Raw genomic sequence first — 144,166 nt, 5'->3', positions numbered from 1 at the left:
CATAGACAAACCAACTAATCCAGAGCCCACACCACAACCACCTCCTCCATCAGGCTGTCACACTCTGGACCACTGTCTACCTGCATTAGTCACCGCATGGCCAGGGACCAGACACCTAGAGATAGCCCCAGTGCCCCAGAACCCACTGAAATTACTCAGACTAGCCAATCCCAAGCCTGCTGTCCCTGCCTTGCCTGTTTTTTCCGTAGAAACCGCAATAAAGGCTCCTGCCCACATGTTCCACTTGCTCCCTCTGCCCCCTAACTGACTCAGGTGATTCCAAACAGAACTCACCAGTGGTGCAGGGTGTGTGGTGAGCTGCTTTCTCTTGGGATGCAGGAGTATAAAAAGCTCTGTTTTCAGTGGCACTTATATTCTGCTCTGTTGGCCTTGCTGTACCTCAGTTCAGTTCAATTCAGTGGCTAACAGAGGCTTCTTGGTGGTTTTCTTTGAAATCCCAGACTGGAAGTTTGAGGGGGCTCTTCCTCCCCACCTCCTTCCCTCCACCCCTCCTCCATCTCAGACTTTCATGGAAGGCCCTGGAACTTCTGCTTTTCTCCTTGACAGCAATTTCTGCTTGGCTCTGCTGCTTCTGCGTGTCCTGAAGTCCTCCAGAGTGGCTTTCTTGCCTGCTTTCACAGAGGAAGCCCACCACACACAGCTGAGATTTCTTCCTGTGTCTCTTTCAGGAGGAGAGTTCCTTGAAGCTAACGTAGCACCCACTTGCCAGAAAATTAGACAAAAAAGAGCATATACTTAAAAGTAGAGGGTCTCCCTTTTCTCCGGCAAACCAAGGAAGGATGCCAACCTCATTCCTCAGTCTTGAATTTGATACCCTCATTCCTTGGCACCAAACTATCCTAATATATTTACCTATTTTTATTTTGAAAATATCTGAAAGTATGAAAAATGATTCATTGCACATAAGTTTGAGCAAACTCCAGGAGCTGGTAAAGGACAGGGAGGCCTGGAGTGCTGCAGTCCATGGGGTCGCAAAGAATTGGACACTAATTATTTCACATGTAAGTTTTCCAAGTGTACTCAAAATGGCTTTTATGGGTTTTTTCTTTTATGTTGTTTTTCTTTTTGCAATCTATAAATGTTTGTTAGATCAAATTGGCTGATAATGGTATTCAAGTCTTCTATAATGTTACTAATTTTTGTTTACTTCTTTTCTTTCAGTAGATAAATATCCTGAGAAAGAGATGTTCGTGTCAGTCTCATCAACTGTGTGTGTTAAGTCACTTCAGCCGTGTCCAACTCTTTGAAACCCTGTGTACTGTAGACCACCAGGCTCCTCTGTCCATGGGATTCTCAAGGCAAGAATACTGGAGTGGGTTGCCATTCCCTCCTCCAGGGGATCTTCTCCACCCCGGGATTGAACCCGCATCTCTTGTGTCTCTTGCATTGGCAGGCGGGTTCTTTACCACTAGCACCACCTGGGAGGGCCTCGCCAACTGTTATTGTGGATCCGTTTGTGTCTCCTTTCAATGTTGACTTCTTGTGTTTGAAGCTGTTTTTATTAGATGCACACACACTTAGGATTTTCATGTTTTTCTATCGACAATCTTTTGATCATAGTAAAATAGGTCTCTTTATCTCTGGCAAAACTCTTTATCTTGAAATCTACTTGAGTAACATTAATATAGCAACACCAGTTTTTTAAAGTTTGTATTAGCAAGGTTCATATATTATCTTCCATTACTTCAATCATCTTCATGTTTTTATATCCAAAACAAGTCTTTCGTAGACATCATGTCATTATGTCCTCTGTTTTTAAAACTGAGGGAGAGTTGATTTACAATATTGCCTAGGCTTCAGATGTTCAACATAGTGACAGACAGTTTTTAAAGATTATGCTCCATTTATATATATGCCTGTTATAAAGTATTGGTTATATTCCCTGTGCTGTACAATATATCCTTGTAGTTTATTAATTTTATTTTTGTTGTTGTTGTTCAGTTGCTGAGTTGCATCCAATTCTTTGCAACCCCATGGACTGCAGCACGCCAGGCTTCCCTATTATTTAATTTTATACATATTAGTTTGTACCTCTTAATCCCTTTACCCATTTGCCCCTCCCCTTTTTTGTTAGATTGAACAATTTGTTTTACTTTCTAGATTTCACATGTAAGTAATAGCATAAGTATGTATCTTCCTCTGACTTATTTCACTAAGCATAATTGTCCTCAAAATAACTTCTATGACTTTTTAAGAAATTCAGGTTCCAATAAGGATTTACACATTGCTACTAGTTTCTCTCTTTTAAGCTAAAATAACCCCAGTGGTGATTTTTAAATATGTTCACAAATCCTTTGATTCTCACGATTCAAAAGACAGAACTTCCCCTTGAGTCCACACTCTGTGTGGACAGTCCAGCAACTGTCCTTGTAGTTGTTGTTATTGAGGCACTAAGTCGTGTCCGACTCTTTGTGACCCCATGGATTGCAGCACACCAGGCTTCCCTGTCCTCACTGTCTCCCAGAGCTTGCTCAGACTCATGTCCATTGAGTCGGTGATGCCATCCAACCATCTCATCCTCTGTCGTCCCCTTCTCCTCCTGCCTTCAATTTTTCTCAGCATCAGGGTCTTTTCCAATGAGTTGGCTCTTCATATCAGGTGGCCAAATTATTGGAGCTTCATCTTCAGCATCAGTCCTTCCAATGACTAGTCAGGGGTGATTTCCTTTAGGAATGACTGGTTGGATCTCCTTGAAGTCCAAGGGACTCTCAAGAGTCTTCTCCAACACCACAGTTCAAAAGCATCAAATCTTTGGCACTCAGCCTTCTTTATGGTCCAACTCTCACATCCATACCTGACTGCTGGAAACACCATAGCTTTGTCTATATGGACCTTTGTCAACAAAGTGATGTCTCTGCTTTTTAATACACTGTCTAAACTTGTCATAGCTTTTCTTCCTAGGAGCAAGTGTCTTTTAATTTTGTGGCTGCAGTCACCATCCTCATGGATTCACTTTTAATAAATGGAATATGGCAGAAGTGACAGCTTGTGCTGAGAGTAGGTCATATGAGACACTGTGATTCTCTCCTTGTTTTCCCTTGGACCACTGTGTGAGATATTGTTCATTTTTGTTGCAGACTACTTTTTTTTTTTTGGACCTGCTGTGCTGCATGTGGAATCTTAGTCCTCTGATTAGGGGTTGAACCCGTGTCCCCCACCTTGGAAGTGTGGAGTCTTTTTTAAAAAATTTATTTATTTTAATTGGAGGCTAATTACTTTACAATATTGTAGTGCTTTTTTCCATTCATTGACATGAATCTGCCATGGGTGTACATGTGTCCCCATCCTGACCCTCCCTCCACCTCCCTCCCCATCCCATCCCTCAGGGTCATCCCAGTGCCCCAGCCCTGAGCGCCCTGTCTCATGCATCGAACCTGGACTGGCGATCTGTTTCACATATGGTAATATACATGTTTCAGTGCTGTTCTCTCAGATCATCCCACCCTCATCTTCTCCCACAGAGTCTAAAACTCTGTTCTTTACATCTGTGTCTCTTTTGCTATCTTGCATATAGGGTCATTGTTACCATCTTTCTAAATTCCATATATATGCGTTAGTATACTGTATTGGTGTTTTTCTTTCTGACTTACTTCACTCTGTATAATAGGCTCCAGTTTCATCCACCTCATTAGAACTGATTCAAATGAATTCTTTTTAATGGCTGAGTAACATTCCATGGTGTATATGTACCACAGCTTCCTTATCCATTCGTCTGCTGATGGACATCTAGGTTGCTTCCATGTCCTGCCTATTATAACCAGTGCTGCGATGAACACTGGGGTACACTTGTCTCTTTCAATTCTAGTTTCCTCAGTGTGTATGCCCAGCAGTGGGATTGCTGGGTCATATGGCAGTTCTATTTCTAGTTTTTTAAGGAATCTGGAAGTGTGGAGTCTTAACCATTGAACTACCAGGGAAATCCCTGTTCATTGTTGTTTAAGTAGCTCAGGTCTAGGGTAATTAGTTACTCAGCAATAGTTAACTAATGCAGTGTACATTTAACTACCCCCCCCCCCCATTTCCTGTAAACTGTAGGGTAAGTTTAGAGGGTTGATGAGGTTTAGGTTAAACATTTTTGGCAAGAGTCTTCATAGGTTGTTTGAAGAACTTCATGTTGTAGGACAGCAGGGGGAACATAATGGTAGATGCCCCATGGTGAGTCATTTTAAGTTTAATCACTTGTTTCCTTTACTAAATATCTTGTACCATGTGGTACAAGTAAGCATGAACTGGGTGGGCTATGGTCCATAGGGTCGCAAAGAGTTGGGCATGACTGAAGCAGCTTAGCAGCAGCAGCATTATATTCACTTGATCTTTACCTTGAGTTGTCTTAATTTGTGGGGACATAGTAAGTCATAAAGATGTCACTCAGTCATGTCCAACTGACCCCATGGGCTGTAACCAGCCAGGCTCCTCTGTCCATGGAATTCTCCAGGCAAGAATACTGGAGTGGGTAGCCATTCCCTTCTTCAGGGGATATTCCTGACCCAAGGATCTAACCTGGATCTCCTACATTGCAGGCAGATTCTTTACCATCTGAGCCACCAGGGAAGCCCATAATAAGTCATAGTAGTTATTTAGTAAACTATTATATATTTATTTAATAAAAGTGAATGCTAAAGAAATGTTAATTAACCCTCCAAATTACTAGAATAAACACCAGATAAAATTAACTATCATAAACTACAGTTTCACATTTCTGCTGATAAAGTAGTTTTGAAATAAATAGCATTACAGTTAATGAATCTAAGTAAAGGAACATTTACAGCAGCTCAACTCATAATTGCCCCAAGCTGGTAACAGCACAAATACCTTTCAATGAGTGAACAGATAAACAAACAATGGTACTTTTTCACTTGGGAATACTACTCATAAGAAGGAACATATTATTTACACATCTTGCAAAGGGTTCCTGGACCCAGTCTGAATGTGTGTGTGCACGTCTGTGTGTGGATGCCTCCCCATGTTAACAAGCAATTCTTGGGTGCCTGTAGAGTGTCCAAGAATTCAACTCAGTCTACCTGGAGATCGAAGCAGATTCCATAAGTAAAGGGCTGTCCCACCAGACCACTCTCCACCTCAGACTCCAGTGGAAACCTGTGCTTCTGATCAGCTGGCTACAAACGGGAGGTTCCAATGACCTTTCCAATTCAGGATGCCAATTCCAAGTCCAGGTTGTATCCTGTACCTTTAAACAACTGACTATAAATCAGAGGTTCCTGTGACCCCTTCCTTGGGTCCCATTCACTTTCTAGAGCAGTTCACAGGACTCAGCGAAACCCACTTACTCACAAGATTACTGGCGTATTAGGAATCAACAGTCAGAAGGAGAGATACGCAGGGCAAGGCACGGGGGCAGGCAATGAACTTCCATGCTCCAGGCACTCTCTCCAACCCCCACATGTCGACCAAACCCAAATCCTCTGAATCCTGTCCTTTCGGATTTATATAGAGGCTTCATTCCATATGAATAGGTGAAAGAAGCCGGTCTCAAAAAGTTACACAGAACATGATTCCACGCTATTCATTCTGGAAAGGCAAGACCATAGGAAGAGAGAACAAGTCAGTGGTTGCCAGAGGCTGGGGCCTGGGAGAGGGTTTGACCATGAAAGGGCACCCAAGAGGATTTTCTGCGGTGTTGGAAATGTTTTCTATCCTGATCGTGGTGGATACACATGTCTATACATATGATACAATGCATGCAGCTGTGTACCAAAAGCAAATGTGCATTTTACAGTATGTACACTTAAAATAATTGAAAATGTATAAGGAGACAAATATAAAAATAGCAATAATTCCTTACCTGGATATTTTTCTGTAAGTATTTGTTGCCCAGTATTCTGGCGAACAATTGAATAAATCCTGTTAACAAAGTCCTTAATTTCAAGAGAATCCCATGAAAGGAGTATTATCATCAAGTTTCTTTTTCAGTGAAATAGTAAAGAGGTCCTTCCTGAAATCCTGAAACAGGGGAAACAGTCTTCACTTATAGCCCTTAAACTATAACTTGTTTAATAAGTAACATTCTCAAACCTGTCTTAACTGACATACCTCGCTTTAACTCTTTTTATAAATTGTGCTTCCCCCAAGCTTCATGTAGCTTAGACAACATGTCACAAGATCGCTCTAACACTCCCTTTGGATGATAACTCTGACCCACGGTCTCACTATGGTAATGGGCGCTTAAGTTGTTTCTCAGGAATTGGATAGCTCTCCAACTTTGAATGAATTAAGGCTGGTTGGGACCACTAACCCTCCAATTGAGCCTTTGAGTCAAAAGCATGAATTTTAAGGTCAGAGAGCCAAGAACTCCACCCTTAGATCAGGCTAACACTGACGTATCCTGAACATGCATCCCATAAAGAAGTACGTAACTCAGTTACGCCTTCGTAGAACACCAATTAGGTCACCTTTTTCTTGCCTCCAATCATCTCTCCCCACACCTCAGGCCAGCCTCCTCGCTTATCCCATAAAATCCCCAGCCCTTCGCCTTTGGGGGGAGCAGATTTAAGACTCATTCTCCACTCTCCTCGCTTGACTGCCCCGTGAGTAAAGTGTTTCTCTGCTGCAAACTCCCGCCTCTCAGCATTTGGCATGTTGTGCATCTATCTGGCCAATGAACCAGGTATTGGGAGATGCATTTTAATTTAAATTCCTGCAAGTGAGAAAGGTCACGGTGTCAGGGTGAAGGTGCAGTATCTACCAGCGTGGTGTCAGCGTGGAAAGAGGGCAGAAAGGCACAGCCCAGTTCTGCGCATTCAAAGTCAGGTGCCAGGAGGGCAGGCTCCAAATCCTTCGAGTTAGAAGCCAGCAGAACACTGACCGGGCCATCATGGAACCCATTCACCAATTTCCTCTTCTTTCTCCCTAACTATTGCCTGGTGGCTCAGATGGTAAGAGACTCTACCTGCAATGCAGAAGACCCAGATTTGATCCCTGAGTTGGGAAGAGCCCCTGAAGAAGGAAATGGCAAACTACTCCAGTAGTCTTGCCTGGGAAACCCCATGGACAGAGGAGCCTGGCGGGCTACAGTCTGTGGGATCTCAAAGAGCTGGACATGACTGAGGGACTAACACTTTCACTACAACAATTAATAGCTCTTAGTCTGAATAATAAATCTTAATTTTTTTAAATGAATAAATATTATTATATTTTGGCATTCAAACCAGAAGGCACAGACCTTCTTGAATGACTCCACTTGCTAGCTTTCTTTCTTTCTTTCAAAGGTGAAAACGCTACTTTACCTTACAGCAAAGTGGGGAAATGTTTTTAGGACTGAGGTCTATTTTTATAGAAAAGGACTGCATTTTGCCACCATTTAGGATTGTAGTTGTAATGGCTTAAAGCAACAAGGTATTGTTTGTCAAGCTTCTGCTGGTCTCCCTGGGTCAGACTGCTGCTGGAGATGCTGAGGCTGGAGTCACAGGTGGCCTCAGATCCCAGGACCTTGTTTGGGCTGCGGGATGGGCTTCTCTCTCCACATGGTCTCTGGCTGTTCCATGACACTGAACACAAAATTTACAATCCCTCTGAAGGCCTAGCTCCGACATTGCACAAAGTCACTTCTGCTGCATTCTATTGGCCAGAGTAAACCAGGAGATCCGTCCAGAGTCAAAGGGGTGGAGACAGAGGTCTCCTCTCTTGATTTAGGGAAGAGCAGCAACATCATACTGCAAAGGAGGGAGGACCCAGGACCCTGTCTGTGGGACTGTGAGTGTCACAGTACACCACACTGTTGGAAATAACGCTTAAAGCTCATGTAAACATGAATTAAATTAGCTCTCAGCTCTGAAACTGTAACCTGGATGAAATCAGACTAAAGATCTATTTTGGATTAGAAGCTTGCATTCAGTCCAGCTTTGATGCAATTAATCCTTATTTAAAACTATCAGAAACCACTCATAGAAGAGCCAGAGAAATCTGACCCTGCAATTTTTATGGAGTGTTTAACCATCAACTGAGAGAAAAGTAATGCGAATCCATCAGCTATTTTTAAATGTACTATTATTATCTAATTGTATGTCAACTCCCTTAGGTTTCCTGATGTCTAAACATTTCACAATGTTGTAGAATAATGATGAGATCCCATTCCCAAGAGGATGCAGGCAAAGCTGAACATAAAAGTGAACTGGGACTGTGATGCTGGAAGGTCCCTGGAGCTGAAGGTACAGAGAAGGCTGGGATAATCTTTGTGCCCACCGCTCAGACTTGGCCCTCTCGTCACTGCGGGCTGCCAAAGCTTGTCACAGTCTGGCCCTAAGGAGGAACACTTGGGTGAGGACCAGGGCTATGCTGACATCTGACCACTTCTACAGTCTGGGCTTCCCAGGTGGTGCTAGTGGTAAAGAATATGCCGGCCAATCCAGAGATGTAAGAGATGCAGGTTCGATCCCTGGGTCGGGAAGATGCCCTGGAGGAGAGAATGACAACCCACTCCAGTATTCTTGCCTGGTGAATCTCATGGATAGGGGAGCCTGGCAGGCTACAGTACATGGGGTTGCAAAGAATCGGATACGACTGAAGCGACCTAGAACAAATTAGCGCTTTGGAATTAGTTTGGGCTAATTCCAAAAATTCCCTGGGAAGAAAGCACCGTGCAAAACCATTGAAGTTGGGAACTGCCCCCACACCTGCCCGGTTACTCACCCTCACCAAGTTCATCACGCTCCCCTCCTCCACTGCAAAGCCTTTGCACTAGCAGTCTTCTCTGACCTTGAAGTTGACCCCCAAGGGTAGGTAATGAAGCATGCCTCGAACCTTAGCAAGAGTTTCGGCATCCTGGAAGTGCTTTGCCTTGCTCCTCTGTTGCCTCCAGCCCAGATTTTTCTGCCTTCATCCATCCTTAGGGAATGTTTTTTCCTCTGATCCCTTGAGTCAGGGGTCCTTTCTGCAGCCCCCTGACCTGTGCTTGAACCTTAGTGCTGGAGAAGAAATGACAGCGCCCTGGGAACAGGAGCTGCAGAGATCCTGGGCAGCTGGACTTCTGAGTGCTTGCAGACAAACAGGGGAGCAGAGAGGAGAGCTGCAGAAACAGACGGTCGCAGAAAGAAGAAAGAAAAAGCATGCTTCTGCAGATGAATTTTTTTTCACATTTCTGCTGATCCAAAGGTGACCCTTAAATAGTTGTCCAGTAGGAGCCTGGAGGGGTTTGCAAATGTGGGGCTGGGCATGGGTTCGGGGTGTTTTGTGTGCCACAGAAGGGGGTGCCCCACGTAATGGGCACTCCTGCCCCCTCGATGCAGATGGATAGTAAAGACTTTGTCCCAAACCAGAAGAATCTGAGTTTTCATCTGAAGCTGTTTTCTTATTGTAGCTCAATTGGGAGACACAAACGTGTGTGCATGTGCGCTCAGTTGTGCCCGACTCCTTGTACTTCATGGACTATAGCCCACCAGGCTCCTTTGAAGTGGAATTTTCCAGGCAAGAATACTGGAGTGGGTTGCCATCTCCTCCTCCAGGGATCCTCCCAAACCAGGGATCGAACCTGCGTCTCTTGTGTCTCCTGCACTGGCAGGCAGGTTCTTTGCCACTAGCACCACCTGGACCGTATGTGCCCTGGGCGCTGCCAATGTCACAGCCGTTCTTTCTCCCTGGGAAATAAACGACTAAACCTTTATGACTTCAGATGGCTCTCCTTCCCCCCCAGCTGTGCCGGTCCCCATCTGCCTCCTCCTCACTTTCCCCACCCTCCCTCCCGGGTCTTTGCCCCCATGTTTTCCTGCCCTCTCTCCTGATGGCAAGCCCCCTGCCCTCTTCTCCTCCCAAGGCTGGGCTCCAGGTCATGGGCTGACCACCCCCTCCAGCTCCAAGTCCTGGAGTGGCTCCCAGGACCTAAAGATCCAAGTTCAAACTCCCTAGTGCGGCATCCGAGTCAGGTCCCAGTCTGCCTTCCGGGACTGTCTCCCCCTCCCCACCCCCTGGCCCATCTCCCCCACTCCGGTCCTCCTTTTCCCATGGCCAAGTGCATCAGGCGCTCTCCCACGGCTGGGCTTTCACTCATGCTGAGCTCCCGCCCTGCTGCAAAGTCTCCTGGAGGTGGAGGCAAATATTATTTCAGCTTTCAGCTTGCTTTCCCCATGCCCTTACCAGAACCCCCCTCTCCAACCAGCCGCTGCTGGGCGTTCCTGTGGATTTCTGCCCTCTGTGTGTAAAAGGGTGACAGCTGAGAGTTGGGGTGTCTGCCCCCTCCCCAACACCGGGAAGAGGATGCCGACACTGGGCAGAACCCTCCCTGACCTGGGTCTTATGCCTCTCAGTCTAGTGAGCTATTCCTCTCGTAGGTCCCCGTAGAGTAGGCTTTCCATATAGGAGGCTCTCTGTCAACACCTGGGAGGTCATTTATTCTGTGCTGTGGCAGGTCTATTCATCTGCTTTTTGACCTTGCCCCACCTTCCCCAGATATCTAGAATTAGGTCTTTGGTGGTTCCTTGAAATGTCAGAGTTACCATAGAGCCCAGCAATTCCACTCCTGGGAATATAGGCAAGAGAACTGAAAACACATGTCCACACAAAAATGTATACACAAATGTTTTTTATAACAGCATCATTCATAATATCCCCAAAGTGGAAACTATCCAAATGTGTATCAACTAATGAATGGAGAAATAAAAGGTTCTGTATCCATACAATGGAATATTCTATGTGTGTTAGTCGTTTAGTCGTGTCCAACTCTTTGTGACCCCATGGGCTGCAGCCCTCTAGGTTCCTCTGTCCATGGGATTCTCCAGGCCAGAAAACTGGAGTGGGTTGCTATTCCCTTCTCCAGGGGATCTTCCTGACCCAGGGATCAAACGCTGGTCTCCTGCATTGCAGGCAGATTCTTCACCGCCTGAGTCACCAGGTAGGATGATTTGGTGATGGAAGGAAGGAAGTGCTGTTCCATGCTACAGAATCAATGGACCTTGATAACATTGTGTTCAGTGACAGAAGGCAGCCACGAAAGATCACGTGTTATATGATCTCCTTTAAATAAAAGGTCCAGGAGGAGAAGGGGACAACAGAGGATGAGACGGTTGGATGGCATCACTGACTCAATGGACATGAGTTCAAGCAAACTCCAAGAGATGGTGAAGGACAGGGAAGCCTGGCATGCTGCAGTCCATGGGGTCACAGAGAGTCGGACACAACAGAGACTGAATAACAAGTCAAATCTATAGACCCAGAAAGTAGACTAGAGGTTGCCAGGGGCTAGAGGGCGAAAGGAGGAATGGAAAGCCACTGCTAGTGGGTATCGATTTCTTTTCATGGGAAGGAAAATCCTATAAAATTGATGGTGATGGTGAGGGCACAACACTGTGAAGGTACAAACCGCTGAAGTGGACACTTGGGTGGATGAATGGCATGGTTATGTGAGTTATGTCTCAGGAAAGAGGTTAAACCTAATTGTCCTCTGAGTACTGCAGATGGGTATTCTGGTCCTTGGAGGGATGTACATGGTCTAACAGTTCTCAGTACAAGAAAATCGCCTTAGAAACAGACTCCTGCTCTTGGTCACCTTTTCTGCAAGGCTCCCTTTTCCTTTTTCTCTCTTCCCCGCCATGGGGTGGGCTGGGGTGGGGTGGGGTTGGGGGCGGCAGAGGGTGGGTGAGGAGCCTCTAGCCGCGTCCCCCGGGGGGGGGCTGGATGCCCGCTACAGGGGGCCCTCTCCCCCCTGCCAAGCCCCAAGGGCTGCGGACACCGGGAAAGGGGGACAGCGACGCTAACGAAGGCGTTTGACCCCAGGCGCCATCCCAGCCGTCCCGGGAGACTCCCGGAACCAACCGTAACCGGACCCTCAGTCCAGAAGAGGCTTCTCGAGGGCGCAGGTTGCCGCGGCAACCCCAGGATCGGGTCGCTCCGGGGTGGCTGCCGACCCCCGGCTGCGGGAGGAGAAAGGAGACCCGCGGGCGCCTTGGGGCCGAGGGAGGTGGTGTCCTCGCGTGGGCGCGATGCCCCCGAGGGCCTCCCGGGAGTGGGGGAGGGTCGCAGGGAAAGGGGCACCGAGTCAGCGGAACCCTCTAGTCTCTCCCAGACGAACTGGCTGAAATCAAAGGGGCGACCGGGGGCGGGAGTTTCACGGAAAGACAATGTTTGTTTGAGGGAGAAAAGCAAACAGCAGCGTCCGGAGCACTGCGGAATGGGGGTAGCGGAGAAAGCAGCAGCGAGGCGGAGGGGAGCTACAGTGGGGGGCTGTGGGGGGCTGTTGGGGGCCCCGGGATGACGTGGGGCCCCAGCCGGGCCGGATGGGCCCAGGAGAGCCAGCGGAGGGATTGCATAGGAAGACAGCAGTGTAGACGCGTGTAGACGCCTTGTGCACGGAGGGCGCTGGGACAGGTTAAACTCCACGCTGCGCTCGCAACGCAGCCACTCAGATAGAAACCCAGTCCCAGGCGCCCCTCAGGGTCTTGAGTTTGCCTCTAAAATGCTCCCCTGACATGAATCTGAGACAGGAGAAGAGGCGGCCACTGGGGAGCGGGGGGTTGAAAGGAGAGCCTCTAGGGGTCTGGAGTATTTCAGCCCAGCAGTGACCCTGGGGCTTTGCCTCTGAGGCCAGACTGGGACTCTTTGTCACAAGTTGCTGTCTCTTCTGCCAAAGTGGCTGGACGCTTCAGGAGCTGGTGGCAGATTCATCAAGACTTGAGGAAGGAGCGAGAGGGCAGCAGTCTCTTTGGTCTTTCTTTCTTATAACTGTTTTTCAGTTCAGTCGCTCAGTCCTGTCCGACTCTTTGGACCCCATGAACCGCAGCACCCCAGGCCTCCCTGTCCATCACCAAATCCCGGAGTCCATCCAAAGCCATGTCCATTGTGTCGGTGATGCCATCCAACCATCTCATCCTCTGTCGTCCCCTTCTCCTCCTGCCCTCAATCTTTCTCAGCATCAGGGTCTTTTCAAATGAGTCAGCTCTCCGCATTAGGTGGCCAAAGTATTGGAGTTTCAGCTTCAACATCAGTCCTTCCAATGAACATTCAGGACTGATTTCCTTTGGGATGGACTGGTTGGATCTCCTTGCAGTCCCAGGGACTCTCAAGAGTCTTCTCCAACACCATAGTTCAAAAGCATCAATTCTTCTGCGCTCAGCTTTCTTTATGGTCCAACTCTCACATTCATACATGACTACTGGAAAAATCATAGCCTTGCTTAGACAGACCTTTGTTGGCAAAGTAATGTCTCTGCTTTTTAACATGCTGTCCAGGTTGGTCATAACTTTCCTTCCAAGGAGCAAGTGTCTTTTAATTTCGTGGCTGCAATCACCATCCGCAGTGATTTTGGAGCCCAGAAAAATAAAGTCAGCCACTGTTTCCACTGTTTCCCCATCTATTTGCCATGAAGTGATAGGACTGGATGACATGATCTTAGTTTTCTGAATGTTGAGCTTTAAGCCAACTTTTTCACTCTCCTCTTTCACTTTCATCATTACTTCTTCACTTCCTGCCGTAAGGGTGGTGTCATCTGCATATCTGAGGTTATTGATATTTCTTCCAGCAATCTTGATTCCAGCTTGTGCTTCTTCTAGCCCAGCGTTTCTCATGATGTACTCTGCATATAAGTTAAATAAGCAGGGTGACAATATACAGCCTTGACATTATCACCACAATAATTTGTGTTCATTATTTATTAATAACAACACATAAAATACAGGGAATAGAATAATGGGCCTCCAAAGATGCCCACTGACAACCTGTACATTTGCTAGAGGTCCCGCCAACCCTAGCCCACTCCCAACCCCTCTGACAAACTAAAACCAAAGAGACTTTGCAGATGTGATTAATTAAGAATCTTGAGATGGGTGATTACCCTGGACCATCCAGGGACTTCCCTGGCAGTCCAGTGGTTAAGTCCTTGCAATTCCAGTGCAGGGTTCAATCCTGATCAGGGAAGTGAGATCCTACATGCCCTGTGGCCAAAGAAAAAAAGAAAATCAGTCACCTATAGTCCACTTCCTAGAATGAACTCATGATTTTAACATCTGTAGCTCAGCAGTCAACTGAGGACCAGAAATGTGAGAAGTCATCTGTAAAAGCTAAGTGTCATATAGATAATGCTGGCATCTCCCATTCTACCCACTAAGAGGGACTTGATGCCTACCTAGTGCCCAAATCTGGAGGTTCTGAATACTGTGCTCCATTAAAAGGAATCAGAACTCCAAAGAGAAATGGCCGGTTTCAAGGTTCAGGCAGAAAAGATACATGATGTGCCCCCCAAGTATTATTCTTCCAGACAGTGAGGAAGTGCTCAAAGGATCTGAGGAAGGTATTAGAAGGACAAAGCTTGGACAGCTCCCATTGGAAAATCTGAGATAATGATATTATTAAATTATAACTATTCTTCCTTGATTCTATTATAAGCATAACCCAAAGTAAGAATCCACAAGTGCAGATGAATATAATCATGTAAATAAAAAACTAAATACATAGGGAGAAGGGAAAGCGCTTCCTTATGGTAGAATGTTGACTAATGAATGGATAATAGGATTAGACAATACTATTTGGAGCTACCATAGTAACAATCCTGTCAGGAAGAATCATTAATGTATGCTACAACAGGAGGTGAAAATTTAATGAGAAACAGGGTTTGTAGATGGTCTCCAGTTCTTTCACCCCAGGATACTACAACAGGGAAAACTGTAACTTCACGGTGGAGAAACCTGGCCGCCATCTTAACCGAGTGACCAACCTTAATACTACCAGTAATGAGACAAACTGCCAACAGGTGGCTCTGATATGATTGCAACACAAGGACCCAACATGCCCGAAGCGCACAACCTGAATTTCATTGTGAGGAAACACCAAACAAATCAGACGGAGAGACGTTTTACAAAACAACTGGCCTGCACCCTCCAAAAGTATCTGCACCATGAACAACAAAGAAAGACTAAGCAATTGTTCCTAATTCAAGGGGACTAAAGAGGCATGACAACTGAATGCAGTAAGAATTCTGGATTGAATCCCGGACCAGCAAAAAACATTTTTTCCTCTTTTCCTTATCAAGGACATTAGTCATGCCACAGCACGGATGACCCTGAGGACGTTATGCTTAATGAAATAATCCAGCCAAAAAATGACAAGTATTGTGATTCCCCTTCTATGAAGTATTTACTTAGAAGAGTCAGATTCATAGAGGCAGCATAGACAGTGGTTACCAGGGGCGGTGGGAAGGTGTGTGTGAAGGGGGAAGGAATGGGGAGTCATGGTTCAATCAGTAGAGAGTTTCAGTTTAGGATGACAAGCAAGTACTAGAAATGGATTGGTTGTGTTGTTCTTTCATGTCTGACTCTTTGCGACCCCATGGACTGCAGCATGCCAGGCCTCCCTGTCCATCACCATCTCCCAAAGTTTGCTCAAATTCATATCCATCGAGTCGGTGGTGCCATCCAACCATCTCATCCTCTGTTGCCTCCTTCTCCTCCTGCCTTTGTTCTTTCCCAACATCAGAGTCTTTTCCAATGAGTCAGTTTTCACACCAAGTGGTCAAAGTATTGGACACCTGAGAAGTGTCTAATACTGAAGTGTCTCACTATTGGACACAGTGAGAAGACGGCAGTCTGTGGAACAGAAAGCAGGTTCCCCAGTTCCTTGGTCAGTGACGTCCAGCTTCTAGATCTGTGAGAAGTAGATTTCTGTTTCTAGCCACCCAGCCAGCCTGTGGCATTTTTACTTTTATTGTAGCATTCCAAATGGACTAAGACAGCGGTGATGGTTGCATAACATCGGAAATGTACTTAATGCCACAGATTATACACTTAAAAATGACTAAAATGGTAAAATTTAATGTTATATATATTTTACCATAATAAAAATAATTTTTTTAAATGGCAACTTAGTAAAAGGATATTCTTAATGGCAACATGTGCATAAGGTCTGCAGATTATACAACAACGGTGTACCAATGTTAATTTTTTCTTTTTGATAAGTGTTCTGTGGTTATGTATAAAGTATCCTTTAAAAAAATAGAAAAAGGAGACATGTAGTGAAGTATTTAGGGGTAAACAGGCAACGTGTCTACAATCTGCTTTCAAATGGCTTATATTATACGTATTAAAAAAGTATATATTCAATGTATACACTTATGTACAAATTATCCATGTCTGGATAGAGAGAATGGCAAAGCCGAGGTTAACATTTGGGGAACATGGGTGTAATACATATGAGAATTTGTACAGTTAACGAGACTTTTCTGTAAAGTCTAATATTATTCCAAAATAAGTTGGTTTTTAAATTAGAAGAGGGAAATAATTGGAAAGAAATGAAACACCGTCTGGGGGGAACACTTCTAATGTCTGCAGTCGAGATGCAGTGAGCTGTGTGGGCCCCCCTGTCCCTGGGATGCCCTAACTCTCAGGCTCAGAAATGACTGGTGGGGAAAAAATAAGGCAGATGGAGAAAGACAAATACTCATATGTGGAATCTTAAAAAAAAAAAAAAAAAGCAAGCAAAATAAAACAATAACCAGCTCACAGATACAGAAATCAGATTAGCGGTAACTAGAGGGGAGGTGGGGTGGGAGTAAGCAAAATGGGTGCATGGGGTCAACTGTAGAGTGACTGATGGTAACTAGTCTTGTAATGGTGATCACTTTGTAGTGTATAGGGCTTCCCTTGCGGCTCAGCTGGTAAAGAATCTGCCTGCAGTGCAGGAGATCTGGGTTCCATCCCTGGGTTGGGAAGATCCCCTAGAGAAGGGAAAGGCTATCCACTCCAGTGTTCTGACCTGGAGAATTCCATGGACTGTATAGCCCATGGGGACGCAAAGAGTCGGACTCGACTGAGCGATTTTCACTTCACTGTAGAGTATAAAAATTATAAAATGTCTAGTTGCAATGCTGAAATATATAGTAATAATAACAGGCAGAACAAATGGATGGTGATGGAAATCCTACCCATGTGCGGGGCAGTGGGCATTGATTGGGAAGGCAGGAGTGAATTCTGAGCGGTCCTGGAAATGTTCTGTGTCTTGATCTGGGTGCCCAAGTTACAAGTTTCCAAGACGTTGCGCTTAAGCTCCGCGCACTTTTTACCCTGTGCGTGTACGCTCCATTTGAAAAGGTTTAGACGCCCCCATCCCCACCTCGACCCTGCGCGCTGAGATTGCGTCCACGTAAACAAGGCATTCGCTCAGACTCGATGGAGATTCGATTTACATTGTTTGTTATTTCGTTGCTAAGCAACACAGTCTAAACAGCACAACCAAGCGACGCCTACCTTTGACAGCCAACCTAGGGGATGTCGCTAAGCCAAGGATCCTAGAGTGCTCCGCACGAACAATCCCCACCCCCAGCCCCTTTGCGCTCGGTGGTAGGTGGCTGGGAGGAGGTGAGGATGGGGGTGGACCAGCTCGGTCGTCCCGGCGGAAGTGGGCTGGCTGCTGCGAGCCGCCCTCCCTCCCGCCTGCTGCATCCATCGCTATGGCAACTGCTCGCTGGGTTCTGGGGCTAAAATGAGGCTCCGTGGGTGTCAGTCCGTGATTGGTGGTCTCATCTGCCTGCGGAATCGTGTGGCCTGAGGAGGCAATTGATGAGTCACTGCAGGAAAAGCCTGACGCTTCTTAGACTGAGTCACTCGTGCAGAAAAGGGACAGATTTGAGACTGGGGGGACCCAGGCCTCAGAGAGAGTGGTGAAGGTTATCTGAAGGGCAGGGGCCGTCAGAGCATTAACAGAAGCAGGTGAGGGCCAGCTAAAACCAAAAAGAGGTGGACATAAGCAAAGATCGCCCAAACGAGAAAAACAAAGGCTGCTTATTCAGAGCCTGCTGATGGAGCAGTCAGCCACCCTCCTGCGTTTGGCAGTGGCTCAAAGACGCGGGGAGGAGTGGCCGAGCGCTGAAAAAGAAAATGGGAAGTCTGCAGGTGTGCCCTGATCCGAGGCTGTTGTCATGGGGAAACTGGAGGCTGCCTAAAGGGGTGGGGGTGGGGGGTGTCATCCTGTATGATTGGCTAGGATTGCTTATTTGGCGTTCTCTGATTGGTCCTGCACTGGAAACAGGGCCAAAAATTAGGGATGCTGACCGTTCTGGGTTGCTTGCTGCAGTGGTTGTGGTTTGGCTTCCCCGGGTTGTTTGCAGCTCGTTGTGGGTCAGAGTTCTACTGTCATATGCGGCCTGGCTGTTGTCAGTTTGTATATTCAGGGTCTCAATGAATACCTAGTCAGGGGAGACAGTCAGCGGAGGAATCCTTGCGGTCCTGCTAAGGAGGGAGTGAGGTACTGGGCAGTGTACGGGGGCAGCTCTGAGGACCACCCCAGGAGAAGTGGGACTGAAGCATCACAGGTTGAACACCCATCTGAACTCAGAGATACAGGGCGTAGGGCATCTCTGATGGGGACTCACAGAGTCTCTCCTGAATCGGGAACTCTCAAGTTGTTACTGACACAGGCTCTAGACGCCATGTGACGCCACTTCACCCGGTAACTCACTGAACCTGAGTGTTCCCTTCAGACTGTGGAGAATTGAATGAGCTAATGTGGGTCAAGTTCACTGGACTGTGCCTGGCACTCGACAAGTGATTGGTCAATGTTAAATATTATTTTTTAAAAATATATTATTTTAGAGTTTCTGAATAATTGGTGAAAAAGTGAAATTGGGTGTACCATTAGGATCCATGTCAGCAGAAGTGTCTGACACCTGGCCACAGACTAGGGTGAAGAAAGGTGGTAATGAGTGGATTGAAGGGGCCAGCAATAGAAACACGTCGTTCGCGGGCACCAGGAGGGTATATGTTTGGTTCAGCCTAGACTGAATGCCCTCCCCATGGGCAGAGGAGAAAGTGGGGCATAGGCCAGTGGGAAGCCTGGCAGGTCCCCTAAAACTCTGAGTTTAGAGTGAAGAAGGAGCCGTTCCCTAAAAGAGAGACAGATCTTATTGCTAGGAGAAGGGGGGATGAAGAGTTTACACACACAGATAACACGTATGTGTGGTCATATGAAGTCTGTGCAAAAAGAAGACTTCAACCTAAGAAATGTAGAAATTCTAATTAGACCCCAGAGTTACATCTAAGCAGTCAGAATGCTAATCATGACATGGGTTCCCCGAGTGAGGCTGTAAAAAGTTTTTTTTCCCCAGTAATACTGGATATGTGTGTGTGTGTGCACACACGCACGCGCGCATGCACGCACACTAAGTCACTCGGTTGTGTCCTACTCTTTGCAGCCCCACAGACTGTAGCCCACCAGGCTCCTCTGTCCACAGAATTTTCCAGGCAAGAGTTCTGGAGTGGGTTGCCACTCCCTTCTCCAGGGCATCTTCCCGATTAAGGGATTGAACCGTGGTCTCCTGCTTTGCAGGCAGATTCTTTACTGTCTGGGCCACCAGGGAAGCCCTTAAAACTATATCGTCATCCTAATTCAGTGATAAACTTTGAGCCCAGGAATCAGGTCTTAGACATACCACAGGGGCTTATCTTCTGGGTTTAAAAAACATATTTCACAAAATAAACGCTCAGTAAATGTTTAATGATAATGAAGGCATACAAGAAGACAACACAAGAAATTCAGCTTAAGAGCATAATGGTGTCCATAAATTTGGGACTGAGGGGTGCCAGATAATCCCTGAAGTTTCCTTTGGGCTCCACACTACCTAAGATAAAAATCTCTGGGAAGAACTTCGCTTTAGGGCAACTACACAATTTCAGATTAGAACCCAAAGTATCAGAGGAAAATGCATATTTCAGCAGACTCATCAGTTAAACAGACCATCGTCCCTTGGGGCCCCGGGAGCTGCCTCTGTAGGCTGCACGTAACCACACGTGGCAGAGGGGTTGACCCTAGAGATTTGCTTGCAGCCTCTGGAGCCAGCAAGTCAACACTGAGGTTCAGATGGGTGGTGAGGCATGCATATTAGTTTCCTGTGGCCGCTGTAGCAAATTGCGGCAAGTTGGGTGTCTTAAAACAATAAAAACTCATCTCTCACAGGTCTGGGGTTGAGAAGTCTGAGATTAAGGTGTTGGAGGGCAACATTTGTTACAGAGGCCCTGAGGAGCATTCATTCCTTGTTTCTTTCAGCTTCTGTTGGTTGCTGGCGTTCCCTGACCTGTGGCTGCACCGTGCCAATCTATGCTTTCATCTTCACGTGGCTTCTTCTCCATGTGTCTCAGATCTCCCTCTGCCTCATTCTAATAAGGACACCTGCCAGTGGATGCATGGTCCACCCCGATCATCTAGCTCAGATGGCAAAGAATCGGCCTGCAATTCAGGAAACCTGAGTTCGATCCCTGGGTCAGGAAGACCTCTGGAGAAAGTAATGGGTACCCACTCCAGTTTTCTTGTCTGGAGAATCCCATGGACAGAAGAGCCTGGTAGTCTACAGTCCATGAGGTTGCAAAGAGTTGTACATGACTGAGTGACTAACACTTTCACTAACACTTGGAGAATCCAAGATAATCTCATCCCCAAATCCTTAATCACATCTGCAAAGACTTTTTCTAATTAAGGTGACATTTACAGGTTCCAAGGATGTGTTTTGGAGGGCCACCCTTTAGCCCATGACACTCATCTTTCCAAGGCAAGAACATTAAGACGTTCAGAGTTCACTCCTGAAAATGCTTGTTGCCTGCTGTGGAGCTCCTGGAGCGTTCTAGAGCTGAACCGATGAGCTCACGTGGAATAGCCCATCATCCATTCACCCTTGGAAATGGCATTCGTTGCCAGCCGGAGGTAATCTGACATAGCTGGGATATCCAACAGGGTTTCATGAAATTCCTGGGCTAAAGGATCCTCTGGATGTGGAAGTTTTCATGGCCAACATAGATGCTTTTCTACTCTCAAGGGTGAACCTCTTGGTCCATTTATCCTTGGGGTCCTTGGGGCTTGTATGGTTCAGTATTTTGCAGAGTGTGCGCCCAGGCACTCCAGCTATGTGAGATGACCTCTGAGAAAAGACTTCGGCGATCAAGGATGTGTGAACAACACTGGTGACCGTATACCCCCTCTGTGGCTCCTCAGCACATTTAAATAGGTTAAAGGCACTCAGAAATCCTATGGTGGATAAGCCCAATATTCACCCCTCAGAAGTCACACTCGGCTTTGGAAGGGAGACCTACTGAAGAGGAAATGTGCGGGCAGGTGTTTGCCCGGTGTCTTCCATGTTGGCAGGATGAGGGAATGTCAGATCCTGCCTCCTTCCTGGCTTTATTTGCAATCTCAGAACTTGTGCCAACTGCTGACTGCAATGGACTCTGCTCTCTGTTAGCCACCCGCTCGCCTGCTGACACTGTGCTTCATCCCAGGGTTCAGCCGTGTTTGCCCAGGACTTACTGACTTGTTTGAAGTTACAGCAGAGAGTACAGAGAATCCTTTGTTGTGCCACGTCCTCTGTGGACCTCCTCCCATGCTGCTCTTTTACAGTCATCGAGGGGCATGTGGGTGAGCTTTTGTGGTCATAGTACCACATAGAGCATCTCCTTTAGCTGCTTCATTGAGTAATAAGGTCAGAAGTGGCAACTCAATTTAAATTTGTGGGACTTACACTCAGCTTCTCTTTTTCTATCATTGGTCTCTTCGGAAGGAACTCTCAAGGCCCAGTTGCATCACGGGCACAGACAGTCAGGATGCTGTCCCTTGGGAAGACCTGTAGGAGTTAACAGTGATTTGCCTTTCTTTTGCTCTCTCTCCTTCTTTCCTTTTCCTTTCTTTCTTTCTCTTCTTTTCCTTTCTTCACTCTTTCTTTGCAAGGATGAGGAGATTGACACAAACAGAACAAGGTGGTCTTTCACTGGGAAAATTACAGGAGAAGTTTTTAATAAAGAACTCAGATTTTGTAAAAATACACTTGTCATTGTGGATATCAACAAGAATGTTTTTAATGATAGCATGCACTTTCAAATTAAAAGAATAATCTAAAAATATAGTTGTCCTCCACTTGAAAAAGATATAAGTGAAGGACTGTAGCTTTCATGTTTTACTCCACAGATTTTGTTTTTACTTAAAAAAAAAATGTTTTGGGGGCTTCCCTGGTGGATCAGTGGTAAACAATTTGCCTGACAAAATGTAGGAGACATGGGTTCGATCCCTGGTCCGGTGAGATCCCACACGCCGCAGAGCAACTAAGCCCTTGTGCCACAACTCTTGCCTGTGGTCTAGAGCCTCTGCTTTGCAACAAGAGAAGCCACTGCAAAGAGAAACCCATACATCAAGCTAAAGAGTACCCCCTGATAGCCATAAGTAGCAACAAGCCTGCAGAGCAAGGAAGACCCAGCACAGCCTAAATAATAATAATAAAAATATGCTTTTGGTTGTGCCACAGGCATGTGGGGTCTTAGTTCCATTACTGGAGATGGAACCCAATCACCCTGCATTGGAAGCACACAGTCCTAACCACTGGACCAGAAGAGAAGTCCCTACTCCACCAATTATTAATGAATGGTAAGACTCAGTAACTATTACTTCAATCCACTGATCAACTCAGTAACAGTAATCATGGTCCAACCTGACATTCTGACTTCCTGATGTGCTACCATATGAAAAACACATCGTCTCTGAAATATTCTTGATAGTGAAAGTCGCTCAGTTGTGTCTGACTCTTTGCAACCCCATGGACAATACAGTACATGGAATTCTCCAGACCAGAAAATGGGTGGGTAGCCTTTCCCTTCTCCAGGGGATCTTCCTGACCCAGGAATTGAACCGGGATCTCCTGCATTGCAGGTGGATTCTTAACTTGAGTTGTATCAAGTCTCTAGGCTAACTTCCAGTTTATAGGAAATACAGAGGCTAAGGGAACTGTTAAATGAAACCAACACAAATCAATCAGACAAATCTAGAATGAAGAATATTGTATAAAACAACTGTCCTGTGATTTTTCCAACAGGTATTGTCATCGGAAAAGGAAAAGTACAAGTACCATTTTAGATTAAGGGAGACTACATAGGCTTAAACCAGCAGCAGTGCATGAAGGTCAGTTGAATACTTGTTCGAAAAAATCAAAACAAAACTATAAAAGGCATTCTTGGGACAATTATATAGACTTTAGGTTCTAGATATTATGGTGTGGTACTGGCTTTAAAGGACATTAACTGTAGGAGATACATGCTAAAGTGCTTAGGGAGAAAGTTGTTCACACACGATTTTTCAAATGACACAGAAAAACGCTATGGTTAAAATACATGGCTTCGACTTCCCTGGTGGTCCAGTGGTTAAGAATCCACCTTCCAATGCAGGGGACATGGGTTCAATCCCTGATCCGGGAAGATTCCACATGCCGTTGGGCAACTAAGCCCGTTAGTCACAAGTACTGAGCCTGTGTAACCTAGAGCCTGTGCTCTGCAAAAAGAGAAACCACCGCAATAAGAAGCCCACACACTGCAACTAGAGAGTAGCCCTGGTTCGCCTTAGTGAGAGAGAGCCCACAGGCAGCCATGAAGACCCAGTGCAGCCAAAAATAAGCAAACAAATAAAAAATTATTTTAAAAAATCCATATGACTAAATGTTAATAATTGTTGAATTTAGGCTGAGAGCATATAGGTGTTCATTGCACTATTCCTTCAACTTTTCTGTACATTTGGTTGGTGGTTTAGTCACTAAGTTGTGTCCGACTCTTGCGACCCCGTGGACTGTAGCCCTCCAGGCTCCTCTGTCCATGGGATTCTCCAGGCAAGAATACTGGAGTTGGTTGCCATTTCTTTCTCCAAGGTCTGTACATTTGAAAATGTTCATAATAAAATGTGCAGAAAAAAAGACTGGTCTTGAGGGCCTTCATCTCAGTAACTTTTTGGCTTAAATTGCAAGTAATTTTTATGTGAATGTTGTATCTGAATGTGTTAGGGATAAGAAACACTTTGTACTTTGTTTTGATGATTTGATTTGATTCAATGTACCTCCTTGTTGAAACTGTCTGAAGCACTGAAATTGAATTTATTATTACTGAGAACAGATATAAAAGTACAGACACACAAACCTAATACATCATTGTTGCCCGGTTGATATTTCAGCTGCCATATAAATGAATCTCTTGCTAAGAAAGGCATTCATACACGTGTTGCTATTTCAGCAACAAAAAGTATCTCCTGGAAAATTATGCTTTGTTTATTCAGCCAATATTTATTGACTTACTGCTACATGTCCATGCCTGTGTTGGCCTAAGGGAAACATCAATAAATGAAAGGGTGGTTGGGGGTGGGTGGGTGGGTGAAGGCACTGCTGTTAAAGATCCTTCCAAATGCACAAGGACAGATGTAGCCTCATTTATGCTAAGTGCAGAATTCTCTAAAGATTTTGCTTGTGCATACCCTAAAAAATTATAACCTTCATTTCTTGATAAATAAAGTTTCTCATTGTATGTTTAAATGGTAGCAGAGATATAATTCTGGTGTAAAATTGCTATTTTTAAATTGTTCCATCACTTTAAGAAAAGATCCAAGTAAGTATAATTTCTTAATAAAATCTTTTAAAAATTATTAATTCTAGGATATTTACTTTACAGTGTTGTATTGGTTTCTGCCATATATCAAGATGAATCAGTCCTAGGCATACATATGGCCCCCCACTGGAACCTCCCCACCCCCCCAGGTTCTTTATAATCTTTGTCTGGTAATCCCCATATCTGAAGTCCTTGTTGGATGGGTTCTGTTATCAGCTGTCTGTTCTTCGTTACACGTATATTTGGTCATGTTTGATGTGCAGTTCAACTTCTTTGTAAATCCATTTGTGAAAGTTCTTTGAAGGTTAGTGTTACAGACTGTGCTGTCTCCCTAAAATTAATTTGTTGAAACCCTAGCCCTCAGTGTGATTGTATTTGGGGATGGAGACTTTAAGGAGGTAATTCGGGTTAAAGGAGGTCACAGTAGGGCCCTCATCCAATAGAACTGGTGTCCTTATAGGAAGAGAGACACCAGACCCGCACGAGCACAGAGAACAGGTCACGTGAGGACACGCAGAGAAGGTCTCCATCTGCAAGTCCAGGGGCGAGGCCTCAGGAGAAGCTAACCTTTATGGCACCCTAGTCTTGGACTTCTAGCCTCCATAACTGTGAGAAATACATTCCTGTTGTTGGAGCCCCAGTGTGTAGTCTTCTTTTAGGGCAGCCCTAGCAGACTAAGGCAGCGGGAAAGCAAGTGCTTTCCTCTGGAGAGAATTTGTGTTTGCTTCTGCCAGATCCTTAGGGGTCCCAGCAGTACAAGATCATTTTCAATGACATTTACTGCTTGAGATTATTTGGTCACTGGGGTGTCATGAGTTTGGGGTGCACTCCATGCCAGGGCTGGTTCTTGGGTACAATTTTCATAAGGCTCAGCAAAACCAACTTTTCCTAGAACTTTCAGAGAGGGGCTCGACTTTTGGTTCACTATTCCTCTTGAGATTGCAGCTCTGTGGGCCTTGGGGGAGGATCCCGGTAGAAGGTCTTTTAATAGTTGTTTCTTCTTGGGCAGGCTCTGAGCTTTGATGTTATTCTTGCCCCTGGAATCTGTCAATATACAAGTTCAAAGTTTGCCTGTATCAGCAGAGCAAAAGTCACGGCTTTGTTCCATTTACATCAGGTCCTTAGATTCTGGCCTGTTAGTTGCTTTACTATTTTTTTGTCAATGCGTCAGTGGTTTTACAAATATATTTTTAACATTTTATCAAGTATTTTCAACTGTTGGTCTAAATAATCTGGCCTGCTATATTCTTAGAAAGGAGAAATGAACATCATCATTTTCCTCAATACTTTAAATGAGAAGTGGTGTGTTTTTTCCTTCTCCAAACATATTTATTTTTAATGGAAGGAAAATCGCTTTACAATGCTGTGTCATCTTCTGCCATACACCCACATGAGTCAGCCACAGGTACATGTGTGTCCCCTCCCTCTTTAAACTCCCTCCCAGCTCCCACCCCTTCCCATCCCTCTAGGTTGTTACAGAGCCCCGATTTGAGTTCAGAGTCATACGGTTAATTTCTGTTGGTTGTCTATTTTACATATGGTGTATATGCTTCCATGTTACTCTCTCCATTCATCTCATCCTCTTCTTCCCTCCCCCACCCATGCTCATAAGTCTGTCCTCTGTCTGCATCTCTATTTAGCTTTGCAAATAGGTTCATCAGTACCATCTTTCTAGATTCCATATATATGCATTAATATATATTGTTTTTCTCTTTAACTCACTTGACTCTGTACAATAGGCTCTAGGCTCATCCACCTCATTAGAACTGACTCAAATGCATTTCTATTACAGCTGAGTAATATTCCATTGTATATATGTACCACAGTTTCTTTATCCATTCATCTGATGATGGACATCTAGGTTGCTTCCACATCCTAGCTATTGTAAACAGTGCCGCGATGAACACTGGGGTACACATGGGCCTTTTTCAATTTTTATTTCCTCAGGGTATATGCCAAGAAGTGGGACTGCTGGGTCATATGGTAGTTCTACTCCCAGTTTTTGAGCAGTTTTCATACTGTCTTCTAGAATGGCTATATCAAATTACATTCCTACCAATAGTGCAAAAGTGTTCCCTTTTCTCCACAGCCTGTCCAGCATTTATTGTCTATGGATTTTTTGATTAAGGCCATTCTGACCGATGTGAGGTGGTATCTCACTGTAGTTTTGATTTGCATTTCTCTCATAATGAGCAATGTTGAGCATCTTTTCATGTGTTTATTAGCCATTTGTATGTCTTCTTTGGAGAATTGTCTGTTTAGGTCTTTTGCCCACTTTTTGACTGGGTTGTTTGCTTTTGTGGTATTCAGTTTTATGAGCTGCTTGTATAGTTCAGAAATTAATTCCTTTGTCAGTTGCTTCATATGCTATTATTTTCTTCTATTCTGAGGGTTGTCTTTTCACCTTGTTTATAGTTTCCCTTGCTGTGCAAAAGTTTATAAGTTTAATTAGGCCCCCCTTGTTTATTTTTGTTTTTATTTCCATTACTCTGACCGCTGGGTCATAGAAGATCTTTCTGTGATTTATGTCATAGTGTTCTGTCTATGTTTTCCTCTAAGAGTTTTATAATTTCTGGTGTTATATTTAGGTCTTTAATTCATTTTGAGTTTATCTGTGTTTGGCATTAGGAAGTGTTTTAATTTCATTCTTTTGCACGTAACTGTCCAGTTTTCCCAGCACCACTTATTGAAGAAACTATCTTTGCCCCACTGTATATTCCTGCCTCCTTTGTCAAAGATAAGGTGCCCATAGGTGTGTGGGTTTATGAGAAACTCTTTTAACCTGAGGTTTCCGCATAGACTTGAAGGCATCTATGAACTCTCAGAAAACTGTATGCAACAATTTGAGTTTATGCAATTTTTCTGGGAAAAAAGCCCGCAGATTTTGTCAGATTGTCAGAGGTGCTTGTGACTGAGATTCCCCAAATTGAGAACCACTGCTTTACAGTTCTATCAGAACTTAGCAACTTTCATTTAAAAAAGGATGTCAGAATAATTTTAGACTCACAGAAGAGTTGCAAGTACACTCCAAAAAAAGCTTCCATATTCCTTCACCCAGATTCACCAGCTTCTAACATTTCTCTCTTTTTCTCACACTTGCACACACAAACACACATTTAGTCTTTTTCTGAACCATTTGACTACAAGCTTCAGACCTGATTCTACATCACCCCTAAATACTCTCATATGCATTTCTCTAAAGAGGACCCTCAAGAAGTGGAGAAATCAACAATGATACAACGCTGTCATGCAAAGAACCTATTCAAATTTCAGTTTTGCTAATTGTCTTGAAAATGTCTTTTCTGGTCTTGGGTCCAGGATTTTGATACATTGTGATTAGTTGTCATGTTTCTTCTGCCTCCTCCAATCTGGAACTGTTTCTCAGTCATTCTCTCTATCATGTCCTTGAGAGCTTAAGAGAATACAGGCATGTAGACTGGCACTCAACCTGATTCCATAGGATGTGTCCTTATCCGCAGACTCAGGCATGCATTCCTGATAAACTTTGATTTTCTCATTATGTCAGTCTTTCCCATAGCTGATGACGGTAACCTTGATCATCTAGTCATGTTGGTATAATCACTGTAAAGCTATTATTTTTCTTTTTAATGATTGGGAAATGTTGCAGTAATATGCTAAGATGCTGTTCCTGATTGAAACTTTATCCATTCTTAACTTTTATTGACAACTCCAGTCTGAACCACTATCAGGTTGGTAAGTGATTTTTCTGTTTGTATCATTCCTTTTTACACTTAGTGGGTGGCACTATACTGCAGAGGAAGAAGTTTTTTCTCTCCCTACTGGTTTATATCACAATGAGCTCATGGATTCTTGTTTTATTCAATAGGCTATAATCTGCTACTGTAGTACGTATTTTCATGTCAAATTGTCCCTCGACTGGCAAGTGGGAGCCTCTTTGAGCCAGTTTCTATATCCTTTTAGCTTAACTCTGTCAATTTTTGAGCATTCCTTAGTTTCTTCACAATGTTCTAGGCTTATCTTTAGTTCTCCTGCTCTGGCCCTAAAATTTGACTTTCTTCAGAGTCTTGGTTCCTCTTTTTTCCCCATATAAATCTGTTTTGGAAAATTTTGAACTTTATATTTTGTAGAGCAGTTTAGACTCAGGGTGCTCATGATGGTACTGACGGCTGAAACCTGCCTCTTTGTCTCCTTCAGGAAAGCGCACAAGCATTGAAGAGTGACTTGTTGTGTGGCTGACTTTGTTTACAGTAATTTATTCTCTGAGTAAAGCATTTCCAGTGGAGAAGGAAATGGCAACCCACTCCAGTATTCTTGCCTAGAGAATCCTGTGGATGGAGGAGCCTGGTGGGCTGCTGTCCATGGGGTCGCACAGAGTCGGACACGACTGAAGTGACTTAGCAGCGGCAGCAAGGTTCACAGAGAAGGTGAGAGGAAGGTACAAAGATTCCCAGGCACTCATGCACGTTGTTGTTCTGTCACTAAGTGGTGTCCGACTCTTTGTGACCCCATGAACTTTAGCACACCAGGCTTCCCTGTATAGGCACCCCCCATTATCAACATTTCCCCCTGATGTATTTGCTCTATTTGCTAGAATTGACACATCATAATCACCTCAAGTCCATGACTTGCATTACACTTCACTCTATGGATTTGAGCAAATGTATAGTGACATGTGTCTATCATTATGGTATCATACAGTCTCGGTTCCTTTTAGTGGAGCATGGTATTAAGAGACCAAAGTCTGTATCTTCAGTGTGCTCATAGCTACTGGGACATCACTGCATGGAAATCCTCTCAGAGCACAGAACTAAGAAATATATATAACATTACATAATACATATTTACTAGTATTTGTACATAATATCTGATATGTATTACAGTTGATATTTGTAGACATATATATGCAGTTGAGCTTTGAACAACATGGCTTTGAACTGCATGGGTTCACCTACTTTTTCAATAAATATCTACTATGGTGCTAGATGATCTGAGGCTGGTTGACTCCGGGGATGTGGGACCATAGATATGAGGGCTGATTGTAAAGTTAGAGTCAGCTTTTGGACTGCATGGAGGGGGTGTGTCAGTGCCTCTAACCCGCTACATTGTTCAGAGGTCAACTGTATATATTTTTAAGTCTGTTTATGTGCTTAAAAATGAGTTCCTAATGATACCTATAGTTCCAATCCAAGACCTCAGGGTTCTTCCTAGCTTTCCCATTCTCCACATTAGTATCTTTTCCAACAATGGGAAATCTGGTCATCATTATTCAATGTAATAAATTGTCCAACCCCACCAGTCTTCCCCTCTCTCTGCTACCTGCTTGCCTCTTGCTTCAGCACCCATGTTCTTGCCCAGATTACTGTTGTGTCTCATCACAGGAAAGGAAGAGAAATGAAATAGAAAAATGGAAGGGAAGATGAAATAAGAGGAAAAGGAAAACCGGAAGGAAGAGTTTAATGTTAAGATAATGTCATAAACTGCCTTCAATAATTTGTAGACGTTAATAATGTTAAACTTATAGCCCCGCATTTTGCTTAATTACTGCATCTATACTTGATCAGCAGCAATTCTGTGCAACTGTTGCAGTCTTGGGTTTCTCTATAAACATGGGCTCACAGTAAAAAGTTGAGAGTGTAATGGCAGTGTTAAGAGTATGGTTGTTAATGGGAAACAGGTGAGGTTTAAAAATCAGAGGTTTGGAGTCAGAGAGACCTGTCCTTTAATTTTGGTTCCTCTTCTACATATGGCCAAAAGCAAGTTACTTACCAACTGTGAATCTCAGTTTCCTTATCTACAAAATGGGTATAATATTTTCTTGACAAGATTGCTATTAATGTTCATTCATAATAGGGATTAGGGTTAATTATTGTTATTGTTAGTGTGTTAGAGTTAGTGCTCAAAAATTTATACTGTTGTCTTCCCACACAAGCTCTGTTGCTCATTTTATTGCTATATGGAAACCCAGAATTACTATAGTATTCTCATGGCAGAGTAACACACACACACACACACACACATGCACACACACATACACACTCAGGCTAGAACCACATATATGCCATACCTTCAAGTATCTCTTTTCACTAAACTTTTTCTCAGGGTGAAATTCTGCATGAATTCTAACTGATTTCCTTGGATAAAAGTGTGGCAAATGAAAATATTCCTTTACAATTTGGTGTCCTTGTTTGAAAACAACGAGAATTTTAACTATAATGCCTACCTATAGTTTCGTTCTCCTTTTTCTCCTGGGAAATGCTTTTTCTGCACTTCAGTAACCGAGTTCAATGGCAGCATATATATTCTTACAGACCCTCATCATTGGGTTCAGGGATGTGCACCTCACTGGACCAATTAACTGTCCTTCGCTGAGAATTACTGACTTGGGGCTGGAGAGCGTCACCCTCAGCCGCTCTGATGGTGAAGCTGAAGATATGACCTTGAGAGCGATCACTCCCCAGCCACGTGGAGGAAGCTGGTCTGACAGCAAGAAGCTGATGTACAGAATGAAGCAGAGCTGAGGCGTGCGGGCAGAGAGAGGACTCTAGTTCCAGCAGCTCCGGAGGCCCACTGGACCACTACACTTGTCACAGTTTGTTCATGTCAACAGTACACTCCTCCCTTTTGCCTACTGGCTTAGTCGGGTTCCTGTCAATGGTTAACTGCATCCAATGTCTGAGTGACTTTATTTCCAAGACCCTGTTGTAAGGACCACTTACTAGTAAGGTGCATAGTAAGGACTCAGCAGATGTTGGTTGATTACTCTTTTTTTTTTTTTTTTAATTCATCTGTATTTGTTACAACTTTTTAAAGCAGAATGTGACTTGAACTCTACATTTCCATTCACAAAACCTGCTCCAAGTTACTTTTCCAGTGGCTTTACAACATGTCTGAGCAGGCTTATAATTTTGCTACTCTAGGATCTCCCTCTGAACATTTCCGGTGAGACGTTGCAACAAAGCAAAATTTTGGAAGTTATCAGGAAGAATTTGGTCAAAAAGTACTCTTATCTTTAAACTCCAAAGGCTGAATGAAAAAACGTTGGGGCAGTTCTTAATTCTTGAAGTAACTTTCCTTGGAGCACCACAAAAAGACATAAAGACAAAAGCTGGGAGCCCTCCACCCACACCACATATACCCACATGCCTCCAATCCTAACTCTGTTCTACTGCCTGGAGGTTCACATAACTGCGCTGACAGACCGCTAGCACGTCCCTCAGGAAATCTCTAACTCTCAGAATCCTCCCTCGTTTTGCTGTGACACCTGAGACTGGATCTGAACTGGTGGTGGTGAACTGCGCCCCTGGCCTGAGCTGAGTGAGATGTGCCCTGCCACAGGCCTTAGAGGGGATGTGCCTGCTCTACATGTTGGGTGGAAAGGGTAGGGACTGAGGTATGAGCCTCCTTCAGATACAATTTCTTGGGAGACAATATAGTCCAAACATATTTAAGGAAAAGTTTAAATACGTTCAATTCTCAAGGTCAGCCCTTGAAATTAGTGGGCCTCCATTATTGCATCAAGAATTTGAATTCTTTCCCACCTTGGGCAACATGAGTGACTGGAAAAATCAATGGCATTAGTCTTCAAAGGTTTCTTTCTGGAAGGCCTACATTATCTTTAACCTAAGTCTCATTCTGATTGGTGAGGCTTGCAGGAAGCAGGGATCTTCCCAATTCCTTCACTCTCACAGATGGAAAAAGTATTGCTAGCATTCTTGAATTTATTTTTGCAATTCATTTACATAGTCTTTAAAATATATTATCTTGGTATTACCGACATCTCTAGTTCTACTCAGGCAATTCAAAGATGGTGACATAACTTGTATTTTCTAAATATTTTTTTTTTTTTTAATTGGAGTATGGTTGATTCACAATGTTGTGTGATAGTTCTTCCTTTAGAGCAAAAAGCAGGAATTACAGTGAGGAAAGGTGTGTGCTCATGGAGGCAGGGCTGTCCTTCATCAGGCGGAAGCAATTCACCTCTGGCCAGGTAAACATCCACGGCTCAGTGTATCAAGCCCTGTGCACATCCTGTCGACTAAAAAGATGTAATCACAACCTGAAAGTAGTTATTTGGTGGGAATGTTTAGGACTAGGAGCCCAGGAGACAGCATCTCAGTAGCTCTGAGAAAACTGCTCCAAAGAGGCACGTGGGGAAGTCAGGCTATATACAAGTTTGCAACCAAGGGAACACGTGGTCTGAACATCAAAGATCAGGTTATCAAGCTAAGGAATTAAGCATTCCAGGTATGGGAAGATGCAAGCCTCTGGGCTCACTGAATTCATTCCTTTCACATGCACCTCAGCTATGGGGGACGGCGGGGGGGGGGGGGGGTGGGGGGGTGGGGGGGGGGTTGGGGTCAACTTCGTTTCCTTATTCACTTTGCATTCCCCCAGCTCCTCAGCAATCAAAGGTGGGCTTGGGGTAGCAACATCCAGTGGATTGCAGTTTGGGATTCATATTTGGAGGCCAGAAATCGCTGATGGCTGTGATACTTAATAACAAAGTGAGTGAAGTAGCTCAGTCGTGTCCGACTCTTTGCGACCCCATAGACTGTAGCCCACCAGGCTCCTCTGTCCGTGGAATTTTCCAAGCAGGAGTACTGGAGTGGGTTGCCATTTCCTTCTGCAGGGGATCTTCCTGACCCAGGGATCAAACCCATGTCTCCTGCATTGCAGGCAAACGCTTTACCATCTGAGCCACCATGGAAGCCCCGTTAATAACAAGGCAGGAGGCATTTTCACTTCACAGTCTGAACCAATTTCCCTTAGAGGCGGATGTTACAGCCTCCAGCCTAAGCAGTTTATTGAAGCGGTCCTTCCAGTCAAATGAAGAAGTCTTCTTGGGGAAGGACCTCGGTAAAGTTAGGACTTGCCTTTCTCATATTAATAATATTTTAGCACTTCCTCAAAACGTGCATCAGAACCGCCCACAGGTGAGGAACAAAAATGCCCATTCCTGGACCGACTCCAGACACGCGGCACCGGAGTCTTGGGCAGGAAGAGGGGAGTGGAGCCGGGCGCAGAACTGTCTTTTCACAGGCGCCAGGTAGCTCTTCAGCCCCGAGGCCCGCCTGTGTGGTGCACCGCGGTGCGGCGGCGGGTGCTGGGCTCGCTCCTGCTGCCATCCTCGCTTGGTTCTGTGCCGTCTTTGTCGCCGCCCCCCCGCCTCCCACCTCGGTGTCATTAGAGTTCAGCTCCTTCTAAGGTTTCAGCCTCTCCGCCCGCGCAGCCCTCTGGACAAAGCCCAAGTGGCCCGCGGCCCATGACGGTGGCCACCCCGCGGCCTGTGGAGGGAGTGGAAGGGTGGGGGGGAATGTCCCGCAACGCCCCCGCGACCGCCGCCCACTGAGCATGCGCAACGCCGAGCTGCCGGAAGTGACGCCACACGTCGCGGAGGAGCCCCGCCCCTTCCGCCTTCACGCCCCGCCCAGGCCTCGCCCCTCCGCTCTCCCCGCCCCTCCCCCTCCCCTCTCTTGCCTGCTTTCTGTCAGCCTCTCTCCCTCTCCCTCTCCCCCCTCTCTCTCTTCCTCTCTCGCACCTGAGCACACGCACCTGCCCGGGCCCGGCTCCGCTCCCTCCTCCTTCCTCCCCGTCCCTTCCCCTTCCCCGCCCCGGCCGGAAGGCTCCGGCCTCGGCCGCTGGAGCCTCGCGGCTGCGTCACCGCCGCCCCCCCAGACAAGATGGACACCGCAGAGGAAGGTAAGTCGGCGGCGCCCGCGCCCTGTGCTTGCGGCTCCCGCGTTCGGGTCGGGCCCGTGCCGGTTCCGTGCGGCGCTCCAGGAGGGCGGCGGGGCCCGTGCGGCGCGTGAGGTGGCGGGGTAGGCGGGGGGCGCCTCCGCTCGGGTCAGGGGCTCGCGGTGACAGCGTTGCGAGCGGGCGGGACCACGGCGGGGCCGGCGTCCGGGCCGTTTGCCCCGCTGAGTAGCAGGGCGCGAGGGGCGGCGGGGAGCATGAGGGGGACCCGTCGGCGCCTCCAGCCGTTCCCCGCCCGCCCGCGCGGGTTGAGGGCCGGGGGCGTCGGGCTGGGGTGGGCGGCGTGGCTCCCCGACCCCCGCCCCTCCACTCCGTCCCGCCAGTCCCGGGGGGCGACGGCGCGGTCGTCGCGGCTCGAAGTCTGAGGGGTCGTTTTGTACGCCCTTCTCCGCCCCCACCCCCCGACTCGGTTTTGTCCGTCTTTTAACGTCGCTTCGCCCAGCCGCTCGAGCGGCCCGATCCCTTCGCGACGAAACTTCTTTGTTGACTCTGAAACTTCGCGAAAAACACCTCGCCAGGTGACGGCCGAGTGACCCCTGTTTGAAGCCCTCCCTCTTGCTTGCGTGCCCCCCACCGGTAATTTGTTTACAGACGAGGAAGGAGCAGGCCCAGCGAGGTTGTTCGAAGCAGGAAGGCTCTGAAGAGACTCCTTTTGTTTGGGTGCAGTTTATTTTGTGCTCAGCCCCTGACACAGATAAGCAGAGTTTGTGTGTGTGTTTTGCCTAGTGAGTGCGTGTGCTTTGACTCCAGCTGACTCGTAAGCAGAATACAGAAGTGAAGACACAACTGAACATCTGTGGCTATTGACATGCATTTGCTTTATTCAGTGAAGGTAGTTAGGTTGTTTTTAAGCAATTTTATCTTCCTAGAGCCTATCCAATAATGAGTGAGTGTATAGATGAACTTACTAACTTGTTTCGATTATCAGTGAAGATACATTTATGCTTGAGATATCTTACGTGGGGACGTGATAAGCATCTTTCAGCCTTTCAGATTGTGACTCTTGGTGATTTTAGGTGAAGATCGTTGAGGACTCTCGTGGTATGCAATAATGAGTGGTGGAAAATATGATATTGTCCATATATGTAATGAGTGGAGGGGATCAGTGTATCATTTTTAAAAGAAGTCTTTCCTTGGATAATAAAAGAACTTCAGCTGTAGTGATATTTGCATGTTATACTTGACAGTTTACAAAGCATAGTTATATGCCTTCACATTTGATCTGTGGAGTAGGTAGGTATTATTATCTTTTATAGATGTGGAAGTTATTGGTAGTTATTTTAGTTATCTTAATAGTTTGTCCAGGTTTCACACCCGAATGAGAGAAAGATTTAAACCTAGGTATCCTAATTACAAATAGTTTTCCTTTCATTGTGTTTCGGCTGTTTCTACTAGGTACTGTGAGTGAAAGGTAATTGCCACAGTAGACTCCTTTGGAAACAGTCAAGTGAAACTGCTGAGGAGATTGAGAATGACTTTTTTTGGACAGGTGGTCCTAGTGTGTAAATTTCTGTCTACATCCATACATCCTTTTGGGTTCAAATTTTAATGACTCAACCTAGTAATACGTGTGTTTATTGATTTATCACTTGATCTATACCGGCATGTTTTATTAAGTTCTCATTCTTTGAGCTTATGTACTAAGTACCTGCATACACTTATGGTACGATAGTGGTGATTCAGGAGTTGCAGAATCTCAGTCTATATGGAATGGTGGAAGACATATTTTCAGTGTGCTTCTTAGTGCACTGTTTTGTTTTGTTTTTCCTTTCTATGTAAAATTATAATCAGGATGAGGTATAAATGATGTTTACGTACTAACTCGAACATTGTTCTCTGTTGAGGTAACTAACATTTACTGAGGGCTTGATGTATGGCATGTCCTTCACTAAACATTTTACACACAAACACTTATCAGTAGGTAGCATTCTCTTTTTACAGATGAGGAAACTGAGGGTTAGTATGATTAAGTAACTTCGCCAGGGTCATAACAGGTGACCGACATCAGAGGCAAGATTCAAACTCAGGCCTGTTGGACTTTGTGGTTACATTAGATATTTCAGACTTCATCTTTAAATTAGATATTTATAAGTGGATACCCTGTGTCTCCCCTGGTGGCTCAGATGGTAAAAAATTTGCCTGCAGTGCAGGAGACCTGGGTTTGGTCTCTGGGTGGGCAAGATCCCATGGAGAAGGAAATTGCTAACCACTCCAGTATTCTTACCTGGAGAATTCCATGGACAGAGGAGCCTGGCGGATTGTAGTCCATGGAGTCACAAAGGGTTGGACACAACTGAGCAACATTCACTTTCACCTTGTATCCAATGTTGAGATAACTGAATTTTTGTCACTCCATTTATAAGATGAATCATTTACATAATTGGCAAAGTTTCACTTTGCATTTGTTTTGATAGTTAGCCATGAAATGAAAGTGACTTTTAATACTTCTCATGCCTAATTTTGCAAAATTCCAAATTAAAAGTCTGAAAATTTCAAATTAATGTAAACTTAACTTGAAACAAGGCTGGAAAAAGCGGGAGGATTACAGAAGATTTCATGATAAAATGATAAAGTGAAGATAGCGAAAAGCTTGGAAGCAACTTCTGTTTGCTAAATGAGTTATTACAGGTTATTTCGTAAATTAAAAAAATGTGGTTGGGTTTTTATCTGATTATAAAAGAAATTTTCTTTTTGTAGGAGACTTGGAAAATATGGCTAAACATAAAGAACATAAAAATTTTAAAAATCTTTAAATTTTATCACTCATTGTTAATAACACTGAAGACATTGTTTTTTTATTATGTTAATATGAACAGATTGTTACTGAAATACCAACCAGCAAATAGTGTTAACTCTTACATCTCTTTTAAAAATGCTTGTTGCTTTCCCCTAATGGTATCGTATATGATGTTATATGCTCAGAATGTTTCATACTTGTAGAAAAAGCCCTGAATTGTTAAAAAATTGATTATTTGCTAGATTTTGACCCTTCGTATTGTTTGTTGTGTATTAAAGTGTTCAGTATATTAAATCTTATTTTTGCAAAACCAACAGGTTTATCATCATTCTCATAATACAGGCATGCCTTGATTTTATTGTGTTTCACTTTATTGAGCTCTGTAGATAATGATTTTTTTTTTAAAAAACAAATTGAGGGTTTGTGGCAACCCTGCACTAAGTCTGTAGGTGCTGTTTTTCCAAAAACATTTGCTCACTTGCATGTCTCTCTGTCACATCTTAGCAATTCTTTCCGTATTTCAAACTTTCTCATTATAACTGTATTTGTTATAGTGATCTGTGATTTACTACTATTACAGTTGTTTTGGAGCACCATGAACTGTGCCCACAAAGAGAGCAAACTTAACTGATCAATGTGTGTTTTCTGACTGCCCCACTCCCTGCTGTTGCCATTTCTTTTTTTTCACCTCAGGGCCTCGCTATTCCCTAAGACACTATAATATTGAAATTAGGCTGTTTAATAACCCTCTAATGATTTCTTTTAAGTGTTCAAGTGAAAGAATAGTTGCCTCTCACTTTAAATCACAAGTTAGAAATGATTCAGCTTAGTGAAGAAAGTATGTTGAAATCCAAGATAGGCTGAAAACTAGGCCTTTTGCTACAGTTAGCCAAGGTGTGAATGCACAGATAAAGTTCTTGAAGAAAAAAGTGCTGCTGCAGTGAACATACAGATGATAAGAAAGAGAAGCAGCTGTATTGCCTAATAGAGTCTTAGTGGTCTGGAGAGATCAGACCAGGCCCACACTCCCTGAAGCCAAAGCCTATCCAGAGCATTGCTTTCACTCTTTTCACTTCTCTGAAGGCTGAGAGAATGGAGGAAGCTGTAGAGGAAACGTTTAGCTAGCAGAGCTTGGTTCATGAGTTATAAGGAAAGAAGTTGTCTCTAACGGTGAAGAGCAAAGTGAAGTAGCCAGATATCCAGAAAATCCAGCTGAGATAATTTTTGAAGGTGATCACACTGAAGAGCAGATTTTCAATATCCACGAAACAGCCTTATATTGGCAGAAAATGCCAACTAGGATTTTAATAGCTGGAGAGGAGAAGTTAGTGCTTGACTTCAAAGCTTCAAAGGACAGGCTGACTTGTGTTAGGGGCTAATGTAGCTGGTCATTTTTTTTTTTTTTTTTTGTAGCTGGTCATTTTAAGTTGAAGCTGTTGCTCATTTGCCATTCTGAAAATCCTAGGGCTCTTAAAATTATGCTAATTCTACTCTGCCTGTGCTCTGTAAATGGAACAAGGCCTAGATGACAGCTCATCTGTTTACAACGTGGTTTATTGAATATTTTAAACCCACTGCTGAGGCCTACTGCTCAGGAAAAAAAAAGATTCCTTTCAAAATATTACTGCTCATTGACAATGTACCTGATAACCGAAGAGTTCTGCTGGAGATGTGCAATGAGATGAATGTTTTCATACCTGCTGACAAACAAAATCCATTCTGTAGCCAGTGGATCAAAAAGTACCAATAATTTTGACTAGGAAAGTCAAAGTCTTATTATTTGAGAAGAAATTTCTTAAGCCTATAGCTGCCACTTGTTGTTCAGTCGTAAAGGCATGTCTTACTCTTTGCAACCCCATGGACTGCAGCATGCCAGACTCCCCTGTCCTTCACTGTCTCCTGGAGTTTGCCCTCATTCATGTCCATTGAGTTGGTGATGCTATCTAATCATCTCATCCTCTGTCACTTCAGCAAGCTGCCATGGAGATAATTATTCCTTTGATGGATCTGGACAAAGTAAATTGAAGACATTATGGAAAGGGTTCACCACTGTAGATGCCATTAAGAATATTTGTGATACTAGAACAACATTGTAAATCAATCATCATTCAATTAAAAGAAATAAAAATTTTAAAAGAGAACGTTTATGATTCACAGGAAGAGGTAAAAACATCAATGTCAACAGGAATTTAGAAAAAAGAGTTTGATTCCAACCCTTGTTGATTTTGAGGGGTTTAAGACTTCAGTGGAGGAAGTAATTGCAGATGTGGTATAAACAGCAAAAAGCCTAGATTTAGAAGTGGAGCCTGAAGATATGACTGAATTTTGTCATATCATGGTAAAATATTAACAAATGAGTTGCTTTTTAGGGGTGAGCAAAGAAAGTTTCTTGAGACAAAATATACTCCTAGTGAAGATGTTATGAAAGTTGTTGAAATGACAGCATAGCATTTAGAATATTATGTAAACCTAGTTGGTAAAGTAGGGGCAGGGTTTAAGAGAATTGATTTCACTTTTGAAAGATGTTCTGTTAGGTAGGTAAACTGCTCTGTCATTAAATCTTTAAACGTCAGAGCTTGAGAAGATCTTACATCTTTCTCATTCTGTCAGTTAGGAGTCTGATTCTGCAATGCACTGAGGTTTTTCAGTTTCAAAGAGAAAATGTTGTCCTTTGCCAAAAGGTATGCATTTTTAAAAAGCACTGCAATATTGGAATGGATGTTGCAAGCAAGTATTGATGTATGAAACTCTGATTAAGATATTAAACATTTTGCCATAGTAGAGTGCTCTTACTTCAGCTCAGAGATACATAGAGCTGACATTTTTCTTTTTCATTTTCTAAATTACTGCTCAAACTAGCAAAACATAATATAAAATCTTATCAGCAGTTTTTTATGGACTGCCAAAGCAATTGTTCTTAATGCTTTGTGAATTATATTCATTGGGAAGGGATGAAGCTCAAGTGTATCATATTGATCATGTTTTGTAGTATGGCAAAACCTTTAGATGGCTTAGATTTGGAAGCAATGAGTTCAAAGGATAGGAAGTTGTCAGAAGCAGACGGCTAGTTACTTTCTTTCTAGAACCACATGGTCTTTCATCTGCTTCCAGTAATGTCTGCTTCATTGTTTTTGCCATAGATCAGCTGTCACTGCTTTGGCATGCCTACGGCCAGGCATACATGCACTTATTTGACAAGTGCTTACGGGGCAGCTGTTACAAGCCAGACACAATTTTATGCACCTGGGGTAGGCGGATAACAAAATAGACAAAATCCCTTTTTTCATAGAGCCTGCGATCTTGTCTTTGGCTTGGTAAAGGAGGAAGGGAGAACAGAAAATAAACATGTAGTAAATTATATGGCAAGACAAGACAGTTATACGTGCTGTGGAGAACAGTCAGTTCAGAGGGAATGAGATGGGTGAGAGAAGGATGAGAGATGGAGGAGGATTACGAAGGGGCCTGAGTTAATTCTGGTGGTGACGGATCTGTCATTATCTCGAATGTGGTGACAGTTTTACCAGTGTAAAGCATATCAAGTGGTATCCTCTGAGTGCATCTGATTGTTTTCAGTTATTCCTCAGTAAAGCTGTCTAAAACTCCATTGTCTTTTACTTATGCGTGGCTTTGTATCAGCATGTGTTGATTTGGTAGCTGTTGGATCAAGGTATACAAATCTTCCAACTGTTGACATGTTTTCCTGTATAATATAAAAGTCACATTGATTAAGGTCACCACTTATCTCAGAAGGGCTTTAGATATTAGGGACACTGTCATGTTTATTGTGGTGGAAATAGGTTTTCTAAAATCCTAATATTTGTTTGAAAGTTTTGTCATTGGCAGCAAATATTGTCAGTTGGTTTCTTTGGTTCTTAGACTCACTTCATTCTTTTGTGCCTGCCACATACCTGCCTGAGTAACTGTTGTCTGTCAGGCTTTTTTTTTCTTTCATAGTAAAAATGGTGTTTCAGTGGGGTAAAAGCAGTTCCAACTGGTCACACCTAAGAATAATCCAAGTGCTTTTTCTTGAGGCAGTCATTGCTGTTGAGCCTGAGCCGAAGAATGAGCCCAGGCTCCCTGTATTTTTCAGTTCTTAAAAATTTCACTTGGTTCTTTAAATCATCTTTTTTCTTTGTATTTTGGATCCAGTGAGGAGACTGAAAACACAGTAACTTAGAGGAAGTTGAAAGAATTATTAAGCTGTGGTAAGAGAGTAATTATAAAGATGCCAGGACTGCTGTAAAGGGTACGCTGGGCCTGAGGGAAAGTGCAGGTAGGAAGACTTGGGAGGGGTGGGACTCTTCCTCACCGCTGTGGTTCAGACTGCATTGGAGAAGCATGGAGTTGTCCAAGCCAGAGCTAGCCCACAGTTTCTGGGTGAGCAGGAAATACCCCCTCCCCCTACCCCCGCCCCAGGGCGCATGCAGGAAACCCAAGGTTGGTGGGTGGGTAGACATGCACAGAGAGTTAGGGTACCGCTGTGGGTGCAAGGCCTGGAGTGTGTTGAGGTCTTATCAGTGGGGCTGTGAGAAGCTGGCAAGCCCACTGAGAGTGCAGCAGGAGCAGGCTTGCTCCAGGCCTCCTGTGTTGTCCCTCCAGCACCCTCTACTGACAAATCCTTTTCTGAGAACTGTTTAAAAGACGCAGTCTCTTATTACTGAACAGGTAGTACTGAAGGGTAAGTTTGGAGCTGAGAGGAATCAGACTGATACTTGGCACACTCCTGCTGACACTCCTGCCTCTGCTGCTGAACTTGCATTTGCCCACAGCTGGGCAAAGCCAGAAGTAGAAAACGGTGGTACCCCTTCCCTCCGTCTTCTGATCCCACAGAAGAGCGTCTCACTGACAGAATGTAACTCAAGCCTAGTAATAGTTTTCAGGCTGGAAACTAGTTTTTGGGCTTCCAGGAGCAGTAGTGCAGGTGAATGTTAGTTTTGTAATGACATGTGAAGGGATCATTCTGAAGAATGTCATGTGTAGTGACATTCTGAAGGGATCAGAAATAACTAAGCTTTGGGATATATGGATTGGAATTTTAAATTCCAATTTAAATTGGAATTTAAAATTTTCAAGGCCTAATTACCAAATCCACATTTTAAAAGTATGTATATGTATATATACTTCCACGGTCAAAAAGGAAGTGTTTTCCACAAAATTTTAGTTCAGTTTTTTTTTTTCTTATAGTTGTAAAAGTAGCAATGAAACAATAGAAACTTGGGAAAGAGGAGAAGAAAATCACCCATGTTCTCATCTAACCAATTATAGTGGCTGTCATTTTTTGTGTGTGTGTTTTCTCTTTTAGGCTGTTTTAGGTTTCTTATCTTGTTGGAAGAACAGTGTGTATTCATTTTTTAAATTTGTGCGTTGCTTATGTAACATTATACATTTTTCTATATTGTCATAAGAGTTGTTAAATTTGCTGTTTTTAAGGGACTATAGACATTCTGCAAAGAGTCGGACATGACTGAGTGACTGAACAGCAACAAATAGACATTCCAAGTACTGAATGTACCACAGTTTATGTAGCCACACTCCTGATCTTGGCTGTAATATTTTGAGTAATATTTGTGGCCCTGCTGAGAGACATGTGGGATTTCCCCAACTAGGGATCGAACCCGCACCCTGTGCATTGGAAGCATGAAATCTTAATCACTTGACTGCCAGGAAAGTCCTGAGTAATACTTTTTAATAATTGTTCACTGTAATCATAGCTACTAATTATAAGATTTTTGTCGATAATCAGATATTGAAAATCCCTTGTTATTGCAACCAAGTGAATCAGCGTCAACTTTAGTAGTCATAAAAATCATGTTGATAATATGTACCATTGATATTATGTGCTGAAATGGCACTCTGCCTGTGAGATTTTCCTTCCCAAAATACATAGCTCCACTCTAATCATCAGCAAAAACCGTAAACAAATTCTGATAGAAGGGCATCTTGCAATACTCCTTGAAATGATAAAAATTGTCAAAGATAAGCAAAGTCTGAGAAACTGCCAGAGCTAAGAGGAGCCTAAGGAGACATGACAACTAAATGTAATGTGGATTCTGGAACAGAAAAATCACTTTAGGTAAAGATCAAGGAGATCTGAATAGACTCTTAACTGTAGTTGATGATCGTGTGTCAGTATGGGTTCATTAAGTGTCATAAAAGTACCACCCTAATGTATTAGAAGTATAACATCCTAATATAGGATGTTAGTAATAGGGGTACTGGATATGTGGAGACACTGTACTGTCTTCCCACATTTTCTGTAAATGTAATCTGTTCTAAAAAATAAAGTATATTAAACCATTGTTTATTAAAATTATCACTAGTTTATCACCAGAAGGAAAGTGGAAACTTTTTGAAGTCTTAAAGAGCTTTCAGGGTAGACAGTGGTTTAAGAGTTAGAATGTACCCAAAGCTATGAGTTGGTCTGTATTTTTCCTTAGGGTAGATGCTTAGAATGTATGTGGTTTCTGGGCATACACACCGAGGAAACCAGATCTGAAAGAGACACGTGCATCCCAATGTTCATCGCAGCACTGGTTATAATAGCCAGGACATGGAAGCAACCTAGATGCCCATCAGCAGACAAATGGATAAGGAAGCTGTGGTACATATACACCATGGACTATTACTCAGCCATTAAAAAGAATTCATTTGAATCGGTTCTAATGAGATGGATGAAACTGGAGCCCATTATACAGAGTGAAGTAAACCAGAAAGATAAAGACCAATACAGTATACTAATGCATATATGTGGAATTTAGAAAGTTGGTAACAATAACCCTATATGCAAAACAGAAAAAGAGACACAGATGTACAGACAGAATTTTGGACTCTGTGGGAGAAGGTGAGGGTGGGATGTTTCGAGAGAACAGCATCGAAACATGTATATTATCTAGGGTGAAACAGATCACCAGCCAAGGCTGGATGCGTGAGACAAGTGCTCGGGCCTGGTGCACTGGGAAGACCCAGAGGAATCGGGTGGAGAGGGAGGTGGGAGGGGGCATCGGGATGGGGAATACATGTAAATCCATGGCTGATTCATGTCAGTGTATGACAGAAACCACTACAATATTGTAAAGTAATTAGCCTCCAACTAATAAAAATAAATGGAAAAAAAAAGAAAAGAATGTATGTGGTGAAGTGGATTGTTGGCTAAAAGAACTAAAGGGATGGGATAGTCCTAAATGGGTGCTGACTTGGTAACCTCTCACACTATTGGGCTTTCCCGCTCCCTTTCACCTCCTAGGTTGTCTCCTTGCTCAGTCACTCAGGATTTGAAGGTTTCATTCAAAGCACCTTAATTGAGCTAGGTACTGGGCTAGAAACTTTCAAAAGGTATGCTTTGTGAAGATTCTTCTTGTTCCGTCGCTCAGTTGTGTCTGACTCTTTGCGACCTCATGGACTTCAGCACACCATTCTTCCCTGTCCTTCACCATCTCCCAGAGTTTGCTCAAACTCAAGTCCATTGAGTCGATGATGCCATCCAACCATCTTGTCCTCTGTTGTCCCCTTCTCCTCCTGCCATAAATCTTTCCTAGCATTAGGGTCTTTTCCAATGAGTCGACTCGTTGCATCAGGTGGGCAAAGTATTGGAGCTTCAACTTCAGCATCAGTCTTCCAGGTGAATATTCAGGGTTGATTTCCTTTTGTGAAGATACTAAGTATTCAAATAAACAAACTAAGCAACAAAAGTTGCTACAGGTTATAACAGAAGTTTGCCCTTGAAAACCACTAAGAGCTTTTTTTTTCCTAGGTAGGTTTGCAGAGCTTTGATTTCTAGGTAGGTTTGTGTTCATAACCAGCAAGTGCATTGATTTTACTTTGGCCTGAACAAGATTTGTAATTTTACTGCGTGTAAATTTGATGGAGCCTTACTCCACCACATTTCATTTTTAGTGAAGGGCCTCAGGCTGCATCTTTTGTACACTTAGCTCTCCTTTTGTACTGTTGGCCTTGTTATTCTGTTGAAGTTTCAGGTGGTGGGATTGATCCTACTAAACAAAATAGATTATTCTTTGACTCCCTCACTGCCCCCCCCCCCCTTTGCCCCTTGAGGCATTTTATATGCATGTGGTAAACTCCCTTAGGAAAGAAGTTACAGGATTTCTCTCCTGTGTGTTTTTGTCTTGTTTCTTCATGGTCCTTATGCCAGCTGAGGTGGTCAGGACAATGAAACCAAGCTAAACGAATGGAAATAGGTTATTTTGCCATTTTTCTAGGTTTTCAAGTTGCACTTCGAAATCTAGGGCTTGTCACTCCACGCTTGTTAACTTGCCTATGAGGGTTACTGTAATTTTCTCAGCCCTGTGATCATCAGTGATTGGAAATTCACCAGTGTAAGCATGCTCCATCATCACAGTCAGAAACCAGATGATGACTTGGGAGCATGGCCTGATAAGGACGTAGTATTGGTCTTTCTTTTCAGCATTGTTAATGCTCTTGAGAACATGGAAAGATGGTGGAAAGAGTTTTCTTTGAATTTCTCTGTTGGTGGTAGTTGTGCTTGTTCTAGTTTTGTGAATCTGCTAAGATCCTTTATAAAACAGGAAAGGGTAATTTATGTCTTGGTCATACTACTACTGCTGCTAAGTCACTTCAGTCGTGTGACTCTGTGCGACCCCATCCCTGGGATTCTCCAGGCAAGAACACTGGAGTGGGTTGCCAGTTTCCTTCTCCGATGCAGAAAAGTGAAAAGTGAAAATGAAGTCGCTCTGTCATGTCTGACTGTTCTCGACCCCATGGACTGCAGCCTACCAGGCTCCTCTGTCCATGGGATTTTCCAGGCAAGAGTACTGGAGTGGGGTGCCATTGCCTTCTCCGGTCTTAGTCATAAACTACCCCCAAACCTGAGCAGCTTAAACCAACAAAAGGTTGAAGTTTCTCACTGACATCACATCTCGAAATGCTCCTAAGTTGGATCACCTGGAGATCTAGATGGGATACCGTGTTTTTGATTCTACAGTCATTGAGGCAGGAGCATGCAGTGTGATGGAGAGTGTTCATCAGTGCCCAAAGCCTTCTATCCAGAAGTGATGCCCATCGCTAGACCTCATATTGCACTGACCATAGCAGGTCACATGTCCATGTACGATTTCAGAGGTAACAGGAAAGTGCAGTCCCGCCACATGCCTAGGACGTAGAATGCTGGAAACATTTGATGACCAGCACTGATGATTCCCAGTCCCTTGCAACATGGTTGGATGGAATAAATGTGCTCACTGCCATACATTGCAATCTACAACTTCATTAGACCACATTTTAGAGAGAGAACCAATTTTTTTCCATGTCATTACCTTTTCTCATTTCCTGTTTCTTGTTTCTCATTACCTGTTCTTGTCTCCTACATCTAGTCACTACTGTAGAAAATCTTTTGATCTCCTCCCCCCCCAAGTATAATTAAAGTAAAATTTACCTTATTTAATGTCTGTGAGTTTTTGACAAATGGATGCAGTCATGTAGCCATCACAGTCAAGAAGATATAGAATACTTCTTTCACTACTCAAAATATCTCCATGCCTTTTTATGGTCAGCTCTACCTCCAGACTCTGGAACCACTCATCTGTTTCTGCCTATATATTAGGTTGGTACAAATGTAATTGTTGTTTCAGTCCTTGAATTTCAAATCATTATAATTTGGCTCAAATATCTTTATTAATCAAAATAGGAGCCATTACAGTCAACATGTTTTTTGCCAATGGGAGGTGCTTGTTTATTCCTGTAGCATAAACATCCATGCTTCGTGAGTCAACAAACTCTTGGAAAGCATTTTCTTTCTCCTGCTGGTTGTGGAAGCATTTTTCCTACAAAAAGTTGTTGAGGTGCTTGAAGAAGTGGTAGTCGGTTGGCCAGAGGTCGGGTAAACGTGGTGGATGAGGCAAAATTTTATAGCTCAATTCCTTCAACTTTTGAAGTGTTGGCTGTGCAACATGTAGTTGGGCATTGCCATGGAAAAGAATTGGCCCTTTCTGTTGACTAATATACTGGTTTGACTAATACTGGTTTCAGGCCTTGCAGTTTTTGGTGCTTCTTATTGATTTGCTGAACATACGTCTCAGATGTAAGGGTTATGCCGAGATTCAGAAAGCTGTAGGGTATCAGATGGGCAGCAGATCACCCAACAGTGACTATGACTCTTTTTTGGTGCAAGTTTGGCTTTGGGAAGTGCTTTGGAGCTTCTTGGACCAGCTGCTGAGCTGGTCATTGCCAGTTGTCATATAAAATCCACCTTTCATTGCACATCACAATCTGATCAAGGAATGGTTCATTGTTGTTGTGTAGGATAAGAGAAGATGACTCTTCAAAATGATAATTTTTTTTTTGATTTTTGGTTAACTTACGAGGCAACCCATATAGCTTTTTCACCTTTCTAGTTTGCTTCCAATGCCAAACGAATGTAGAATGTTGACATTGAGTTCTTGGGCAGCTTCTTGTGTAGTTGTAAGAGGATCATTTTCAATGACGACTCTCAGTTGTTGTCACCTTCCGATGGCTGACCACTACACTCCTCATCTTTAAGGCTGTCATCTCCTTTGCAAAACTTCTTGAACCACCACTGCACTGTACATTCGTTAGCAGTTCCTGAGCCAAATGCGTTGTTGATGTTGAGTTCTCTCCTCTGCCTCATGACCCATTTTGTACTGAAATAAGATTGCTCGAATTTGCTTTTGTCCAACATCATCTCCGTAGTCTAAAATAAATATAAAATAAGCAGCAAGTAATGTCATTAGAAAAAAAAAAAGAAATGTGCATTAAAATGATGTATAATGTAACCACATTTAAAAATGTATTCCAAAAAAAAAAAAAAAAATGTATTCCAGCATCAAACAGCAAATTTAAACAATGCAAAAACCTCACTTACTTGTGCACCACCCCAATAGTTTTGCCTTTTCCAGAATGTTATACATTGAATTAAACAGTATGTAGCTATTGAGTCTGGTTTCTTTCAATGTAACATAATGTATTTGAGATGTATTCACATTGTTGCATATATCAGTAGTCTTATCTTTTTTTTAATGGCTGAGTGGAATTCTGTTGTAGGAATGTGCCACAGTTTATCCATTCCCCAGTTGTGGAATTTTGGGGTTGCTTGTTTCAAGTTTGGGGGAATTACACATGAAATTCACATAGATTTCTGTGTGAACATAAGTTCTCCCTTTACTAGGTCAAATACCTAGGAATAGGATTCCTGAATGTATGATAAGAGTATATATGTTTTTGTTTTTGTCATTTTAATAGGTGTGTAGTGGTATCTTATAGTTTAGTCCATGTCTGACTCTTTTGCAACCTCATGGACTATAGCCCCCGACAGTCTCCTCTGTCCGTTGGATTTCCTAGGCAAGAATACAGGAGTCGGTTGCCATTTCCTTCTCCAGGGGATCTTCCAGACCAGGAATCAAACCTGTGTCTCCTGCATTGGCAGACGGGTTCTTTACTGCTGAACCACCAGGGAAGTCCAGTGGTACTTTACTGTGGTTTAAACGTTTTTTAAATGTGGGAAAACATACATAACAAGAGTTAGCATCCTAACCATTTTTAAGTGTGTAACTCAGTGGCATTAAATACGGGCACATTGTTGTACAGTTACCAACAACTTACTGTGATTTTAATTTGCATTTCCTTAATGATGTTTGCATTGCTTTCATGATGCTAACTTCTCCAGGTTAGCATCAGAAGCACCAGGTGCTTCTCTGGTGAAGCATCTATTCAAATCTTTTGCTGAAACTTTTTGGATTATTTTCTATAAAGACCCCAATTAGTACGCTGGACAAAGGACTTGAATAGTTCACAGAGAAAAAGAACATGGCAGAATGTGGAAATAATCCAGCTTCACTAGTAATAAAACTACTTAATTAGCTACTGTACAAGTTATTTTTGTCCTTATATTCAGTAATGCAGTGTGTTTTTATTAGACGGAGCAATCTACCATTCAAATGCAAGAAAATAAAGTTGGAGGGGTAGATCAAGATTTATAGGATATTGACATTAAATTATGAAAAAATAAAACATTCAGGAAAACTTGATCTATAACCAAGGTATGCATGATAAAGTTGAAAAGTTCTCTTTCGGAATTTGGGGCTCGGTTTTAACCCTCATTTCTTCATAAACTTGCTTAATAATATCGTTGGGTTAGTTTAGAACTGGAGTTAGCTGATCTCCATCTGCTCCCCACTTGTCTTTGGTGTCAGAGGCAGTGGTAGGGTTGAAGTTTTTCTTGTACCGTTTGCCTGGATTACGGCAGCAGTTATTGTCTATAAAGTTTTCTGGCTTACTGAGTTGCCGCTTTTCTGGCCCTTTGGCTAGAGGGAGCAGGTTTTCGTGGGGAATTTTTTTGGTCTGCTCTCATTATTGTTTCTAGGTTGCCAGCTTCTCCACCTTAGTCTCTAGTTCAGGCTCAGTTCAGTTCAGTCACTGAATCATGTCTGATTCTTTGCGACCCCGTGGACTGCAGCATGCCAGGCCTCCCTGTCCATCACCAACTCCCAGAGCTTACTCAAGCTCATGTCCATCAAGTCGGTGATGCCATCCAACCATCTCATCCTCTGTCATCCCCTTCTCTTCCCGTCCTCAATCTTTTTCAGCATCAGGGCCTTTTCTAATGAGATCCAACCAGTCCATCCTAAAGGAAATCAGTTCTGAGTATTCATTGGAAGGACTGATGCTGAGGCTGAAACTCCAATACTTTGGCCACCTGATGCGAAGAGCTGACTAGTCCAGGCTGCTTAGGGCAAAACCAGACCGAGAGAACTCGCTGCTGTGTGTGTGTGGTTCCCGGGGCCCCAGCTCCTCTTGCTGGCCTGCCTTTGCTTCGCTCTTCAGTCTTCTTATGTGTGTTTCGTGTATAATATCTTGTGTTTTTAGCTGTCCTTGGCAGGAGGAATAGGGAGAAGACTATTTTATCTTGATCTAGAACTTTCCATTCTTTTCTAGTCTTTACTGCTATCTTTCTCTAGGAGGAAACTTTATCTTGATTTTCTAGTGATAACTGTTTTTCACATTTTTGTATTTTTTTACATGTGGAAGTAACTAACTCTTTGTGTCTGGGGTTCTTTATCACTCAACATCATTTTGTGTTGTTGCTGTTCAGTTGCTAAGTTGTATCCAACTCTTTGTGACCCCATGGACTCCAGCACGCCAGGCTTCCCTGTCTTTCCCTGTCTTCTGGAGTTTGCTCATGTCCATTATATATGGACACATACACAAATATATGCAGTTGATTCTGGAACAACACTGGTTTGAACTACTTGGGTCCACTTTTATGCAGATTTCTTCCAGTAATGATATAGTGTTGCCCCTCATCCCCATTCGTGGGTTTCATGTCTGTAAATTCAACCAACTGCAGATAAAAATTTTCGCGTGCCTTTGCTTGAATCCGTGGATGCAGACAGAACCTGCGGATGTGGAGGCCGACTTTGGGACTTGAGTGCCCTGGAGTTTTGCTGTACATGGGGTTCCTGAAAGCAATCCATCCACGGATACTGAGGTACAGCTAGACTATAGGCAGTATACCCATGTAAATTAAGGAAAGAACTTCTTTCCCCAACTGTGATCCCTACAAAGTAGCAACTGTTAATAGCTCTTACCTACTCTTCCAGAATAAATGTTCAGCCATGACCTTTATACATTTATGCTTTGTTTCAGGTTTTTCTGCTGGACTATGGATTGGCAGGGAAGAAGCTTCCGTGCCTTCTACTCCATGCGCGCAGACTAGCGAAGGAAACTTAGTTGAGGATATAGACCAGGGCAGCCTAGCTCTTAGGCAGCTTTTCTTGGCCTCCAGTTCCTTGATAAAGGGGATAAGCCACACCTAATCAGGTGTGTGGTTCAGGGCCTACTAAACAGTCAGTGTTTGCCTTAAAGTGTTTTATAGCTAAGGCTTATCACCATTCTGGTTGATTCAGAGAAACAGTCTTTGCCTTTCCATTTAGGGAAATATTTATACAGAAAGTACACTTCAACAAAACTCATTTAGTCACAACTTTATCATGTGGGAAAAGACAAAGAATCAATACTACAGAAGAGATTTGTGACATTGTTTCTTGGATCAAATTCTTTTTAGAGTCATTTAGATTAAATGGTTTTAAATTAGATTTGGATTGTTGATGTCATAGAAATAGACCTTTAGGAATGTTGAGACATATTGCTTAGATCTTATTCTGCTTTCTTTCCCTGATGAGGATATAGACAGTGAAAGTTTGAACACATTTTTTTTGGCCTTGCCATGTGGCATGTGAAATTCTAGTTTCCTGACCGGGAATTGAATCCATGTCCCCTGCATTAGGAGCTCCAAATCATAACCACTGGACTACCAGGGAAATCCCTTAACACATTTTTAAAAACATAATCACTAAAATAGGAAAATTGCTAACAAAAGTTTTCACGTTTGTGTGTGTATATTAAATAAACCACATGCTAAGTCCTCCTACTAGAGAACTTCATGATAAAATTGGACTTGGTAGTGTTTAGTAAAATAAAAATTCAGCTATGATATTTCCAAATTGTGTGTTTAATCTTTGATTTATATAGTTTAAAAGTTTACGGCAGCAGTTATTGTCTATAAAGTTTTATATAAATTTCAAACTCTCACAAATAATGTAGCAAGCCTTCATGCTGCCAGCATCTAGATTCAACAGATACAAGCATGGCTGACAATCGTTTTCTCTCAACTCTTTCCCTCTTGCTTCCCCACACTTCTACTGGATTGTTTTAAAGGAAATCCCAAATATGATATCTTTTCATCAGTAAATGCTTATGTATTCTAAGAGATAATAACTTATTAAAAAAACCAACCATAATACCAATATCATTCTGCCTACTGTCTTTATCCTCCCAAGTTTTAAAAGGCCTGTCAAGGGGCTTCCCTGGCAGCCCAGTGATTAAGACTCAACACTTCCTCTGCAGGGTGCACAAGTTCTATCCCTGGTTGGGGGACTAAGATCCCACATGCTGTTTGGTGCAGCCAAAAAATAAATAATTAAATAAAAATGCCTGTCAATATTATTGCTATTAACATGATGATTAATTAATTCTCTTTAGGATATCTCTGTAGTCCCTTTTGTCTTTGGATATAGCCTACTAGGGATGTATGATCATGTTATAAATTCTCTAAAATAATTATTTTCTGTGATTAAGCTTGATATACACAGGTTCATTTGTTTTTGGCTTATTTTCTACTTTGACTGTTTGATTCCCACTTTTATTATTATGTAAAAGAGTTCCATGATTCTAAAACAAGATTGATTTAGAAGCCTAAATGTTCCCTTCTCTTTCCTTTTATATAATCAGTGGAGCTTGTGAAGTCCCTGATAAAATAATGATAATATTGTATACGTGTAATATTGTGTACGTGTGTATTTTGAGAGAGCCATAGTTACTGTCAATTTTACTGTGGGAAAAAAAATTATATTGGGCAGTGGTTCTCAAACATTTTTGGTCTCAGGATCCCTGTAAACGCTTCTGAAAGACTCAGAAGAACTTTTATTTGCCATATAAGAAAATAAAAACATTTACAAATTTTTATTCACTTAAAACTCCCATTATGTGTTAATATACATTTTTTTTCTTGAAAATAACCATATATTCCAAAGCCAGAACATTGGTGAGAAGAGTGGATTTGTTTTATATTTGCATATGTTTTAAATGTTTGGTTTAGTGGGAAACAGCTGCACTCAAGCAGTTGTGTCCTGTAGCCTCTGGAAACCGCCACTGTGCACTGGCAAGGCAGTGAGAGAAGACTCGTAGTGTTAGAGCGGAGATAGTTTTGACCTTGCAGGGCCCCAGTGAGTCCCAGTTCTGTACTGTAGACTGTTGAGCAGAGCTCTGGGGCTTGATTTAGATTTGTTGTGCTTGCTTAGTTTTGTGTTCCTTGGTTTGTCCTTTAGAAGGGTGGAATCTCTGAAAATCAGTGTCTGGATCTAATGGAGATCCGGTCTTCCCAGTCGTGCTCAACTCCAGCCCCGCCTGCCCCTTGGGCCGTCCTGTGGGGTGTGGGGAACTGTGGTGCCCGGGCGGATGGGCGCAGCCCGCAGTCTCCGCGTCCGGAGCCCCAGGAGCCTCAGTGTGCATATCTAAGAGGAGCCAGGCTGGCCGTCAGCTGTCTGCCCGCTCCTTGGTGGTGGTCCGCGTGTTACATCCCTGCGTCCCGCTGGCCGAGTGTGCCAACAAAGGCTCTCCCTGGCTCAACCCCAGTCCTTCGCCGCATAACTGCCGGCTGCCAGTCACCATGTTTCTGCGCCGCTTCCCTCTGCCCTGTGTCCTGCCTGCCACGCTGTCTCTGCTGCACCCTACTTCCTGCCCCCGGGGCCGCTTGAGAGCTGGTGGGGAGACAGGAAGAGGTGGAACCACTTGCCCTGTGACTGCACCTGCCCGCCCACAGTTGAACTCAAACTCCCCATAAGTGGGGGATCCCGCAGTGGCATACGCCTGTCTCTAAAGTTAATCCACAGAGGTCTAGGCACTTCTGGCTGGTACCCCGACATAGTGAATGACTTTGAGGGCAGGTTTGGCTCCTACCTGCAGAACCGTGGTCATTCTAGAACTCATCCATGCCCGTGGGCATCCACAACTCAGCTCTCATGATTCTAGGTCACCAGGAGTGCATGTCCTGTGGCCCTGTTAAGTTGTGGCGACCTGGGCTACTGGGAATTGGGTGATGGGGGACCCAGATTTGGCTCCATAGAGGAAGCCTGGTAATGGACTACCCCATCCAAGGGGTAGCAGACTTGTTACTTGTGACCCAAGGGTGGGGAGGCAGTGATGAAAAACAGCACTGGTCTCTGGAGATCTGGTAGTTGGAATGAGTCCACTTAAAATCCTTTCAGGCGGATCCATTGTATGGCAAGTCTAGTACCTGCAGCCAAGGTGATGGTGGTTTAGTTGCTAAGTCGTGTCTGACTCTTGTGACCCTGTGGACTGTACCAGGCTGCTCTGTCCCTGGGATTCTCCAGGCAAGAATACTGGAGTGGACTGTCATTTCTTCTCTAGGGGGTCTTTGCGACCCAGGAATTGAACCTGGGTCTTTTGCATTGCAGGCAGATTGTTTACCGACTGACCCATGAGGGAAGCAGCCGAGGTAATCTCAAGCTTCAATGGAAGGGTGTTGAGTTCGGTGCAGTTAAAATACTGTGTGATCTACCGCATGGGTTGACGGATGGGGAGCCTCTGCCCCTATCCCCATGTCCTGCTTCTCCTCGCCCTCCTGGCTCCTAGGCTAGTTTCCCTGGGCTGAAGTGAGGGAGCTGCCTGCCCACTGCCGCTGGAAATCATGGCACGGGACTGTGGTTCTGTTTTGTGTTGGAACTTTGCGGCGGCCGATTAGACACGAAGGCTGGGACGTTCCTACTGCACTGCTGGAGCTCAAAGTCTTAGATCGATGCAAAACGGACCGGAGTGAATGCTGTTGCCATGGATGTTTTTATTAATCAAGGATGAAGGTGAAAAAGGGAGGTTTAAAGAGATTCTGATCCCATGTTCTCTCCATAAACGATGCCGACTGCCAGAGTTATTTCCGGTAATGTGCCGGTAGCTTACAGAAAGCAAAGTCCTTCCGATGATGGTAGCTGCAGTGTCTGGTTCTACAGAATTTAAAGATGCAGTAGTGCAATCTATGCTTAATTTGATACAATTCAGATAACTCTACAGCGACTCCATGGCAACCAGGATTGACAATTTTGGTAGATTTTTCCTGGGTGGTGGTGAGTTGTGAGTTTCTGTGTTGCTGGAGTGATTTGTCTGGTTTATAGATAACAGAGAGACTAGTGTGCTAACCATAGGTTACCCTGAGCGCTTGATAGCCTTAACTTTGACAAATATTGCTTAGCCGCCCAAGATTGAGCAGTCATAGTTCTGTGATGCTCTTAAGTGGCCGGAACCGTACCACACTGCTCAGCGTGTGTGCTTCCGGTCGGATGGGTGCTGGAGGCTCATTATTAAATCCGTCAGAGAGAGGCTCTGGGTTGCAGCTGTTACTCGTTAGTGAGGAGCTCACTGTAAGAGTAGATGAGAAGCTTGCGTCACATCCCTGCCCCGTGTCCACACTGCCTGTTGCCCCTCACTTTCCCACCTTGGGGTTGGTATCTGGCCTTGGTGGTTCGCTGAGAAGCCGTTCTAACTGAAAGTCACTACCAGGTTTTGGTAGGTGGTCCTGCGGAAGGACCACATTAATGAACGAGCGAGCTTGATGGCATGCTTTCAGTCCTCTGCATGTCACCCGCCACGCCAGGCAGACTGACCTTTAGACCCACTTAGGGCAGGAGCGTGAGGAGGAGCTGCTGCCCTCTGGCTGCAGACCCGTAGCCCTGTGCTCCTGTAGTTTCTGCTTAAGGCAGCCTCTGACTTGTTTCTCTCTGGCCTTCGTGGTCTTGGGGGGGCCCCCTCCACGCCCTGATTGTGTGTGTGTGTCTGTTACAGTGTCTCCCTCTAGTTGAGGGTTGTCCCCAGGGTCGCTCACTGCTGTTTCTATAAGTCCTGAGATACGTTTTTCTGAAGTTTAAACTTAGGACTGGACTTAGAACTTTAAATTGTTGGCAGAGGAATGGTGATTGATTTTTGCTTATTTCTATCTATAGTCTGTTAGTTATGAGAGTGTGCAGTTTTAGAGCTTCCCTGGTGGCTCAGACAGTAAAGAATCCGCCTGCAGTGCAGGAGACCTGGGTTCGATCCTGGAGTGAGTAAGATCCCCTGGAGAAGGGCGTGGCAACATACTCCAGTATTCTTGCCTGGAGAATTCCATGGACAGAGAAGCCTGGAGGGCTGTAGTCTGTTGGGTCGTAAAGAGGTGGCATGACTGAACGACTAAGCACCATGCAGTTTTAAAGAAAACCGCTGTTTTTGTCATTTTCAATTTTTATTTATTTACAGAACTCTCATACAGAGGAACAATTGACCTTTTTATATGATAGGGATTTTAAGTTTCAGATATATTTGGTTATCATCTTGATCACCCTTTTTAGTTCTTCATGATGTTGATTGGTGTTTTATGTAGTGACAGAGTCTTACTTTGACAAGCAATATTTTAGCTTTTGGTGGTCTATTAATTTTTTATAAGTTACAACCAAAATAATTCCATTTTTCTTTTCTCATTAATAGACATATGTAGAGTGTGTCGGTCAGAAGGAACACCTGAGAAGCCTCTTTATCACCCTTGTGTATGTACTGGCAGCATTAAGTTTATCCATCAAGAATGGTGAGTCGTCCTTCGGGAAAATTTTTGCCTGAGCTTCACTTGTCATCTGTATAAATAAGGGGAACTGTTTCAATGACTTTTTCTGTAACTAGATATTTAAAATTTTTTTTACTGTGTTTGGAGATTATCCATATTCCTTATTACCATGCCATGTCATTTTGGTATATTGTCTTTTGCCCATTTGTTTGTTTCTACCGTGGAGAGCTTATATGTTCATGGGGAGTGTTATGGTTTTCTGCTTTTGCTTAGGATGGTTATAGCTTACATTGAGGAAATGCTTTGTGTCGGAATACTCAGTGCTTCTATACGTTTTAGCTCATTTAATCCTTACAACAGAACTTCGAGGTGGAGTACTACTGTTACTCACATGAGGAAACTGAAGCAGAGAAAGGTTACGTTCTCGGTGGCATTGCCGCTGATTAGCGACAGGCCTGGCCACCAGGCAGCAGTGTTAGCAGACCAGTGTTAGAACTGATGCTGATGCTGGGAGATTCTTTTTATATTCAGTTATCTTTGAGGAGATTACAGTTTACATTAATTAATTGTTCAGTTTAATCTAAGCTGCTTTTTAATAGTAGAAACACATGTTTTTTAATCTTTATTTGTTATAATTCTGTACTCTTCAAGGGCATCAGTGATAAAAAAATTAAAGATACTCAATTTAAAATGTAAAAGTTCTGTGATATGTAAAACTTTAGTAAAGCAATATTAGTTTTCAGTGAAACCTTAAAATTTCGTTGTCATAAATACTATACTTATGAATATGTTTGTAATTGCAGCTTAGTTCAGTGGCTGAAACACAGTCGAAAAGAATACTGTGAATTATGCAAGCACAGATTTGCTTTCACACCAAGTAAGTTCTTCAGAAGTTTTCACTGCATTTCTAGGTTATAACTGGCTACATAAAGGTGTTTAAACAGTTTTAAAGCAACTATGTTCGATTTGTTTTTGATAGTAATAGAAAGTATTGCTATAGCATTTTGGAAAGCATTTTTTAAAACTACATGTTAACTTTTAACACACGCATGTGTGATTTAATTTGCGAGATATTTTTTTCTTTCTTTTTTATATTTTAGATGAGTTCAAACACATACAAAGGTATAATGAACCTATGTGTATCCATCACTCAGTTGCATCCATTTTCAACCCATAGCCCTTACATGTCGTCCCCTGTGCTCTTTAACAGCAAACATTTACTGTTTCATAGATTCTGTGGATCTGGAATCTGGACCCACCTTTGCTGGGTGTCTCTGGCTCAGCATCTCTCACACACTTGTAGTCAGTCTGTCAGCTGGAGCCCTGGTGTCATCTGAAGGCTTGGCTGGGCTCTGTGGGCTGCGGGCTTTTCCAGAGTCGCTCAGGGGTTTGTGAGGGTCCGTCCCCTGCAGGCAGTTTCCTGAGGGCCTCTCGGTTGCACCTGGGCTTCTCTGGTGGTTCCCTGTGCTCTTGTTCCCACGTCTCCACCCTTATTACAGAAAATCCTATTTAGGATTTCTTTGTACATATTTTAGCATGTACCTCCAAGACAAGGGTTCTTTAAAAAAAAAAAAAATACAGCTATAATACCATTATTTACCCAGAAAAGTGAGTAACTAATGATGTCTTAAATTTGTCAAATATCCCATCCCTATTAAAATTTGGGATTTTTTTTGAGTTAAAATTGTGTTGGTTGTAATAATTACGACAAATATTTAATTCACTTTTTAAAAACAGGACTTTTTAAGCTCAGTGTTTTGTAAGCGTGTGGTAAATATTTTGTAGATCTTTAGAATTCCAATTATATTTTATAAGTCCTTTTTCTGTTGATTTATACTTAATATTATGTTACCTTATAAATAAGTAGATATTCATACTGGCAAGGTATCAAGAATTTGAAGCCTGTTTTCATTCTGGGATTCTAGTACATTGCTCTTCTTCCTCTTTTGCACCCTCCCCCAAAGCTTTTTATGCTTTCGTGTTTGTTTTAAGCATCTTGAACTGCTGAGTGTAAATTCTGTAAATTAGTGTTAATTTTACTTTGTTTTTATGTAATTAGTTTATATTATTAAAATCATAACAGTTTACCATTTGAATGTTGATTGTGCCAAAATGGGAGCGGGGAGTGGCTAACAGACCTCAGCAGGCTGTTTGCTCCCGTAGGAAGTACTTCTGTTGCAGATTCTTGTGTACTGTGAGTGCTGCTGCTGAGGCTAGTATTGGGGGAGGGTTCTTTCTTGAGGACCTCTGTCAGCTTCACCTTTTGCTCCTGTATGCTTTATGTGATCTTTGATAATTCTGGAAACTAGTTGGTTATATTGTTTGAGTGCTGAAATGTGTGTGAGTTAGCCTTGCATAAAGTTCCTGGCTCTTGAGTGAGGGGGTGTGTACATCTCTTGAATCTTTTTTCCTGCTCAGAGGCCTATTTTGTTGGCTTTTATATTTATGTGATTTGCTCTCAGAAATGACTTCTGGGTAAATGTAGTATTACTATTTGAATTATTTTTCATATAGGACAAAATACTTAAGCGCAATGCAAAGGTCGACAGTTAGATAGTTCTATATGCCTACACAGTAACCTATTTTTGAATCTTCATGAAGTTGTGTGAACTTTTTCCTTTCCACCCGTTACAGTTTATTCCCCAGATATGCCTTCGCGGCTTCCAATCCAGGACATATTTGCTGGACTGGTTACAAGTATTGGCACTGCAATACGATATTGGTTTCATTATACACTTGTGGCCTTTGCATGGTTGGGAGTTGTTCCTCTTACAGCATGTGAGTATTCATTTCCCTGTGGCTGGAGTTGTTTGAATATTACACAACTGCTTAATATTATAAAGTATTTTTGGTCAATGATGTTTATTAGATATTATAATGTTGTATATTAGGAAAGCCTCATTTGGAACATGTTATTTACCTGAATGAAAAAACATTTTTTAACAACTGAGCTTCTTAAATGAATGTGGGAAAGAAACACAGCATACAGAGGCTAATAATGAAAGTTCATGAGAGAATTGAAAAAGCAAAATCAAAGCATAATTGAAAGGAAATTGAATTTTACTGAAGTTTATCAGAAGTTTGAAGCTTATTAGAGCTTTCAAAGATGGCAAAAGATGTATTCTTTTGAGATTTTTTTAAAAATCCCCCTTTAAAAAACACATCCCCAATGGTCCTGAAGAATTGGGAAGTGTATTTTTTAGCTATAGGAGTACCTCTGAGAAATTGGTATACTAACTCATAGTTGATTCTCTCTAGGTTCTTTGTGTTCTTAAAGACATGGAGAGGATTCAGTAGTATGTGTGCCAGAGTATGTAGGTAGGATTCTTTAGAGTTAAATGCAAACAAAATTTTTACGTAAGTGTGATTAATATCCTCATATCTTCTTAAATAAGCTTGATGAGTTATGAAAATTTTATGAGACTAGCAGAATAGGTACTATTCACATGAAGAATGAATTAGTGAGCTAGAAGATTGAGCAAAGGAGTTCACTAGGATGTGACTCAGAGACAAGAAGTTGTAAGTATGAGGGAAAAAATTGAGAGATGGAGGCCACATCCAGTTGTTTCAGTATCTGACTAGTAACTAATACCAGAAGGTGAAAGAGAGCGAGCTGACTCTGATAAGGGAAAAAGGCAAAGCGAGGCACATTCTAAAGTTTTCCAGTGCTGAATAGGGTAGTGTATAGATATTAAGCTTTCAGATTATCCTACAAAGTAATGAGAGTCAGGCTGGCTGAATGTTAGAAGACAGCTGAAGCTTCAAAATTTGACAAAACCTTTGAACCTAAAATCTTATACACATAAATTATTCTCAGATAGAAGGACAAATGCAGACTTTTCAATAGAGGCAAGGTGTTGGAAAGTTTACTACTTCAAATGATTTATGAAATAGTGTTTGAAAACATTTTACTAAAGAGAGCAAGGAATCAAAGAGAAAGGTGTGATTTACAAAGAAAAACAGGTACTACTTACAGCTAAATTATAATTGTTGTTAATATACAATAATTGGAGTAGGAAATGGCTGCCCACTCCAGTATTCCTGCCTCAAAAATTCCATGGACGGAGGAGCCTGCTGGCTACAGTCCATGGGGTTGCAAAGAGTTGGACATGACTGAGCATGCATGCTCTACAGTTTTTTAGGTGTCAGTCTGAAACTAAAATTCTAGGTGATCTGCACATGAAAGAACCTTGTGAGGGGAGGATAGAAATGAGAGCTTTTTAGATTGTTTGTCTTTCTTGTGGGGAAATTATAGATGCTTTAGACAAAACAAGAAAATACAGTGCAAATATACATTAAAAATACAGGCATAGCTAAGTAGGAGTCCAGAACTAGCAAAGGTGATTAAGAGTAGAGGTGCCACCACTGTTCAGGGGAGGAAAGATGGTCATTTCAGTAAACAGTATAGCATCAGCCGGTTGGGCATATGGAGAAAAACGAACCACACCATCACCTCCCACCTGACCCAAGTGAATTTTAGATAGATCATAAGTCTGATTGTGAACATTAAAATTAAAAAATTTCTAAAAGATAATATGTTAGAACAACCGTAAAAGAATGAGAAATTTGACTTAATTAAAGTTAAGGTTTTTCATTCATGCTCAGATACCCTTAAGAGAGAAAGGCAAGCTACAGAGTGAGAGAAGGTATCTGCAGTTCACATATCTAACAAAGGACTTGTACCCAGGATATATGCAAGGATATTTAATAAAAGAAGTATTAAATCTAAGAGAAAGAGAAAGGCAGACAAGCCAATTAAAACGTGGACAGCAGATGTGAACAGGTGTTTCTGGAAAGAAGATTAAATAGCCAATAAGCACATGAAAAGATGCTCAGTATTATTAGTCGTCAGGGGAAGGCACAAGAAGGTACTCTACAGAATCAGCAGAATGGCTGAAGTTTAGGAAAAAAGACAGTGCCAAATGCTTTTTATTAGGATGTGGATCATCTGAAACATGTATTCATCAGTAGTGATGAATATAAATATTGTGTAACCATCTTGGAAAGCTGTTTGGCATTATATGTCAGTGGTTAATATTTGAAATACATTATGACCCAGCAGTTCTATTTCTGAGAATGTTGATTACAGGAATATTCACAGGACACTTGTATATAGTAGTGTGATGACTGCAGCTCTGCAGACAGCAGTCTAAAACTGGAGCCAACCAGGTGGCAGTAGAATGGACGCTGCGCGCTCACCCCTGTGGTGGGGTTCCGCACGGTGATGACGGAAGGGCTGGCTCTCTGACGTGGGGTAACATGGGTGAGCTTCACTTCCTTGAGAGAAAGAAGCCAGCCACGAGAGTATGAACTGTATGACTGCATTTATGTGACGTTTTAAAATAGGCAAGCTGATCTGCAGTAATAGCAGAATAGTGGTTACCTTGTGCTGGCAATACTGACTGGGAAGCGGCTTGAAGGAGCCTTCTGGAGAGCTAGAAATGTGGGGAATCTTATCTGGGTGGCAGTTACTTGGATATATAGTGATGTAAAAATTCACACAGATACACCTAAGATTTATGTGAATTTTACCTTAATAAAAAAGTAACAGAACTTAAAGGTAACCACTCGGAGAATAGAAGTAAGATGGTGAGTTTTTACCCTAGGGAGTAGGAATAGGAGACAGCGAATAAAATTTGAAGTCCAACAAAGGACAGGAAAGACAAGAAGGGAGGACAGAGAAAGAGGAGTAAAAGTGATCACAGTAGCTGTGATAACTGTGTACAAACGAAAGTGTCCCACTACGAGAAAGAAGTACAGAACAGCCGGGGCTGTTGTTAGAGAGGTTTGTTAGCTGACAAAACACAGGAGCAGTATTCTACCAGCCAGATGTTCTTCAAGATGAAACACTTTAAATGAGGAAAAGCATTTTATTTCATATTAATAAAAGAAAACAACACTTTTTATGCATCAGCAAACAGGACTTAGAATGTAAAACATTCACAGTGATAGTGAAAAACTAACACACTTCTCTGAAATCAGTAGATCAAATAATCAAAAGTTAAGTAAGGACTTTGAGGATTTAAGTAACAGGTAACAAGCTTGCTTTCTGTTCTGACTTGTTTACACATACACTCACACACAATTAAAATCTATGTCATACTTCTTTCTTTAAGTTAGCAATGTACCCATGACTGTCTTCATGTAGGAAGGTGTTGAACTGCCCTATTTTTAAGCACACTAGTAAGGAGGCCTTTAATTTATGAATCTATTTTCTTATCTACAGACAATTGGCCTTCTGTCAGTTTTACTTTGCTATAAACATACTTGCTCTGAATATTTTATACACAGATGTAAGCAAATTGAATTACGGAAAACCTTTTCCTATCTTTCTATTTTGACTTGACATTTGAAAACAGCCATTGAAGTTACTGTAAATTTTTGGTACAAGGCTATAGAGGATGCTTCAACTAACACACAAGTACTGGTTTGAAAGAAAACCTCAACTTTTGGGCCCCATTTCCAAATCTATTCCTGCCTATTCTGGTAAGAGGATAGGGAATGGCTATATATTGGCCCTTACTTCATATTTTCCCTTCGTGGGCAGGTTGAAGATTTTGTCCTTTTGAAGACCCTTGAATTTGTGTTTTTAAAGAATTGGTTGTTAGTTTGCTCTTCATAGCATTGAAGCGTGTACTCTACTGAAAAGTCCTTTTAATTTCAAAAAGCATGTACCCCCAAAACTTCATTTTCATGAGCAGACTCAATGAATTTTGGAATTCTAGGTTAAAAAAAATTATCTGTATTATAATTTTGGAGATCTTTTCTGGATTCCTCCCCCCCTTTTTTTCAAACATCTACGCTTATTCAGTAAACACAAGTAAGTCAATCTAGTTAACCGAATGCCTGTGTGAGTTTTGATGAGAGCTGTGACTGTGTCGTGCCCTTTCTTGGCAGGCCGCATCTACAAGTGCTTGTTTACTGGCTCTGTGAGCTCCCTCCTGACACTGCCACTGGACATGCTGTCCACGTGAGTATCGAGCCTCATGGCGGCGGGAGGCCGCACCCTGGGAACGGGGCTCGTCTTTGCTTCCACATGCTTGGGTTTGTTGTGATTTGAAAAGTCCTTCTGTTCCTCTTACCTATTCTAACAGCTATAGGGGAAGCAACTGATATATGTAAATGCTGTTTTAAAACATACCATCTTAAAGGAGTATTTGGTAATGGTGGGAAAGCTAGTTAAATGAGCTGTCACATAGTGCGAGAAAATGTGTTATTTCATGTAGATGCTGAGAGTTCCTTTAAACGTGTTTTTAACAACACAGGCATTTGAAGTCAGATATCTTTTTTAAATGTTTTTTGTGATTGTTAGGATATGGACTCTAAAAACTTGTTGACTGTAGCTTTATTGTATTTTAATCTGACATGAAGCTTTATAATTGCAGTTTCTTGGGAAAGACATGTGACTATATTTTTATTATTGATGTTAAAATTAGAAATGCTGTGAATGATTAGCTGTATCAAGATCATTAAAATATTAAGCTTGCAAAAGATTGGACCTCTGTTTGCTAAATCTTCTTTTGTACCCAGCTGACCTTAGGTTTCTGATCCCTATTCAGTAAAGGCAAAGAACAATGTAAGACTGTCTTTTAGAATAGAGGCATTCAGATTATATTATGAAAACAAGCCAAATGACAACAGAAGAGTGCAGGAGAGTATGTTTCATTTCTGATCAAGAAATCAAGTCTCTGCATCGTTATTTTGAATTATGGTTGAAAATACGTAGAAACATTAGATATGTCAGCAACTTGGGTTTCCTACTTGCTGGTTTTACCTTTTTGGATAGAACAGGCAAGTTATTTATTTCTGTTTCTTTGGCAGTACAGGAAACAGAAAAGGTTTTGAACTTTATTCACATTAGAACAGCTTCTGAAGTAATGTTTGTAAGTAGACAGGAATCTTGGAAATAGGGCATTAATGGCTGTGGCCATGATAAAAAGGAGAAGCAGTGATTTGACACACTTCAGAATTTGGAAATAGTGTAATAATATTACCCTTTGTATGAAAATACTAACCTGTGAAGTGATTCAGTGGAAATAAATATGACAGCATTCCTATATCTGTACATCAGATTTTTATCTCAGCCATCCAGAACACAATTTTAGTATGGAGGCAAGGAAAATCAATCTTAAATGGCTGAAGTGTCATTCATTATGTCTCTGTATTTATGACATAACTCACCTCTGGCTTTCCTTTAGAAATTGTATAGTAAAGAAAAGCTCATGTTAGAAGTATCAAGGGAGGTCAGAAAAAAGCTAAAAGTGATGGAAGTTACATTTTAACATCTATGAAATAATAAAATAATTGTTTCAAACAGGGTGGTCTTGTTCCATTTAGTTTGAGGCTGAGTTGTATTTATCATTGTAGCTTTTGAGAGAACAGTGTAGCAGCCAGTCAGTATCCCGGTTGTTTAGAAAAGATGACTTGAGGTCCTCTGTGTGCTGTTCAGTAAAGTGGGGTGTATTCCTTCTTTTATGATTTCTGTTTTGAGTGGCAAAATATGTTAATATTTACCAGAGCTTAAATTGGGAGGCTTGGGCTTTGTGAAAAACCAGGTGCTTATGGAAACCACCATGTCAGTGAAATTTTAGGATTTTGGTCTCAGGGCAATATTCTACTTGCCTACCACCTTTACTGCTTGTTGGTGGGACCATTAAACATCTGGTTGTTTGGCTGGTGTGATCATTTAGGTAGTGCACTGAGATTGTAACAGGAGAAACCCTGGCCCTGAAATAGAGTTGCAACTTTTTGGTGACCTTGGGCAAATCATTGGACAGTTCTGAACCCTTATTTCCTTATCAGACAAAATTCACATTAAGTTTTTACATGTTTTTGTGAATTTAATCTTCAAACAGCCCACTCTTCAAAGTGGGCTGCACCCCACTCCCTGAGGCACATTCAGAGATTAAATTCACAAATATATGTGAAAACCATGTGTGAATTTTGAGCACTGTGTTAATCAGTAGCACAGTTACCACCAAACTCAGAGCTTCTGGAAGCCTTAGGTTGGCAGACTCCCCTTTTCACGCCTGATTGGTTAGGGCCACGCCTGAATTGCCTTCATGAGCTTCCTCACTGACACCGGAAAATGCTAGAGGCTCATTGGGGATTGTCAAAAGAAGTTGTAAGCGTGGGTAGATTTTATAATCTCATGCTGCCTTTTAGAATTTGAGGAATTGAACCGGTTTTTCTGAAAGCACTTACAATTAGATCACTTATTTTTTCTGAGTGATGTTTCATTTTTCTCTATAGAATATATTTTCTGAAAGTTTACTTAAAATTTCTTAATACCTTAGTAGGCACTACATATTCCATAGCTGAGGTCTTCAACATCTCAAGGCCCAGTCTGTCAGTTAACTATTACTACAAAACATGCTGTCTCCAAAACTTAGTGCCAAAACAACAAGCATTTTGATTTGCTCATAATTCCAGGGGTTAACAGTTTGGGTTGGGCTCAGCTGATCGGTTTACCTGTTAGACTTGCCTTAGTTATGCCTGTGTGTCATTGGGGTGGGATGGTCTAAGGTAAGGTACCTTGGTTCTTCCATATGACTTCTCTTCCAGAAGGCTAGTGGGGCTTCTTTACATGGTGGTCTCAGGGCAGACTTCTGAAAGGGTGAGGATGGAAGCTTGAAAGCTCTTTTCTAGGCTTTGGAACTCAGGAATTCTCACTTATGGTCCAGATGGTTCCCAAACCAGCCCAGAATTAAGGTGTGAGGGAAAAGGAGAGGATTCTACCAGGAGTCTGTCCCTGTTAAAGCCTGCGGTGACTGGTTGCTGTTCTTACTACTGGTGACAAGGCAGGAGTCAAGAGAGGTCCCCGCCTATCAAAATTTTAATGGTCTGGAAGGTTCCCTACCAGGGTGGGGTGATTATCATTCCTCTTTCTATTAAGATATATTTCAGATAGTATCTGAGGACCACATTATTTCAGTTTGGAGCTTAAAGGCCGAGGTCTCCCAAATTGACCCTTCCTTAAGTCTCCATGAAGGGAAAAATGTCATTTTGTTATGGTAGTGAATTTTCCAAAGGCTCCCAAAATTCTTGAGTTACCTTTGAATTATTTTAAAAAATCAGACATAGACCAGGGAAGGATATGCTCCTTCAGAGAAGAAAAGAACAAATACGTGTTCAGTAGTGTAATACTCTTGTATTGTCATGTGAATTGTACATATCTGTCAGAATTTGTTGAGAAGCTAATATACTTTTAGTATATTTGCAGTTTAGCATCAAAATTCAGTCTGCTTTCTAAATGAGGCATTGGTAAAGCTTATCACAGGCTTCTTGCCTCACATGTTGTATACTGTGCGTCTCTCAACCTTCCTGTTGGACCTTACTAGAGGCTCCTCTTTTTGATTTGCTGATTCTGTTCATTTTCATGGGTTTTAAGTATGAGCCAACCAAATTGGTTAAACTTGTGTATAAAATAAGGATAAGGAAATTCTTAGTAAGTGTTGGGCAGAGTCATTTATCTTTAGTAAATTCATGCATTGTCAATACCTTTGTCAAATATTTGACTACTCTTATTTTTTGCTTGCTGCCTTCCTTTTTCTCAGTCATCCTCAAAGAGAGGCTGCCTAGCTGGTTTATGTAGTTCTGATGTTATTCTTTGCCTTCTATAATATAAACATATATAATACAAATATATAAATATATTTGACCCTCTTATAGATAAAGGGCCACCATCCTCAGAAATAACTCTTTTTGAGAGACTGATTTTCACCAAAAAGTTACCGCTTTTCTGGCTGTTCTTTCTAGATTTTTGTATAAAGTGAATGTTGTTACCTTTGGTTTCTTAACTTGAAGTGTTCTTTGGAGTAATTCTATATACCTTTTTTATAAAACAGGGACAACTTGTTGGCGGATTGTTTGCAGGGTTGTTTTGTGGTGACATGCACACTGTGTGCGTTCATCAGCCTGGTGTGGCTACGAGAGCAAATCGTCCATGGGGGAGCCCCAATATGGCTGGAGCACGCCGCTCCGCCCTTCAATGCTGCTGGGCATCACCAGAATGAGGTAAACCCCTGCGTTCCTGAGTTCATGTGATCTGGGTGGGACATAAGAATTATTGTTCCCCTCCAGGATCCAAACCCTTGACTCCCATGTCCCTCATTGCGAAGCAGGACAATGACAAGGTTTGGGAGAAATTTAAGGGAGACGTGAAAAATCAGAAGCGTGTGGCTGTGACTTTGCCTGTTAGTCTCCTGGTGAGACCAGGAGCAGTGTGAGGTTGTGTACCAAGTGCGCCTTCACTCACTTCGCCTGGGCTAACCGCTGCCTGGGAGTTAACACCCGGATCTCCTTCATGTCCTTTTGATGTGCTCCTTAACATTAAGGAGGCCCCTTGCCCTCTTTGTTCATTAGTTTCTTCATGTGTGAAACAACTCACCTTTGTCTTGGTAGAAACATTACCAACAGTAGAAAAAAAGGAATATTGTTGATAACAGTCTTGTACAATTTTACTTTTTCTTAATGGGAAATGGCATGCAAGATCAAGAGCATTTGCTTGAGGCATTAAGAAGAGGACGGTATGATAAATGATTTTTAGTATCTTGTTTACTGAGAAACTACAGGGCCAAAGATGTAAAAGAGACAAAAACTGACACATACAAAAACAATTTGCACTTTGTAAAATTTTTATTATGAAAAAATTGACTATAAAATTAACTCTATAAATAGTTAACGACAGTTTTTCATTTAAGTACCTTAGCTTTTTCTCATGTTAGGATTGATTTCATCAAATTCCGCTATACCCTTTTCCTACAGATTTAAGGATACAGCTTCTTTGAAAACTACACGTATGAAAAAATGGGACTATAAAGCAAGCATGCTTTTTGTAACCTAGTGTTAATACTTCATCATTGTATCTCATATTTGAAGCATTGACCACAGTTCTCTTAGAGTCTTTGTTACCTTTATAGGAGTTCAGTGTTTTAATTAACTGCAGCTGGGTCTTTGTTGCATTTGGTGGGTTGCAGAATTCAGCAAGAGGCAGAGAAGTGAGTGTGTGGGAACTGACGATGTTTCTGTGGAGAGGCTTAACCTACAGTTCAGACATGAGAAATCTTTCCTCAGGTGTTAACTGATGACAGAAGTTATATATCAGTATGTGTGTAAACAAGCAAGTAGAGTGCATAAATACATTTTCATCCCTGAAGTGATCAGTAAAAACAAAAGATTGCCTTATAAAGAAGGATTATGAAATGATGTATTCAAAATAGCCAGATTTGTTCATTTATTTTCTATAATGCTTTGTGAAATGTTAATCTCTAAATTATACCAAATGAACGTGTATACTGTTAAGTGAGTTTGTGTTCTTATGTTACCAAGTTGGTCCAAACTCAGATACATTAGGAGAGATGCCCTTGAGATCTGATGTTTTGGAATTTTAGTAGAGTTTTTGTCTGTTTGCTAGTTTTGTTTTTTTAGAAAGGATGGTGCAGTTTGGAAATACAGCAAAACAAGTTAGCCAAATTTCTGGTCTGTTCTGTCATTTTAGGCTCCAGCTGGAGGAAATGGTGCTGAAAATGTTGCCCCTGAGCAGCCTGCTAACCCCCCAGCGGAGAATGCGGTGGTGGGGGAAAACCCTGATGCCCAGGATGAGCAGGCGGAGGAGGAGGAGGAGGAGAACGAGGAGGAAGATGACGCAGGCGGGGAGGATGCAGCCGACGCCAACAACGGGGCGCAGGGTAATGGCTGTGGCCTGTCCCCACCCTTCCACCACGACCATGAGTCCATCCCCACTCCCCAGGGGAGGGCTGCAGTTTTCAAACCTTCATGGGTTTGAAGTTCTGTTTCTAACCTGATTTTACTTATTTTAGCAGACTTGCATTTATGGGCATTCATAAGCATGACATTCTTTTTAGCTATGAAGCAGGGCATGTTTTGTGTTTGAAGATTCTTCACACAGGACTTTTTATAGGATGGATAGGAAGAAGTTACTTGTAAGTTGGAGTAGATACTATATTTTTAAAAAAGGAATTTACTACCATTTTATCTTATTTCTTTGCCATCTTTATTGAGTCAGTGCAACTTCTCTTATTAAAGAAAAATTCTTGAAGTGTATTCTGCAGGCCAGACATCACCCAGAGAAACTAATTTTCTGGCAGTATGTAAAAATTCTAGAATGTAAAAGAATGTCCGAGACTAGCCCACCAGCCAGCTGTCAATAGTTCACCATGTTCTTTTCTCTCTCTGGCCCCAGAGGCTTCCTGTCAAGCGGTGCACTGTCTCTGGGCCCACTTAGCATTGCTGAGTGTTCCCTCTGCACCAGGCACGCAGACACCAGGTCCTTGCCTTCCTGGAATTTCTGGTCTGGTGATGAAGTAGAAATATCCAAGTGAGGAAGTCTGTTATTACACAGTGTGATAAATGTGCAGCTTGCTCTGAGGGTGCTCCTGAGGAGAGATCTGTTTGAAATAATTCCCTGGGTAGCTGAGAGCAAGTGATACCTGAGCTGTGGCTTGAAGGATGAGAGGAAGCCAGTTGTATAGTGGGAGCAGGGGGCCTTTGGAGGGAGAGGTGGGTGTATGTATGCTCAGAGGCTCTGAGAGTGCAGCTTCAGTGCCCCGGTGACGACCCTGGTTTCCGTCTGCTGTCTCATGCAGTGGGTCCTGCCTGGACCCTCTTCCCTTCCTGTTCCACACAGTGTTTGTACTGATCTCTTGCCCTTAAAATCTGTCAGTGATTTCCCCATTACACTAAAGAACAAAATAAAATCCAGGCTTCACTTCCCTTTTGTATCAATAAGATTCTATCGCCATCTGTCTTTCGTAAACATCCTCTACCACCCTCCTCTTCACCCACAGAGTTCTAGTTGCCTGGCTTCTTTGCTTTTCTCAAATTCTTGATGCAGAGCTGTTGAATTCCTCTATTTCACATAATCCTATTTATGTCCTTTCTAGCACTATGTCACAGTCTGGAATCATCTAATTTATTTTGTATGCTGTGTTTATGTTTTCTAAAAATTGCCTAACTCAGTATGGAAAAATTTTAACTTTGGTTTAGCCTGTTTTAACTGTTGTGTTTAACAACAGTTATAAAACACTGTTAAACACAACTTAAAAGAAAATGTTTTATTATTTATTAAACTCACATTCCAGAAGTAATATTTAAATTATATTTCCAGATGACATGAACTGGAATGCTTTAGAATGGGACCGAGCCGCAGAAGAGCTTACGTGGGAGCGAGTAAGACGTCTGTCTATTAAGTGTCCTAGTGTTTTAATTCTAATGTGTGTCTTAAAGTTGGCCGTATTTAGATGGATACGCTGATTTTACAGTTACATTTGATGGAGACAATTACCAGAACTTCAGTTTCTAGAGGAAATTAAGTGATACACTGTTTGTGATGAAAATATTACAAATACTTTGATAAAGATCTATTAATGCCTTTTCTACCTTTTGGTACAAACCTTGTTTCACTTATGAAATTTGTAACTTGAAATTGTGGACTTTTGAAAATGAGGTAACAATTTAAATATAAGTATTATTCTGATGTTTCAGTTAACAAAACAGTACAGTGTATCATGAAATCTTTACTGGCTCCATATCTAATGTAAGAATAAAAATCCAAGATGGAATTTTTTTTAACTTTATATAATTTGGATTAAAAGGAGATCCAAAATATAAAACTCCTATGATAAGTTTTTCATTCTCTGAAAATGATAGGCTCTTTTGGAAAGTAGTGGGTAAATATTATGTTTAAAGATATTGAGAGGAAAATGAGCTTTTTTCATAAATAAATAAAATTTATTTTTAATAAAATTTATTTTCATAAATAGATAAAAACCCTATTGAATCTTGATTTAATGCTTATTATTTATTTTAGATGCTAGGACTTGATGGATCACTAGTTTTTCTAGTAAGTAAAGCTAATCTTTTTTAATAATAGAATTGTAACTTTATTTGTCTTAGTGATTCAGTGATCTCAAATTTACAATATATGGTTGCTTTTTATACTAAGGTCAAAATGCCCTTTGATTTTTGATTACTTGGTGTATTGAAGAAAGCCTTTTTTGTGTATTGAAAATATTGGCAAAGCATAAAGTTAACACTATTTAAAAACGAAATTATTAAAAATATTTGAATTTTAGAAAAGAAAATGAAATACTTGATGGTAATTCAGAAAACTTGGCCTTCTTTTAATGTCCCAGCTTGCTGTGTTTTAATGCCTGAACTGGTGAAAACAGAGCAGCTTTGAGATGTTCACAGAGAGAGCCCTGTTTGCTGAGCCTCACCTATGTTTACCTTAACAATAAAGAGTACCACTCTAAGGAAAAGAGCAGTTCTTCGAAGAACCTGTTCTTTAAGGCAAAATAATGTTTTTTCCAGGTTCTGTGATATAAAGTCACAGAACTTGCCCTTTGGGATTTTTAAATAGCTTTGGTTATCAAGATAACTTTGGCTGCAAGTAGCCAAACTCCAGTGGACTAAAACTATTAACGTAAGAGGAAGTCCAGAGAAAGGATGGGCTTCAGGTGTGCTTGATCCAGGGGCCCAGCAATGTCATGGACCCAAATAATTTCCCTCTGCCGTCCACAGTATTGGCCCTCCTCAAACTGCCTCTGGATGGAGCCAGAATAGGAATTGAGGCTTCATAGCTTGAGGATTTGAGCAACATATCTGATGATAATTCTCAGATTAGTAAGAAGGTTATATTAGTGAGCTCCTATTCAAGGTTAGATCAGTCAGTTTCAGTTCAGTTCAGTCACTCAGTCATGTCAGACTCTTTGCGACCCCATGAACTGCAGCACGCCAGGCCTCCCGTCCATCACCAGCTCCTGGAGCCTACCCAAACTCATGTCCATTGAGTCAGTGATACCATCCAACCATCTCATCCTCTGTCGTCCCCTTCTCCTCCTGCCCTCAATCTTTCCCAACATCGGGGTCTTCTCAAATGAGTCAGCTTTTTGCATGAGGTGGCCAAAGTATTGGAGTTTCAGCTTCAACATCAGTCCTTCAACACCCAGGACTGATCTCCTTTAGGATGGACTAGTTGGACCTCCTTGCAGTCCAGGGGACTCTCAAGAGTCTTCTCCAATACCACAGTTCAAAAGCATCAATTCATCTGCACTCAGCTTTCTTTATGGTCCAGCTCCAAAATTCATACATGGCCAATGGAAAAGCCATAGCCTTGACTAGACAGATCTTTGTTGGCCAAGTACTGTCTCTGCTTTTTAATATGCTGTCCAGGTTGGTCATAACTTTCCTTCCAGGGAGTAAGCGTCTTTTAATTTCATGGTTGCAGTCACCATCTGCAGTAATTTTGGAGCCCAGAAAAATAAAGTCAGCCACTGTTTCCACTGTTTCCCCATCTATTTGCCATGAAGTGATGGGACTGGATGCCATGATCTTAGTTTTCTGAATGTTGAGCTTTAAGCCAGCTTTTTCGCTCTCCTCTTTCACTTACATCAAGAGGCTCTTTAGTTCTTCTTCAGTTTCTGCCATAAGGGTGGTGTCATCTACATATCTGAGGTTATTGATATTTCTCCCAGCAATCTTGATTCCAGCTTGTGCTTCCTTCCAGCGTTTCTCATGATGTACTCTGCATAGAAGTTAAATAAGCAGGGTGACAATATACAGGCTTGACGTGCTCCTTTTCCTGTTTGGAACCAGACTGTTGTTCCATGTCCAGTTCTAACTGTTGCTTCCTGACCTGCATACAGGTTTCTCAAGAGGCAGGTCATGTGGTCTGGTATTCCCATCTCTTTAAGTAAATTTTCCACAGTTTATTATCATCCAGACAGTTAAAGGCTTTGGCATAGTCAGTAAAGCAGAAATAGATGTCTTTCTGGAACTCTCTTGCTTTTTCGATGATCCAGCGGATGTTGGCAATTTGATCTCTGGTTCCTCTGCCTTTTCTAAAACCAGCTTGAACATATGAAAGTTCACAGTTCACATATTGCTAAAGCCTGGCTTGGAGAATTTTAAGCATTACTTTATGAGCGTGTGAGATGAGTGCAATTGTGCAGTAGTTTGAGCATTCTTTGGCATTGACTTTCTTTGGGATTGGAATGAAAACTGACCTTTTCCAGTCCTGTGGCCACTGCTGATTTTTCCAAATTTGCTGAGCTATTGAGTGCAGCACTTTCACAGCATCATCATTTAGGATTTGAAATAGCTCAATTGGGGTTCCATCACCTCCACTAGCTTTGTTCGTAATGATGCTTCCTAAGGCCCACTTGACTTCACATTGCAGGATGTCTGGCCCTAGGTGAGTGATCATACCATCGTGATTAACTGGGTCGTGAAGATCTTTTTTGTACAGTTCTTCTGTGTATTCTTGCCACCTCTTCTTAATATCTTCTGTTTATGTCAGGTCCATACCATTTCTGTCCTTTATTGAGCCCATCTTTGCATGAAATGTTCCCTTGGTATATCTAGTTTTCTTGAAGAGATCTCTAGTCTTTCCCAATCTGTTGTTTTCCTCTATTTCTTTGCATTGATCACTGAGGAAGGCTTTCTCTTCTCTCCTTGCTATTTGGAACTCTGCACTCAAATGGGTATATCTTTCCTTTTCTTCTTTGCATTACGCTTCTCTTCTTTTCTCAGCTATTTGTAAGGCCTCCTCAGAGAGCCATTTTGCTTTTTTGCATTTCTTTTTCTTGGGGATGGTCTTGATCCCTGTCTCCTGTACAATGTCATGAACCTCTGTCCGTAGTTCATCAGGCACTCTATCAGATCTAGTCCCTTAAATCTGTTTCTCACTTCCACTGTATAATCATAAGGGATTATGATTCTATACAGTCAGTATAGAAGGTTGCTATTGTTTAGTCACCCAGTCGTGTTTGACTCTTTTGTGACCCCATGTGCTGTAGCCCGCCAGGCTCCTCTGTCCGTGGGATTTTCCAGGCAAGAATACTAGAGTGGGTTGCCATTTCCTTCTCTAGGGAATCTTCCTGATCCAGGAATTGAACCCATGTCTCCTGTATTGGCAGGTGGATTCTTTACCACTGAGCCACCTTTTGTCCTTTATTGCTTTCAGTTTCTCATAGATGAGAGACCTTAAAGAAGGCATGAAAACACACTGGACACTGAAAGAAGTGCTGTGCAGTTTACATTAATATGTTGTTCAGAAATAATCTGGTTTTCAAATTTTTCTTTATTTGGATATTTTAGTGTCATGTGATACAAGTGAAATCTGGTGTTTATGAGATACAGTTCATGGTATATTATTAATTTCTGAAGAGGAAGTGTTTATGGATTAATTTGATTTTTTTAAATATGTGACATTAAGAACTTCGAGTTCTTTAGGTTTAGTTTTAGGAGCTATCTGGGGATTTCCATGTGGTGCTAGGGGTAAAGAACCCACCTGCTAATGCATGATATGTAAGAGTTGCATGTTCGAGCGCCAGGTCAGGAAGATCCCCTGGAGGAGGGCATGGCAAGCCACTCCAGTTTTCTTACCTGGAAAATCCATGGACAGAGGAGCCTGGCAAGCTACAGTCAATAGGGTTGCAAAGAGTTGGACAAAACTGAGCAACTTAGCACACACACATGAGCTATCTAATGAAAAATGAAAAGTTATGTGTAATTTCTGAATGAAATCTCAAGATTGTAGTAAAAATTTCAATCTTCTTAACTAAGTGAATTAAATGTAAATCCAATAGGAGATGAATATGTCTTATTAATCCTTTTTTTCTTTAGGAACATGTCTTTTGGGTGGTGTCTTTAAACACACTGTTCATTCTCGTTTTTGGTAAGTGATGTTTTGCTTTTATTTATGGTATTATGATAGGAGTTTAGTTTTCTCGGACCTTGTTACAGGTTTGGTTTTGTTTTAACCTTAGGAATATATGAAAGGAGTTTTAGACAGTCATCTGGCATAGGAAGGCCCTAGGTATATAGATTCTTTCTTTCCTAAGCAGCATTGACTGCTGTTACTGCCAGCTCTACTTCTGTTGGGCATTTCTGTCTCCTTTTGTAGCAGCTGGTTTTAGACTGACTTGAGAATATACAGTGTCCCACTTTCGAAATTAATTTTGTGCTGATTATCTGTGTGTGCTTTCCTGTGGCAGAAGGTCTTGTTTTTAATCTGTTAAAGTCCTGACCAAGCTCTTACCAGAGACGTTGGCTTGGGAGCTGTCGCAGAGAGAGATGCGGGTTTGAGGAAAGACAGTGAACTTAGCCCGAGTGTCACTCCCCTCAGAGCCAGATTCCAGTAATGCCGGGACTTCCAGACACCGCACAGCTGTAGCCGTGAGGCTTCTGTGACAGCGCTGAGTCCCTCCAGTTGGGAGTCAGGAGAGAAAGGAAGGCGGAGTTGATGTAGCTCACAGGTTTCTCTGCTTTGGGGGAAGATGGGGAAACTGAGTCAAATAACTAAGGTTCCTCCAGCAGTTCTTCAAGGTGGAGTCTGATGGAATTGGGTCATTGTTAGACTGTGTTTTGGGTGTCCTAGAGAGAGACTACAGGCTGCAGGCTGACCTTAGAATCCTCTGAGTGCCTCACGGTCTGCTCCTTTCTAATTACTTCTTGATGACGCCTGCTGCCTTGCTCCTTTGTCTCTGTATTTCCTCTAAACTGGAAGTTAGATCTAAGACCTGATTTGATTCAGGGTCAATACTTGTAGGACAAAACCTTCACTGGTCATGCATTGCCTGACAATACGACATATCAGGAGGTACCTGATGTCTGGTTCTCCACCTTTGTCTGTGGCTCAGGTCATGGTATCTTGAAGCCATTATTGTTAGGTTTCATGTTTCCCTTTAACCACCAGAAAGTAATCTGTGGGAAGTGGTATTTTAGTACCATGCAAATATCTAGTGTTCCATCAACTTTTTGGCTAATAATTTTATTAGCCATTGATATTTGCCTGGATTAATTTATTTTTATTAGGCATTGCAAAAATGATAATTTTCAAATTCTGTCATTTTAAAACATTCATTGGCTGGTTTTTTAATAAAGAAAAGCTTGTTCTTATCAGTTGGAACAATTTAGTTAATCTGAAGCAGCAGGTCAGATGTGCAGCTCTTTTCGTTTAATTATTAGCACAAACTACTTTCCTTGCTGATCAAAGTGTTTTGTGTTACGTTGCTTTTTTTCCTCTTGTGATTTTTGGCATTCCCTTTTTTGAATATTATGAACTCACGGATTTGTATATATTCAGTGTTTTCTTTAGTTTTGGAGTTCTTTTTGATGCTCACAGCTTCTTCTCTTTGGCCTGTGAGACCCTTTTCACAATGGTTCTTGTGTCCTTTCACCATGAGCTTATTAGAGCTTGGTAACTTTTTTGTTCTCTAGTTCTAGAGAATCCCACAGGCAGTACATTTTTGGTTCTGGGATCTTTCATTTCTCTAAGAACCCTTGTTCTTTTTAGTGGGGTTGGTACTAGGAGTGTTCATTGTTTTGATTTTGAAGTTTTCATTGAGTTTTTCCCCCCTTTTAGCATTTTGCCCTTACCACATCGGCCACTTTTCCCTTGTTGGTTTGGGATTTGAAGAACACGTGAGTATGATACTTTTACAAACCTGATTTCAGTAATTAAACCCCAAATTTGATGTATGTTGAGTAAGTAAGTAATATTGTAAAGAGTTACTTCATTTCTTTGTCTGCCTTACATGAAGGAGTAGTTATCCAGCACCATCTTGTTCACATCTTAAGCTAAAAGCAGCTCAAGACATAGAAATGTTGGGAGGTGTGGGAGGTGTTCTCTGAACCTCTGTGAGGCACAGTCTTCCTCTCTGTGGGGCAGGCGGGAGACATGCTGTGCGGAAGCTTCCTTACAGACTGACCTTTCACCTGACCACTGGCTTGTGAGATCCGTTCTCTCCCTTTTCCCTAATTGCCCCATAGTGAATTTAGAAAAGTAACGAGATATTAATCAGTTTTTAAAAATGTTGATCTGTGTCAGAATGATGAGCTGTGGTATCTTCTAAATAGTTTGCTCTAATTTTGATATTTATGGTTATTTTTCAGAGGTAGGTGAATATTGGGATGGACAACTACTATTTTCGAGGAGGGGGGAGGTTCCCCAGAAAGAGTTAGTCCTTTAAGGACAGCTAGCATAGTTGGAACATTCTGGTCCATTTGTGTGTGTGAATCCTGAGAGATCACATTCTGAAGTTTCCGAAATGGCAAAGTGACATGTTCTGGTATTTAATACACCTCTCCAGATTCTCACTAGATGAATGAGAGAACTTGAAAAGTCAGATAGATACTTTGATACATTTTAGTAGCACTTGCTTTGTGAAATTCAGGAACCAAAAGGTGAGCAGTGTTTGTCGCCGCGATCCAAGCTCTTGCTCTTTGTAAGCTGAGAATGAAACAGATTTAGAGAGCAAACACTGTAAATGTTGCGGTAGGAGACAGAGTGGCTTGGCTGCACGTGGCCATGGATAGCCCAGGCCGCGTGCTGCTGCTTTCAGCCCTCAGCCTTTAGCGGGTCCGCTTCAGGGTGGACTAGGCTGCAGACTGTTACAGCTTCTTTATTTTTGTAAAATTCAATTCACTGTACTCTGATTTTGTCTGCTTGAGCAAAGTGTTACTCTTTAACTTTTCCTCATCTTCTTGTAGTAAATTTCAGTCAGTGGGAGAATCCAGTTTTTTGTCATCCAGAGGGGATTTTATGGACGTTTTCTAGTTATAGGAAATTATATAGTCAACTTGGATTGTTTAATAAACATTGTTTAACGGATATAGGCCACGTAGTAAAATTAATATTTTATTTATTTTCTTCTGTCTAGGTCCAAGCATCTCATTTTGAAGGCCTAATCACAACCATAGTTGGGTATATACTTTTAGCAATAACGTTGATAATTTGTCATGTATCCTTTAATGAACAAGGTTGATGTTCAGTAATGTTATTATTAACCCAAGAGTTGTTCTTATTAATGAAAACTATTTTTCTCCACTAGTCCTTTTAATAGAAGTTGTAGGTTTTTGTAGTGAGGATGAGAGCATAAAAAATATGAGATAAATTAATTCTGTCTGTCAGATAGTACTGAGTGTTGCCTAGTTACCTGTTTCATTGTATCTTTATTATTTTTAAATAAATTTTTTTGATGTTGGAGCATAGTTGATTTACATGTGTTGTACAGCAGAGTGATTCAGTTATACATATATATGCATTGTTTTTGAAAATGATTCTTTTCCATTATGGTTTATCACAGGATGTTGAATGTTTCTCTGTGCTGTACAGCAGGGCCTTGCTGTGTATCTGTGTCTTTCCTTTAGTGTTCAGTGTTTCCTTGACAACATGCCGTAGGGGTTGGCAACTCTGGTTAAATTTCACAGGTCTCGTCGCCTGCTGGGGGTCTGCTATATTGTTGTGAAGGTAATTAAGTCCTTTTTATAAGTTAAAGACTGGAAATGCTTTCTCCCCATTTAGGTGATATTGATGACCTTTATTTTTACTTAAGGTCTCTTTGTTAGTGGTGGTAGAAATTGGAGTTTTCCCTCTCATTTGTGGCTGGTGGCTGGATATCTGTTCCTTGGTGAGTTTATTTTTCGTTATCTAATACAATCTAATAATTTAAAAGCTTTTTAAAAGGTCTTTAGAATGGGTTCCTTTTAATGGAAAGCCAGTATTTGATGATAATTTATTTTTTTTTGAGAATGTATCATCGTAGAGTCTTAATATTGCTAATTTTTCCTGAGTGCCTGATTTTTGTGAGGTTTTGTACACATTTTTGATGTTAGAGTGTTTTGATTGGAACTTTTCTAATAACTAGTGAAGAATTTTCTTACTTGTTTAACTCTTCTCACTTTTATAAAGATGCCAAGATGTTATAAACCTAAAAAGAGTAAATCAAAGGAGTTCCCTGGTGGTCTGCTGGTTAGGACCCAGCGCTTTCACTGCTATGGTCCAGGTTCAGTCCCTGGTTGGGAAACTCCTCAGAGAAAGAAAAAGGGGGAAAAAAAAGAAAAGCAATCTTATAAGAAGACTACCTTTATTTATAGTAATAAATTCAACCCTAACCATTTGTTTTAACTAAGATGCTCAGTCTTGATTAAAATCCTTAATGGCTGTCAGTGATAATCAATTTCTTCTCAAAAAATAATTAAATATAGAAAAGCTGCCTTTTCTGAGGTAACATTTTCTCTCATACCATAGTATTAAAACCCACCATTCATTTAGATCTGTAACCAAGAAAAGGAGGTACTATGGTAACATAAATGTTCCTTTCACAATAGCAATATTGGTAAAGTTCTTATTCACAAATTGGCCTATCAATATTGCCTCTTTTAAAATTTTCACAGTGTCATATATGTCTTTGAAATAGCATCCAACCTTAATATTGTTTGTATTTCAGTGATACTATGAAATGCCTTTAAGAGAACTGTAATCCTAGAAACATCAGAACTTACATGTATGGTGATTCATTCACTTCCTAGAATGTGAAGATGTTAATTCAACAGAGGTAAGTGGTACAGATCTGTCTCACCTATTCTGTCTTGGTTTAGGAAATGTTTGATGCTACTCTGAAAGACCGAGAACTGAGCTTTCAGTCGGCCCCAGGCACCACCATGTTTCTACACTGGCTGGTGGGAATGGTGTATGTGTTCTACTTCGCCTCCTTCATTCTGTTACTGAGAGAGGTAAGTTCCACTGGAAGTGCCAGCATTGCACATTTACAGAAAGAACTTCTGCCCTAACCACATGGCATGCCTTAAAGGCTATGATGATTTCCTAGCTAAGTCTTTTTCTTTTTTCTAAGAGGGAATAGCTATAGACTAGTTTGGCTCAATTGCTTTAAACCATTTTTTAGTAATTGGTCTCAAAAACTGGCAGGTTTTATTATTTCAATTAGTTTGAAATATGAGTAGAGGGGAAAAATTAAAAGCATGTGTTTTACTTGGTATGTATTTTAACCATCTTCAAATACATGTTCTTGGAATTTTTTATGTGATGTGAGTCTGTTTTGGACTTCATCCAAGGACATGCTAGAAATACCCAAAGGGTATGGTTTCACAGGATCATACATGTAAAATGGTCTTGAAGTCGTTTATACTCCTTAAGTATAATATTATAGTGGGGGTCCTTTATGATTCTCGTGTAGTCTCCAGATGGGAACTTTTACTAATCCTGTTTTCAGAATACGGTCCTTACTGATACGAAGACAGTAAAAACAGTGTCAGTACTTGGCTAATATGCATCTCATGCTTAGTCATCTGGTGCAAAAGGAAGTATGAGATTTGAGTAATTGTAATAAATGTACTTTCTGCTCTGAATTTTTTCCCCAAATAGTACCGTACACTTACTTTGTGCCAGACTCTGTGCTGTATGCTGGGGTAATCATGAGAAACAAGGACAGAGTGTCTACTCAGTGTTACATTCTGGGAAGGAATACAGCCATGGAACAAGTCAGCTTGCTCCCTTGAGAGCAGCATTGGAGAAGCAGGGCTGAAGGAGCAGGCTGGCGACTAGTCCAGTGTGAATGGAATACTAACACACAAAGGCTTAAAGCTGTTCATGGTTACTCCACTCTTTTGAGAGATGTGAGGAGCTAGTGATGAGGCTGTGGTCCAAAATATTCTCCTGAAACATAAGAGTATAAGTTCAGTAAATTCTATTTGCAAATAAAGCCTGTATTCTTGTTTTGAAACTAGTGATTAAAACTAAGTGTATTTTTTAAATTGTAGTTTTATGTGACCTCTAAATTGCATTGTTCATTGATAAATATTTTATACTGAATTTTTTTCATTTTATCAGTGTGGTAGTTTTTTGTTGATACAGAATCCTAGTATTTTGGAGTTAGATGGAAACTTAAAGGTCTGTGTTTGTTTGGAAGATGGAAAAATAGAATTTGGGCAGAGAGACTTTACACAGGGTAGCTTAGTGAGTTTGGGCCACCCAGAACTAACCCCCAGGTCATCCATTGCCCCAATCACCCACAACCTCTAGCGTTGATGCTTTCTTCTGAGCCAGGGAAAAAGATGTAATAGGTAGTCACTTGAAGCTACTGAGAAGCTGAAGGGTTTCTTAATTAAGGTAAGTCTTCTTGGAAAGTATAAGACTGAAATCACATCTTTTGTTTAGGATACTTATAAATTGTAACCCAGTTCTTCCCAAATTATACAATATAGTTATAATTTTTATAAAAATACTTATTCATCTTGGAGGTCTAGATTTCTTGACAAATTATACTTAGTAAATTTTTTCCATTGAATGATTAAAAGCATCAAAGGCTATCAGGCACAGGATATTTTTAATTCTGATATAGGAACTTCTTTTCCAAGTAGAGTTACATGAATTTTCTAAGGCCAGTTTTTTTATGATGCCAAAATAATTTTGAAAGCTTATTTCTCTGTTAATGTTTTAGCTCATATACAGAGGCGGAAGACATTGATGACTATTTATAGCATTTGAAATAAATTTGCAGGTACTTCGACCTGGTGTTTTATGGTTTCTAAGGAATTTGAATGATCCAGATTTTAATCCAGTACAAGAAATGATTCACTTGCCTATTTATAGGCATCTTCGAAGATTTATTTTGTCAGTGGTAAGTGTATTTTTTTTTAATTGATTTTGAAGTAAAGTGGGCTACCCTTGAGTTTTTGTTTTTGTTTTTTGGTCAGAAAGACTGGTAGAGTGGATTGAATAATTTAGGTTTATCTATGCCTGTGGAAGTTGGTTATCAAATAGCTATTTTGTTGGTTACTTTGATAAAATGTTAGTAAACAAAAATGCCTTCTGGTTCTTTTTTTTTTTTTTTTTTAATTTTTTTATTAGTTGGAGGCTAATTACTTCACAACATTTCAGTGGGTTTTGTCATACATTGATATGAATCAGCCATAGATTTACACTTATTCCCCATCCCGATCCCCCCTCCCATCTCCCTCTCCACCCGATTCCTCTGGGTCTTTAGAAGTATAATTAATTGCCAAATTATGGGTTTCAGAATTATATTAATTTGCATTTAAGCAATAGAGACTTGTTAATAGCTTGTAAATTAAACTCTTGGGACTTCCCAAGTGGTGCTGTGGCAAAGTATACACCTGCCAATGCAGGAGATGCAAGAGATGTGGGTTCAATCCCTGGGTCAGGAAGATCCCTGGAGGAGGGCATGACAATTCACTCCAGTATTCTTCACTGGAAAATTCCATGGACAGAGGAACCTGGCTGGCTGTGTAGTCCATGGGGTTGCAGGGAATTGGACACAGCTAAGTAAGTGAGCACAGCACTCTTAACAGAAGCATCTCAAAGTTTCTTCCCTGGCTGGAAAAAGAAATTGCCTAGTTAAATCTTAAGTTTTTCCAAGATAAAATTCTAAAAACAATATTGTGTGCCCTTTGGAAACTTTTGTAGCCATTAATATGGGTTCTCTCTTACTGTCACTGGTGGTTTATTATGAGGCAGACAGTTCTGATCCTTCATGGTGAGTTTCTAGCTCTCTTTTCATATACCATGCCGTGATTATCCTTTGTGGCTCCTGTCTGAGCCCTGTGTCCTAGAGAGAGAGGAGCAGCTGTCCTAGGACCGCTTCTTCCCACAGAGTGACCCAGGTGTAGTGTGTTGAGTGAGAACACTCATTGCCCTGTGCACATGTCAACCTGGACTGGAGTCTGCCATCTCCCACGGATGGTGACAGGGGCACCCGGCCTGCCCTCTCTCTTGTTGCAGATTGTCTTCGGCTCCATCGTACTCCTGATGCTGTGGCTGCCTATACGGATAATCAAGAGTCTGCTGCCTCATTTTCTTCCGTACAATGTCATGCTCTATAGGTAAGTTTTTGATATTTGGAAGCTTTACTAATTAAAAGTCTGTTAGGGATTTGATACTCAGAGTACATACATTTAATAAAACATTTCATTTCTCACAGATATTAGCAGTCATCTGATAACTAAATTTTTCCATATGAACATTAGCAGTTATATTTTCCAAAGAAAGACTTGTTTTTCTGCAAATGCAGTGTGCCTTTGTTTAGCAGCGAAATGTTAACATTCCTCATGAGAAATACCTAGTAGTGTCATCTTCATATGAAAAACATTACATCATAAGTAAGGTAGCCATAGTTAAACATGTAATTACAGATGAAGATAGGATCTAAAGCTTATAAATGGAAAAATATTTTGATTTAAAGACTAAAGTAACCTGGAAACCTAGTCTCCACTTTTCTTCCTGCATTCCCTTCTTCAGTGATTTGCGTCTTCTCTTCAGTCATCTAAATATGCCAGGCAAATTGCATTTCTTCCTCAGATTTACTTGTAATTGTCTTTAAATCTTGTCAGTTCTAATTCTTTATGATCTCTTATATAAATCAACATGATATACCACTTAATATTTTAGGCCTTTTTGTTTTTCTCCATTTATAATCCATCTGTAACAAATCTGCCTCTTCCTCCATAATATGCATAGTAATATCTGGGTTATTTAGAATGACATACAAGGCTTAGCATAATCTCACACTGCCTTTTGAGCATCTTGTCCAGCATCGTCTGACTGGAATTCTACTCCCCAGCCCCATGCAGCCTCCATTGAGTCTCCCCATGAAGGCCTAGCTGTTGCTGGTTTTTCCCTCTCTGTTTGTAGTGACCTTCTGCAAGCTTTTGCTGTCTCTCCTCAGAATCCAAATTGAGGTTTTGTTCTCTTGAGTTGTTTCCTATCTAGGGTAAGTTACCTCCCCGCCCTTTTATGTTCCAGTTGTTGTAGTGAGAACCAGGAAGCACATGTATTGTTGAAATAGCCCCTTTTTGGTAGTTGGTTATACCTAGAAGTTTAATGGAGCTATTGTAGCAGTGTTTAGTGCATTCTTCCATCAGCAAGATTGAAGGCCCATCATATACTAGGTGCTTCTCTGTGTACAAGGGATATAACAGTGAACAAGTCAGAATCAAGAAAAATTTGTGTCCTTTGGACTTATCTTTCAGTGAGGAAGACAGCCAATAAAAAATAGGTAAAATATATAATATGCCAGAGAGTCATAAGCGCTGTGGGAAAAAATGAACAGAGAAGTGACTGGTGAGGCCCTGAGGTGACAGTTGAGGAGGCCTTGAGGAGGTGACAAGGGAGTGAGCCACGTGAATCTCTGAAGGCAGAGGGCCCTGTGCAGCCGGGCAGGCACGTGCGGCAGCATTGAGGTTGGTGTGAGGAGCAGCCGGAGGCCAGTTTGGTTGCAGTGAAAGGAGAAAAGTAGTTGGCTGTGAGTCGGAGAGGTTGTGGGAAGCTGAGTCCTCCAGAGCCTTGTAAGCCATGGTAAGCACTTCGGCTTTGAGTGATTTGAGGGGTGGGGGTTTTGGGGAGGTTGAGCAGAGAGAGAGTGATCTGACATAGGTTTCCCAGGGATCAGTCTGGGCTACTGTGACTAGAAGAGCTGGGGTTGGGATGGCCAAGGGCAGAAGCAGGAAGCCAGCCAGGAGGGTAGTGCCACATCCTGGTGAGAGGCGAGGGTGACTGAGATGGAGGAAGTGGCTGTGGGGTCAGGAGAGGTGGTTCGATTTAGGGTAGGATTAGGGTGCAGTCAGTAGGATTCTCTGGATGTTTGAATGTAGGTGAAGAAAGCTAGCAGAGGGTCTCAGTTTCTGTCCTGAGCACCTGAAGGGAGGAGTTGCCGTTTACTAAGATGAGGGAGATGGTGGAGGAGCAGGGTTTGAGGAGGAGTGGGAATTTGATACTGAACATGATCAATTTAAGGTGTCTTGGGTTCTGTGAAACGTTGGGTTGGCTCTTTGGATATGTACGTTAAGAATTAGGGCAGATATCTGATAGTACATAGAAGTTTACAGAAAGTTGCTGTCGTAAGCCACAGGAGGTTGCGTGCATCCAGAGAGCACAGGCAGATGAGAATAGAGGAGGGGCCTTTCACTGTGTCCGAGTCAGGGAGATGAGGAGGAGCCAGCACGTCCTGGCGAGGTGTCCGTGGAGAAAATGTGCTGAGGGGCGCAGAGTGGCCAGGGGTGTGATACACTGCTAATACAGCAGGTGAGTTGAGGACCAGGACCTGCCCGTCACTCTGGTAACAACACGACGGTCGTGGCAGTCCTTATCAGGAACAGTTTTGGTGATGTTTGAGGGAGATGCCTTGTTGTCTTCAACTGAGAGTGGATGTGAGGTGATAAAGGCAGTAAGTTCATGTGACTCTTCAAGGAGTTTTACCATCATTCCATTAAGTGTTTAATATCATACAGGCTGGAGGTGATAATGGAAAGTTGAATCCACATTGTGAATTATGGCTTTTTGTAATTATCTTAGTGATGCTCCAGTGAGTGAACTGTCCCTTGAGCTGCTTCTGCTTCAGGTTGTCTTACCAGCGTTACTTGAACAGGGACACACGCGGCAGTGGCTGAAGGGACTGGTGAGAGCCTGGACTGTCACCGCTGGATACTTGCTGTAAGTATGGCAGGTGCCTTGTAGGCATATCATCTGTGATCATTTAATAACCTTTGTGAAAAAGCATGCCCCACTCAGGAAGAGTTAGTTTTAATAAGAGGCATTTTGATAATATCTGCAAGTGTATACAACACTTACTAAAGCTTTTCTAATCATTGCTCTCCTTTTATGGAGAATGTATACATGTTTTGGGGGGCTTCCCAGGTGGGTCAGTGTTAAAAATCACCTGCCAGTGCCAGAGACACAGGTTCCATCCCTGGATCAGGAAGATTGTTTGGAGAAGGAGATGGCAACCTGCTGCTGTATTCCTGCCTGGAGAATCCCATGGACAGAGGAGCCTGGCGGGCTACAGTCCATGGGGTTGCAAAGAATCTGACATTACTTAGCATGCATACATGCATGTTTTTACCCTCTTATAGAGGGGTTGTGGCCCAGGTTCTTTCATTACACTGGGTAGAAGTAAAATGCTTTTTAGTGCATTAAAATCTAACCAAGTTACCCTTTTTTTTTTAGAAATCCTAACCTGATAAGTTAGGACCGGAAAGGGTCAGTTTTCATTCGAATCCCAAAGAAAGGCAATGCCAAAGAATGTTCAAACTACTGCACAATTGCACTCGTCTCACACGCTAGCAAAGTAATGTTCAGAATTATTCAAGCAAGTCTTCAATGGTATATGAACCGATATACCTTAATGTGAAATATGGGCATACTTTGTTTTAATGTGCTTCACACTTACAGTTATTTTTTAATAAATTGAAGGTTTGTCAGATGATGGTTAACATTCTTTAGCAATAAAGTATTTTTAAATTAAGGCAGGTACATTGTTTTTTTAAGACAATGCTGTTACACACTTACTGGATTATAGTCAAGTGTAAACATAAGTTTTATATACACTCAGAAACCACAAGTCTTGACCCCTTTACTGCACTGTTGGCTTTGTTGTGGTGTCCTGAGCTAGACCCACAGTGCCTCCGGGGGATGCCTGTGCGCATTGGGTTCAACATGCATCCTTCTCTAAGGCTCCGTGCCCTACCACGCCCCCTTGCTCCCCATCTCATTTGTGCTGTAACTCATTTGTGGCTTGGAGGTTTTAGTTGAACTGTATGTCATAGCAGACACGGTAGTCATCTATAGCAAAAAGAGAAATTGGTACTTTTTTCCCTAAAATTCTTTACATAGAGTATCTTGTATGTTGTACACTTTTTTTTTTTCCCAGTAACTGATTTTTCTCGGAAGTTGGCTGAAGAAAACATAAAATAGATCGAATTTATGGGGTATTCTGTATGTTAATTAACTTTACATTTGGAAGGGTTTCATTTAAAGCAGGCAGCAACATTTAGAACAGATTGAGGTAATGGTAGTGCTCTGCATAGATTCTACTTATACCTTTTCTTCCCTAAGTAATAATTATTAAGGATGAGCAATAATTATAATAATAATAATTGTTATTAAACAAAGACAGTGTCATGTCTGCTGTTTTATTCTGAGTGAGAATTTTCACTGATGCAATTTTACACAGGGATCTTCATTCCTACTTGTTGGGAGACCAGGAAGAAAATGAGAACAGTGCAAACCAACAGGTTAACAATAACCAGCATGCTCGGAATAACAACGCTATTCCCGTGGTGGGGGAAGGCCTGCACGCAGCCCACCAAGCCATACTCCAGCAGGGCGGGCCTGTCGGCTTTCAGCCTTACCGCCGGCCTTTAAATTTTCCACTCAGGGTAGGTACTGTACAGACTGGACAGAAGATCTTTCAGATTTCTGTTGAGAGCTTTTGCTGCTGTTATTGATGGTGTTAGTATAGAGTCCTCGGTGTAAACACACCTTACAGTCTTCTGAGGAGAACCTACGTTTCACTCCTCTCATTCTATGACACATTATGTATGTAAATGTCAGGTAAGTTTATCACATTTTAGACATGGGCAATGGAGTTGGGCTTCCATGTGCCATTGGCCCCTGCCATTTGTAAGGAACAAGAAGACCCTAGATCAAATAAGAAATTAACATTCTTGATTCATTTCCTGTGTCAGGAACTGGAATCAGCATTTTAGAGTTTTTCTCTCTTTAATCCTTGCAGTATTAATCCCAGTGCTCCAAGGAATGAGTCGTAATCTTTTGTTTATATTTGATAAAACTGAAGTTTTATTAATGAGTTTATTAATGAGTTTTTTAATTTATGAGTTTGGTTAAGGAAGTGCCTGCCTCACTGAGACCTTCCTCCAGATGCTACCAAAACTGTTCCTTCAGGGGTCTCCGGGGACCTTCATGGTGTTAAATTCGATGGTCAGGTCCTAGTCCTCACCTCACGTGCTATATGATTGCCCACTTCTTGTTCCACAAAACACTTTTTTGGAAGTTGTTCAGGAAGCTTCATGGAGGAGTTGATACTTTTAAGTCTTTAAAGTTAGGAGATCAAGCAGATTTAAAAAAGCAGGCGGGAACAGGTGTCCCAGGCCTGTTGTCAGCACAAGAAGCACGTTCAGACGTGGTCGGTGTGGACCTGCAGGGCAGTGAGTGAACGGATGGAGTTTAGGCAGGAGGTGCAGGCGAGCTGTCAGAGATGAAGGAGCCATGAGAGACAAGGCTCTTCAGTTGACAAAAGGTCCTTTCTTAACCAGAAGGTATTTTGTGGTCCAGATTAGAGAGAGGACCACCACGGGGTCTGTCAGGCAGTGGAAGCTGACGAGTCTCCACACTCCGTCGCCCAGTGTTATTGCCGGTGCTTGCCGTCTCCCTGCCGGAGCCCTGCCCTCAGAGCCTGGTCGGGTCCAGGCAGGCAGCACTCTTTTTATCTCTCTGTCCAGGATGGCTCCTTCCTTCTTGTCTCAGGGTGTTTCTTTTTTATCTACACCTTTCCATATAGGAGCCACCAGCTATAGCTATGATGATTGTTTACTTTTAAACTTAATTAAAAATAAATACCACTTGTAGACATGTGGTAAATAACCTTGATGGTGGATATTCCTTCACAGTGTATATCAGATCACATATGTATATATGTGATCGTATATGTATATCAGTTCACATTGAACACTTTAAATATATTATTAATATAGTTTAATTTGTCTTTTATGTCAATTAAGCTGAAAAAACAAAAAATACATTTCTTGTAGACAACATTCATACTCAGAGTACCTAGAATCTTAAATTCCGGCACTCATTCACACTGACCCCATGTGAAGTGCTTGGTGGCCTCAAGTACCCATAGCTCCTGTGTCCAGCAGTGCAGGTATAGACATCTCCATCATCAGAGTGTTCTGATTGGATGGCACTGTTAGAGAGTGAGCTTTCCTTTCATGAAAAGTTGTTTTTGAGAATTTGATAAAAATAAGTGACCATTTTTAGTTTTAGTTTTAATTAATAGTGAGGGAAAATGTAAGTTGATCATGTTTTATTTTTGTGCTCTCTGATTTAAAGTATATCTACTTGTTATTTGCTGATGTATCTGATTATATGAAAGTGGAAGCAATTTACTTTTAGCCAGAGTTATAGTTAATATTATCTAAAATGAAAATTTCCTTTTTATGTAAAATGGAAGGAGTCCTGGAGATACCAGTATAGACTTTGTTTTTACTGAGAGAATTGTGTTGATTCTTTGAGTGCTGTCCTAAAATACATTGAGCACATGTGACTACTGTTTATGTACTGCTGTGTTTTGCCTTGCAGATATTTTTGTTGATTGTCTTCATGTGTATAACCTTACTGATTGCCAGCCTCATCTGCCTTACTCTACCAGGTATGAGCTTATCCTAGCTCTCTGCTAATGACATCATGAAAACATGCTTTGTTTTAACAGGGTATATTTTGCTGAGATGTGATCTTTTCATCAAATATAAAATGAAGCGGTTTTCTCTTCATTTTTATTGAATGTGGGGTACATGGGGACAGAGTTCAAAGTCAGTCACAAAGTATGAGAGGCAGCTCACTGCCCCCCAGCCTCCTTGTTAGTGCTTCATAGCAGCCAGAAAATCCTAAATCACACTGATGTGTTAGCCACTTAAATCATCACTAAGTGGAAGATACTTTTCAGGTCTTATCAAGTATGCAAGTATATATTGAGTTAGTGTCTTGATTATAACACTCAATATAACTTTATAAATCAGATTTACCTTAAATACTTGATTTTTTTCCCATGTGGGCTAAGGCTGAGGAGGAGCAGCTAGTTAATTTCAAGTGAGGTTTCTTTAATTATTTTCTGATTTGTCTAAGAGTTGTGATTTACCTTAAACTGGTAAAAATAAAGTTTATCTTAAAATCTGTTTTATTTTTAACTTTCTTCACAGTGATTTTTGACTGTTAAAACTTTACTCCTGGGTTCACTGCTCAGATCTCAGCTGTTAAAATGACAAAGTCTAGTTAACCATTGCTAAGTCACTTGAGTTGTGTCCGACTCTTTGCAACCCTATGAACCGTAGCCTGCCAGGCTCCTCTGTCCATGGGATTTTTTCAGGCAAGAATACTGGAGTTGGTTGCCATGCCCTCCTCAAGGGGATCTTCCTGACCCAGGGATCAAACCCACGTCTCTTATGTTCCCTACATTGGCAGGTGGGTTCTTTACCACTCACGCCACCTGGGAAGGTGCAGCAAAATAAACATATTTTTGAGAAAACTTAAGTTTTTGAACTTTGGACAGCTTTGTGGTTTATATGTTCCATTTTCATTTTTATCAGAAATATTAAAAAGTTAACAAAGGAAAGAAACCCAGTTTTGTTACTTGAATTTGGCAATGCAAGTACTTTAATCTCATTAAAGATTGTTAAGCAAATACTTCCCTGTTAATCCAGTCCCAGCATCTAGTGGAAGGAATGCAGCTATGTTTAATCATATACTTGTCATAGTACACATTTAAGGTGGTGAGGATGCTATTTCCCCATAGGTTACTTTCCTATAGCTACATTTTAACTAACGTTAAGTTACTACAAACTAGAAACTAACTTGACCTCTCAAAAACACTTTAGAAGTATGTGAAGTATAGAATTAGAAGAGGCCTTTAAATTTTTTAAAACCAGCCAACCAAAAAAGAACAAAAACTTTGGAGTAAAAATCAGTTCAGTTCAGTCACTCAGTTGTGTCCGACTCTGCGACCCCATGAACTGCAGCACGCCAGGCTTCCCTGTCCATCACCAGCTCCCAGAGCTTGCTCAAACTCATGTCCAACGAGTCGGTGATGCCATCTAACCATCTCATCCTCTGTCGTCCCGTGCTCCTGCCTTCAGTCTTTGCCAGCATCAGTATCTTTTCCAGTGAGTCAGTTTTTCACATCAGGTGGCCAAAGTATTGGAGCTTCAGCTTCAGCATCAGTCCTTTCAATGAATATTCAGGACTGATATTCTCTAGGATTGACTGGTTTAATCTCCCTTGCTGGAGTAGAAATACATATACATATAGAATGCTTGACAGTTTTACGGAATTATCAGTGATACTTTTAAATCTTTAACAAGCATATGTGTTTATTTCATGTGACATTTGCATGTGTTTGTCTTTAAAAATTACTTATCTTCATACCCAAGCTGTTCTGTGATATTGCAAAGAAGTCTGTAATGTTATTAGCATTATGGCCTATAAACTTGACTGTTGAGGTGGTTTGATTGGGATTGGCGACAATGTGGGTCAGTGATCAAGAGCGTGATCTTGGTCATGTAAACGTGAGTTGACCTTCAGCCACCACCCTTGTGTGCCCTTGGTTGGGGGCTCGGTTTCTCAGTCTTCAGAATGGAGGGTCATTACTGCTTGCAGGGTTGTTGGCAAGATGAATGAGAAAATGTATGGAAAATGTTCAGCCCAGCCACTTGCTCCTTTTAGACATTCAGAAATAACAGATAAGTTTTTAAAAAAATGAAACAGATTATTACCGTATCAAGGAGAAAGAGACACTGGAAATGGGATCCTGGTCTTCTCTCCAGCCTTATTAAGGAGTAACCATGTGAAGAAATTATATAAATGATGTTGCCTGATAGATTTTTGTGGGTACATTGTGGAATTTATTTGTAATAACTCTTTGTTTGAAGCCATGCCTTAGACAACTTTCACATATTTCACGTATTTTATTTTTTTCCTGAGAAAATTAGTGTGAGATTCTTTTTTATTGTGCCCACTTCTTATTAAAATAAGCTTAGTTTTCTATTTTAATGAATGAGCTAAATGGAAGAAAGTTACTCTCAATTCTTCGTAATGTTACTAAATATTAAAAATATTGACAACACAAATAATAGAAAGTATATTCTCCATTTGTGTCCTGTTACATGCACACTCTTTTCATTTGATGATCCAGACAGCAAAAATACCCTGCTCCTCAAGTCATTTCGGTCCCCAGAGAATAAGCAGTTGGCCTCGCAGGTCACCATGCAGGTCACAGGCGAGCTTGTACCCAGTGACTTGCTGTGGTTTGGTTGTATCTTAAGTTATGACATTCTTTAGAGTTTGGTGGATTTTGATTTTATTTTGTTTGCTCTTAATGAGGATACTGATACATCAAAACGTGTTGTCTTTTTAATAATCACTTAAAATGATTGAAGATACTGGTAGTACAACATTGACATCAAGGTTAGAGTTGTTTTTGCATGATTGCATGTCTCATTTATCAGCCTTTGTATTTTCAGTATTTGCTGGCCGTTGGTTAATGTCGTTTTGGACCGGGACTGCCAAAATCCACGAGCTCTACACAGCTGCCTGTGGTCTCTATGTTTGCTGGCTCACCATCCGGGCGGTGACGGTACTGGTGGCATGGATGCCACAGGGACGCAGAGTGATCTTCCAGAAGGTCAAGGAGTGGTCCCTCATGGTAGGCCTTTCTAGTCAAGACTGGTCCTGTCTGACAGCAGTGGTGAATGTTTTTCCAGTGCTTTCTTTAAATCTTTTCACTTTGTTTCTTCACTATGTTGATTGTGTCAAGAGAGTTGATTTTTTGAATTAAAAGGAGTATTCCTTTAAGGCAGTAGTTTTCTGGTTTTACTCTGAGAAATACAGTCCAGATATATCTGAGGGTTAGAAGAAAGTCATGCTATTAAAAGATCCAGTAATGCCCTTGAGACATAAGACAGTCTGTAGAATTTAAAATCAATTTGTTTAAGTAGAAATTTCCTTTAAGTTATTTTTTCTAAAATATGATTAAATTCTTTTAATATATAAAAACTTGACTTCAGGATTCAGTGTTTTCTATATAAATGAAATTCTTTTAATTATAGTCTGTTGTTACTCAAGAATGTCCTGGCTAGTGTGAAAGGATAGTAGTTATTGGGAATTATTACTCTCAATAAAGAACTTAATTGTCACAAGAGTGAGGGAAAATGTCACTGTAAGATGATTGTCTAAGGGTGGCAACTTATTGATTGATCATAATGTTGATTATGACTGATAAATATGTTTAGGTCACTGCTTTATGCCTTTTCATTTGTATAATCAAGTCTAGTTTTGTATCTGAATTTTTGATTTTACTAAAAGTTTTAACAGCTATTTAATATTCATGTTTAAAGAAAACCACAAGAGATTCATTGTATATTAAGAATGGAGGGATTTGATTACTATGCAATCTGTAGATATGAGGCCCTTAACTATATTTAGAGAAACTAGCCAGTACCAGTTTTCATTTGATATTCTTCCACATCATATGGCTATGTAAAGAAATAATTACTGCATCTTAATGCACACCATTTTAGTCTCTTGCTGTTGAAACAGCTCTACTCACTGAGGCTCCCTTAAGAAAAAGGGACATCAAGGCCACTTTAAAGCTGATTTCTTTGTCAGGATTTCATAGTGGCTCTTACATGTTATTTCTTCCTTTTTGTGCCAATTTTCATTTTGCCACTTTGTCCAAATTCTAGAGCTGTGCTAATAGAGTAGCCATGTGACCTAATGGCTACCATCTTGTACAACACAAATGCAGGTCATTTCTGTCATCTCAGTAAGTTCTGTGGGACCATACTGTTCTCAGGGGAGCTAATTTGATTAGCTTGGTTAATTACCTTAACTGGGGTTATGCAGAATGCTTCAACTATATCAGTCCATCTCAGAGGTCACAGGTCAGCCTATGGGTGGGCCACCATTGGCTCAGGGGTGTGGGGCACCCAGGGAGATGACAAGCACTGGCAATAACATTCCAAGACCCAAGACGGGGGGTGGAGACTTGGTCAGCTTCTTAGACAAACAGGAGCCTATTCCTGAGACTTAGATTGAGAAAAGTAGCATAGCCACTTGGTTAATATACATATTAAAATTATTTTGTAGCAACATAGTAATATGTTTAGTAGTCATTTCATGCTTTTGTTAAGTAGCTTGAGTTTTTGTAATTATACATTCAAATTTCATTCAAACATGTAACATAAAGGGTGAGTTGTTTAAGGTATGTATTTGTTCTGTTAGGCAGCAGGTCAAAGAAGAATAAACTTCACTTGAGATAAAGGGTTTGGCTAGAAGTCAGGGAGACTCTCTAACTCAGTGGCCTTTCATCTCCCGCTAGATAATGAAGACTGTGATCGTGGCAGTGCTGCTGGCTGGGGTGGTCCCGCTTCTTCTGGGGCTTCTGTTTGAGCTGGTTATTGTTGCTCCCCTGAGGGTTCCTTTGGATCAGACTCCTCTTTTTTACCCGTGGCAGGTAAGTGCATGTCTTTTGCTCATGATATTTCCTTTTGTACTTAGAATCAGAAAAATTCTCAGTTGTTTAAAATGATTTTAAGCAGCTTGTTTAGAAAGACTCCTTAATTTTTTCTATTGTAGGAGCTCTTGTAAAATTGATCAGATAATGCATTTTACCTTTTGAAATATGCAGGCCATGTAAAGTAAATACCTTACTTACAGGTTAAAATGTCACTATAGGCTTCACTAATATTTAAAAATGCAAACTAATGTGTTGGTCTTTACACTTTTAGTTAGGTTGATACCTTGCTCCTTTTAGCTTTGAGCCTCGAAGTCATAACCTACATTTTTGTTTTTGTTTTTTTTTTTTAATTTTTTATTTATTTATTTATTTTTTTCAGTGTGTTTTGTCATACATTGACATGAATCAGCAATAGATTTACACGTATTCCCCATCCCGATCCCCCCTCCCACCTCCCTCTCCGCCCGATTCCTCTGGGTCTTCCCAGTGCACCAGGCCCGAGCACTTGTCTCATGCATCCCACCTGGGCTGGTGACCTGTTTCACCATAGATAATATACATGCTGTTCTTTCGCAACATCCCACCCTCACCTTCTCCCACAGAGTTCAAAAGTCTGTTCTGTATTTCTGTGTCTCTTTTTCTGTTTTGCATATAGGGTTGTCATTACCATCTTTCTAAATTCCATATATATGTGTTAGTATGCTGTAATGTTCTTTATCTTTCTGGCTTACTTCACTTTGTATAATGGGCTCCAGTTTCATCCATCTCATTAGAACTGGTTCAAATGAATTCTTTTTAACAGCTGAGTAATATTCCATGGTGTATATGTACCACAGCTTCCTTATCCATTCATCTGCTGATGGGCATCTAGGTTGCTTCCATGTCCTGGCTATTATAAACAGTGCTGCGATGAACATTGGGGTGCACGTGTCTCTTTCAGATCTGGTTTCCTCAGTGTGTATGCCCAGAAGTGGTATTGCTGGGTCATATGGCAGTTCTATTTCCAGTTTTTTAAGAAATCTCCACACTGTTCTCCATAGTGGCTGTACTAGTTTGCATTCCCACCAACAGTGTAAGAGGGTTCCCTTTTCTCCACACCCTCTCCAGCATTTATTGCTTGTAGACTTTTGGATAGCAGCCATCCTGACTGGCGTGTAATGGTACCTCATTGTGGTTTTGATTTGCATTTCTCTGATAATGAGTGATGTTGAGCATCTTTTCATGTGTTTGTTAGCCATCTGTATATCTTCTTTGGAGAAATGTCTGTTTAGTTCTTTGGCCCATTTTTTGATTGGGTCATTTATTTTTCTGGAATTGAGCTTCAAGTGTTGCTTGTATATTTTTGAGATTAATCCTTTGTCTGTTTCTTCATTTGCTATTATTTTCTCCCAATCTGAGGGCTGTCTTTTCACCTTACTTATGGTTTCCTTTGTTGTGCAAAAGCTTTTAAGTTTCAATAGGTCCCATTTGTTTAGTTTTGCTTTTATTTCCAATATTCTAGGAGGTGGGTCATAGAGGATCTTGTTGTGATTTATGTCGGAGAGTGTTTTGCCTATGTTCTCCTCTAGGAGTTTTATAGTTTCTGGTCTTACATTTAGATCCTTAATCCATTTTGAGTTTATTTTTGTGTATGGTGTTAGAAAGTGTTCTAGTTTCATTCTTTTACAAGTGGTTGACCAGCTTTCCCAACACCACTTGTTAAAGAGGTTGTCTTTTTTCCATTGTGTATCCTTGCCTCCTTTGTCAAAGATAAGGTGTCCATAAGTTCGTGGATTTATCTCTGGGCTTTCTGTTCTGTTCCATTGATCTATATTTCTGTCTTTGTGCCAGTACCATACTGTCTTGATGACTGTGGCTTTGTAGTAGAGTCTGAAGTCAGGCAGGTTGATTCCTCCAGTTCCATTCTTCTTTCTCAAGATTACTTTGGCTATTCGAGGTTTTTTGTATTTCCATACAAATTGTGAAATTATTTGTTCTAGTTCTGTGAAAAATACCGTTGGTAGCTTGATAGGGATTGCATTGAATCTATAGATTGCTTTGGGTAGAATAGCCATTTTGACAATATTGATTCTTCCAATCCATGAGCATGGTATGTTTCTCCATCTGTTTGTGTCCTCTTTGATTTCTTTCATCAGTGTTTTATAGTTTTCTATGTATAGGTCTTTTGTTTCTTTAGGTAGATATATTCCTAAGTATTTTATTCTTTTTGTTGCAATGGTGAATAGTATTGTTTCCTTAATTTCTCTTTCTGTTTTTTCATTGTTAGTATATAGGAATGCAAGGGATTTCTGTGTATTCATTTTATATCCTGCAACTTTACTATATTCATTGATTAGTTCTAGTAATTTTCTGGAAGAGTCTTTAGGGTTTTCTATGTAGAGGATCATGTCATCTGCAAACAGTGAGAGTTTCACTTCTTCTTTTCCTATCTGGATTCCTTTTACTTCTTTTTCTGCTCTGATTGCTGTGGCCAAAACTTCCAACACTATGTTGAATAGTAGTGGTGAGAGTGGGCACCCTTGTCTTGTTCCTGATTTCAGGGGAAATGCTTTCAATTTTTCACCATTGAGGGTGATACTTGCTGTGGGTTTGTCATATATAGCTTTTATTATGTTGAGGTATGTTCCTTCTATTCCTGCTTTCTGGAGAGTTTTAATCATGAATGGGTGTTGAATTTTGTCAAAGGCTTTTTCTGCATCTATTGAGATAATCATATGGTTTTTATCTTTCAATTTGTTAATGTGGTGTATTACATTGATTGATTTGCGGATATTAAAGAATCCTTGCATTCCTGGGATAAAGCCCACTTGGTCGTGGTGTATGATTTTTTTAATATGTTGTTGGATTCTGTTTGCTAGAATTTTGTTAAGGATTTTTGCATCTATGTTCATCAGTGATATTGGCCTGTAGTTTTCTTTTTTTTGTGGCATCTTTGTCTGGTTTTGGAATTAGGGTGATGGTGGCCTCATAGAATGAGTTTGGAAGTTTACCTTCCTCTGCAATTTTCTGGAAGAGTTTGAGTAAGATAGGTGTTAGCTCTTCTCTAAATTTTTGGTAGAATTCAGCTGTGAAGCCATCTGGTCCTGGGCTTTTGTTTGCTGGTAGATTTTTGATTACAGTTTCGATTTCCTTGCTTGTGATGGGTCTGTTAAGATCTTCTATTTCTTCCTGGTTCAGTTTTGGAAGGTTATACTTTTCTAAGAATTTGTCCATTTCATCCAAGTTGTCCATTTTATTGGCATAGAGCTGCTGGTAGTAGTCTCTTATGATCCTTTGTATTTCAGTGTTGTCTGTTGTGATCTCTCCATTTTCATTTCTAATTTTGTTAATTTGGTTCTTCTCTCTTTGCTTCTTAATGAGTCTTGCTAATGGTTTGTCAATTTTGTTTATTTTTTCAAAAAACCAGCTTTTAAAAAAAAAAAAAAAACAGCTTTTAGCTTTGTTGATTTTTGCTATGGTCTCTTTAGTTTCTTTTGCATTTATTTCTGCCCTAATTTTTAGGATTTCTTTCCTTCTGCTAACCCTGGGGTTTTTCATTTCTTCCTTCTCTAATTGCTTTAGGTGTAGAGTTAGGTTATTTATTTGGCTTTTTTCTTGTTTCTTGATGTGAGCCTGTAATGCTATGAACCTTCCCCTTAGCACTGCTTTTACAGTATCCCATAGGTTTTGGGTTGTTGTGTTTTCATTTTCATTCATTTCTATGCATATTTTGATTTCTTTTTTGATTTCTTCTATGATTTGTTGGTTATTCAGAAGCGTGTTATTTAGCCCCCATATGTTTGAATTTTTAACAATTTTTTTCCTGTAATTGAGATGTAATCTTACTGCACTGTGGTCAGAAAAGATGACTGGAATGATTTCAATTTTTTTGAATTTTCCAAGACCAGATTTATGGCCCAGGATGTGATCTATTCTGGAGAAGGTTCCGTGTGCACTTGAGAAAAAGGTGAAGTTGATTGTTTTGGGGTGAAATGTCCTATAGATATCAATCAGGTCTAGCTGGTCCATTGTGTCATTCAAGGTTTGTGTTTCCTTGTTAATTTTCTGTTTAGTTGATCTATCCATAGTTGTGAGTGGGGTATTAAAGTCTCCCACTATTATTGTGTTAGTATTAATTTCCTCTTTCATACTCGTTAGCGTTTGCCATACATATTGCGGTTCTCCTATGTTGGGTGCATATATATTTATAATTGTTATATCTTCTTCTTGGATTGATCCTTTGATCATTATGTAGTGTCCTTCTTTGTCTCTTTTCACATCCTTTATTTGAAAGTCTATTTTATCTGATATGAGTATTGCGACTCCTGCTTTCTTTTGGTCTCCGTTTGCGTGAAATATTTTTTTCCAGCCCTTCACTTTTAGTCTGTATGTGTCTCTTGCTTTGAGGTGGGTCTCTTGTAGACAGCATATATAGGGGTCTTGTTTTTGTATCCATTCAGCCAATCTTTGTCTTTTGGTTGGGGCATTCAACCCATTTACATTTAAGGTAATTATTGATAGGTGTGGTCCCGTTGCCATTTACTTTGTTGTTTCGGGTTCACGTTTATACAGCCTTTCTGCATTTCCTATCTAGAGAAGATCCTTTAGCATTTGTTGAAGAGCTGGTTTGGTGGTGCTGAATTCTCTCAGCTTTTGCTTGTCTGTAAAGCTTTTGAATTCTCCTTCATATCTGAATGAGATCCTTGCTGGGTACAGTAATCTAGGTTGTAGGTTATTGTCTTTCATTACTTTTAGTATGTCTTGCCATTCCCTTCTGGCCTGGAGGGTTTCTATTGATAGATCAGCTGTTATCCTTATGGGAATCCCTTTGTGTGTTATTTGTTGTTTCTCCCTTGCTGCTTTTAATATTTGTTCTTTGTGTTTGATCTTTGTTAATTTGATTAATATGTGTCTTGGGGTGTTTTGCCTTGGGTTTATCCTGTTTGGGACTCTCTGGGTTTCTTGGACTTGGGTGGCTATTTCCTTCCCCATTTTAGGGAAGTTTTCAGCTATTATCTCCTCGAGTATTTTCTCATGGCCTTTCTTTTTGTCTTCTTCTGGGATTCCTATGATTCGAATGTTGGGGCGTTTCACATTGTCCCAGAGGTCCCTGAGGTTGTCCTCATTTCTTTTGATCCTTTTTTCTTTTTTCCTCTGTTTCATTTATTTCCACCATTTTATCTTCTACCTCACTTATCCTATCTTCTGTCTCCGTTATTCTACTCTTGGTTCCCTCCAGAGTGTTTTTGATCTCATTCATTGCATTATTCATTTTTTTTTTTTTTCAATGAGACTTTTCCTCCTCAACCAGTTTCCATCCCCCAAATAGCAGCTTTGGTAGCTTCTTAGTCCTTTGTTGGGAACAGCATTAAGCTCAGGCAGGCATTATTCATTTTTAATTGACTCTTTTTTATTTCTTCTAGGTCTTTATTAAACATTTCTTGCATCTTTTCAATCTTTGTCTCCAGGCTATTTATCTGTAACTCCATTTTGTTTTCAAGATTTTGGATCATTTTTATTATCATTATTCTAAATTCTTTTTCAGGTATATTCCCTATCTCCTCCTCTTTTGCTTGACTTGGTGGGCATTTTTCATGTTCCTTTACCTGTTGGGTATTTCTCTGCCTTTTCATCTTGTTTAGATTGCTGTGTCTGGACTGGGCTTTTTGTATTCTGGAGGTCTGTGGTTCCTTTTTATTGTGGAGGTTTTTCCCAGTAGGTGGGGTTAGAAGATTGGCTTGTCAAGGTTTCCTGGTTAGGAAAGTTTGCGTTGGTGTTCTGGGGCGTGGAACTTGATTTCTTCTCTCTGGAGAGCAATGGAGTGCTCAGTAATGAGTTTTGAGATGGGTCTATGTGTTAGGTGTCACCTTGGGCAGCCTGTATGTTGACGTTTAGGGCTATGTTCCTGCGTTGCTGGAGAATTTGCTTGGTATTCTTGCTCTAAAACTTATTGGCTCTTGGGTGGTGGTTGGTTTCAAGTGTAGGTATGGAGGCTTTTGGACGGTCACTTATTACTTAAAGTTCCATGTAGTCAGGAGTTTTCTGGTGTTCTCAGGTTTTGAGTTTAAGTCTCCTGCCTCTGGATTTCAGTTTTATTCTTCCTGTAGTCTCAGGACTTCTCCAACTACACAGCACTGATAATAAAACTTCTAGGTTAATGGCGAAAAGATTCTCCCCCGGACACCCAGAGAGGTTCACAGAGTTACATGAAGAAGAGGAGAGGGAGGAGGGAGATAGTGTTGAGCAGGAGGAGAAAAAGGGGGACTCAAGAGGAGAGAGACAGATCTACGCAGTTGTCTGTTCCCAGAATGTTCTCCGTAGCCCAGACACCCACCAAGATTCACAGAATTGGATTGGGAAGAAAAGGAGAAAGGAGGAAATAGAGGTGTTCTGAGGTAGAAAACAGAGAGTCAAGATTGGGAGAGAATAATCAACACACTCCTGAATAAAAATGGGAACTGAATATTGGATTCTTAAATGTTCACAATTTATATCATATATTGAAAAACAAAAATTAAAAATCTAGAGTAGAGATTAGACTCTTAAAAATACTATATTAAAAACAAAAACCAAAACACACACAAAAGAATTTTTAACAATATATATGAAGTTCAGTTTAAAAAATAGGGCTTCTCTTTTTTTTTTTTTTCGGTAAGGTTATAGTGTATTGAAAATGAAAATTAAGGAGTAGTAGAGGAGTACTAGAGGACTTTAAAAGAAATAAGAGAAAAAGAAAAATAGAAAATAGAAGAGAAAAAGGAGAAAAGAAGAAAGAAAAAAAAAAAGAATTTTCCCTAATTAAAAAAATCGTAAAAATCTATGAAAATGAAAGTTAAGGAATGATGGGGGAGTAATAGGGAATTTTAAAGGAAAATAAAAGAGAAAAAAAAATAAAAAAGAAAAAATTAAAAAAAAAATTTTTTTTTCTTATTAAAAAAAAAATAAAAATATATCTAGGAATTTCTCTGGAGCTGTTGCGGTCAGTGTCGGTTCGGCTCAGTTTCAGATATCTCCTCGTTCCAGCTTACACTTCTCGATATCTACAGGCCTCTTCCGGTGTAATCAGTGTTTTCTAGAGGGATTTTAATCTGTTGCACCGCTCTCTCCTGAAGCGGTTCCCTTTGTTTATTTGGCTTCTGTTTGCCGGTTTCTTCAGAGCCTCATTTCCGCCCTGACACAGGCGGGCGGAGGTGGACTCTTATTCAGGTAGCTAGTTCTGTCGCGCTGCTGGGAGGGGCTGACGCTGCGGGGATGGGCTGGCGCTGCCGGGAGAGGCTGGCGCTGCTTTCTCGGTCTGCGCTGCTCAGGATCCCGGCCGCTCCACATGGAGCGCGCCGCGCGCAGCTCCAGCCCTCGGGTGCTCCACAAAAGCGCGGAACAAAAGGCTGCGTCCACTCTTGTGCCTTCCCCGTCAGAGCGGTCCAGGCAGCCAGGAGCTTAACCGGCTCACTCTCTCCGGGTGCGGTGCACCCTCTCCCTTCCACAGTCCCAATCTCGGTTTCTGCCGGCGCCAGTCGGGTGTGTGTGCCTTCTGCTCTCTGCGTCCCCAGCCCATCCCCGCCCGCGTCGGTCGGGTGCCTGCGCGCTGTGTCTCGCAGCGACCTGCTCCCGCCTCCGGCGGGTCCGGGCCGGCCCGCAGTCTGCGAGCCCCTCTCCGGACTCTCTCCGCCGGCAGCGTGTTCAGGCCGGTCAATTTTCTCTCTCTTCCCTGCTCTCCCCACAGTTCAAGTTGGCAACTCACAAAAGCTCCCTCCGATTGTCCTCAGGGCACTCAGGCCCGGACCCTGCCCCAAACAATGCCCCCGGCTCCTCTCCGTGCGGCCCCCACTTGCTGGTGGCGGATGCGGATGTCTGGGGCACTTTTCTGCTGAGAGTTGCTTTTAGGCAGGTAATCTGTGGGTTTTGTTTATTGTTTCCCTCCCAGTCAGGTTGCCCTCCTAGATTCAAACACTTCCCCCAGGCCCGCCAGTGCGAGGGTTTCCCGGTGTCTGGAAACGTCCTCTAAAGACTCGCTTCCCGGGACGGATCTCCGTCCTTAGCTCTTTTGTCTCACTTTTTATCTTTTATATTTTGTCCTACCTCCTTTCGAAGACAATGGGCTGCTTTTCTGGGCGCCTGATGACCTCAGCTAGCGATCAGAAGTTGTTTTGTGAAGTTTGCTCTGCGTTCAGATATTCTTTTGATGAATTTGTAGGAGAGAAAGTGGTCTCCCCGTCCTACTCCTCCACCATCTTGGCTCCTCCTCCTATAACCTACATTTTTGAATCATTACATTTTCCCCCACAAGAGTCATATAGGCTTATTAAAAAGAACATTCTGAGGGAAACTATGCAGGTCATAGCAAAGGCCTTAAAATACACATGGAAAAAGAGATTTAACTTTTCTGTTGCACTCTCACCTGAAGTTAACATCATAGACCTCAGATTTTTAAGAGAGATTAGGGAAAGAGTGGATATTGACTTCAGTCATTCAAAGCCTTTTCAGCTTTGTTTTAAAAATAAACTTTCCAGAGATGAAAATTTTGTCTGCTTTCCTGATGAAGAACCTCCGTAAACTTCATTTAGCAGCACATACTTCCTCGAGTACTTTAATGTATGCCCAAACCGTGTGCGGTGTAGGGAGTGAGGCTAACACGAGGACTTCAGGGGACCTTGCAGGCTGGTGGGAAAGATAGGTAGACGGTGCTGTGGTGGGGCACGCGTGAGGAGCACAGCATTAGGGGGCGAGGTGCCCACCCAGCTGGGGGGGTTTCACATATGGTTTTCTGCAGAGACAATGTCCAGGACAGCGTGGTAGAGCGCAGAGGAATGGGTGAGAAAAGAAGTGTATTCCAGGAAGGAACGAATGGGCAGGCCTTGAAGTGAGACAGCACACATAGGGGACACTCTCATGGGGTGTGTTCGTAGGTTAGAACTGGAGTGAAGGTGAGCAATAAAGGGGAATTGTTACGTGTATGTTACATGTATGTGATGCCTTCCTGTAGGAGCTGAATTGCAGTGTAGTGTAATAGTATCAGGGATTGAAGGAAAGCTGTTTTTCACAGAATAATAGGAGCTATGAAAGGTAGAGGAATTAAGAGAATTAATTAGGAAAATCATTATTTTGCAATAACTAAAATAGTTGATTCCTGGGATTGTCAGTGGATACTGAACCCATTAGGTGAAAGTTGATGCGCGTCGGTCTTTGGTTACTGTGCTGCAATAACAAGTTACCTGACAGCCCTGGCTTACTGGCTTAAAACAATCATTTATTTTGTCCACAGAATCTGTGGGTCAGAAATTAAGCCAAGGCGTAATCTGCTTATATCTGATTCACGTTCTCTGGGGTCTCATGTAGGAGACTCAGTGTCTGAGTGTGATTTGACAGCTTTAGCTGACATCATTTGGAGATGTCATCATTCAATGTGTGAGGGCTGGCACTGGTCGTTGCCCCTCATTTGGGCTGTTGCTTGGAGCCCCTGGATGTATTTGAGCTTTTTTATAGCTTGGTAGCTCAAGGTACGTGGGCTTCTTCCGTTGCATTTCAGGGAAATGAGTGTCCCAACCAACAAGGCAGAAGCTACATCAGCTTTCGTGGCCTCCTCTCACAAGTCCTGCACATAGCTTTTCACTGCCTCCTAACTGGGTACGAGCAAGTCACAGGTTGGCTCAATTCTATGGGAAGGGGGCATAGACCCCAACCACTCCATGGGAGAAGAATTTGCGGTCATGTTTAAAGGCCACTACAATGCAGAAGTGGTCGTTTGCATGGTGACAGAGTGTCACTTTTCAGATTACTTGATACCTGAAAGGGAAACACAGCTTTGTAGAGGAGGGGTCAGCAGACACTGCCTTGACCCACGTGATCACTGCAGATGTGGCCAGCAGATGCCCTGCGCCTCCTGAGGTTGTGTGGTATGCTGCACCAAAAACACCAGAACAGCCCGAGCCCAGGAGCTCTGCCTCCTGTTGGATGTGAACAGTTGACGGAACATCAGCGTCATGCTGCCACTCTGTGACCGTGATGGGTCATGACAAAATGAAGGCCCCTCCGTAATCATGTCTGAATGCAAAGCATGAGCATTGTCCAAACCACACAAATGACCAAACATGCCCATGCCTGGCTGCCCCTTCGTTTCCAGCTGCAGTTTTATTAGCCTCAGTCTGTCCTGTCTTCTGGAAAGATTTATTAAAATATGCAATTATAGATTACCAGGACTTTTCTAACGGGCTTCCCTGGTGGCTCAGACAGTAAATCATTTGCCTACAATGCAGGAGATCTGGGTTTGGTCCCTGCGTTGGGAAGATCCCCTGGAGGAGGGCACAGCAACCCACTCCAGTATTCTTGCTTGAAGAAGCCCATGGATAGAGGAGCCTGGTGGGCTTCTTTTCTAAATAGCATCTGGAATAAAGCAAAGCCCTGCTTCCTTAAATTCTCCTCAAATCACTTCACACAAGCCAGAGAACATATTTTCTAACATCTTACTCAGGGCTCCAAGTCCTCCACACTTGTCTGTTCTCCCTCACCGCATTGAGTAGTGATGCAGCTTGTTCGCCTGTACATGTGTTCTTGGTGGTCTTAATGGTGTCTGACTTCTCGACCTTGGCGGAGTAGTTGAAATTACTCAGTTTCAAGAACGCTTGTATGTTGTGACCCATCTGTTTCACTTTTCAGAAGTCTTGCAAAGAAATATTTACACGTGTGCAGGAGACATGAGCAGGGTTGTTCTGCTATCATGTGATTTTTGTGATGTCAGAAAACTTAGAAGCAAGCCAGATGTCCATCAGTAGAAAATGACTAAATAAAATCTGATATATCTTTCCTTTTGAATTCAGTGCAGCAGTTAAAAAGAAGTCAAGCTGTGTGTTTCATTTTTTGCTTTTGTTTTGGTGAATGTTTTAATATAGTTAGCTCTCAGATACATTTTTGAGTACAGGATAGATACAAGTTGCCGACAGCATGATATCCTTAATATTCTGGATAAAATCCAAAGTTTGAAGCAACAGCTTGGTTTTGTTCATCCCTGACTCTAAGCAGTTCTGTGGGAGGTTGGGCTCTTCTGGAATTCTAGCAGAGGAGCTAGTGTGGTGTGTTTTGTTTTGTGGGAAAGAACTGCAGAGCAGAGGATTTGAAAGAGCTGGAACCGCGGTATCCTGTGCTCCTCCCCAGGGGAGCGTTAACTTCACTTGGGTGCCTTCTGGACTCCCACAGGCCACGAGAGAGCTGAGCTGGTGGGTTGAAGCTTCTCTGCCAGGAGCCTGGAAGGATAGAGAAAAAGCAGAAAGGCTTTCTCCATGTTCTCATTCGCAAGCATTGGCTTGCTACCCCAGAGGTCTTAATGAGCTAAAAGATCCTTTTGCAGCCCTGTAGGATATTCTCAGTCTGAGCCTCTGAGCCACGCTGAGCCTACAGAAAAAAGTAACAACTGTTGTATGTAAGGAGGGGTCCAGCAGCCACAGAAAGAAAAGGCCCAGTGACGGGGAACTGCTTGCAGAGTGTGAGCATCCAAACAGAAGATAAAAACACAGGTGATTAAGATATGTGTGAATGCACACACAGCAGCATCCATAAACAGTGAAATTGTCATGGTGTTTTATAGCATGGATTTCAAACAAATTCAGTAAATGAATTAAAAATGTGACCAGACACCATTAAGGCTCAGACTGGAGGTCTTGGAAGACCAATGCACGGTGCACAACTGAAGAGCAGGCAATTGAGGGGAGAAGAGGTGGAGGATACAGCCAGGAGACAATACACTCAGAAAAAGGGTTCTACAGTGCGAAAATACGAGGCCACATTGAAACAGAAGTAGACATTCTTAAATGAAGAAAAGAACTAATCTGTAGGTTGAAGGAGCTTATCAGATTTGGTGAAATGGAAATTGATGAGGAAAACACATATTTGGGTACATCTTGGTAAAATTTCTGAGTTAAATCACAAGCTCCAAAAAGAACCATACTGGCAATGGACTTTGTAGCACTGAAACTGTAGAAGGTAGAAAGGTGTTTGGAGACCACTAAGATAAAAGGGACAAAAACCATGCTTCCTGTACCCAGACAAAATGTCATTCAGTCATTCGTCTGTCAAGATAGAGTGGTGTTTGAGGTTATGCGAGAATTCAGTGCATGCCTCAGCCTCCCACCCCATTTTGAAGATGTTTTGGGAAGCCAGCCAACCAAACTGGAAAATCAGAACAGTATGAGCAAAATCCATGTAAAATAGGTAGTATGTATTTCCTGTGGAACATAACATGTATAGACATTGGTTGGTGCCTAGGGAAACCAATGTAGAAGATGATTAGCAGATGTTAGCTGTGGTTACTGCTGGTGTTGGGGCGGGGGTCAGGATTTGGGCTGGTGGTCACAGAGGACTCCAGCCATCCCTGAAAGGTTTCAGTTTTATGTAAGAATAGATTTAAATGTTATGTGATACTTTAAAAAAATACACATAGATATTTTAAGATAAACAGAGAACAGATTATGAAAGACTTTGTGTGCCATATTTAGGGTTGTAAGCAGGGAAGGCTCTTTAAATGATCTGATTTGCACTTTTAAGAGCTCCCTTGGGTGGTGGGAGTGGCAGTCGCTCTGGCGGCTGGTGGAGAGTGGGGGTGGGCAGGAACCTCCGTGTGGCAGTGGGGGCGCTAGCAGCAGATCAGCAGAGGTGCCAGTGCACCGACTCAAAGCGCTCTGCGCCCTCGGGATGGCTTGTTTAGGTCAGACAGGGCTTCCCTGTCCAGACCAAGAGAGCAGCCCAAGAATGGTGTGATGAAATAAAAGCAGGGCACTGTTTTATTTATTTGCTTGTTGAGATCGCCACTAAAGTAAACACTTTTCTTAGTTCTCTTGGGAAAATAATGTAGATTTTTTTGGTGGCGGGGGAAGATAATAAGAATGAGTTTTGGTAGAAGCATTGAACTTTCCTGAATTTTCTTCCAGTGTATTTATTACTCTTCCATAAAATTGTTACTGATCCAACAGAACTTGTGTTTTGAAGTAAATAATGCAAAAAAAATTGTATAGCCTCTGCGTTGGGTTTATTGCTAAAAACAAAACCTGTTAAATGATTTTTATTCCCTAGGACTGGGCACTTGGAGTCCTGCATGCCAAAATCATTGCAGCTATAACACTGATGGGTCCTCAGTGGTGGCTGAAAACTGTAATTGAGCAGGTAAGCAAGTTTGACTCATGGGGCCTTTATTTTCCACGTTCCCACTTCTCTTTTAAGTTTTCTACATTTTCCTTAATGAGGATATATAATTTTTTCTTTTCTTTTTTTTTTTTAAGGAGAAAAGGCCCTTTTTACTCTTATCATCAACTACTCTTAAAACTTCCCTTACCTAAGTTAACTGGTAGCTTAAAGTACCTAGAAGCCTGAGCGAAAGTAAAGGCAGAATTTAGCAAGCGTGCTTTTCTTTTTTTTTAAGAGCAGGGATTCAGGTTTGTAAACCTGTAGTAGAGAAAAGAGGTCATTGTGCAAGGCAATAAAGAAAAAGGCAGGAAAAGAATAGATTTAAAAAATAGTTATTCTGGCTATGTAGCACCTAAGACAGTTTTGTGTTATGGAACTATCAGATAATTTGGTCACTGTGGTGCTAACCTTGAAAGAGATAGATTGTGCTTCCATACTTTGATAATAAGGCTAGGAAGTAGGAGAATTCATTGTAGGAAGACTTCTTCCAAAATAATCAATGTAGTAAATTTTGGTACTTCTTTTAAGTTTAGTTTCCTAGACATGTACTTACAAACAACCTACTTGTCCTTAGGGCAGCACCAAGTTAATAAGATGTTACAGTTTTGTAGCACTAAAGGTACACGTCCTTTTGATGTATAGGAAATAGTTCTCAGTTCAGTATGCACAAAAAATAGTCCCAAAATTCCTGTACCTGGAGATTTGTGGGGCCGGGAAGAGCCATTGTATGTGTTTGCATGTGTCTCTCAAGAGAGGGCCGATTCTGAAGTGAGACAGATTGTGGGGTGCCTGGCAGCACATCCATTCACTGTAGGGGTACAGACCAGTCCAATTCAGAGGTTCTAGGTGAGACCCTGAGTCTCTTGGAGGTTAAGCACTAGTTACAACTGGAGGCTGTGAAACACTGTTGATCTTCATGACGTTTTCTCTCTGATGCATTCTTTCTCATCCATGTGTCTAAGTCTTTAAAATGATTAAGAAGCAATGAGATGCCTTGCTGCATTAATTTAAATGCATCTGGTTAAAAGGACTTTGAGGGGGTCAGAGGAGGCTGTTTGTCATTCACATTCTGATGCTCTAGCCCGTGTCTGAGGGATCCAGAGCTTGGAGTGAGTTGCACCGCACTGTATGACCATGGGCCAGGAGAGGCTGAAGCGTTGGGGAAACGCAGCGCTCTTCAGTTTTGTCCCCTTCTGCACACCATGTTTATTTTCCATTATTCCCAGGATCTCCCCACTGCCATACATTCTTTCCTCTGCAGTACTACTTGGTAGAACTTTCTAGATAAAATGATGGAAATATTTTAGAAATTCTTGAATTAAAAAAAAATTCCCTGTAGCATTCTTTCATATTGAATTGTTACATAAAATATGTTTTGATTTGTTCAAATTTTGTTTATAATTATCTTTTTAGAAACATGCTTCCTGTTTATAATGTTTTCTTATATTCAGATAAAATGAATGTAATATTGAGTAATAACACGGCTTACTCTTACACAATTTATATATAAAGTTACTTCCAGTTATGTGCTCTTCAACTAATGTTATGGATGCCACCTGGTGTTGTATAGCACAAAGCTAGTATAACTGTTATTCTTGATTAGATCCTACTATTTCATCTCTTAGCAGAGTTAACTACAAAGTGTTAGGAAGTAAATGCGTTTCTTTTAAAAATTGTGGACACCACATCTACGTTCCAGAACTTGCTTTGACTTCTGAAAAAAAGGGCCACCTTGAATCCATTTGGGCTGGTAGATCTAGCTCCCCGTGGCTTGACTGCAGTAGAGTTTGCCCTGTTAGCCTGGAGGAATTTGTCTTGTATCTTGGCTCTCCCCCTCCCGCTGTGTTTCAGGTTTACGCAAATGGCATCCGGAACATTGACCTTCAGTACATCGTTCGGAAGCTGGCAGCGCCAGTGATCTCTGTGCTCTTGCTTTCCCTGTGTGTACCTTACGTCATCGCGTCCGGCATCGTTCCTTTACTCGGTGGGTTTATCCACATCAGTACCTTCTTCTCCCTTCCAAGATGAGGTTACCTGGCTCCAAATGCTTTATTGTAAATATAAATCCAGCTAAAACAGTGATTTTCAAAGACTGTTTTTTTTAGATTTTATTAGTCAGGGCAAGATAAGGATAATAAAACTCTTTGTCACAGTTTTTTCCTCTAGGCAGGTAAGAAAGTATTGACACATAAAAAATCTTCTTTAGCATAAAAGAAAAACCAAAGAGGAAATACTCATTTGTGACACTTTAACATGTGAACAGCATCTTAGTAGTTACATGCTGAACAATCCTCACACGACCTTAAAGCCAGCACATGTTCAATAATATAGACAGTTTTCCCCTCCAGGTCTTTTTCTTCTACTGAGCTCCCGCTCACAGTTACCCCCATTATCATCCAACAAGTTGCATAAATCAGAGACCGTGAAGGTCTTACATGTCACCTGAGGCTCTTTGCTCTTCAGACTCAGCTGGCCTCGGGGCCCTGCTGATCTGGGTTCTCTCATCTCTGAGCCCGTGCCTGCCCCCTGTTGAGACAGAGAGAGGCTGTCACCGCAACCTCACCTGTCTCCTCTCTGGGTTTCCCTGCTCAGAACCCTCTCCCACTAACTCATTCTCCACGCTGCAGCCACGATGACCTTTCAGAAGAACAAGTCTTATTGTTCATGACCTTTTGGTGAACATCCTTTCTTTGGTTGCTCTGTGGCCTTCAGAGCACAGTCTAGCTCCTGGGGTAGTTCACGAGGTTCCTCCTCTGGCTAGGGCTGGCCCCAGGCACTCCTGGCCTCACTCTAGGTCCTACAGATGAGTTTCCATTAAGCTCCCCTTCCGAAAGGATGTATTTTCATTTCACTGTCTTTCTGCATACACTATATATATACTTGAGTTCTTTTTTTTGGTTTTACAGGTGTTACTGCGGAAATGCAAAATTTGGTCCATCGGCGCATTTATCCATTTTTGCTGATGGTTGTGGTGTTGATGGGAATCTTGTCCTTCCAGGTCCGCCAGTTTAAGCGCCTTTATGAACATATTAAAAATGACAAGTAAGTCCAGACTTTATTGGTCTATCTGCCCTTGTTAAAATGTCACATATCTTAACTATTGTTTCTGATGTGATAAATCACAGGAGGGAAAAGTGCTCAGATTCTGGATGTATCTTGAGGTAGAATGAACAGGATTTGCTAACAGGTTGGGTGTAGAAAGTGAAAAAGAGAGTTATTAAGGACTTGGCTTGGGTCAAGCAATTAAAAATACGGAATTATCACTGACAGATGAAAAAGACTGAAACTCGTTTGGGGAGGTAGATTTTTTTAATGTCCATTTGAAATACTTTTTAGTCTGTTTTCAAATGTCTTGGTCTGGCAATGTATTAAGTAGTTTAAGATAAAAAAATAAGAAACCTAAAGAGAAAAAAACAGAAGCCTACACTAGGAGCTAGCAGTGCTGCCTAAGCCCTTCCTGTAGCCGCAGGCCAGCGGGTTACTCTGCCTGTTGCTGAGAGGAGAGGTGAAGGTTACTTGAAAGTGTTGTGCCGCCCTCTGTTTTGAGGAAACGCTGCTACCTGCCCTCCGAGAAACTGAGGACAGTCGACAGAAACACCTTCGGGGGTAACAGCCCTTTGACCCTCTGTGTCCTCCTGGAAGGCGGCGTCCTCTTCTGCTTTAACGGTGTCTCACAGAGGAAGAGCGTCTGTCACTCTCCGTCCTCGTCTGCCCGGGAGAGTCCCGGTTTACGTGTGCCGCCTTCGTGTCTGCGTTAGCAGCCGCCCCCGTTTAGTTGTGAGAGCCAGCTTTGGACAACAGATTATTCAGTCAGCTTGTTACTCTGAGGACTCTTACTTAAGAGTAACTTTTTAAAGAGTGAAACCTAGAGTGTTCAGGGCTTCTCCAAATCATGTACTGATGCTGATAAACACTAGACCTTTTAGGGAGTCAGAGTGTAAGTTCTGTCAACCATGAAAGAAGGGGGAGGGCAATTTCAGTGCTGAAAGTCAGTTTTTCTCACCTCCCCTGTCTTGGCAGCCCAGTAACGCACAGGAGACATAGCCTTGGGGGCTGCCCGCGGCCCAGCGCACTCTGTTGTCATTCCCCTCTGTCTCTCCGTGCAGGAAGCCATTGAACTGCAGGCTCCACGGAGGCCACATCCTGTTTGCCAGTGTATATCCACAGAGCGTCTCTCAGGGCGTGGTCCCTGGGAGGCGCCGAGTGTGCCTGTGTGCATGGGGGGTGAGGGTACCAGGACTGCCTGCGGGCTCAGAGTCTCCTTTTTCTGCCCCTACTTTTTGGGTCCTGGGCAAGTTCACTTTGCTTTTCTCTCTGTGCTTGAAATCTTGATATGGTTTGAACTTCAGGTATGTGTCAGGAAGTGCCCTGTCTAGGTTGCCATTGTCTGACATATTTACAAAAATCCTCACGGTTTTAAAAAATGCTGTTTGGTTGGGAAATAGTGGGATAAGGAATGGTTATCTTCAGAAAGAATATCAGGAGGACAAAAAGAAAAGGGATTAAACAGTGAGCTCATGACAAAGAAGCCATAGGATTAGTGGAATGTTTTTAAGCTCCTTGGCATAAACTGCCAGAGTACCTCATGCAGCATATGTGTTGGCAGAAGAGTGATAAATGAAAGTCAGGGTGGAGAAAGTCATGGTGAGAAAGAAAAGCTGCTGGGTCCTGAGTCCTCAGCACGTGCCTCCATTCCCCAGGCTTTTGCATGCTTGCTGTAGGCTGCAGCAGTGCCCAGAGCCCTGTCACAGGCTGGCTTCCCTCTCCACTCTCACACAGTCACGTAAAGTCCTGCTGGGCACTTCGTGATCTGTGTTGCTGACTCCAAGCGGGTGCACTTGTTCCCGACCCCTGCCCCAGCTTGTTGCCATCAGCTTTGCACCCACTCTTCTCCTGGGGTCAGCCTCCAAGAGAGGCACGTTCCTGCTCCTCCTCCCCAGCCCCTGCGGTTGTTACAGGGACACTGTCCCTGGTAGGGGACCCCCGCCTTGTCACTCCAACCGCAGGAACTTCATCTCCGTCTCTGCAGCCCTGCTCCATCTGTTGTCACCTCCCTGCCACCACATGGCACAGGTTATGGACAGTTAGCCTTCCTTCTTGGACCATAAGCTCCTACCTTCTGTCAGTCCCTTGCACACACTCACTTCTCTGTTTGACCTCCCTTAAAACTTTGTCCTTTGATTTCTCCTTTTCTTTAGAGCTAGAGCTTTTCAGAGTTTGACTCTCCTTCCTACCCAGCTTTCTGGTGATATTTCCAGTCCATTTCTTAAGATCTGTCCACTTACCTGTTTTGTAAAATATGATCTGTAAGACATAAATCCCCTGAGTAAGTTTACTTGACCTTACCTACCTCTGGCCTCCAGGGTTCAGTTTCTGAGGGCCTCTGGCCTGTGGACCAGAGTGTATTCTCCATCGCACAGCATCTGAGGCCACTAACCTGTGCATCTCTGTCTCCCATAAGCCCCATAGCTTGCTATGAAATGCCTGCTTTTGTGCTGGTGGTCATTCTAGCCCCCCCATTCTACCTCCCGAAGTATTGAAGGGTTCTAAGAGGGAGTGAAGTGATCTGATTTACATTTTAAAAAGTGTATCACTGGCTACCCCGAGGAAGAATGTTTTAGTAAGGAAGATGACAGAAGAGAGTAATCACCCTGTTTTTACAACCCAGGTACCTTGTGGGCCAACGCCTCGTGAACTATGAACGGAAATCTGGCAAACAAGGCACATCACCACCACCTCCACAGTCGTCCCAAGAATAAAGTGGTTGTCTCAACTCCCTTGACCTTCCCCTTGCCTTTCCGTGTCCTTCTTTGTGGACTTCTCTCTCTGGAGATTTCCCGGTGATCTCTCAGCGTTGTTTCTGAGTTAGGTGTCTGACTTACGTGCTCAGCGCTCAGCGAGCAGCAGCGAGACTCTGCCGCCCTTGCGTCTTCTGACATCACTGCTGTCCGAGGTCTGTACATGTGTAAATAGAAGTTCCTGGATACCCTAGAGCCCTGGATTAAACAGAATGTGCATTGTACATCTTTAAACAAAATGTATATTAATTTATTAAATCTAGTTGTCACTTTATTTTGGACCTGCTGTGATCTTGACAGGAAATGTGCCACAGAGCTATAGTACAGAGGCAAAACTTTTGAATGACGTCTTTTGGAGCACAGTGTCCTGGTGTTCCTAGCAGTTCATTTTAAGTGAACTGTGTGTTGTGTGTGTCTTGGCTGTTCAGACCTTACCGAGAACATAAAAGGAAACAAGCAGAAATCAACAGTGGAGTGTCTGTGGTAGGAAAACATGAACTTGTGCTTCACTGTCAATCGTTTTTGGAAGTTATTTTGTATAACACCAAAGCTGTTGTACATTTTCTACTGCCTGATTTTTTTTCATATGTCTGTGTTTGTAATATTGTATAGTATCTTGTGCTAGGTGAAGAAATTATTTTTAATTTTGATAATTTAATATTCCTAGTGATCAGCATCGGGAGTTGGGGTTTTGTGCTTGTTAGGGGCATGTCTATACTTAAGAGGAAAAACAAAACTCCAAAAGAAGTTTTTCTCCCAATTCCCCTTTCCCACACACAAGCTGTCCTTTTGGCAGCAGTGGCCAGGAGTCATTCAAGATCATAAATCTTAAGAAAATAACATCACCAGTGATCCTGCATCTTCCTGGAATAAGGACACACTGAAAGGTCTGTCCAGTGTAGCTGGGGTTTGTGGTCTTAGGTTGACAGCATTAGATGTGGGCTTAGATTAGAGGAGACTGGCCTGAACCCCAGGTCCCGCTGGTGAGCACGTCACTGGGTGAGGATTAGGGCCAGTGCTTTTCTCCAAAGTTTCTGAAGCTTTTTGTTTACAGAATAAAACTATCAATAAAACCAACTTGATTTTATTTGACCAGGAGGAAGCTGGCCGCGCTGGCCTTTGAACATAGGAGTGCAGAGTGTATTTCATTGGAAGCGTGCTGTAAAATCTCAAAAGGCAGAGCACTTAGAGACTTGGTTTTCCCGTATAACCAAAGCTTCAAGCGAGAAATGGAGAGAGAGGGGATGGTCAGGCCGGTGATCCCAGTGTTTGATAGTGATGGTATATTGTAAGGGGAGTGTTTGTTTTATGAATGATAACTTAGAAGTTCTGAGAAAATGGTCAGCATAGGTCTTAAGAAACCATAAAAGAGTTTCCATATAGTATTAAAACCCATAGGCCTAAACCCAAGGATTTTTAAAGTATGAGAGTCAGCCAAACATAAGCTACCAAAATCAGAAGCACCAGGCTCTGATTGTTTCATATTTCAGCAGTTTTTCCTAAAGTGGTGAGTGAGAACTTCAAAAACTTCAGTATCAAAGAAGAAAGAGCTTGACATAGGACTCAGTGTTAACAGTTCCCACACTTTGTAGTGGCCCTTTCTCACATCTGAAATAAGGTCTTTGCTAGCCCTACCCTCACTTAGAAATTTAGTCCTACTGTAAAAATTAGGAGCATTTTTTTAAACATAATGCCACTTGTTATGGTGTATGTCTACATAAATTGTTCTCTTTGGGGGAAAAAGTATCAAATTGGGCATTTAACTTTGATTATGTTAATTTTGTTTCTTTTTAAATTTTCCAAGAATTTGTAGATCTTGATACAGAGTTATTGGAACACGTTTATCTGTTTTGCCAGAAAGAGATCTAGATAGATACCACAATAGATAAAAATTGTTACTCTACAAATTTTAAATGACTCTTAAGAGATATTTTGTAAAAAAAGAAAAAAAAGAATGGCCAAAAAGTTGCCCTCATTTCACTGGCAGGTAACTTCGCCTTATCTTACTTAAGGATTTCCCCTGGGTTTCATTTGTGCTCTGTCCTGTTGTTTTCAATGAGGTGAATACTCTCATGAAGAAAGCATCAGCTGGCATACTATTTACTTGGGTAGCATCAAGATTTTATTATTAACTAATAGTATTATAAATGTTTAAACTTCTAGTTCAGAAAGTGCTAGTATTGCTACCCTTTTTCATGTAGAATTAAAAAAAAAATAGTCTAGCTCTGCTTCATTTTACATTGGGCTGAAACTGTCTTCAAGGAAGTTCATTAGGAAAGACCCTTTTGCTTTATTTTTCCTGTTTATAAATTGAAGACAAATCAACATTTGGGGTTAGTTTTACATGACCAGTTATCAAATGGTCACAGTTGAAGTGTGCAGTTGTTCATTATTAGCAAATTATGTTTGATTTTTAAACTACTATTAAGTACTAATAGTTGAGATGAAAGCTGAAGAAAAAAATGCCAATGTGAAGTTTGTGTATAGCTAGCCTTAAAAAAGCTCCATGTTTTTAGGTGATTTTTTTTCCTGTTAGTTCTCTGGAAAAACAATGGAGATTGGACATCTCAATTCCAGATGTAAATGAAAAGTAATTTTTATTTCAACATTTAATATAACTGTTATTACTGTGGATTCTTGTCTTGTGTTTTTTCTTTCCCTTATTCAAGTACTAGAGAATAACTTTTTCTCGGATGATTTGATCCTAGATGGTATGTCCTTTCTGTATTGGCAAAATGCTACTATTAAAGTGTAATTCTTGAATTTAGGTTGAATTAATGACTTTTTAAAACACACACACCCTTACTCACTCATTTACTTACTCTGAAGAATGTTGCACCAGCATAAGAACATTGGCAGTTTTAAAATGTTCAAGTGAGCTACTTAGTCTCATTTTCAGGACTGAACATTTTAAGCTCTCTACTTTGATAAATTTTTTATATTGTAAAATTAAATGATTGTGTTTAAAATACTCCTTAAGAATGTTACCTGTTCAGTCGCCTTCAAGAAGAAAACAAATGTCTTAGCACAGAGGTACTAGGAGCAACCTCACTTGTGGAGATTCTCTAACTTCCTTGTGTCTCCTTCATTAATGTGCCCTGCAGTCAGATGTTTTTCCTTTCCGTCCATTACTGCCCTCTGTCATTTTTTAAAAACAGCCATCATGAGTAAATAAGGGCTGCTTTCAGATGATCCCCAACAATATCTTGGGCATTTAATGCAACATGAAGATAGGATACATCTGTTTTCATTCCCATCTGTTTTGTATGAGTGCCTCATTTTGTAGTCACGAAATTAGTACCTTAAATGAAAATGTAATGACCATAGGGCCTAGAAATGACTGTTGTAGAAGCTCAATAAATAGAACATTTACGTAGTTGGGATGTCAGTTTTCTACTAAACACAGATACACAGACCAACTTTATGTGTACATATTCTAAAGTGCTCCCTTTTTTATGTGGTCCTTTGTTGCCTTCTGAGTTGAGAGAACAAAATTGAATAAAAATGTTAGTTGTAGCCTAGCTTTTTGGTTCGTTTATTTTTGCTTTGTGGCATGGTTGCTTCAGAATTACAGAAATGTGCATTATTAGTTGTCAGAGGCAGATAATCCAGACTGTTAAAAATATAATAATTATGGAAGAGAAAACTCAAATTACATATGATTATAGTCCCTCCATTCTGTTTTAAGGGTGAATTTAAAAGTATAGTTGCAGAAGTTGCACCCTCCCTCCCTCCTTGCCTCTCCCTCCACTGTGATTAACAGACCATCCTCACCAGGAAGAGCGAAGCCCAGCTCTGCGCCTTCATTGCAGGTCCCAGCATGAAGCTTCCCCAGGTGGGCTCTTAGTGGAGATTTCTGGATGGAATGAAGCCAGTCAAGTCCACCTCACATACTGATCATGTGTATCGGAGAAAAAGAAAGGACTGCAGTGAGGGTTACTAAAGTACCCGTTGTGACAAGATTCCTTTTTTTCTAGGTTCAGGTTGTTTTTTTTTTTTCTGATTTAAAAAAAAAAAAAATCAAGTGTATCTGTATTTTAAATGCAGTAGTGGTAGGTGAAATGCTATTTGACCCACAGGGTATGTATAAGCTGTGAAGTTGAAATTTCACAGCAAAGGATGTCGTGCGGTGAATCTCAGTAAGTGGTCATCAGTTCCCTCCCCCCACTGTGCGACTTGCAGCCACTCTTGTTGAAGTGGAACCCACATCACAAGTGCCGTAAGGGTCTGAGGAGGTAACACTCACCCCCAGCCCACCCTCATTTACTGTGGTGTCTGTTTTGTTTCCAGCACTGTACTTAGTACTATAGCAGAATGAAGTAGGGGATCTGCCTTCAAGGAGCCCAGTTAGAATGGAAAAGAACAGGAAAAAATGAGCAAAGCGTTCTCTTACAGTTGTGAATAAAATGCCAGGAGGAACACCTGGGGACCCACCTGGGTAAGTCTGTGACAAGTTGACTGCACCCTTTGTTCTGTTGCGTGTAGGTAGCACCCCTGCTCCCACACACCCACAACTCCTCTTTCACCCTCGTGCAGTCGCCTGCTGCTCAGACCCACGTGGCACCGCGGCTGTCCATATTCAACACCTAGTAACCCACTGTACGTTGTCTAAGCATCATCTTTTTGAAATTTCTTCCTTTACCTATATGTGTAACAGTGCCCCAGCCTTTCTGCTCCTCCATGTTTGTTCTGTAACTTTAGGACAAGATGCTTCATACCCGGGAGCCCCATTCATTCACTCATTGGTTCTTTGTTTAAATTGATCAGTCCCTTCTGCCAGCTGCACAAATCCAACATGTGATGGAACATAATAGAGTCCAGAAATAGACCTACACACGTGGTCTGCTGGTTTTTGACAAAGGTGCAAAAGTGAACAGGTGGTGCTAGAGTAATTGGACATCCAGATGCAAGATTAAAAATTGATCCCTGTCTCAACATTTGCAAACAGTAACTTTTCAGTCCTAAATGTAAAACCCTAAACTGTGTAACTTCTAGAAGACAAAGGGGAAACTTCATCCTTGGGTTACAACCCCAAAAGCACAAAGAATTTGATGAATTGGGCTTTATCAAAGTTGAGGACGTCTGCTCTTTGAAATACACTGTTTAGAGGACAAGAAGACAAGTCATGGCGTGGCAGAAAATATTTGTGAAACATTTCTGATAAAGGAAAGTGCATTTGGAGTAAAGAAGTCTCTCAACTCAGCAGTAAAATGTATTTGCCTATTTTAAAAATGGGCAAAATACTTAACTAAAGAGGCTATATAGATGACAAGTCAGCACATGAGATGTTCAACAGAATTAGCCATAAGTAAAATGCATGGTTAGATAGTATCATGGACTCAATGGACATGAGCAAACTCTGGGAGATAGTGGAGGATGGGGAAGCCTGGCAGGCTGCAGTCCGTGGGGTCTGCAGAGACGCAACTGAGTGACTGAAGAACAAAGTGCAAATTAAAGCCACAGTGAGACACCATTACAATACCTAATCTGTTACTAAAATTAGAAACACCATCCCGCATTGTGATGAGGTTGTGGAGGAATTGGAATTCAGACTCTGCTGGAGGGAATGTAAAGTGGTACAAACACTGGAAAATAGCCGGGCAGTTCTTAAAAGGTTAAAACATGTACTTAACACTCCTAGTTATTTGCCAAAAGAAAAAGTCCATGTGAAGACTTCTACGAAATGAGTGTTCATAGTAGCTTTATTTATTAGTAACCCAAAGCTGGCAACAATGCCCATCAATAGGTGAGTGGACAAATGATTATCATATAATGAAATATTGCTCAGCAACAAAAAGCAATTCACTGTTGGTGTATACAACATGGATACACCTCAAAATGATTATGCTGAGTGAAAGACAAAAAATGTATGCTTTCATTTATATAGAATCCTAGAAAATCAAAAGTACAGAAATCTGTAGGTAGCAGATCAGCGGGCATGGGGTTTGGCAAGGAGGGATTTGAGGGGTTTCAAAGCTGCATGAAGAGATGGGGCGGGGAGGATGGGTGTGTGATGGATGTGTTTGCTGTCTTGATGAAATTCTGCTTGGACAGGTCAGAATTTACTGAATTGTGCAGTTTGCTGCATGTTAGTTACAGTTCTACTTTAAAAAGTAGTATGTTCATACTTTCTCTCTAATGGACCATTTCATACATTCTCTTTCTTTAAAGCACCTCCTCCTCCCAGACTTTTGGCTGATGTTTATTCCTATTTCAGTTAGAAGATAGACGCAATCAGTACTTTTCACAGGTTCACACTCTCAGCAGTTCACGCCATCACCCCCACCCGCTGTCTTTACAGTGCCCCAGGCAGTCTCCCCTTTTCCAGAACAGGTCAGACCTCAGGACCTTTGCACTTGGCTATTTGCCTTGCCTTAATATCCAAGCTTTCCCCAACCTCATTTCTACACTGAAATGTCTGTTTTAGGGAGTCTCATCTAAAATTGTAGCTGCTGGAGCACTCCTGTCTCCTGGTTTTTTCTCTTTCACATTTAGTAACATACTGTACAGTCTACTTATCTCATTTGTATTTGCATGTTTTTCCTCACTTGAATATAAGCTCCAGAGATTAAAAAAAAAAAAAAAAAACTTTGGGGATTACTACACGGCTTCCCTCGTGGCTCAGATGGTAAAGACTGCCTATAATGCGGAGACTCAGGTTCAATCCCTGGGTCGGGAAGATCCCCTGGAGAAGGGAATGGCTACCCACCCCAGTATTACTGTCTGGAGAATCCCATGGACAGAGTAGCCTGGCAGGGTACAGTCCGTGGGGACATGACTGAGCGACTTTCATTTTACTTTTTTTTTTTTTACTGTATTTCAGTACTGGAACATATTGGGCATTCAGTAAATAGTGCTGAGTGAATGAATGAATCAGAATCAAAATAATGTATATATGGTTAACATAAAACCTGAAAACCATCCTCCAGAGGCAAGCGCTTGTCAGTAGTTTGGTGTTTGCTTCCAGACTCTGCGTAAGCATGTGTCCACAGGTACTTTTGTCAACACCCGTGTCGGGTGGCATGAGCCCTGGGCAGCTCTGTGGCATGCTTCTTTCACTTCATATTTCTGAACATCTTTTTTATCTCAGTACATAAGTAGCTGTCCCATTGGAAAATTTTTAGCTGTATTGTATTCCATTGTGTGAATAAGATCATGATTTACGTTTTCTGAAAGGCTGTTAACTAACTCATTTTATTAAATGCTAAACATTTTTGTCCATATTTACTAGTATTTCTGTAGGATAGATTCCTAGGAGACTGCTAGATCATCAAACATATTTAAAGTGCCACATTGCCTCATTAACTTCTCTCAGTGTATGAAATTCCTTGTTTTCCCCTAACGCTAAATAGTGCCTATTTTCAGTTTTGCAAGTGCTCTGAATTTGGAATCGTGTGCCTTCACTTAGGTAGGCTTCATTTGGTAAGTTGCCCAGTCAGAAGTTGTGTTTCAGGCCTGATGCCTCTAGGGAAGCAAGGAGGGCTTGTCGGTGGCCCCTGCTGGAGATAGCTCCGTCTACCGATTTAGCCTGGTCTTCGTGCCTGGAGGTGGGCGAGGAAAAGTCGGTCTCAGGCCTGTTCCTCCCAGTGTGAGTGTTAGGGCACCTTGCAGTAGCCAGCCAGGAGACCGGAAACTAGGCTTCACATTGCTGCCCGAGTCAGCATCCACCAGAATGGAACAGCTTCTCCTACCCTTGGACCCCAAAGCTACTGTATCGGGAAAAAGTAGCTTATTTTCTCCCAGACCCAATTAGATCGGCTCAACCCCACCATCTTATTTAGGAAAACAAGTTAAAATCTGAGCTGGAAACTGCCACTAAGTTCAGTCGCTCAGTCGTGTCCGACTCTTTGCGACCCCATGAACCGCAGCACGCCAGGCCTCCCTGCCCATAACCAACTCCCGGAGTCCACCCAAATCCAAGTCCATGCCACTCAAGAATGAGTTTACCAAGGGTGCCGACTGGGTCCGGGCCACTGGGGACAGCGCGTGCGAAGGCGTGGAGGTCAGACACGTGCTGGACAAACGGCCAGGGGCGCGCGTCCCGGAGCGCAGAGGCCAGGTTCCCGCAGGGAGGCTCGGGCCGTGGGCACAGGTCAGCCCCCAGGACCTCAACGGCTTCCTTCCACGGAGGCCACGAGACGTCTCGTTCTAAAGCTTCACGGAGGCAGTGCAAAGGAAAGGTGGGCCTTTTGCGAATTCGCCGCTCACAGTTGGTAGTGGGAAATCGATCCAAACGTCCTCTTTTTTAAGTGAAATGTCCCTTTTGTGCATCTGTGAACTACCCGTTTATACAAAGCTGGCGCCGTAGCGAGACTGCGCAAGCGCACTGCTTCTCCCGACACCCCAGCCCAGACCCGCACTAGCGGCCGATAAGCCCGGCTCGAGGCATGTGCGCCTGCGCGATCCAGAGGGGCGGAGCCCGAGCGCGCGTCTCGGTTGCCTGGTTACCGGTGCGCGACAATAAGGCCGGGTTGCAGCTTCTGGGCTGTTTCTAGGAAGGGCGGTTGACCCTCGCTTTCAGAGGAGCCTGCGCAGGAGCGGTAAGAGCACTTCGCCGCCCGCACCTCGGGACGCCGGCCCCTTGGCCCCCCTCCAAATCTGAGACCCCCCACCCCCACCCCGTCGGGGCCCCACTCCAAACCCAGGGAGACACTGACGGCCTGGCCTGGCCCAATTTAACCCCGGGGCCCCGACCTGGTTCCGGATCCGGGACCCCGGCCCTGCCCCAGACCCCCGGCCCCGGCCAGGCTCTAAACTCGGGACCTGGGACCCCGGCCCCGGAGCCCCTTGGCAGGCGCGTCTCCCGCGCGCTCCAGGCTGACCGATCCGCCCTTCCTCTCCCCCTTCCCCCTCCGCAGCACACCTTGGTTCTTCCAGCTTGGTTCTGGTCTGCTGAGAGCGATGCCGCTTCCCGACACCATGTTCTGCGCTCAGCAGATCCATATCCCCCCCGAACTGCCGGACATCCTGAAGCAGTTCACCAAGGCTGCGATCCGCACCCAGCCCGCCGATGTGCTCCAGTGGTCCGCGGGGTAAGACCCCCTTGGGCCAGCACCTGCAAGAGCCAGTCCATCGGCATGTCCAGTCGTGCCTAATGAACCCTCCTACCTGGACCAGTGGTCCAACCCTCAGGACACAGACCGAGTACCGACAGAACTTAGCATCGGTGGCATCTACACCTAAGTATCTCTCTAGGAAACATCATGCATTATTGACCATGAGACCAGAAATTACTGCACAATGCCCATTTATCTATGAAGTAGTGACACCTCAATTCTTGGAGAGTGTTGTTTATGCAGGTAGACTGAAATTTGTAAAGCAGTAACACGGGATAAGAAGTTTTTGCATTGTGTTATAAAAGTCAAACTGTCACAGTCCCTTTGTTTTACTTGTGAAATGATTTTACAAAGAGAAATCTTACGCTTATGTTCCTTATCATCAGAGCATCCTCCAGGATTAGGTACTTGTTGAGTTTGTTGGAACCAGAGGGACTGGCTCCAGTTAAATATCCCAAGAATGCTATAAGGTTAAACTCTGTCCATCATAGTTCACAGCACCAGAGACTTCACAGTTTCTTGCAGCAAACATTCTAACCATTTCCAGGAACAGATTATCAATACTTTTAAAGTCACAAGTCAACAGACTGTGTGTGTGTGTGTGTGTGTGTGTGTGTGCGCGCGTGTCTGTGTGTGAGTGTATCTGTATGTGTGTCTATGTGTGTGTGTGCACTCAGCCCTGCTCAGTTGTGTCCGACTCTTTGTGACTCTCTGGACTGTAGCCCACCAGGTTCCTCTGTCCGTGGAATTTTCCAGGACGAATACTGGGGTAGGTTGCTGTTTCTTCTCCAGGCAGAGATCTCTACCCAGAGATCAAACCCAGGTCTCTTGCGTCCCCTGCATTGGTAGGCAGATTCTTTGCCCCAGCAGAATTTAGAATTATTAAAATAAATCGTGGTGCTTTTCCAGGAAAGCTCTTTGTCCTTTTGTAGTAAACAGACTCTGACTCAGAAACTCAAATCTGTGGTCACAAGAATCAGTAGAAATTTAACTTAATTTTTTTTTTTTTTTAGTAATGAGAGTGTCAAATTTTGCTGAACTTCTCTATAAATTGTATGGCCAAAGTGATATATTACTAGGACGGCTGTAACAGATAACCACCAAATGTGATGGCTTAAAACAACAAACATCTCTCTTCTCACAGTTCTGGAAGCCAAAAGTCCAAAATCAGTTCCACCAGGCTACACTCAGGATATCACTGGGGCTTTGCTCTCAGCTGGTAAAGAATCCGCCTGCAATGTGGGAGACCTGGGTTCGATCCCTGGGTTGTTGGCAAGATCTTCTGGAGAAGGGAAAGGTTACCCACTCCAGTATTCTGGCCTGGAGAATTCCATGGACTGTACAGTCCATGGGGTCGCAAAGAGTCAGACACGACTGAGTGACTTTCACTTTCACTTGTTCTCTCTGGAGACTCAGGGGGAGAATCTGGCCCCTCCCCTTGCCTTTTCCAGCTTCTGGAGCTGCATTCCTTGTGTTGTTGGGCTCCTGGGCCCTTCCTCCATCACCAGCACTGTGGCGTTCTCACGGGTACCTCTGCCTCCCTCCTCTAGGGACACTTGTGATTGCATTTAGGAACCATCCAGATAGTCCTGGATGGTGTTCCCAACTCAAAATCCTCTCTCAAATACATGTATTTGCTCAAAATGCATGCAAAATTTGAGCATGTATTTACTCAAAATACATGCAAACTCCCTGTTGCCAGGTAAAATAAGATCCACAGCTTCCAGGATCAGGGCCAGGGTATCTTTGGGGCCCTCACTGAACCTACCAGACGAGGCTGCTGGTTAACCAGCACTTTACCTCTGACACATCCTTCTGAAAGACTCTCTCAAGGTTCTTGCCCCAAATTGTGGTCTCTGGGTTTTTTTTTTGGTTTTTTTTTGTTTTTTTAATAATTCATTTTCTTTATCTGTTTTTTTTCTTCTTAGTTATGCTGAGTCTTTGTTGCTGTACGCTGGCTTTCCCTGGCTGTGGAGAGCTGAAGTTACTCTCTAGTTGCTCTGCTCGGGCTTCTCACTGGGGTGGCTTCTCTTGTTGCAGAGCACAGGCTCTAGGGCGCACAGGCTTCAGCAGTTGCAGCATTTGGGCTTAGTTGCTCTGTGGCATGTGGGATCTTCCTGAACCCGGGACTGAACCCGTGTCTCCTGCATTCGCAGGCAGATTCCCATCCGCTGGGCCACCACCAGGGAAGTCTGTGGCCTCTGGTTTTAACCATTATTCAAGCCTAAATAAAAAATACTGCTGTTTCAAAAGAGTTTATTTGTACTTTACCAAACCTTCCAAGATTTAATCTTTTTTTTTCCCTTGGAATGTTATATTTGGTAACACTTTAGAGGCAACTCTTTTAAGCTTCACTTTAATTGAAAAGGCTTAATCAAGAACCTTCTGAATGTTCCATGCAGCTAATTTCATCTTAAGAACAATTTTGGAGTTGAGAAGAAAAAGCAAGCATTGTTCACGTGTCTCTGCTCACTCAGAACAGAATCTGTTATGCAGAGACGTTGCTCAGAAGAACGTGAAGTGGTCTTTGAAAGATTTTGTAGTAATTGGGGCTAAGACAAGGTAGGAGAGGAAATAGCCTATGACACAAAGACATAGGAAGGAAAACCAAGGAGAAACCAAGCAGGGAGCCAGGAAGTGCATGGAAGTGACTTTGTGTGGAAGGCTCTAGCAGGCACTCCTGGGAGGGTCAGGAGGCAAAGGTGGGCCAGCCTGGCTCCCAGCCTCTGCTGGGACTCCGCAGCCCATTGGCTGTCCCTTATTACGTCATTGAGCCCTAAAGGCTTTTGCTCACATGTGCCTTCTGTGCATGTGACATAAATTGGCCTGGCCACTCAAGCACGCCTCCTCCGCCCTGGCTCTGATGATGCTTTGACTATACAAACCTTTGTGGGCAAAGTGCTGCTTTTTAACATGCTGTCTAGGTTGGTCACAGCTTTTCTTCCAAAGAGCAGCATGTTTTAATTTCTTGCCTGCAGCCCCCAGCAGCTCTTTAGGGGAGTGTGAGGGTGTCCAGTGCACTGTAGGGCCCTTAGCAGCCTGGTGACCTGTACCCACCAGGCGCCAGCAGCACCAGTCAGCCCTGGGTGAGAAAACCAGCAGGGCCTCCAGGCACTGCCCGTGCCTCCTGGGGAGGGGGCCCTGCTCTAGAGGCCGCCCCGAGCCTGGGCGCTGCTCGGATGGCTGATGAGGGGTAGTCTGGGTTGTTGCTGTTCAGTCGCTCAGTCGTGTCCGACTCTTTGCAACCCCACGGACTGCAGCACGCCAGGCTTCCCTGTCCTTCACTACCTCCCAGGGTCTGCTCAAACTCATGTTCATCGAGTCAGTGATGCCATCCAACCATCTCATCCTCTGTCGTCCCCTTCTCCTCCCGCCTTCAGTCTTTCCCAGCATCAGGGTCTTTTCCAGTGAGTCGGCCCTTTGTGTCAGGTGGCCAAAGTATTGGAGTCTCAGCTTTAGCATCAGTTCTTCCAATGAATATTCAAGACTGATCTCCTTTAGGATGGACTGGTTGGATCTCCTTGCAGTCCAAGGGATTCTCAAGAGTCTTCTCCAGAACCACAATTCAAAAGCATCAATTCTTTGGTGCTCAGCCTTCTTTATGGTCCAACTCTCACATCCGTACATTGGAAAAACCATAGCTTTGACTATACAGACCTTTGTTGGCAAAGTAATGTCTCTGCTTTTGTTTTGTTTTGTTTTTGTCTCTGCTTTTTAATATGCTGTCTAGGTTGGTCATAGCTTTTCTTCCAAGGAGCAAGCGTCTTTTAATTTCTTGGCTGCAGTCACCGTCCACAGTGATTTTGGAGCCCAAAAAAATGAAGTCTGTCACCATTTCCATTGTTTCCCCATCTATTTGCCATGAAGTGACAGGACCGGATGCCATGATCTTAGTTTTTTGAGTGTTGAGTTTTAAGCCAACTTTTTCACTCTCCTCTTTCACTTTCATCAAGAGGCTCTTTAGTTCCTCTTCACTTTCTGCCGTAAGGGTGGTGTCCTCTGCATATCTGAGGTTGTTGATATTTCTCCCTGCAGCCTTCTTTCCAGCTTTTGCTTCATCCAGCCCGGCATTTCTCATGATGTGCTCTGCATATAAGTGAAATAAGCAGGGTGACAATAGGTGAAAACCCCAGTTAGGATTAACATGGCCAAGTGAAGCACCCTTCCCCCAGCCTGGTCCGTTAGGTCTTCAGATCCACATTTGTCTAACTCACAGCTGCCTGCCTTTTAACTTTCCCTCAAACCATCAAGTTAACAAAACATGACTGGATTTGTCCTAAAAGCATGAAAACAAAATTGAATTTGAGGGGTGGAGAGAGAAAAAGGGGGTGAGATGTAAAATTTAATCTGGTGAATGTCTGTTTACCTACACTTTGTTACATGTTCTGAGATGTTTCTAATTATTCATATATTAAAATTTTTTTATTGGAGTAGAGTTTATTTACAATGCTTTACTAGTTTTGAGTATATAGCAAAGTGATTCAGTTATACATATATCCATTTTTTTTTCAGGATTCTTTACCCATATGTATGTGTGTGTATGTATCAGTCACTCAGTCATGTCCAGTTCTTTGCGACCCATGGACTATATATAGCCTGCCAGGTTTCTCTGTCCATGGGATTCTCCAGGCAAGAACACTGTTGTGGGTAGCCATTGCCTTGTCCAGAGGATCTTCCCAACCCAGGGATCGAACCCAGGTCTCCTGCATTACAGGCAGATTCTTTATCATCTGAGCCACCAGGGAAGCCCCCTTTATCCCGTAGGTTATTAGAGAATGTTGAGTATAGAGTTCCCTGTGCTATACATATACAGTTGGTCCTTGTTGGTTGCATGTATTTTTATATAGTAGTGGGTGTATGTCTCCCACTTTATCTCCCAGTTTCCCAGTCTCCCAGTTTATCCCTTCTCTCCACATTTCCCCTTGGGTAAGTACAGTTTTTCATATCTTTTATATTATTTGCTGTGACCCTGGATGGTTTAGTGTTTTATTTTCCTGGATATGTCATTTCTTTGATGGTGGGAGAGTGACGTGGGCAGCAAATGTCGTCGTTTCAGGAGCCGGTCTCCACTGACATGCGCCCCAGGGGGGGAAAGTTTTGCAGAGACCCCACATAACACCCCTCCCCCCTCCAGAAACCCGATGTGCACCCCCTCCTGAGTTGTTGCCCCAAACTGTCTCCATGCCCTGCTTGGTCCCAGGATTAGCGGCCATATCCATGTCCCAGAAAGGAACAATTAAGGGAAAAAAAGTACCAAGCAGGAAAAGTGAAGGGTAGGGAGTGTCGACGCCTGACTCAGCCAATCAGGTGAATTCCCTGCTCCAGGGGGTCTCAGTCCTGAATAGGCAGGGATGCTTGAAATCCTGCCCCTCAAAAAGCAGCAGGGCCAAGTCTGCAACTGTCAAAGTGGCATGACCTTGCACGTGACCTTGCACTCGGATTCATGTGGGGCCCTGACCTCCACCTCCTCTGGCAGCGTCCCTGGACCTGGATGGGTGTTTGCTTGATAAAAGTAGCACGTGTTACTGGAGCCCCCCAGGTGTGCCAGACAGGGGGTCCCTGAGTCTGGAGCTGCCGTTGTCCCCATGGTGCAGACAGGGAAGCTAAGGCACAGGAGAAGGTGAAGTCCGAGAGCTGAGTGGAGGAGCCAGGAGGGGATCCCAGGCCAGGGGCCCCAGCCCGGTCCCCACCTTGTCACCATCTCCCTCTGGGGTCGCTGATGAAAGTGCCTGAACTTGGGGCTGTGTCAGTGAGTCCGCCTGCCAACGCAGGAGACGTGGGTTCAATCCCTGGGTCAGGAAGATCCACTGGAGAAGAAAGTGGCAACCCACTCCAGTATTCTTGCCTGGAGAATCGCAGAGACAAGAGGAGCCTGGTGGGCTGCAGTTCATCGGGTTGCAAAGAGTCAGACACTACTGAGCGATTGAACAGCCGTGTGTGTCAGTGAGGCTTCAGCGATATCTGTTGTTGTTTCAGGTATTTCTCAGCTTTGTCAAGAGGAGATCCACTGCCCGTGAAGGACAGAATCGAAATGCCCATGGCCACTCAGAAAACAGACACAGGCCTGACTCAAGGGCTCCTTAAAGTTTTACACAAGCAGGTATCAGAGTCTGTGATCAGTCAGCTAAGCTTGAGATAAAGCTGCAGGACCTCCACGGTCATCCATCCACAGTCCTGTGTCCCCTGCGGGGAACCTTCGAGGTTTACTCAAGGAAGGAATCTTAAATTCAGTGACCTTCCTCTGGTTTAAAGAACCCAAGATTGCTGTTCACGATTATATGGACATGCACTTTTTTTTAAAATACTTGCATTAAGATGCAAGAGGCTGCTGGACTGAAATGAAAGGTTTGAAAATATGGAATTTCAGACATGGGGGTTGCAAGATCTTTCTTGAAATATGTGTTTATAAACACTATGCTAAATATGATAATCCTCCACCTTCTTCATCTGAAGGGATATCTGGTTTCCAACCCTCCTGAAAGCCCTTGAGACCCACTGACTCACTTGGAGAGTTCATAGAAAGTGTATTTTATCGGAATGATCAGGCCATGTTACCAAAACTGAGATCAGTGGTAGAGCCCTGAGTTTTAAAGTGGCTTGTCTCCATTATTCATCTTGAAGTTCTGTGTTCCCGACCAGGGTGCAGTAACTTCTACACACGGGATTCTCCCATGGCTCTCTCGCTTAACCACTGAAAGGGAGGGGTAGTTTGGGCAAAGACAAATTTGAGAAATTTCCTCAAAGGTCTTCCACGTGGAATACTGCTACAGATCACAGAAGTCACCCATTTTCATCAAGTTGTCTTAAAATAGTAGAAGGAATACTTTTATTTTCAGCGTTAAAATTTCTCCCATTTAACTGTTAGCATGTTGTGGAGTTGGATTTCATTTGGTCTGTTGAAGTTTATTTGTGTTGTGAAGTGTTGCGGACAGAGAGTAGAGAATCGGGCACCCCATGTCCGTGTGCCCGTTTCAGTAAGTCATGACATTATGCCATGTTCGCTCCATATCCTTTTTTCTCTCAAGAAGTAACTTGTTGCCAGTCTGTAGTTCACAGTCCCCCCCGCTTCCCTGCTCATGTACCCCAGCTCCCACGACACACACACAACCCCATCCCGTTCCCTTCCCCTAGCAGTGGGCTAACGGTGTAGTGGACTCAGAGTTCATCTTTGAATGGGGATGGGTACTCTGTTTAAATCTTCACAAGTATTATGTTATTTCTTGGGTCTTCAACTTAACATTGATTATATCATACTGTGTTTTCCAAATAGTGTAGCCACAAGGAATATGTGGACATAGCAGATCTTGAGCAGAAATGGAAAAATTTGTGCCTGCCTGTAGAAAAATTCAGAGCTCTCCTGCAGCTGGATCCTTGCGAAGATAAAATCGAGTGGATAAAATTTTTAGCGCTTGGATGCAGCATGCTTGGTGGGGTACGTACCTATAAATAGCCTATTAATAATTCTGAGTCATCATGGGCCTGCCATCCAAATAATTTAGGTGTTTCAATAACTGTAAGAACACTCTCATCACTTTAGTAACTCTCATGACTTTAGTCATTTTGTTTTAGGCAATATTTTTCAGATGCTTATTATATTTTAGGCTGGTAGTTACTTTAACTTACAGAAGTTAAATACTTATGAGTGCCTCAACGTAAAAGATGTTAACAGTAGACAAAACATGTAGATACCGTGAAAGTATGTTTAGAAGAGAATGCATCGATGACTTTTATTAAACTACACGTCATTTGACACATTGATAGACTTCCCTCCTGTGCAAAAAGGAAAAAAATTATCTTCTGTTCTAGTTAAAATCATTTATTAGTAACTTACAGCAGATACCTCACTGATGTTGAGAAGTATAGCCCATACGGGTTTAGGACTGAAGACACAGACTTCCCTCCAGTCTGTGAATTGAGAAGGGCGGTGGGTGTGGTGGAGAGGGGCTGCAAATCTAGCGCCTACCTTCAGCTCTAGAATTTGAGTCGCCCTGTGAGACACAGGAGGCAAGTCCTGGGAGAAGGTCTGCTTTAGTGTGTGAAGAAAAGGACTGAGAAAAGAGCCAGCTCCCTTTACCGCCGAGACGAAGCGTGCGACCCCCGGTCCCTTCAGTCTATGGACCCCAGAGCACATACCTGGCTAATCCTTAGTCCTCGCTTCATGGGGCGCCCTCATCTCGGGTCCCTGCGCGAGCCTCCTTGATTCCATTTTAACTCTTTAGAATTACTTTGTTTGATACTACCTCACAGGACCACTAACAGCTAGCCGCCTGCAGCTAACCTCATCCCCGCCCTGTGCCCCACCCACCGCCACCTTGTCAAGCATCAGCTGCCCTGAGCTTCTGCTCCCCGCTGAGCATGTATGAACCCCCAAGAAACACTCGATTTAATTTTAGCTGGTTTTAACTTTAGGTTGTCACTAATCTAGTCAAGGCCATGGTTTTTCCAGTGGTCATGTATATGGATGTGAGAGCTGGACTGTGAAGAAAGCTGAGCGCATAAGAATTGATGCTTTCGAACTGTGGTGCTGGAGAAGACTCTTGAGAGTCTCTTGGACTGCAAGGAGATCCAACCAGTCCATCCTAAAGGAGATCAGTCCTGGGTGTTCACTGGAAAGAGTGATGCTGAAGCTGAAACTCCAATGCTTTGGCCACCTCATGTGAAGAGTTGACTAATTGGAAAAGACCCTGATGCTGGGAAAGATTGAAGGCAGGAGGAGAAGGGGACGACAGAGGGTGAGATGGTTGGATGGCATCACCGACTCAATGGACACGAGTTTGGGTAAACTCCGGGAGTTTGTGATGGACAGGGAGGCCTGGCGTGCTGTGATTCATGGGGTCCAAAGAGTCGGACACGACTGAGCGACTGAACTGAACTGAACTGAATCTTCTGGAACTTTTCTTTGATTCCAAATTCGATTTCTCTTGATTCATCAGCCTGGCTACAGACGCTGTGGTTCATTCACCCTCCTCTGCCGTGTAGTGCTTGCTCTGTGAATATCGTGTACTTTACCAACTCTGTTCATGGCCCCAGCGAGAAACTCAGAAACCCCAGAGAAGTTGAGAGTCAGGCTGGCTGCTCCCTTTCGTGGTGTTCCTGCCCACAGGTGGCGTTTCCCGCGAGCCCGGGCTGGACGGCCCAGACCCAGTTGCTGCCTCTCTCTGGGCTCCGAGGCCACTGAGGAGAATCACAGCGGGTGTCACTGAGAAGGACAAAGACGCATTTAGTTCCTGGAGGAAATTTTATGTGGCTTTGTTCTTCTGGAGCTCCGGCAAAAGGAGATTTTAATAATAGAAAATGAATACCTAATATTTGATTTGATGGTTTATTCCTCTAAAGTTGGTTTTTGAGGCTTAGATTTTTATAAATATGGCAAATCAGAATATTTCATCTTTTGGGGGGATCCATCTTTGTAAGTCCTCCCTCCCGAATCAGGAGAATCAGGTGCTTGATTTCAAACCAGACCAGCTCGTGTTTTCCAAGAGGAGGCCTCTTAGCTGTGTGTGGGACGTGACGCTAGATGGAGACATTTGTTAAGGATGGAGCTTCCCTTCCGGACTGAAGCCTGGGCAAGTGACAGGGAAAGATCACACTCACTTCTCTTTTCTTCCCCTAACACTCAGCCCGTCAGCCCATGGGGGGTCTGGCATAGACCCCTGACTAAGCTGCCTCGGCCCAGAGTCTTTGCTGTGGGCCATGGACTGACTCTCTCTTTCTCTGCAGGGAGCTGATCCTGGGGAGGGGGTTCAAGTGTGAACGTCCCCTGCTCCTCTGCCAGGAAGAGTTCAGAGCCTGGGGTGGCTGCTCCGTCCTGGCCTGCCCCCCCCCAAAAAAAAGAAAAACCCAGGGCAGGGCTAGCTGTGGGTCCACGGGGGCTGGGAGGGGCCAGGCCCAAGGGGACACGTGCTCTGTTGACCCACCGCTGCCCATGTTGGCAGGACAGCTTGGAGATGCCCCAGGAGCCCGGCACTGTGACTTCCTGGAGACAGCTCTTCATGCAGACTGGCACCTTAGCACTTGCCTTTATGCTTAGAAGAAGGAAACACTCAGAAAGGAGCCAGTGAAGAACTGAAGCGAGATGAGAAGGAGGAATTTCTCATGGATCACTGCTGTCCACTTCTCCGCACGCAGGACTGCCATGAAGCTGGAATCTGGTCGCTGTGGTACAGCGACTCCGGCTGCTCCACCCACGGCATCTCGTGGCTTGTGGCTCTTCAGGTTGTCTTTGGAGTCTCTCTAGTTGGATGGGTTGAGTCCTCTGCAAAGACTAGAACCTTCTCTGAGATTTCCGAGCCATAAGTCTCATTCCTTCCATGGATGTTTGTCGATTGCAACTTGTTGTGGGCTTTGCTCTGAGTGCCAGGGGATCTCGACACCCCACGCCCCACGGGACGACATCTGGTATATCCTCCGAGCCCCAAGTGCTGCTCTGGTTCTCGAGTGGAAGCTTCAGATGTGATTTGGGGTGGAGCACAGGAGCAAGAGCATCAGGGTCTCTGCCCCAGGAACCTCGGCTGTGGCAGGGTGCCTGTCTCCCAAGGTGCATGCTTGCTGGGTGAGATGACCACAGGTCTGCGTTGTGACCTTCACCTTACGTTTCTGCTGCCCCATCAGTGCCCTAAGAGGTGGATCAACAGTTTTCATCTGTTTTTTTTTTTTTTAAAAATATGGAGATCTTTTTTATAACATGAAAAAGTTGAAAGTGGACCATAAGGAAGACTGAGCACTGAAGAATTGATGCTTTCAAACGTGGTCTGGAGAAGACTCTTAAGAGTCCCTTGGACAGCAAGGAGATCAAAGCAGTCAATCCCAAATATTCATTGGAAGGACTGATGCTGAAGCTGAAACTCCAATACTTTGGTCAGCTGATGCGAAAAACTGACTCATTTGAAAAGACCTTGATGCTGGGAAAGATTGAAGGCAGAAGGAGAAGGGGATGACAGAGGATGAGATGGTTGGATGGCATCACCAACTCGATGTACATGAGTTTGAGTAAACTCCGAGAGTTGGTGCTGGACAGGGAGGCCTGGTGTGCTGCAATCCATGGAGTCACAAAGTCGGACACGACTGAGGGACTAAATCACGACAGCAAAACAGTCGTGGACCAAGTCCACCTTCCTAGCTGCCCCACATAGGACGGAGAAAGTCTGTATTGACAAACTGCTCACCCAGCTCTGGCTCATCTTTGGAAAGCTTTTGAACGTCCTCATTCATGGGAGTGTCCCTCTGTGTGTACAGCTGCAAATACACGTGTCATCGGAACGTGTTGCTTACGGATGGCCATTGTTTCCAGGGTTCTCACCAGGTGTGGGAATGTTCGGAGCCGTTGTCTGTTTTCTCTTTAATCCTCCAAGCAGCCCCCTGAGGAAAGTCCTGATCTTGGAACCCGGGGGCTGGAGGGCTGAGCAGAGCAGCTCCCAGCGGCGGGGAGAGGCGGTGGGGAGAGGCGGTGGGGAGAGGCGGTGGGGCAGGACTCGAACTCAGACCATGGGCTCCGGAGGCGCCGCTCCTGATGGACACTGGGGGTGGAGGGACCCCTGTGACGACTCTGTAGCCCAGGCGGAGTGCCGCCCACAGGCTGGGACACGCCCCAGAGAGTGACAGCTCCTCGGCCTTCCCTTTGATACCATTTTATACCCTTAAAATGAAAAGAAAGAAAGTGAAGTTGCTCAGTCATGTCTGACTCTTTGGACCCCATGGACTATAGCCCACCAGGCTGCTCCATCCATGGCGAGAGTACTGGAGTGGGTTGCCATTTCCTTCTCCAGGGGATCTTCCCAACCCAGGGATCGAACCCGGGTCTCCCGCATTGCAGGCAGATGCTCTGCCATCTGAGCCCCCAGGGAAGCCCTGCCCTAAGATGATCCGCTCCCTGAAACACTGTGTGCCAACCTGCCGCCAGCGCTCACCCTGGAGGTCTCACCCCCACCCCGCCCAGCTGCGGGCCGCCCGTGGGCCCTGCTGTCTCTCAGCACCGCGGGGCCCTGGGTGCTGGAGGTGGCGTCTGGTCCCCTCCAGGCTGCGCTCTCCCCTGGTTCAGGTTCCCACTGGGGCCTCGCGAGCCCGTCCGGAGATGCTCACCCCTGCGTGTGCGCCTCAGGCCACGGCTCGTGTACTAACTGCCTCCCAGCGAGGAGACAGCTGCCCGCGGGCCCCTTGCTCACCTGCCCCTACCCACTGCGCCCCGGCTGAGCGTCCGCTCTGTGGGGCTGGGGGCGGTGGGATCAGCGGATGCTGGGCGTGCTGGGCCCTCTGCCCCTTCAGCCCAAGGCACTGGCTTCACTCAAGTCCGAGAACGTGGCGCTGGCCACGAGCCCCAGGCCCGCGCTGTAAATGAGGAAGCTTGCGAGGAAAGGAAGTGAAACAGGGGCGAGGGGGTGGTGCTTCTTTAAATATGAGATCTGGGGGTCAGTGCTGCTGCCCGACATTGAGTCGGGTGTCCCCCCTGGAGCTCTGGCCACCGAGCAGGAGTGAGTGCCCCCGTACTGTGTCCTGACTGTGTTCAAAGGGTCAGGCAGAGTGTGGCCCACGTTCATTCGCTGCAGCTGAAAGGGGCCGTGAGGGCGGTGAGGTGGCTCGCGGTGTCATCAGGACCGCAGCGGGAACTCAGAGACTGGAGGGACCCACAGGACCAGCACTGCACACACTTGGGAGGCCAGGTCTCTCCTGCATCTCCGCTCTCATCTGAGATGCGGCTCCGGCGTGCATGGGCTTCCCTGGTGGCTCAGACGGTGAAGAATCCACCTGCCAACGCAGATGTTAGAGACACGGGTTTGATCCCTGGGTCGGGAAGATCTGCTGGAGAAGGGAATTGGCAGCTCACTCCAGTATTCTTGCCTGGAGAATTCCATGGACAGAGGAGCCTGGAGGGCTACAGTCCACCGGATCACAAAGAGTCAGACATGACTGAGCAACTGATACTTTCAGGCATGCACGCTGGGCTGGCAACACTGCAGCCGCCGCCTCCTGGACCAACCACCAGCCAGAGAATAACCAGCAGTGGGTTAGCGGGGCCGCTTGCCCGGGAGAGGGGTCCTTGTAGCTGGCGAGCAAGTAGCCTTAGGACCCACGACCGCTAGAGTGAGAGAGCTGTTGTAGGAACAGAGCTCCCGAGCCGAGCAAGTTGCCTAACAAGTCCTTCTGGATATAAAAACTGCTGTGAGTCTTTGCATTGGAAACGTTAGCACCGGTAATGTCATCGCATCTTTGCGGGGGGAAGTGATGCCAGCGTGTTTGGATGCATTTTTTTTCCCTAAAATACCTCTTCCTCGGAAGTGCTGGAGCAGCAGTCATGAAGAAGAGCTTCTGCTCTGGCTCCTTGCCAGCTTCCTCCACCCCTCAGCCCTGCTGGAGGCCCCCAGCCCCGCTTCAATGACTGTCATCCGCTGTGCGGGCTGGAACAGCAGGCTCTAACGGACCAATGCATCTCTGAAACGTTTCAGGCTGGGAACCTGTAAAATACACAACTCTGTTCACCCAGTCCTCCCTGGGGACGGTCTTTCGGAGAGATGGTGTGTGCGGTGGTCCCTGCGAAACGAACAAACGAATGCCACCATTTTTTTAAACTAGAGCATCCCCTTGCCCCCAGAGCTGGGCTAACGTCAAGACTGTGGGGTTGTCCGCTCACCCCCTGCATCCCATCTCAGCAGGGCCGTTGGTTGGGGTGGGGGTGGACGGTGGTTTGCAGATGCCCCGAGTCCCAGCAGCTGGCAGGGGCAGTGTGCATTTGTGGTCCAGGCGCACCCCTGGCAGGCGCGTGTCACCCCCCTACCACCTGCTCCCCGAGCCAGTCCAGTTGTGGGATGTGCTGGTCTGGGCTGGGCTCAGGATGCCGACTGTGGGATTCCCATCCCAGGTGGCTTACCTGGGTGAGTGACCCGGCCTCTCTGGGCCCCCTGACCTCATCTCACATGGTCACCATGAGGAGTGAGATGCCCAGTCCATCTCTCAGGGGATTCCTGCTGTGTGGCGTTGCCCGCCGTTAGCACTTTCTGGGCAGGAACCTCATTTCGAGGTCCCTGCCTTGCTCCTCTTGCTGCGGGAAGCACCACTGATTTCTCTCTGATGTTTACCATGAGAATCTGGTCCAGCCCCCGGTGCTTGAAGAAGCTGCCATGTGGTGAGAGGACCACACGGTATCAGGGGACCGCAGCAGCCTGTCAGAGCTCAGGGGGGCTCCGGCCAGCAGCTGGCCAGAGGCCAGGCCCCCTCGCAATATCACAGCCTCAGGAAGTGAGTTCTGCCCACCCCCTCAGGAGGCTGGTAATGGGTCCCCCAATAGTCGAGCCTCTGGGTGAGAACCAGACCCCGGCCGCCACCGGACTGGAGCCTCAGAGGAGCCAGCTGGCTGGGCCCAGGCTCCTGACTGCAGAGGCGGCTGGATAATGACTGTGTTTAAGGCCTGACCCCAGCTCTCTGTGTATCCCTGAGCCGTGGGGCTCACTTCCACACGGCTGCTGCTTTGATCCATTCAGTCTACCTGTGACCTCCCCTCCACCTGCTGCCTCGCCCCCACCTTGGGGGACTGTCCTCCGCCGGCCCCCCGGGTTTTCCTGGCTCTCTCTTCCTCGTGAGCACAGCTCACGTTTCATTCCCTCAGGAGCTGCCCTGGAGGGCTCTGGTCTGTCCTAGAGGCTCAGAGGCTCGCCATCTGTGCTCTGTAGGTCCCACCGTTGCTGCGGCAGCCCTCCATGTCAGAGGTTGGCTCCTTGAGGGCAGGACAAGGGCCATGAACGCAGCGAAGACACTCCCACCGAGGCTGATTTCCTACCATCTTGCAAAACTGCTGGGGATTTAAGCTTTTAGTTCAGTCACTCAGTCATGTCTGACTCTTTGCGACCCCATGGACTGTAGCACACCAGGCCTCCCTGTCCATCACCAGCTCCTAGAGTTTACTCAAACTCATGTCCATCGAGTCAGTGATGCCATCCAACCATCTCATCCTATGTCGTCCCCTGCTCCTCCCACCTTCAGTCTTTCCCAGCATCAGGGTCTTTTCTAAGAAGTCAGTTCTTTGCATTAGGTGGACAAAGTATTGGAGTTTCAGCTTCAACATCAGTCCTTCCAATGAACACCCAGGACTGATCTCCTTTAGCATGGACTGGTTGGATCTGCTTGCAGTCCAAGGGACTCCCAAGAGTCTTCTCCAATACCACAGTTCAAAAGCATCAATTTTTCAGCACTCAGCTTTCTTCACAGTCCAACTCTCACATCCATCCATACATGACCACTGGAAAAAACCATAGCCTTGACTAGATGGACCTTTTTTGGCAAAGTAATGTCTCTGCTTCTCTATGGGAAGGCCCATGGAGGCAAAGGCTGGTCTTAGTAGTTGATTAAATTAGCACTAGGCTTAAATCTTTAGCAACTGAGCTATGGGCTTCCTTGATAGCTCAGTTGGTAAAGATTTAAGCCTAGTGCTAATTTTAATCAAGTACTAAGACCAGCCTTCCCCTCCATGGGCCTTTCCGGGTGTTTGTTTGACACTGGCCAGGGCTCCCGCAGACCCTCATGCCCTCGTGACTGGAAGGGGTGGGGTCGGCATGCTCTGGAATGTTCTGGAAGCTCGTGCCACGTGGGGGTGGGGAGGAGTTCTGGCTGAAAGTCAAGGATGCCAGCGGATGGTGGTGTTGAGGGGGTGACTGACCCAGGTTTGCTGCTGCCCCCAGCCTGCTCGGGGCCCTGCCAGCCCTGCCCACCCACCCCATGGGTGGCCTAGTTGGGGACAGTTTGCTCTGTCGCGAGGTATTTTGTGGGGCGGGAGTTCTGTGGGTTCTGTGTTGCCTTGTGTGTGGTCAACAAGATCGAGGCTTTCTCTTGCCTCTGTAAGAGTCATTCCCATTTAACATGAGAGAGAATCTGGGAATCAAACTCTTTTTCAGGCCAATTACATCCCGATCAACAGTTTTTCTTTCTTGTGGCAAGTGTAAATTCCCCGTAGTTTAATTTAGACCGAGAACATACTTGGGGGAGAACTTCTGTAGGCTGTACCCAGGTGTCTGTCGGCGGCTGTCTGCTGTCCGTCTTGGCGCATCCCAGCGGTAACCGTTCCCGCCTGCTCTCTGCCGTCTCCAGTCACTGAACACCGCGATGAAGCACCTGTGCGAGATCCTGACCGCGGACCCCGAGGGCGGGCCCGCGCGCATTCCTTTCGGGACCTTCTCCTACGTCTACCGCTACCTGGCCGGGCTCGACTCGGACATCACTGCGTCGGACACCGAGTCCTACCTCTCCTCGCTGAAGGAGAACGCGTGAGTGTGCGCGCCGGGGCTCTCGGCTCTCAGACGATCGATCGGGCCTTTGACGGGAAGGAAGGAGCGCACGCCGAGCCCCCAGCCCCGAGGCGTCAGGTGTGGCTCGGCGGTGGGAGGAGGCCGGGCGGCGGGCAGCTCAGCGCGCAGACTTCACATCCCGCCTGGGCCTTCTTAGGCACCGGATGTCGGATGTCGGATGGTTTAACATCAGGTCGTGTTCAAAAGGTAGAGTTCGTTTCTCGCCAATGCAACACGGAAATGGGTCCCCGCAGGTGGAGAGAGTCCAGACTCCCCGCGTGAGTGAGGAGCAGTGGGGAGCGACCCCGCGCACCCCGCTCCCCACCCGCCCCCAGGTGTCGGCCCCGCCCCAGGTGTCGGCCCCGCCCCCAGGTGTCTGCTCTGCCCCTCTGCGGGTAGGAAAGGTGATGCTCGCGGGCCTTGGGACAGCGGGGCCGCTCCCCAGGCCCCCAGGTGCCCCTGCCCACAGTCCTCCGAGCCCCCACACCCGCCACCTGGAGCCACAGGACAGGTTTGCGGAGAGCCACACGTGCCATGCCGCGGTGCGCGCGCGCGTGTTTTTGTGGTGGTGATAGACCGCAAGACAGCAGGGCGATGGAGCCGCTGATGGTGAGAGTGACCGTGTCAGCCCGCTGCCCGGCTCCCGGGAGCCCACACCCGGCAGGCCAGTCCCCACCTCCCAGGCTCTCGTCCCCTCCCCCTGTCCCCCCAACCCATCTGGGGGGCTCCGGACCTGGCCCCTCCCCTCCTCCCCTCAGGGGACCCTGGCCGCTCCACAGCCCTCACCTGGAGCCCTCGAAACCCCTTCCTCTCCTCCGTCCTTCAGAATTGCACTCCCTACCCGCCCCCTCCATTCCGTCCCCCCCCCCCACCATGAGGAGGGGTGCACCGGGTCGTTTGTCACTCACGCAGGGAGTGAGGACTCCCCCCACCTGCAGGGACCCATTTCTGTGTTTCCTTGTTGAGAAACGAACTCCTCCTTTTGAACACGCCCTGGTTTTTGAACCGTTTGACACTCTGTGCCTAAGAAGCCGGGTGGTGGGATAGCTGCCTCCCCCTGAAGTCCCCCTCCCCCCGCCAGCCACCAGCTGAGCCCCAGACCCTTGTGGTCCCAGTTTTTTCCCCCTGCTTTATCCTCCAACTTGAAAACTTCTCCCTCCTCCTGGAAGCTGCCAGCCCTCCGTCCCTCTCTCCTCCCAGGACACTGTTCCTGTCGCCTCAGCCAGTCATTTTCCAGTCCACTCCAATGGGGGATTTCCATTCCAACCAGGCCCCAGGGGCTTCCCCTCGCCCGCTCCCACACTGACTGGACTCCTCCTGTGCCTCCCTTCCCCGGGCCCGGCCCTCCATCCCAGGTGTCTGGGCTCCTCCAGGCTCGAGTTGCCTGTGGGTTCTGTCTGGCGTTGGCCCCCAGCTCCAAACTTCGATGCCCAGGGCCTACTGGACCTCCCCTCGGGGATGTCTGGTGCACCCATCAGGCTTAAAACATCCCAACAGAAATGCATGTTTGCCCAGCCTGAAATTACAGGGAAAGGGCATTTAACTGCGGCTGCAAGGTGGGAGGAGGTGGGTGTTTACAATTACACAGACAGTAACCAGATTCTAGCTGCCTAAGCAGTGGGCTCACGTGGTGGGAGGTCCCTGAACCCAGAAGGGCAGGTGTTCAGGGAGACGTCCACTCTCCATCGCCAGGTGGCTCCAATGGGAGGCTCTTCCTAAGGTGTCGTTCCCCTGGGCCCATAAGAGGTGGTTCCTTTTTATGGTAAAATATGTTTCAGAACCACTAACTTGTGTTCCTGTTACTTTTAAATATGAGCCCTCAAGGCAGTTCTTATGTTCCCACTGACATGGAAAATGAACGGTGTTCCAGTTCAGTATTTTTACATCTAAGATGCTAGTAGGAATTTACTAATGTTCACATCTTTTAAGAAATAAAACTATCTGTAGATAAGGAGAAAAGTCAAAAGACGTTGTTAGTGCCAAAGTTTAATAGACTTAAGACACTCCTTTGAGCTCTACTGGATCAACTTTTAAAATACTAGAAAGATCCTCTTATTATACTAGTGACTAAAATTTGAGTTGTCAATAGAGAAAAAATTTTAAACCTAGTACTAATCTTTTTTCACCTAGAAATATGCATTTTTCAATGTAAGAAAATAGAGTGCTTTATTTTTAGAGGTAAGAACTACTGATTTGAGACCACAGTCAATTTTTAAGGTAAAGCTAAATTATGCTATATTGCATAGAAACAGTATGATGTGCGGTAAGAGATTACTAATGGGCATCTTTGTCTGTTTTCCATTTAGAGCTGCTAGAAAGAATGGTATGATAGGTCTTTCAGATTTCTTCATTCTAAAGAGGAAAATTTAGAAAACCTTGAGAAGAAAACTCAGAAGACAGGCCATTAATACAGAGAAGAACACATTTTAATGTCAAAATAGTGCCTTTCAAAACCTTGACACCAAATACAACCTGTCATTAACCACATATGTATGTAGTGTGAGTTTTTCTTGTAATGGAATGTGACCAATACATCATGGGGGCCTATTTAGTGATTAAAAGATGCTTCCTCCTTAGAAGGAAAGCTATGACCGACCTACACAGCATATTCAAAAGTAGAGACATCACCTTGCTGACAAAGGTCCATATAGTCAAAGCTATGGTTTTTCTAGTAGTCATGTACAGATATGAGAGTCAGACCACAAAGACTGAGCACCAAAGAATTGATGCTTTTGAGCTGTGGTGTTGGAGAAGACTCTTGAGAGTCCCTTGGACTGCATGGAGATCCAACTGGTCAATCCTAAAGGAAATTGAATATTCACTGGAATATGATGCTGAAGCTGAAGCTCTAATACTTTGGCCACCTGATACGAAGAGACAACTCACTGAAGACCCTGATGCTGGGAAGGGCTTCCCTAATAGCTCAGTTGGTAAAGAATCTGCCTGCAATGCCAGAGACCCCTGGTTTGATTCCTGGGCTGGGAAGATCCACTGGAGGGGGGATAGGCTACCCACTCCAGTATTCTTGGGCTTCCCTTGTGGCTCAGCTGATAAAGAATCTGCCTGTAACGCAGGAGACCCCTGGTTCAATCCCTGGGTTGGGAAGATCCCCTGGAGAAGGGAAAGGCTACCCACTCCAGTATTCTGGCCTGGAGAATTCCATAAACTGTAAAGTCCATGGGGTCGCAAAGAGTTGGACACGACTGAACGATTTTCACCTCACTTCACTGATGCTGGGAAAGATTGAGAGCAGGAGAAGAAGGGGGTGACAGGGCGAGAGGGTGAGATGGCATCACTGACTCAATGGACGAGTGTTTTAGTAAGCTCCAGGAGATAGTGAAGGACAGGGAAGGCTGGAGTGCTGCCGTCCACGGGGTGGCAAGGAGTCGGACAGGACTTAGCGGCTGAACAACAACATTTAGTGACTGTTCTTCTCTGCATTCTCCTAAGAACCTTAATTGCAACACATTCATAGCAGAGAAATGACCTGAGGAAAGCAATCTGTTTGGAGGCTGCAGAGTAGGGAGGGGGAGGGGCAGGGTCAGATCAGCTGTACCTCTTCTTTCAGAACTCCTGAGCACAGGAAGGCAGAGGCCCTCTGCTCGCTGGTCAGCTCACCTGGGCTCCCTGGGAGGAGTGTCTTGTGTTGAAGCTGGATCTTCTCTGTGACAGGAGGGCCCCGGGGACTCGCTGGCCGGGAGAGCGTCCACGGATGGGAGGCAGACGGGGCCACCAGCTTGGATCAGCACTTGGTCCACTGCACAGAGACAAGCAGCTGAGAGTCTCTCTTTGCTGTCTTCACATAAAATCTTCAAAATGACAGTGCCAACGAATACACCTCAGATCTTCTGAGAACTGGGGAATGGTTTGGCTTGTTGGTTCTCCGAAAATGTGTTACCATGCTAGTAGTTAATTTTACCGGTGTTCAAAGATTCGTGAAAACCCAAAGTTTTAAGAGACCCATTTGTTAGCTCAAAAAGCGTGTCATTTTTTGCAAAGGGGTAAAGTATGCTTTTTCATCTGGACACGAAACTACTGTGTTTGAGATGATCTTTTGCCTGGACTTCCGGTCACCCTCCCAGTGAACAACATAGAGAGTTTGTTCATAAAATTACAAGAAACTCACCAAAGTTGGCATTTTAAAATCTTTCACAATTTTTGGAGCTGCTTTGCATCTTCTTAAAGTTTGCCCCAAGGAATTCAAATATTTTTTTCCCTTCTAATTATAAACCCTCCATGCATGGGGATAAGCAGAAAGACACCTGAGGCTGTGGCTCAGTGCAGTGGTAAATCACGTGGAGTGGTCAGATGTGTGCAGGGGACGCACTGCAATGGGCAGGGACGTGTGGCCCATGGACTGCAGCCCGCCAGGCTCCTCTGCCCGTGCAGTTTTCCAGGCAAGAACGAATGCTGGGGTGGGTTGCCACTTCCTCCTCCGGGGGATCTAAGGTACGCTGTGTCCCCTGGGTGTGTGTCAGTGTAGGTGGCTGGTTGTAACAGGTGAACCTTCTGGTGGGGATGCTGAAGGTGGGGGAGGCTGTCCGCACATATGTGCGGGGAGGGGCGGCATGGCATGAAGTGTTAATTCCCGTGGCAACGTGGGTTCCCGTAGACCATCCCACTGGCGACCGGGCTCTGGGGTTTGCCCCTGGCCTTAAAGAGCAGCTCTTCCTTAAGAATAACTTTGTCATAGATTTGTAAGTGGCATTCCCTCAAACATGTTCTGTCCCCAAAATTGTTTTGGTCTGATTTAGGATTCTGTCAGGGTCCTATAGTTCAAACAGAAAGAACTTGACCCAGAAGCATTCGTTTGCCTTTGTCTAAGTGAAATGGCAACCCACTCCAGTATTCTTGCCTGGAGAATCCCTTGGACAGAGGAGCCTGGTGGGTTATAGTCCGTAGTGTCGCGAAGAGTCAGACACGTCCGAGTGACTTGGCACGCACGAAGGGAGGCACTTTTCTGTCCTGCTTTTGCCAGAGCGCCTCTGTCATGTTCCAGCACCCAGTCCAGGCGTGTGCCACTGCGTGTCCACCCTGGATCATCCGCTCCTCAGCAGCCAGCTCCCAAGCCTCCAGACAGCGGCCTCAGCTCACCTCTGTCCTCGTGGGGACGTGGGTCCCTCCTATGGCACAGCTGAGTCACCCTTGTTCTCCTGAGGAAGCTTGGCTTCCAGTCAGATTGTTCAGTCTTTGGAGGGCTCACTCAGATGGTTTAATTAATAACTACAAGCTTCACTGCAAGTACCATTAACTAATCAACATGCTGGATAAAATAAACCGTTCAAGCGGCTGGAATTTCTGAACAGAGGAGCCCTAGACAGAGACCAGTTCCTCTTTTCTGTGGGAGCCTGGGGTGGTGTCCAGGAGAGCCCAGACTGTGGGGGACTGAGGGTGAGGGTGCAGGTGACTCCATCTGGATTTATCTCCTTGAGAGACAGAGACGTTTCTGAGTAAAGTCACTTAGCAAAGAGACTTTGACATTGATGGAGACCCAGCATTCAAAGGGCTTCCCAGGTAGGTCAAGTGGTAGAGAATCCGCCTGCCAATGCAGGAGGCACAGGAGACCTGGATTAGATCCCTGGGTTGGGAAAATCCCCTGGAGGAGGGCCTGGCAACCCACTTCAGTATTCTTGCCTGGAGAATCCATGGACAGAGGAGAACTACAGTCCATGAGGTCACAGAGAGCCAGACACGACCGAGCACCAATGCACAGCATTGAAAACAACAATCCCTGGCATTTGTGCGCTGTGGGTTTGGAAAGTACCTACTCTCCCTTGATGGCACAGGGGTGGGTTGGGGGAAAACAGGATTGGAAAAGCCACAAATGCAGATTAGCCAAAGTGACTTTGGTCTTAGGAACTGGCTGTCCCATTGAAAACACCACGTCCCTGCAATGCAACTGGCAGATGAATAGATTTTCGATCTATTGTCAGCTTCTGTTTTTTTCAGCTTTAAAGAAACTGAGGTGTTTTTTGTTTTTTGTTTTTTTTTCGGTTGGTATTCATGATATGTAAGAAAGAGAAAAAGGCAAAGTAGCAATGATTCTGGAAATAGACCA

At 43.4% G+C, this 144,166-nt stretch overlaps 2 protein-coding genes across 2 annotated transcripts; both read left to right on the top strand.

Annotated features, from left to right (window-relative positions):
- Positions 1–33,772: 33,772 nt before the first annotated feature.
- Positions 33,773–116,305, top strand: MARCHF6 (membrane associated ring-CH-type finger 6). Its single transcript, XM_043887936.1, has 26 exons — positions 33,773–34,025; positions 55,897–55,993; positions 56,773–56,846; positions 58,604–58,747; positions 62,867–62,939; positions 66,817–66,985; positions 68,469–68,658; positions 70,098–70,159; positions 70,800–70,832; positions 74,618–74,669; positions 76,359–76,417; positions 77,656–77,736; positions 78,177–78,245; positions 78,331–78,405; positions 79,376–79,510; positions 81,295–81,414; positions 82,536–82,636; positions 85,104–85,241; positions 86,761–86,965; positions 88,911–88,980; positions 91,844–92,025; positions 93,700–93,834; positions 106,876–106,965; positions 108,838–108,970; positions 109,893–110,028; positions 112,655–116,305. The coding sequence occupies exons 1-26, from the start codon at positions 34,007–34,009 to the stop codon at positions 112,743–112,745; spliced, it is 2,733 nt and encodes a 910-aa protein (XP_043743871.1). The 5' UTR covers positions 33,773–34,006; the 3' UTR covers positions 112,746–116,305.
- A 4,843-nt stretch (positions 116,306–121,148) lies between these two features.
- On the top strand, positions 121,149–140,595 carry ROPN1L (rhophilin associated tail protein 1 like). Its single transcript, XM_043887937.1, has 6 exons — positions 121,149–121,324; positions 121,643–121,816; positions 127,817–127,940; positions 129,111–129,272; positions 137,912–138,087; positions 140,415–140,595. The coding sequence occupies exons 2-6, from the start codon at positions 121,686–121,688 to the stop codon at positions 140,476–140,478; spliced, it is 657 nt and encodes a 218-aa protein (XP_043743872.1). The 5' UTR covers positions 121,149–121,324; positions 121,643–121,685; the 3' UTR covers positions 140,479–140,595.
- Positions 140,596–144,166: the final 3,571 nt, after the last annotated feature.

Source organism: Cervus elaphus, chromosome 25 (assembly GCF_910594005.1).
Source record: "Cervus elaphus chromosome 25, mCerEla1.1, whole genome shotgun sequence".
Classification (NCBI taxonomy): Eukaryota; Metazoa; Chordata; class Mammalia; order Artiodactyla; family Cervidae; genus Cervus; species Cervus elaphus.
The sequence above is the reverse complement of the archived record's forward strand: the minus strand, read 5'-3'. Positions and strand labels throughout refer to the sequence as shown.

What these genes read in the sequence shown, in the direction of transcription:
- ROPN1L (XM_043887937.1), top strand. Translation starts at nt 121,686, where the DNA reads ATGCCGCTTCCCGACACCATGTTCTGCGCTCAGCAGATCCATATCCCC. An exon ending in TTAAAGTTTTACACAAGCAG is followed by an intron (nt 127,941 to 129,110) that starts GTATCAGAGTCT and finishes TTTTCCAAATAG; the next exon opens with TGTAGCCACAAGGAATATGT. An exon ending in TCCTCGCTGAAGGAGAACGC is followed by an intron (nt 138,088 to 140,414) that starts GTGAGTGTGCGC and finishes TTTTCCATTTAG; the next exon opens with AGCTGCTAGAAAGAATGGTA.
- MARCHF6 (XM_043887936.1), top strand. An exon ending in TCTGCTATATTGTTGTGAAG is followed by an intron (nt 78,246 to 78,330) that starts GTAATTAAGTCC and finishes TTTTTACTTAAG; the next exon opens with GTCTCTTTGTTAGTGGTGGT. An exon ending in TACAATGTCATGCTCTATAG is followed by an intron (nt 82,637 to 85,103) that starts GTAAGTTTTTGA and finishes TAATTATCTTAG; the next exon opens with TGATGCTCCAGTGAGTGAAC.